The 138,807-nt window shown below is 46.2% G+C and overlaps 14 protein-coding genes and 1 long non-coding RNA gene across 18 annotated transcripts; 8 read left to right on the plus strand and 7 right to left on the minus strand.

Annotated features, from left to right (window-relative positions):
* Positions 1-16,315: 16,315 nt before the first annotated feature.
* LOC136942031 (collagen alpha-2(IV) chain-like) lies at positions 16,316-20,457 on the minus strand. Its single transcript, XM_067234807.1, has 4 exons — positions 20,428-20,457; positions 18,701-20,056; positions 18,065-18,259; positions 16,316-17,626 (listed from the first exon to the last, which is right to left on the minus strand). The coding sequence occupies exons 1-4, from the start codon at positions 20,455-20,457 to the stop codon at positions 16,316-16,318; spliced, it is 2,892 nt and encodes a 963-aa protein (XP_067090908.1).
* Positions 20,458-28,201: 7,744 nt separating this feature from the next.
* Positions 28,202-35,298, plus strand: LOC136941493 (transcriptional regulator QRICH1-like). Its single transcript, XM_067234000.1, has 12 exons — positions 28,202-28,356; positions 29,339-29,616; positions 29,809-29,868; positions 30,169-30,309; positions 30,446-31,528; positions 31,750-31,903; positions 32,199-32,353; positions 32,692-32,806; positions 33,084-33,192; positions 33,486-33,637; positions 34,678-34,768; positions 34,862-35,298. The coding sequence occupies exons 2-12, from the start codon at positions 29,368-29,370 to the stop codon at positions 35,043-35,045; spliced, it is 2,493 nt and encodes an 830-aa protein (XP_067090101.1). The 5' UTR covers positions 28,202-28,356; positions 29,339-29,367; the 3' UTR covers positions 35,046-35,298.
* Positions 35,299-35,968: 670 nt separating this feature from the next.
* LOC136941549 (pseudouridylate synthase RPUSD4, mitochondrial-like) lies at positions 35,969-38,920 on the minus strand. Its single transcript, XM_067234082.1, has 6 exons — positions 38,422-38,920; positions 38,114-38,318; positions 37,695-37,788; positions 37,240-37,390; positions 36,900-36,997; positions 35,969-36,507 (listed from the first exon to the last, which is right to left on the minus strand). Exons 1-6 carry the CDS (start codon positions 38,849-38,851, stop codon positions 36,295-36,297), a joined length of 1,191 nt encoding a protein of 396 aa, XP_067090183.1. The 5' UTR covers positions 38,852-38,920; the 3' UTR covers positions 35,969-36,294.
* Positions 38,921-38,962: 42 nt separating this feature from the next.
* Positions 38,963-42,127, plus strand: LOC136941590 (WD repeat-containing protein 82-like). Its single transcript, XM_067234130.1, has 9 exons — positions 38,963-39,384; positions 39,508-39,608; positions 39,762-39,828; positions 39,934-40,033; positions 40,115-40,231; positions 40,382-40,537; positions 40,729-40,798; positions 41,266-41,408; positions 41,765-42,127. Exons 1-9 carry the CDS (start codon positions 39,224-39,226, stop codon positions 41,792-41,794), a joined length of 945 nt encoding a protein of 314 aa, XP_067090231.1. The 5' UTR covers positions 38,963-39,223; the 3' UTR covers positions 41,795-42,127.
* A 1,169-nt stretch (positions 42,128-43,296) lies between these two features.
* Positions 43,297-48,171, plus strand: LOC136941556 (twinfilin-2-like). 2 transcript variants are annotated; one of them, XM_067234092.1, is made up of 11 exons: positions 43,422-43,447; positions 44,379-44,456; positions 44,532-44,710; positions 44,922-45,017; positions 45,173-45,277; positions 45,562-45,576; positions 45,694-45,735; positions 45,833-45,958; positions 46,073-46,223; positions 47,212-47,333; positions 47,778-48,171. In XM_067234092.1, the coding sequence occupies exons 1-11, from the start codon at positions 43,423-43,425 to the stop codon at positions 47,943-47,945; spliced, it is 1,107 nt and encodes a 368-aa protein (XP_067090193.1). In that variant the 5' UTR covers position 43,422; the 3' UTR covers positions 47,946-48,171. The 2 variants fall into 2 exon arrangements, with proteins under 2 accessions (XP_067090201.1, XP_067090193.1); XM_067234100.1 differs by lacking the exon at positions 45,562-45,576 and having other exon boundaries at positions 43,297-43,447.
* A 950-nt stretch (positions 48,172-49,121) lies between these two features.
* On the plus strand, positions 49,122-51,267 carry LOC136941601 (cytokine-inducible SH2-containing protein-like). Its single transcript, XM_067234141.1, has 3 exons — positions 49,122-49,550; positions 50,030-50,196; positions 50,430-51,267. The coding sequence occupies exons 1-3, from the start codon at positions 49,477-49,479 to the stop codon at positions 50,942-50,944; spliced, it is 756 nt and encodes a 251-aa protein (XP_067090242.1). The 5' UTR covers positions 49,122-49,476; the 3' UTR covers positions 50,945-51,267.
* A 1,116-nt stretch (positions 51,268-52,383) lies between these two features.
* Positions 52,384-54,995, plus strand: LOC136941623 (transforming protein RhoA-like). The gene is made up of 5 exons (XM_067234162.1): positions 52,384-52,523; positions 53,238-53,395; positions 53,519-53,639; positions 53,884-54,014; positions 54,330-54,995. Exons 2-5 carry the CDS (start codon positions 53,240-53,242, stop codon positions 54,501-54,503), a joined length of 582 nt encoding a protein of 193 aa, XP_067090263.1. The 5' UTR covers positions 52,384-52,523; positions 53,238-53,239; the 3' UTR covers positions 54,504-54,995.
* A 70-nt stretch (positions 54,996-55,065) lies between these two features.
* Positions 55,066-59,345, minus strand: LOC136941539 (transmembrane protein 43). The gene is made up of 12 exons (XM_067234069.1): positions 59,106-59,345; positions 58,578-58,724; positions 58,193-58,327; positions 57,934-58,028; positions 57,624-57,673; positions 57,315-57,384; positions 56,919-56,989; positions 56,654-56,781; positions 56,432-56,506; positions 56,181-56,282; positions 55,896-56,013; positions 55,066-55,617 (listed from the first exon to the last, which is right to left on the minus strand). Exons 1-12 carry the CDS (start codon positions 59,115-59,117, stop codon positions 55,415-55,417), a joined length of 1,206 nt encoding a protein of 401 aa, XP_067090170.1. The 5' UTR covers positions 59,118-59,345; the 3' UTR covers positions 55,066-55,414.
* Positions 59,346-66,994: 7,649 nt separating this feature from the next.
* On the plus strand, positions 66,995-75,600 carry LOC136941653 (uncharacterized). 2 transcript variants are annotated; one of them, XR_010876544.1, is made up of 2 exons: positions 66,995-67,281; positions 74,414-75,600. It is a non-coding gene; the product is annotated as an uncharacterized lncRNA (long non-coding RNA). The 2 variants fall into 2 exon arrangements; XR_010876545.1 differs by lacking the exon at positions 66,995-67,281 and adding an exon at positions 67,801-67,988.
* A 191-nt stretch (positions 75,601-75,791) lies between these two features.
* On the minus strand, positions 75,792-78,084 carry LOC136941570 (adenosine receptor A3-like). Its single transcript, XM_067234111.1, has 2 exons — positions 77,740-78,084; positions 75,792-76,672 (listed from the first exon to the last, which is right to left on the minus strand). The coding sequence occupies exons 1-2, from the start codon at positions 78,069-78,071 to the stop codon at positions 75,991-75,993; spliced, it is 1,014 nt and encodes a 337-aa protein (XP_067090212.1). The 5' UTR covers positions 78,072-78,084; the 3' UTR covers positions 75,792-75,990.
* Positions 78,085-84,311: 6,227 nt separating this feature from the next.
* LOC136941580 (adenosine receptor A1) lies at positions 84,312-87,231 on the plus strand. Its single transcript, XM_067234122.1, has 2 exons — positions 84,312-84,711; positions 86,062-87,231. Exons 1-2 carry the CDS (start codon positions 84,356-84,358, stop codon positions 86,696-86,698), a joined length of 993 nt encoding a protein of 330 aa, XP_067090223.1. The 5' UTR covers positions 84,312-84,355; the 3' UTR covers positions 86,699-87,231.
* A 2,844-nt stretch (positions 87,232-90,075) lies between these two features.
* Positions 90,076-91,951, plus strand: rplp2 (ribosomal protein, large P2). Its single transcript, XM_067234185.1, has 5 exons — positions 90,076-90,145; positions 90,798-90,921; positions 91,263-91,311; positions 91,461-91,553; positions 91,826-91,951. Exons 2-5 carry the CDS (start codon positions 90,799-90,801, stop codon positions 91,900-91,902), a joined length of 342 nt encoding a protein of 113 aa, XP_067090286.1. The 5' UTR covers positions 90,076-90,145; position 90,798; the 3' UTR covers positions 91,903-91,951.
* A 2,113-nt stretch (positions 91,952-94,064) lies between these two features.
* On the minus strand, positions 94,065-98,343 carry LOC136941525 (apoptosis facilitator Bcl-2-like protein 14). Of its 2 annotated transcripts, none has more exons than XM_067234057.1 (6): positions 98,111-98,343; positions 96,851-97,627; positions 96,532-96,636; positions 96,109-96,170; positions 95,488-95,748; positions 94,065-94,746 (listed from the first exon to the last, which is right to left on the minus strand). In XM_067234057.1, the coding sequence occupies exons 2-6, from the start codon at positions 97,617-97,619 to the stop codon at positions 94,708-94,710; spliced, it is 1,236 nt and encodes a 411-aa protein (XP_067090158.1). In that variant the 5' UTR covers positions 97,620-97,627; positions 98,111-98,343; the 3' UTR covers positions 94,065-94,707. The 2 variants fall into 2 exon arrangements, with proteins under 2 accessions (XP_067090158.1, XP_067090149.1); XM_067234048.1 differs by having other exon boundaries at positions 97,771-98,343.
* An 8,817-nt stretch (positions 98,344-107,160) lies between these two features.
* On the minus strand, positions 107,161-108,837 carry LOC136941501 (potassium voltage-gated channel subfamily A member 10). Its single transcript, XM_067234011.1, has one exon. The coding sequence runs from the start codon at positions 108,835-108,837 to the stop codon at positions 107,161-107,163; it is 1,677 nt and encodes a 558-aa protein (XP_067090112.1).
* A 17,452-nt stretch (positions 108,838-126,289) lies between these two features.
* Positions 126,290-127,765, minus strand: LOC136941515 (potassium voltage-gated channel subfamily A member 2). Its single transcript, XM_067234036.1, has one exon. It carries the CDS (start codon positions 127,763-127,765, stop codon positions 126,290-126,292), a length of 1,476 nt encoding a protein of 491 aa, XP_067090137.1.
* Between the last annotated feature and the right edge of the window lie 11,042 nt (positions 127,766-138,807).

Here is a 138,807-nt window from a genome sequence, read left to right on the forward strand (position 1 = left end):
CGATGGTTCGTTATGAACCTTTGGGTCATGTGACCCAAAGGCAGCACAAGGGTTAAGACGTTAAGAAAAAGCCCAAGGCGTGCTCAATCACCCAGGTCCAGAACTTCCTACCCACCAACATGTCATGTTAACCATCAAGAACCAGAGCAGACAGTACAAGTGGAAGCTACCTCAGGTTTCCTTCCCTCCAAGGGTGACCAGAGCCACTTATACCCAAAGCAGAAGAGCCAGGTTGGAGCATTTTATTGGCAAAGGGAGGTTGTAAAGAACATTAAATGTAGGGGTAACAAACATTTATTTCAATTGAAGGTGCTCTCATTTAACAAATCAACTAAAAGTTCAATGTCCATGTAAGACATTTGTGAACTGAATCCAAGTCATTTTCCAGTCAACATAGCATTGCATTCTTCCAAATAAATTCCAATAGAAACTCACGTAAAAAAGGATTCTTTATTACATTTCATTTCTCACTGAAAGAGTTGTGTTAAAAATTAAGTGATGCATTCTTATCAGGTTGAGGGCATTTGGCTATGAGTCTTGAGGAGGTGGAGTCGGGAGGGTCATGGTGGTGGATGTTGGAAACGTTCTGGGTACATGTGATAGTGAAGGAAAACCCTAGAAACCTGGAGTGAGGTGGTAGAGAATTGGAAGGGTCTGCAGTCATCTTGATTGGCATTTGGGGATCTGCTGGTGCAGCTGTTGTACTGGCAATTTCTGGGCATGGTCTGGGATAACCGGGGTATGGAGGGAACGAAGGCAGCTCTAGTGAGTCACGATCGCTAAGGTCTGCAGCACTGGGCATCAGTGGGTTCGTCACTTGTAGCAGTCGTTGGCAGCGGTCCAGGGAATCCGGGGTATGAAGGGAACCCAGCTGACTCTGGTTCAGTAGAGTCTGCAGTACTGGGCATCTGGGGATCAGCGGATTCATCACTTGTAGCAAGCATTGGCAATGGTCCAGGGAAGCCGGGGTATGAAGGGAACCCAGCTGACTCTGGTTCGGTAGAGTCTGCAGTACTGGGCATCTGGGGGTCAGTGGATTTATCACTTGTAGCAAGCATTGGCAACGGTCCAGGGAAGCCGGGGTATGAAGGGAACCCAGCTGACTCTGGTTCGGTAGAGTCTGCAGTACTGGGCATCTGGGGGTCAGTGGATTCATCACTCGTAGCAAGCATTGGCAACGGTCCAGGGAAGCCGGGGTATGAAGGGAACCCAGCTGACTCTGGTTCGGTAGAGTCTGCAGTACTGGGCATCTGGGGGTCAGTGGATTCATCACTCGTAGCAAGCATTGGCAACGGTCCAGGGAAGCCGGGGTATGAAGGGAACCCAGCTGACTCTGGTTCGGTAGAGTCTGCAGTACTGGGCATCTGGGGGTCAGTGGATTCATCACTTGTAGCAAGCATTGGCAACGGTCCAGGGAAGCCGGGGTATGAAGGGAACCCAGCTGACTCTGGTTCGGTAGAGTCTGCAGTACTGGGCATCTGGGGGTCAGTGGATTCATCACTTGTAGCAAGCATTGGCAACGGTCCAGGGAAGCCGGGGTATGAAGGGAACCCAGCTGACTCTGGTTCGGTAGAGTCTGCAGTACTGGGCATCTGGGGATCAGCGGATTCATCACTCGTAGCAAGCATTGGCAACGGTCCAGGGAAGCCGGGGTATGAAGGTAACCCAGCTGACTCTGGTTCGGTAGAGTCTGCAGTACTGGGCATCTGGGGGTCAGTGGATTCATCACTTGTAGCAAGCAATGGCAACGGTCCAGGGAATTCAGGGTATGAAGGGGACCCAGCTGACTCTGGTTCAGTAGGGTCTGCAGTACTGGGCATCTGGAGATCAGCGGATTCATCACTTGTAGCAAGCATTGGGAATGGTCCAGGGAAGCCGGGGTATGAAGGAAACCCAGCTGACTCTGGTTCGGTAGGGTCTGCAGTACTGGGCATCTGGGGGTCAGTGGATTCATCACTTGTAGCAAGCATTGGCAACGGTCCAGGGAAGCCGGGGTATGAAGGGAACCCAGCTGACTCTGGTTCGGTAGGGTCTGCAGTACTGGGCATCTGGGGATCAGCGGATTCATCACTTGTAGCAAGCATTGGCAACGGTCCAGGGAAGCCGGGGTATGAAGGGAACCCAGCTGACTCTGGTTCGGTAGAGTCTGCAGTACTGGGCATCTGGGGGTCAGTGGATTCATCACTGGTAGCAAGCATTGGCAACGGTCCAGGGAAGCCGGGGTATGAAGGGAACCCAGCTGACTCTGGTTCAGTAGGGTCTGCAGTACTGGGCATCTGGGGATCAGCGGATTCATCACTCGTAGCAAGCATTGGCAACGGTCCAGGGAATCCGGGGTATGAAGGTAACCCAGCTGACTCTGGTTCGGTAGAGTCTGCAGTACTGGGCGTCTGGGGGTCAGCAGATTCATCACTCGTAGCAAGCATTGGCAACGGTCCAGGGAAGCCGGGGTATGAAGGGAACCCAGCTGACTCTGGTTCGGTAGAGTCTGCAGTACTGGGCATCTGGGGGTCAGCGGATTCATCACTCGTAGCAAGCATTGGCAACGGTCCAGGGAATCCGGGGTATGAAGGGGACCCAGCTGACTCTGGTTCGGTAGAGTCTGCAGTACTGGGCATCTGGGGATCAGCGGATTCATCACTCGTAGCAAGCAATGGCAACGGTCCAGGGAATTCAGGGTATGAAGGGGACCCAGCTGACTCTGGTTCAGTAGGGTCTGCAGTACTGGGCATCTGGGCATCAGTGGATTCATCACTTGTCGCAAGCATTGGCCACGGTCCAGGGAATCCAGGGTATGAAGGGAACCCAGCTGACTCTGGTTCGGTAGGGTTTGCAGTACTGGGCATCTGGGGATCAGTGGATTCATCACTTGTAGCAAGCATTGGCAACGGTCCAGGGAAGCCGGGGTATGAAGGGAACCCAGCTGACTCTGGTTCGGTAGAGTCTGCAGTACTGGGCATCTGGGGATCAGCGGATTCATCACTTGTAGCAAGCATTGGCAACGGTCCAGGGAAGCCGGGGTATGAAGGGAACCCAGCTGACTCTGGTTCGGTAGAGTCTGCAGTACTGGGCATCTGGGGGTCAGTGGATTCATCACTCGTAGCAAGCATTGGCAACGGTCCAGGGAAGCCGGGGTATGAAGGGAACCCAGCTGACTCTGGTTCGGTAGGGTCTGCAGTACTGGGCATCTGGGGATCAGCGGATTCATCACTCGTAGCAAGCATTGGCAACGGTCCAGGGAATCCGGGGTATGAAGGTAACCCAGCTGACTCTGGTTCGGTAGAGTCTGCAGTACTGGGCATCTGGGGGTCAGTGGATTCATCACTGGTAGCAAGCATTGGCAACGGTCCAGGGAAGCCGGGGTATGAAGGGAACCCAGCTGACTCTGGTTCAGTAGGGTCTGCAGTACTGGGCATCTGGGGATCAGCGGATTCATCACTCGTAGCAAGCATTGGCAACGGTCCAGGGAATCCGGGGTATGAAGGTAACCCAGCTGACTCTGGTTCGGTAGAGTCTGCAGTACTGGGCGTCTGGGGGTCAGCAGATTCATCACTTGTAGCAAGCAATGGCAACGGTCCAGGGAATCCGGGGTATGAAGGGGACCCAGCTGACTCTGGTTCAGTAGGGTCTGCAGTACTGGGCATCTGGGCATCAGTGGATTCATCACTTGTAGCAAGCATTGGCCACGGTCCAGGGAATCCAGGGTATGAAGGGAACCCAGCTGACTCTGGTTCGGTAGGGTTTGCAGTACTGGGCATCTGGGGATCAGTGGATTCATCACTTGTAGCAAGCATTGGCAACGGTCCAGGGAAGCCGGGGTATGAAGGGAACCCAGCTGACTCTGTTTCAGTAGAGTCTGCAGTACTGGGCGTCTGGGGGTCAGCAGATTCATCACTTGTAGCAAGCAATGGCAACGGTCCAGGGAATCCGGGGTATGAAGGGGACCCAGCTGACTCTGGTTCGGTAGAGTCTGCAGTACTGGGCATCTGGGGATCAGCGGATTCATCACTCGTAGCAAGCAATGGCAACGGTCCAGGGAATTCAGGGTATGAAGGGGACCCAGCTGACTCTGGTTCAGTAGGGTCTGCAGTACTGGGCATCTGGGCATCAGTGGATTCATCACTTGTCGCAAGCATTGGCCACGGTCCAGGGAATCCAGGGTATGAAGGGAACCCAGCTGACTCTGGTTCGGTAGGGTTTGCAGTACTGGGCATCTGGGGATCAGTGGATTCATCACTTGTAGCAAGCATTGGCAACGGTCCAGGGAAGCCGGGGTATGAAGGGAACCCAGCTGACTCTGGTTCGGTAGAGTCTGCAGTACTGGGCATCTGGGGATCAGCGGATTCATCACTTGTAGCAAGCATTGGCAACGGTCCAGGGAAGCCGGGGTATGAAGGGAACCCAGCTGACTCTGGTTCGGTAGAGTCTGCAGTACTGGGCATCTGGGGGTCAGTGGATTCATCACTCGTAGCAAGCATTGGCAACGGTCCAGGGAAGCCGGGGTATGAAGGGAACCCAGCTGACTCTGGTTCGGTAGGGTCTGCAGTACTGGGCATCTGGGGATCAGCGGATTCATCACTCGTAGCAAGCATTGGCAACGGTCCAGGGAATCCGGGGTATGAAGGTAACCCAGCTGACTCTGGTTCGGTAGAGTCTGCAGTACTGGGCATCTGGGGGTCAGTGGATTCATCACTGGTAGCAAGCATTGGCAACGGTCCAGGGAAGCCGGGGTATGAAGGGAACCCAGCTGACTCTGGTTCAGTAGGGTCTGCAGTACTGGGCATCTGGGGATCAGCGGATTCATCACTCGTAGCAAGCATTGGCAACGGTCCAGGGAATCCGGGGTATGAAGGTAACCCAGCTGACTCTGGTTCGGTAGAGTCTGCAGTACTGGGTGTCTGGGGGTCAGCAGATTCATCACTTGTAGCAAGCAATGGCAACGGTCCAGGGAATCCGGGGTATGAAGGGGACCCAGCTGACTCTGGTTCAGTAGGGTCTGCAGTACTGGGCATCTGGGCATCAGTGGATTCATCACTTGTAGCAAGCATTGGCCACGGTCCAGGGAATCCAGGGTATGAAGGGAACCCAGCTGACTCTGGTTCGGTAGGGTTTGCAGTACTGGGCATCTGGGGATCAGTGGATTCATCACTTGTAGCAAGCATTGGCAACGGTCCAGGGAAGCCGGGGTATGAAGGGAACCCAGCTGACTCTGTTTCAGTAGAGTCTGCAGTACTGGGCGTCTGGGGGTCAGCAGATTCATCACTTGTAGCAAGCAATGGCAACGGTCCAGGGAATCCGGGGTATGAAGGGGACCCAGCTGACTCTGGTTCAGTAGGGTCTGCAGTACTGGGCGTCTGGGGGTCAGCAGATTCATCACTTGTAGCAAGCATTGGCAACGGTCCAGGGAACCCGGGGTATGAAGGGCAACCGGGGAATGGAGGCAGCTCTGCCAACTGAGAATCGGAAGATTCTGCAGAGGTTTGTGCAGACGTGGTCATTATCCACGGATACACAGGGGCCGTTTGCAGAGCGGTATTTGGAGCACACAAGCAGGATACAGCAAACTCTTGTCCATTCACCAGCAGGACAAGAATGTACTTATTATCCTATAAAGAAAAGCAAGAAAGCATTAGAGAAACCAAATATGCACATGAAAATAATCATGTGAGCAGAAGAGACTGTACCTCCTTCATGATGCAGGGTTCTTTGTATGGAGCACTGATCATCAATCCTCTAGAGTGCGATTGTGACACCACAGTAAATCCACAAAGTTCTCCGGTTGACAGCAGGGGCTCCCATAAGTCAAAGACTAAATAGTCGTTATAAACTACTCATTCACATACAGAATGTGAAATGTAGCAACACCACAATACTGGTTGTCAAACTAAACACCAATGTATTGTTTGACTCTAGATGGTCATGCTTGAACTCATGAGCCATGAAAATCAACCGCTTTAAATTTACCTTTCACTTTGAATGCCTCTGCTGCAATATTATCCATGTTTAACACCATCCCATTCATGTAGCAGGAGACAGAAGGGAGAGGAGGTGAAAGAGGACAAGACATTGTCATGGATTCCCCCCCCAGCTTTAGATGCAGTACATGATCCCCACCCTGTTGGAAGAGCATTTTGATTAACATTCAATGACTACATATAGAGGGGCTGTCTGAAAAGGTAGCCATCAGCCACATTATGAATTACCTGTTCAGTAACATGGCAGCCTTGGTATGGAGCTACAAAAAGCACCTCTCTGCGGGACTTTCTCACAGAGAATCCACACCGAGAAGGCATCCAAGTCAAGGGAATGAGAGACCCCTCACCTACAGAAAGCAGAACCTCAGATTAAACTACACAACTTCACTAGAAACCCACAGGATTGTGTCATTAAGCTCACCATTGTCAACCACAAAATGGGGAGTCTTTACGCCCCTCACCCGCAAGGTCATAGCATCATCTGTACACTGCACCAAAGGTCCCATGCGTTTGAGTTTGGCATTCATCAACAGGTGTCGAGCTAAAAATACATTTATATACAAAAGAAAAGGTAAACGTGAAAGCCGTATTCTGTCATTCATTAAAAAGGTAAATATTTTAGCGACTACTAAAACACGTTGGTAAAATTGAGGGAAATTGACTACTCACAATCCAATCTCGCCTTTTGGTTATACTCTATATCTGAATCAAAGGCAAGAGATCCGTTTCGAGTAATGACGCCAGCAGTGGCTACATACGCTTTTGCGTTACTCAGACCTCTTCTAAACGCGGCCCCGTATTCCCTGGGATAGATCTCTTCTTTTGTATGCCTATATGTGGTCGTATTAATCAAACTTCCAGATGAAACTACAAAATAATATGTCAAAGTTGCCAGGAACAAGGAGCACACTAAAGGATAATTCCAAGTCACCATGTTGAAATGTTTTTCAACACCAATACCACTCTATGACATTTACAAACGTTTTGCACAGCTTTAAACTGTTCGTTCCAATTACACGACCAATCCCATTTGAGGTAGGCCAGTAATAATGTAAACGCACCTGAAGTGCATTTCAATCACCGGTATGTGAATACGCTGCATTCGTTCTTCCAATTTCGCCGTGTTCATGTGCTTGTGTGTGAATGTCGAAATGTGTTGGCCTAAACATAATCGCTATAAACTTAGCCTGATGTGTTGGATTTGGTTGTTCATAGTGCTAAAAAGAACACATTAGGGCCAATGTTAAGAATCTTCTGGGCTATTTTCAGTTTTAAATTTGGGAAGAATTGTCAATTTTATTTGAATTGTACAATTTTATAAAAAATAGGCCTATTTGTTTTTAAGTTTAGGATTTTTAGTTTTACGGTTCAATAGTGAACTATACAAGTTTGTGGAATTTGTTATTAAAAATGTCTATGCACAGTGCCTGGGATTATTAATTAATACCCGTGATGCAGCTGGTGATTACAGTTCATCTCAGTGGATTTGGTATCTATATTTCTCAGATCACAATTGAAATTCTCTGTCATCTCTGAAGTACTTTTTCAACCTACAAATACATCTATTCTAGTCACTTATGCACGTCTTAAAATACATCTCCCATTATTTTAAACAAATTGCCAATGCTGTGGTACATTCATGCAAATTATTATGTAGCCTTCATTTGTCTGCCGTTTTCCTACATCACTTGTAAATAACGAAATAGAATTTCCCTCTTTTCCTTACTACGAACTCCGGTCCGTTAAGCACAGTACAATATATGTGTGTGTGTACATGTTTCATACATAACATTTTGTGTTCCTTAATAGTTTACTATACATTTTGCTGCATGTCTTTTTCACTCCCTTCACTTAACCCTTGTGTTATCTTCGGGTCATTCTGACCCATCAGTCATTGTGACGACCGTCGTAATGCGACAACTTTACCGCATTCAAAAACAAAGTGAAGCATTTTCTTTTAACCGTTGGGCTGTCTCAGACCCCCCACATTGCGAAGGTTAAAAGAAAATTATTAGTATTTGTTTTTCCATTGGGTAAACACAACGATAGTTTTAACCTTCGGGTCATGTGACCCGAAGGTTAAAACTATCAAATAAAGCATGAAAGATGCCCCAAAACACATTTTAAAATAAATCACCTGCCTTTGAGCTAAATCTCTGCCTGATCATGTCACTGAGTTCCAGACCAACTTCATTCTAATGGTCCAATATTGAAAGGAATAATGTGTTTGAACTCTTATACTAGATGAAGCACAGCCGTTAGAGCTGCCCTCGTTGGATTTGAGTGATGCTCCAAATAAAGGTAAAGTCTGCTAAATGACTAAATGTAAATGTAGGCTAGAAAATGCAGCGGTGCAAGTTGAAATCATAAACCTGAAGACAAGAAACATTATCAACTCCCTTTCAGGTTAGTATAGATCTACAGTGAGAGACTTAGTCTGCACCGACCATGTCACCATTTTCCTCCAATAAATGGAAATTCTGTTAATTGAAAGACTGAGGCTTCAATGCCTAACAAGTTAACTACTGTGCAAAGTACAACACTCAAATACAAGTACAAGGCTTTGAGACACCAAGGAGCTGCAGCAGACGTGGGCCCAAATCTCGTAGGGGCAGGTGTTGGGAACTGTCCAGGGAACCCTAGGAACTGGGGAAACCCGGGGTATAAAGGGATACCTGGGAACCTGTGGTATGAAGGGAGCATAGGCGACTTTGTATCGGTAAGGTCTGCATTAGTGGGGTTCTGTGGATCTGAAGGTGCAGCTCTTGTGGCGGTTGTTGGTAACGTCTGGGGTACCCAAGGTATTGAGGGAACCAGGGCTATGTTGGCAGCTCTGCCGAGTCAGGATCAGAAGGGTCTGCATCTGGGGATCAGCTCTCGTAGTGGCAGATGGAGGTGCCACCAGGGAGCCAGGGGACCCTGGAACCTGAGGATATGGAGGGGAGCCGGGGGACCCTGGAACCTGAGGGTGTGGAGGGGAGCCGGCGGACCCTGGAAGCTGGGGGTATGGAGGGGAGCCGGGGGACCCTGGAACCTGAGGGTATGGAGGGGAGCCGGGGGACCCTGGAAGCTGGGGGTATGGAGGGGAGCCTGGAAGTTGGGGGTAAGGAGGGGAGCCGGGGGACCCTGAGGGTATGGATGGGAGCCGGGGAACCCTGGACCCTGAGGGTATGGAGGGGATCCGGGGAACCCTGGAAGCTGGGGGTATGGAGGGGAGCCGGGGAACCCTGGAAGCTGGGGGAATGGAGGGGATCCGGGGAACCCTGGAAGCTGGGGGAATGGAGGGGATCCGGGGAACCCTGGAAGCTGGGGGTATGGAGGGGAGCCGGGGGACGCTGGAACCTGAGGGTATGAGGAGAGCCGGGGAACCCTGGAAGCTGGGGGTATGGAGGAGATCCGGGGAACCCAGGGTACAGCGGCAGCTCCACTGACTCAGAACCAAGAGGGTCTGCAGTAGTGGGTGCAGCCGTCTTGGTGATTGGCAGGTGCAGCTCTTGTGGGAGCCGGGGGACCCTGGAACCTGAGGGTGTGGAGGGGAGTCGGCGGACCCTGGAAGCTGGGGGTATGGAGGGGAGCCTGGAGGTTGGGGGTATGGAGGGGAGCCTGGAAGTTGGGGGTATGGAGGGGACCCAGGGTACCCTGGAAACTGGGGGTATGGAGGAGAGCCGGGGGACCCTGGAAACTGGGGGTATGGAGGGGAGCATGGAGGAGCAAGTGCAAACTACCTCAGGTTCTACCCTCTGTGTGACCAGAGCCACTTGAGCCCTAAGCAGCAGAGGCAGTTTGTGGAGCATTTTATTGGCAAAGGGAGGTTGTAAAGAGTACCAAATGTAGGTGCCAAACTGCTTATATTTACTTCAATTGAAGGTGCTCTCATTTAACAAATCAACTAAACGTTCAATGTCCATGTAAGACATTTGTGAACCAACTCTAATCCTTGCCAGTCAACGCAGCATTGCATTCTTAAATAAAATTCCAACAACTCAAGTAAAAAAAGGATTCTTTATTCAATTTCAGTCTCACTGAAAGACAGTCGGTTTAAGAAGAATTGAGTGATGCATTCTTGTCAGGTTGAGGGTATTTGGCTATGAGTCTTGAGGTGGAGGAGGGAGGGTACCCTTGCTGTGAGGACAAAATTCAGGGATCCTACTCTCGTGCTCAGGACTAGTGGTGGAAGCTTCTGGAGCCAGTGTAACATTTGACTGAGGGGAAGGATTGGTACATGATATCATACACTTACAGGATCGGCCATATGCTGACCTCACTGGCTATGGACTGCAGAGGTACCCAGGGGCTTCAGTGGAAATGGGCACACATCTCATAGTGGTAGATTTTGGGAACATGTAATGGTAAAGAAACCCAGGGAAATATGGGAACCCTAGAAACCTGGAGTGAGGTGGTAGAGGATTGGAAGGGTCTGCAGTCATCTTGATTGGCATTTGGGGATCTGCGGGTGCAGCTGTTATAGTGGCAATTTCTGGGCATGGTCTGGGATAACTGGGGTATGGAGGAAACGAAGGCAGCTCTAGTGAGTCACGATCGGTAGGGTCTGCAGTACTGGGCATCTGGGGATCAGCAGATTCACTTGTAGCAGTCGTTGGGAACAGTCCAGGGAACCCGGGGCATGAAGGGAACCCAGCTGACTCTGGATCGGTAGGGTCTGCAGCACTGGGCATCAGGGGATCAGCAGATTCACTTGTAGCAGTCGTTGGGAACAGTCCAGGGAACCCGGGGCATGAAGGGAACCCGGGAAACCCAGTTGACTCTGGATCGGTAGGGTCTGCAGTACTGGGCATCTGGGGATCAGCGGATTCACTTGTAGCAGTCGTTGTGAACAGTCCAGGGAACTCAGGGCATGAAGGGAACCCAGCTGACTCTGGATCGGTAGGGTCTGCAGCACTGGGCATCAGGGGATCAGCAGATTCACTTGTAGCAGTCGTTGGGAACAGTCCAGGGAACCCGGGGCATGAAGGGAACCCGGGAAACCCAGTTGACTCTGGATCGGTAGGGTCTGCAGTACTGGGCATCTGGGGATCAGCGGATTCACTTGTAGCAGTCGTTGTGAACAGTCCAGGGAACCCGGGGCATGAAGGGAACCCGGGAAACCCAGTTGACTCTGGATCGGTAGGGTCTGCAGTACTGGGCATCTGGGGATCAGCGGATTCACTTGTAGCAGTCGTTGTGAACAGTCCAGGGAACTCAGGGCATGAAGGGAACCCAGCTGACTCTGGATCGGTAGGGTCTGCAGCACTGGGCATCAGGGGATCAGCAGATTCACTTGTAGCAGTCGTTGGGAACAGTCCAGGGAACCCGGGGCATGAAGGGAACCCGGGAAACCCAGTTGACTCTGGATCGGTAGGGTCTGCAGTACTGGGCATCTGGGGATCAGCGGATTCACTTGTAGCAGTCGTTGTGAACAGTCCAGGGAACTCAGGGCATGAAGGGAACCCAGCTGACTCAGGATCGGTAGGGTCTGCAGCACTGGGCATCAGGGGATCAGCAGATTCACTTGTAGCAGTCGTTGTGAACAGTCCAGGGAACCCGGGGCATGAAGGGAACCCAGCTGACTCTGGATCGGTAGGGTCTGCAGCACTGGGCATCAGGGGATCAGCAGATTCACTTGTAGCAGTCGTTGGGAACAGTCCAGGGAACCCGGGGCATGAAGGGAACCCAGCTGACTCTGGATCGGTAGGGTCTGCAGCACTGGGCATCAGGAGATCAGCAGATTCACTTGTAGCAGTCGTTGTGAACAGTCCAGGGAACCCGGGGCATGAAGGGAACCCAGCTGACTCTGGATCGGTAGGGTCTGCAGCACTGGGCATCAGGAGATCAGCAGATTCACTTGTAGCAGTCGTTGTGAACAGTCCAGGGAACCCGGGGTATGAAGGGAACCCGGGGAACCCGGGGTATGAGGGGAACCCAGCTGACTCTGGATCGGTAGGGTCTGCAGCACTGGGCATCTGGGGATCAGCAGATTCACTTGTAGCAGTTGTTGGGAAAGGGCCAGGGAACCCGGGGTATGAAGGGAAACCGGGGAACGCGGGGTATGAAGGGAAACCGGGGAATGAAGGGAACCCAGCTGACTCTGGATCGGTAGGGTCTGCAGCACTGGGCATCTGGGGATCAGCAGATTCACTTGTAGCAGTTGTTGGGAAAGGGCCAGGGAACCCGGGGTATGAAGGGAAACCGGAGAACCCGGGATATGAAGGGAAACCGGAGAACCCGGGGTATGAAGGGAAACCGGAGAACCCGGGGTATGAAGGGAAACCGGAGAACCCGGGGTATGAAGGGAAACCGGAGAACCCGGGGTATGAAGGGAAACCGGAGAACCCGGGGTATGAAGGGAAACCGGAGAACCCGGGGTATGAAGGGAACCCAGCTGACTCTGGATCGGTAGGGTCTGCAGCACTGGGCACCTGGGGATCAGCAGATTCACTTGTAGCAGTTGTTGGGAAAGGGCCAGGGAACCCGGGGTATGAAGGGAAACCGGGGAACGCGGGGTATGAAGGGAAACCGGGGAACGAAGGGAACCCAGCTGACTCTGGATCGGTAGGGTCTGCAGCACTGGGCATCTGGGGATCAGCAGATTCACTTGTAGCAGTTGGGAAAGGGCCAGGGAACCCAGGGTATGAAGGGAAACCGGGGAACCCAGGGTATGAAGGGAAACCAGGGAACCCGGGATATGAAGGGAACCCAGCTGACTCTGGATCGGTAGGGCCTGCAGCACTGGGCATCTGGGGATCAGCAGATTCACTTGTAGCAGTTGGGAAAGGGCCAGGGAACCCAGGGTATGAAGGGAAAGCGGGGAACCCGGGGTATGAAGGGAACCCGGGGAACCCAGGGTACGGAGGCAGCTCTGCCAACTGGGAATCGGAAGAGTCTCTAGAGGTTTGTGCAGACGTTGTGGTCATTATCCATGGATACACAGGGACCGGTGTCAGAGCGGTATTTGGAGCGCACAGGCAGGATACTGCTAACTCTTCTGTATTCACCAGCAGGACAAGGATGTACTTATTATCCTATAAAGAAAAGCAAGAAACCATTAGAGAACCCAAATATGCACATGAAAATAATTATCATGTGAGCAGAAAAGACTACCTCCTTCATGATGCAGGGCTCTTTGTAAGGAGCACTGATCATCAATCCTCTAGAGTGCGATTGTGACACCACAGTAAATCCACAAAGTTCTCCGGATGACAGCAGGGGCTCCCATAAGTTAAAGACTAAATATAATTGTTGAAATTACTCGTTCACATACAAAATGGAAAATGTTCCAACACCACAATACTGGTTGTCAAACTAAACACCAATGTATTGTTTGACTTTAGATGGTCATGCTTGAATTTACCTCTCACTTCAAATGCCTCTGCTGCAATATTACCCATATTTAACACCATCCCATTCATGAAGCAGGAGACAGAAGGGGGGGGAGGTGCAAGAGGACAAGACATTGTCATGGATTCCCCCCACAGCTTTAGATGCAGTACATGATCCCCACCCTGTTGGAAGAGCATTTTGATTAACATTCAATGACTACATATAGAGGGGCTGTTTGACAAGGTAGCCATCAGCCACATTATGAATTACCTGTTCAGTAACATGGCAGCCTTGGTATGGAGCTACAAAAAGCACCTCTCTGCGTGACTTTCTCACAGAGAATCCACACCGAGAAGGCATCCGAGTCAAGGGAATGAGAGACCCCTCACCTACAGAAGGCAAAACCTCAGATTAAACTACACAACTTTACTAGAAATCCAGAGGATTGTGTCATTAAGCTCACCATTGTCAACCAGAAAATGGGGAGTCTTCACACCCTTCATTCGCAAGGTCATATCATCATCTGTACACTGCACCAAAGGTCCCATGCGTTTGAGTTTGGCATTCATCAACAGGTGCCGAGCTAAAAATACACATTTATATACAAAAGAAAAGGTAAACGTGAAAGCCGTATTCTGTCATTCATTAAAAAGGTAAATATTTTAGCGACTACTAAAACACGTTGGTAAAATTGAGGGAAATTGACTACTCACAATCCAATCTTGCCTTTTGGTTATACTCTATATCTGAATCAAAGGCAAGAGATCCGTTTCGAGTAATGACGCCAGCAGTGGCTACATACGCTTTTGCGTTACTCAGACCTCTTCTAAACGCGGCCCCGTATTCCCTCGGATCGATCTCTTCTTTTGTATGCCTAAATGTGGACGTATCTATCAAACTTCCAGATGAAACTGCAAACAAAAATGTCAACGTCGGCAGGAACAAGGAGCTCACTAAAGGAGAATTCCAAGGCAACATGTTGAAATGTCAACGCCAATACCACTCTGACATTTACAAACATTTTGCACAGCTTTAATCTGTTCGCTCCAATTATACGACCAATCCCATTTGAGGTAGGCCAGTAATAATGTAAACGCACCTGAAGTGCATTTGAATCACTGGTATGTGAATACGCTGCATTCGCGCTTCCAATTTCGCCTTGTTCATGTGTTTGTCGTGTGTGAATGTCGAAATGTGTTGGCCTAAAAATAATCGCTATTAATTTAGCCTGATGTGTTGGATTTGGTTGTTCATAGTGCTAAAAAGAACACATTAGGGCCAATATTAAGAATATTTTAGGTAATTTTATCGTTTGGGAAGAATTGACAATTTTATTAAAAATAGGCCTATTTGTTTTTAAGTTTAGGATTTTTTGTTTTACGGTTCAATAGTGAACTATACAAGTTCGTGGAATTTGTTATTAAAAATGGCTATGCACAGTGCCTGGGATGATAAAATTGATACACACATTTCTGGAATTATAGACTAGTGCAGTGCCCGTGATGCAGTTGGTGATTGAGATGTCAGTGAAACACCAGCAGTGCCCATGATGAAATTGGTGGTACACACACACACAGATTCATGGAATTATAGATAAGGCACAGTACCCACGATGTCGGTGACACACATTTCTGGACTCATCGATAGTACAATACCCGTGATGCAGCTGACGATTACAGTTCATCTCAGTGGCTTTGGTACATATATTTCTCAGATCACAATTGAAATTCTCTCATCTCTGAAGTACTTGTTCAACCTCCAAATACACCATCTATTCTAGTAACTTATGCATGTCATAAAACACATTTCTCATTATTTTAAACAAATTGCCAAGGCTGTGGTACATTCATTCAAATTATTATGTAGCCTTCATTCGCCTGCTGTTTTCTACATCACTTCTAAATAACGAAATAGAATATCCCTCTTTTCCTTACTACGAACTCCGGTGCGTTAAGCACAGTACAATATATGTGTGTGTGTGTACATGTTTCATACATAACATTTTGTGTTCCTGGATAGTTTACTATACATTTTGCTGCATGTCTTTTGCACTCCCTTAAAACTATCCAATGAAGCATGAAAGATGCCCCAAAACACATTTTAAAATAAATCACCTGCCTTTGAGCTCTTAATCTCTGCCTGATCGTGTCACGAGTTCCAGACCAACTTCATTCTAATGGTCCAATATTGAAGGGAATAATGTTTTTGAACTCTTATACTAGATGAAGCACAGCCATTAGAGCTGCCCTTGTTGGATTTGAGTGATGCGCCAAATCAACACTCAAATTCCTAGAAACTGTAAACTCCTTTTCTTAACCCTTGTGTTATCTTCGGGTCATTCTGACCCATCAGTCATTGTGACCCACCGTCGTATTGCGACAAATTTACCTCATACAAATACAAAGTGAAGCATTTTCTTTTAACTGTCGGGCTGTCTCAGACCCCCCACATTGGAATGGTTAAAATTATTTTTATTTGTTTTTGTATTGGGTAAAATACGATGGTCCGAAAGCAGCACGAGGGTTAACACAGTTTCTACAGTGTAAAGCCAAGTGTGTAGATTACCTTCTTGTAAGAGGGCATTTTACATCTGTATGCAATATCTCCAATTAATCTCACCCGCAAGAATTGGGCTAGAAAATTTCTATGCAGCTGTGCAAGTTAAAAATCAAACCTGAAGAGAAGGAACATTATCGACTTGCTTTCGGTGAGAGACTTGGTCTGCATCAACCATGTCACTATTTTCCTCCAATAAGGGCAAATTCTGTTCATTGAAAGACAGGCTTAAAGTCCTAACAAGTTAACTACTGTGCAAAGATCTGTCAAATAAGACAAGTTTTTAAACTGCATCTCCTGGTTCTTAAAAGCCAACACAGCTTTGCCTTCTTCCTCAAATGTTTCGGACAAATACAACACTCAAATACAAGTACAAGGGATTCTTTATTTAAATTTTAAAGTCTCAGTGAAGAAAAGGAGACAAGTGGGTTGAAAAAAAGAATCGTTAAGAAAGTTAGGGTATTTGGCTACGAGTCTTTAAGGGCAGGTGGAGGAGGGAGTGTACCCTTGCTGTGAGGACCAAACCCAGGGATCCTACTCTGGTCCTCAGGACTAGTAGTGGTGGAATACTTGGTGGTAGCCTCTGGAGCCTGTATAACATTGGACTGACGGGAAGGATCATCTTGGTACATGACATCATACATTTTAACCGGAGGGGCCACATGCTGACCCCACTTGCGCTTTGAAGGACTGTAGAGGGCTTTGAGACACCCAGGAGCTGCAGCAGACGTGGGCACAAATCTCATAGGAGCAGGTGTTGGGAATGGTCCAGGGAACCAGGGAAACCCGGGGTATGAAGGGAGCATAGGCGACTCTGGATAGGCAAGGTCTGCAGTAGTTGGGTTCTGTGGATCTGAAGGTGCAGCCCTTGTGGGGGTTGGGAACGGTCTGAGGTACCCAAGGTATGGAGGGAACCAGGGGTAAGGAGGCAGCACTGCCGAGTCAGGATCAGACAGGTCTGCATCAGCTCTCGTAGCGGCAGATGGAGGTGCCACAGAGGAGCCGGGGGACCCTGGAAACTGGGGGGAGCCGGGGAACCCAGGGTACAGAGGCAGCTCCACTGACTCAGAATTGAGAGGGTCTGCAGTAGTGGGTGCAGCAGTCTTGGTGGTTGGCATCTGGGGATTTACAGGTGCAGCTCTTGTAGTGGCAGATGGAGGGGACCCAGGGTACCCTGGAAGCTGGGGGTATGGAGGGGAGCCGGGGTATCCTGGAACCTGTGGGTATGGGGGGGAGCCGGGGTATCCTGGAAGCTGTGAGTATGACGAGTATGACGGGGAGCCGGGGTATCCTGGAAGCTGTGGGTATGACGGGTTGCCGGGAGACCCGGGGGATCCTGGAAGCTGTGGGTATGACGGGTTGCCGGGAGACCCGGGGGATCCTGGAAGCTGTGGGTATGACGGGTTGCCAGGAGACCCGGGGGATCCTGGAAGCTGTGGGTATGACGGGTTGCCGGGAGACCCGGGGGATCCTGGAAGCTGTGGGTATGACGGGTTGCCAGGAGACCCGGGGGATCCTGGAAGCTGTGGGTATGACGGGTTGCCGGGAGACCCTGGAACCTGAGGGTATGGAGGGGACCCTGGAACGGAGCCAGGGAACCCAGGGTGCAGAGGCAGCTCCACTGACTCAGAATCAAGAGGGTCTGTAGTAGTGGGTGCAGCAGTCTTGGTGGTTGGCATCTGGGGATTTACTGGTGCAGCTCCTGTAGTGGCAGATGGAGCGGACCCAGGGTACCCTGGAAACTGAGGGTATGGAGGGGAACCAGGGGACCCTGGAAGCTGAGGGTATGGAGGGGAACCAGGGGACCCTGGAAGCTGAGGGTATGGAGGGGAACCAGGGGACCCTGGAAGCTGAGGGTATGGAGGGGAACCAGGGGACCCTGGAACCTGAGGGTATGGAGGGGACCCTGGAACCTGAGGGTATGGAGGGGACCCTGGAACCTGAGGGTATGGAGGGGACCCTGGAACCTGAGGGTATGGAGGGGACCCTGGAACCTGAGGGTATGGAGGGGACCCTGGAACCTGAGGGTATGGAGGGGACCCTGGAACCTGAGGGTATGGAGGGGACCCTGGAACCTGAGGGTATAGAGGGGACCCTGGAACCTGAGGGTATAGAGGGGACCCTGGAAGGTGGGGGTATGGAGGGGAGCCTGGAAGGGAGCCAGGGAACACAGGGTGCAGAGGCAGCTCCACTGACTCAGAATCAAGAGGGTCTACAGTAGTGGGTGCAGCAGTCTTGGTGGTTGGCATCTGGGGATTTACTGGTGCAGCTCCTGTAGTGGCAGATGGAGCGGACCCAGGGTACCCTGGAAACTGGGGGTATGGAAGGGAGCCTGGAAGCTGGGGGTATGGAGGGGAGCCAGGGGACCCTGGAAGCTGGGGGTATGGAGGGGAGCCAGGGGACCCTGGAAGCTGGGGGTATGGAGGGGAGCCAGGGGACCCTGGAAGCTGGGGGTATGGAGGGGAGCCAGGGGACCCTGGAAGCTGAGGGTATGGAGGGGAGCCAGGGGACCCTGGAAGCTGAGGGTATGGAGGGGAACCAGGGGACCCTGGAACCTGAGGGTATGGAGGGGAACCAGGGGACCCTGGAACCTGAGGGTATGGAGGGGACCCTGGAACCTGAGGGTATGGAGGGGACCCTGGAACCTGAGGGTATGGAGGGGACCCTGGAACCTGAGGGTATGGAGGGGACCCTGGAACCTGAGGGTATGGAGGGGACCCTGGAACCTGAGGGTATGGAGGGGACCCTGGAACCTGAGGGTATGGAGGGGACCCTGGAACCTGAGGGTATGGAGGGGAACCAGGGGACCCTGGAACCTGAGGGTATGGAGGGGAACCAGGGGACCCTGGAACCTGAGGGTATGGAGGGGACCCTGGAACCTGAGGGTATAGAGGGGACCCTGGAAGGTGGGGGTATGGAGGGGAGCCTGGAAGGGAGCCTGGGAACCCAGGGTGCAGAGGCAGCTCCACTGACTCAGAATCAAGAGGGTCTACAGTAGTGGGTGCAGCAGTCTTGGTGGTTGGCATCTGGGGATTTACTGGTGCAGCTCCTGTAGTGGCAGATGGAGCGGACCCGGGGTACCCCGGAAGCTGGGGGTATGGAGGGGAGTCGGGGAACCCCGGAAGCTGGGGGTATGGAGGGGAGCCGGCGAACCCTGGAAGCTGGGGGTATGGAGGGGAGCCGGCGAACCCTGGAAGCTGGGGGTATGGAGGGGAGCCGGCGAACCCTGGAAGCTGGGGGTATGGAGGGGAGCCGGCGAACCCTGGAAGCTGGGGGTATGGAGGGGAGCCGGCGAACCCTGGAAGCTGGGGGTATGGAGGGGAGCCGGCGAACCCTGGAAGCTGGGGGTATGGAGGGGAGTCAGGGAACCCTGGAGCCTGGGGGTATGTAGGGGAGCCAGGGGACCCTGGAACCTGAGGGTATGTAGGGGAGCCGGGGGACCCTGGAAGCTGGGGGTATGGCGGGGAGTCAGGGAACCCTGGAGCCTGGGGGTATGTAGGGGAGCCAGGGGACCCTGGAACCTGAGGGTATGTAGGGGAGCCGGGGGACCCTGGAACCTGGGGGTATGTAGGGGAGCCGGGGGACCCTGGAACCTGGGGGTATGTAGGGGAGCCGGGGGACCCTGGAACCTGGGGGTATGGAGGGGAGTCAGGGAACCCTGGAGCCTGAGGGTATGGAGGGGAGTCGGGGAACCCTGGAACCTGAGGGTATGTAGGGGAGCCGGGGGACCCTGGAACCTGGGGGTATGTAGGGGAGCCGGGGGACCCTGGAACCTGGGGGTATGGAGGGGAGTCGAGGAACCCTGGAGCCTGAGGGTATGGAGGGGAGTCGGGGAACCCTGGAGCCTGAGGGTATGGAGGGGAGTCGGGGAACCCTGGAACCTGAGGGTACGTAGGGGAGCCGGGGGACCCTGGAACCTGGGGGTATGTAGGGGAGCCGGGGGACCCTGGAACCTGGGGGTATGGAGGGGAGTCAGGGAACCCTGGAGCCTGAGGGTATGGAGGGGAGCCGGGGGACCCTGGAACCTGGGGGTATGGAGGGGAGCCTGGAAACTGGGGGAACCTGATGCCTGCAGTGGTTGGTGCAGCAGTTGTGGTTGGTATCCAGAGATCCGCAGGTGCCGTTGGCAGAGCGGCAGTTTGAGCGGACGGGCAGGATACCGCAAATTCTTGTCCATTCACCAGCAGGACAAGGACGTACTCATCATCCTATAAAAATGTAAGACAACATTAGAGAAACCAAATATGCCATTTTGATTTGTGACCAAAAGCTGGAACTGTAGACCAAACCTTTCTCGTGATGCAGGGCTCTTTGTAAGGAGCACTGATCATCAATCCTCTAGAGTGCGATTGTGACACCACAGTAAATCCACAAAGTTCTCCGGATGACAGCAGGGGCTCCCATAAGTTAAAGACTAAATATAAATTGTAGACATTACTCGTTCACATACAAATGGAAAATGTTCCAACACCACAATACTGGTTGTCAAACTAAACACCAATGTATTGTTTGACTCTAGATGGTCATGCTTGAATTCTCATGAGCCATCAACATCAACTGCTTTAAATTTACCTCTCACTTCGAATGCCTCTGCTGCAATATTACCCATATTTAACACCATCCCATTCATGAAGCAGGAGACAGAAGGGGGGGGAGGTGCAAGAGGACAAGACATTGTCATGGATTCCCCCCACAGCTTTAGATGCAGTACATGATCCCCACCCTGTTGGAAGAGCATTTTGATTAACTTTCAATGACTACATATAGAGGGTCTGTCTGAAAAGGTAGCCATCAGCCACATTATGAATTACCTGTTCAGTAACATGGCAGCCTTGGTATGGAGCTACAAAAAGCACATCTCTGCGTGACCTTCTCACAGAGAATCCACACCGAGAAGGCATCCGAGTCAAGGGAATGAGAGACCCCTCACCTACAGAAAGCAGAACCTCAGATTAAACTACACAACTTCACTAGAAATCCAGAGGATTGTGTCATTAAGCTCACCATTGTCAACCAGAAAATGGGGAGTCTTTACGCCCTTCACCCGCAAGGTCATAGCATCATCTGTACACTGCACCAAAGGTCCCATGCGTTTGAGTTTGGCATTCATCAACAGGTGCCGAACTAAAATTATTACATACACATTTATATATTAGAGAAAAGGTCAACGTGAAGGTCGTATTCTGTCATTCATTAAAAAGGTAAATATTTTTGCGACTAATACACGTTGGTAAAATTTTGGGAAATTGACTACTCACAATTAAATCTCGCCGTTTGGTTATACTCTTTATAATCTGAATCAAAGGCAAGAGATCCGTTTCGAGCAATGACGCCAACAGTGGCTACATACTCTTTTGCGTCACTAAGACCTTCTCTTTTATACGTGGCCCCGTATTCCCTCGGATCGGTCTCTTCATTGTTTTGCTTAAATATATTGCCATTTCTTAAACTTCCAGATGTAAGCCTAACTGATAAAAAACATGTAAAAGTCGCCAGGAAAAAGGAGCACACTACAGGATCATTCGAAGGCACCATGTTGAAATGTGTTTCACTGCCAATTCCACTCTATGACATTCACAACACAGTACAACTACTGATTGTCCTGCTTTAAACTGCTCGCTCATATTACACGACCAATCCCATTCGATTTAGGCCAGTAGGCTAATAATGTAGCCTAAACGCACCTGAAGTGCATTAAAATCACCGGTATGTGAATACGCTGCATTAGTTCTCGTGAACTCTATATGTTTACGTTCGGTGGATTTGTTATTGTAAAAAATTATATAGGCTACCTCTTCAGTCAAAAACACAAGTAGAATTCAGAAATGTACAAATCCCAATCTGATTGGGACTCAATTGAAATGTTTGTTTCTGTACTTGTTGCTTGTAAAATATTTAGGCTGCCACTTTAGGATACAATCTTCAATTATAGCTCGGGAAATTGTAAAGATTGCTTTCAGGATATAAAAAGTTAAAAAATAAAATAAAATAACGAATGATTAAATAAATAAATAAATAGATTAAAAAATCGATTAGCACGTTACGATTCTATATCGTCCCCAAATTCGGGATAATCTTATGATCCGATTTTAAAAACATTCAGTGGGGTACTATATATGGAGAACGTATGTAATAATTTAACTCAGTTATACAGCATATTATACAGCTAATTAGCTGGCCTATCAAAGCAAAGTATTTGTACAGTATAGCCTATAGGTTCATGTTAGGGTTGTGCATTTTCCATAAACGATAGTTGAACACGTTAACAATCAATTATCGATTAATGATATGGCTCTCCAGTCTCAAGCATTCGCCATGAAACTCACGCTTTTCAGAAATGTCACACTCTGAGAAATAAGGGATACTTGTCCCGCTGTATAGGCTACAATTCATGGACGAGGCGCAGGCATAATGAGATGATGGTTGTCTTATACAGAATAAAAACCCAACCAGAAAACATCACCAACAGCCAAATGTTAGTCATTTAGTCATTTACAATGATAAATATAGCGTAATTACTGCAATTTCTAGACTAACAATGGAGACGGCAAACTTATCGGTTAATACAGTGACCGTAATAAAATTATTTCCCAGAATTAATCCATTAATGATAAATATCTAGCTAAATAGATACAAAACATGTTCCATACATCTTGTGTATTCCTTAATAGTTTGTTAGCTTGTAAATATTATCATGCATTAAAAGTAAACATCTGTTTAAAAAAGCTTACAAACCAAAGCAATTTCTCAGGTTTTTCTAATAGTTGACTACCATATGGATTCTAAAAGAACAAATGCATGACTTCATTCCACTGCAATCAATAATTGTAGTGGTGCTTTTCCTGGGTCAACTCTGGAGTCAAGCCATGACTGCTGACTGTGAAAAGAAATATGGCTTAAGCTTCCAGAGCTTAAAGGTCTGTGATGTCACTACACCAGTCATTCTCCTGAGAGACGGCCCAGACCCCGGACACGTTGGTCCTGGGTGGGTCCTCTCCCGGGGGCTCAAAGTCAGGGGAGGGTGATGCCTTCTGGTCCCCACCTGCACCCTCAGGAGGTTCTGCTGTCTCCTCACTAGCATTTAAATGCTCAGGAGTTGTCGTTTCAGAGGCAGTCTCTAGTTCCCACCTGTAACCCACATTTGCAGGAGTGGTAGGTGTGCTCACACTCCCACTGTCCCCCTCCATGTTATGAGTCCAAAGAGGCGGTGGAGGTGTGAAGGGACTGCCCACGCCCAGCAGCTGTCTGTGATGAAGAGCGCTGTCGATGCTGCGTCTGAGGTTGATGGGAGACAGAGGGCGCATGTCGAACTCTATGAGGGAGAGAATGCACTCACGGTCGCCCACTCTTTGCCACAGGAGGGCGGCCTGAGAGTTACAACTGGTGCTGGAGGCAGGGCCACTCTTGTGTTCGGGGGTCATGTCGCTCACACTGGTCGGTTGGTCATCACAGACGCGGCCCACAGCGACGTCTCCTCTTGATTGCTGATGCCCTGCCCAGTTGTTCGGCAGAAGATCCGCCAAGCTTTTCTCAGACTTCCTGAATGGCCCTGTTCGCAGGTCTTTTAACACAGTGTCAAAAAAGGATTCCCCCCTCGCACCATTCTGCCTTTCCTGTCTGAGGTCGCTCCTTGTCCTGGTCCTCCCTGGCCTCCAGAAGATCCAGGAACCCAGCGTTAGCAAAGAGAAGCTCCAGGCGAGCTCCAGCACCCGGGCCCAGAACTGTCCCAGCCACCACCCCCAGCCAAAGTGTCTCCAGTTCCCCAATAGTTCGTAGAGCCAGAGCAGGCTGTAGATGTGGAAGCCGCAGCACAGCAACCCTAGGAGGGCACACACAGCTGTGACCCGCCTGGCACTTTCCTCAATCCTTTGGGGAGGATCCCACTGAGGAATGGGGGACCTGACCAAGGAACGCAGATGAGAGAGGGACTGTGTGAGTATCCCCAGGCAGAAAGGCAGGCCCCAGCAGAGAGAGAGGCTCTGGAGCATCAGAGGGAGAACCGGAGCCAAACTCGAGGAGAGGAGATCCACCGACAGCAACAAAACGCAGTGCAACACAGCCAGACATCCGACATAACAAGGGTGCTGCAGTTTGAGGGGCAGCAAAATCAGTTTTCCCCCTCTGAGGGTGACCAGAGCCAGGGCTACCTGCGCCCAAAGCAGCAGAGTCAGGGGCAGGTTGTGGAGCGTTGTAAGAACAGGCCGAGGCAAGATCTGCCGTGTGCCATACGGGTCAACGAGAAGGTGCACAGCCTGCAGAACACTGGACAGAAGCAGAAAGCCGTTGACCAGACCCAGGGCACCACAGAGGGGGTGAAGCAGAGTGAATGCACCCATCATTCCTAAAAGTGCCCCACTAGCCAGTAGCAGGAATAGACCAGCAGATCCAAAGACATGGAGTTCCCAGGCAAAGGCCAGTGTGCGACTCAGGTCATCCCAGAGCAAGTTGGTGCCATTGGGGTTGGTGGAGACCACACATGGGCTCAGTCCCAGCACACAGGGGCGACTTGGTCTGGAGAGGCCTTGATGTGTCATCTGGCCAAATATACTGTAGTGGACCACAGACGTCTTGCCTAAGACAGTGACAGAAAGAGAAGAAGAGATGTAGCTATGAAAACTTCAACAATATGTTTAATATTTAAAAAATACACACCAAGTATGCATACCCTTTTTTGAGTCTTCTGACAGACTAGGGTGTGGTGACTTGTTGGTTTGTGTGTCAGGAATTGGCTTAGAATCGTTCTTCCCTGAAATAAATGGAAAGTGTGAATGAAATTGTAATTCTACACTACAATTGTAATGTAGAGAAACTGCAATGATGGTTTATGAGACCTTTTAGAACCCAGATCATAGAGTGATACAGCCATAAAGTACTGATTCCACTCACCTGTTACAAGCTCATCATTTACCAAAAGGGGTGGACTCTTTCCTAATAGGTCACCCACTGTTGTCTGAGAGTTTGGTGTCATTTCATTGTCTTGGACTGGGTGACTTTGCTTTGACTGGTCTGGTACACTGATGGTGAGTGTTGTGGTCAGAGAAACAACCTCTGTGACAACCACATTTTCATCCTCATTCTTTTCCAAGGTTTCATCAAAGAGGGCCTTGTATTGATCTGGTCCATGGTGCTCCTCTGAAAGCAAAGGCCTTAATGTTGATGTTGCAGCTGGGAGCCAGAAGCCAGTAGGGGCCACCCTCAAGATGTTTCCATACGAGCACTGCAGCAGAGTCAGCACCATGAAGAGAGGTGAGAACAACTCCATAACTCAGTGTTGTGTTTATTTACAGATCACATTTGAGACCTGCGGAAATTCACAAAAGGAAAAGGCCACAGTCAGGCATTAAAGAACAAGTAGGAAAAAAAAATATCAGAAAAGTTTATTTGTTGTTAAATTCATTAGACTTCCATGGTCGTGACTTCTTGACAGATCGTAAATATAGACATATATATAGACAGTAAAAAGACCACATTCAACTATTTTGAATGAAATCAACCTTTTGTATGTCCCTGTCTTATTCTACAGCAAATTCTGCATACATAAAAGGGTTCTCGGAGTAATTGAGAAGAGCAGCAGGCTGAGGATAAAGTAGCTTGTAAAGACAGGGGTTAAAGCGTGCCAGCATTCCAGATCATTAATCTGTAAATGTTTGTGTGTTTGTGTGTGGGAGTGTTTGTGTGTGTGTGTGTGTTTGTTTGTGTGGTTTATGCATGAGTGTTTCACACTTGGCCAACTAAACATATTGGCAGATTGCAGCTAAAACCGATCTCTGCGATTTGGAAGGTTGCCGTCTAGGTTACACAGGACATGTGGAGGTGGAGATGTCGAGCCCAGGTGCGGGCAACATTGGCCAGGTGTGACTGCTGACGACTAGTGCGAACACGTCTGTTGCATATGTATAAAATATAATCTACTCCATATGAAATTCTATCAGGCATTTATATGGCAATACAGCACACATACAAAGTATAGAAAATTGCCAATTTCAGATTCCAAACATTCTAATATGTATTTTCTTTTTTTTTCTAATAAATGTGATAAAATGACAAGAATGTAACAATCACAAATCAAAACTGGCTTTCAAATCCTTTGTCAGTACTCAATACTTGAAATGAAATAATTTTGCACCGTATGTTTCGAAAAAACATAGTCATAGCCCATATTCAAATTCCCTGACTTGCTCACTCACTCAAAACTAATTTATTTTCTCCTTATTTCATTTACCTTCCAGAAGTACACAAACCAAATGTACACCATTGAGAATCAAATTAAATACTATCAAGACCAACCTGTGAGCTCTTGATCGCTGCTTCTTGTTCAGTGGGAAATGAACTAACGTCCTCCTTCAAGTGGTCTTGTACTGAAGTGAATATCTTTATCTGTCATGTACTGTAGACATCGTGAGAGGCAGGTACTGTGCAGTAAAAGCTGCCCTTACTGGGTTTAATCGAGTCAAGACTTGAAGATTACGTCTAATCACTGCACCAGCTGCTTGCTTGGAGACCTCACCACTTATCGTCCTCAGTTGAAATGTGCCGTTTCTACTGTTCTATGAAACGTGTTTCTCACATATAATCTTTGGTCACCTTTGGGGTATATCAAATTGACTCTGTGACGATAAATGACCTTTTTGAAGTGATAGTAGTCACTTTATTTGTATTTCCTCTCTCCCCAGAACAGATGTGTCTAAGTAATCCCTTCATTCTAAGGATTAAACTAAGACCATTAGTGTCGCACAAAGTCAAGAACTAGCTCGAAGCGCACAAGGACAGAAGTAAACTTTTGATGCCAAGTCATGGTTTATTTATGCTAGGGCTTAGCTCAAAGATGACATTGATTTTAAGAGGGCAGATGTCACACAAAATAAGATGTTCCAAAAACACAAGAGGCTAACAAAATGTATGATAAAATATATCATTGTTTTTTTGTGGGAGTAAGATGTGATGAATTGTAAAATCTGAAAACATGGCAATCTGCATGTCTGACCAGGTGTGTGACTCTCTTTTCAGAATCAGAATTCGGTTTATTCGCCATGTATGTTATACAAACACAGAATGTACTGTGGCAGGGAGGTGCAAACACTAAACATCTGTTCTGTTCTGTTCTGTATCTCTGTGAAAAAAGGTTTTGGGTATCACATTGCTAGGTTTAAAAGGTGTTAAAGGATTCAAGTCAAAACCATATCCACTGGATCACAGAAAGGGTAAAATACACAGTGTGGGAATTAACTGTTTCCTGTCTGATATGAAGATGGGGTAATGTGTGCATGCAACACATCTCTTCAGGTCCACCTTAAGAGAGCGGAGAGGCAGCCTGTTGTGGCGAGAGTTGGGGGAGGCTCTCACTGGGTCATGCCTGGCTCTTTAAGGCAGACTGTGGCAGTTGGATTTTAGTTTTAAAGGCACACACACATTCAAATGGCTACTATTAAAGTCATATGGCTAGATGAAGTCTGAGGTGGTAAAACAATCAGGAGACAAAATACAGTGTAGAGTATAAAGTGGTTGCATCCTGCTGATTTTAAATCGTGTATCTCTTGTATATTGGAGGATGAGACAATGTTCTTAGTTTTGCATTGACAATGGAGATGATGTTGGCTGTAAGAAGATACATTATATGAATGATATGTCTGAACTCTTAACAATTTTAGAATAAAACAGTTGACATCTGTTGAAAACATCAAAAAATCAATTTAAATATTGCTTTAATTGTTTTTATTTCAATGCTGGAGGTAGGTACCGTGACCCACATTTATCTCTTCAATTATACACTTTAACAAAAAGACAGACACGTTATTAATATAATGTGCTTCGTGGCTTCTCCTTTGAGTCACCGTTACTGGAAAAAAACGGTGATAAAAAAAAGTGATAACAGGAGCAGGGCAAGCAGTGGATAGGAGGAAGATTTCACTCCTGCCTTTAACTAAGATTGACCAAAGTAGCGCCACTAAGTGGGCCACTATTTAATACTGAAAAACGTTACAGTGGGCTACATGTGTGTCCCTGAAGTTTTAACCAAAGCGGCAATAAATGAATAAATATTCACAATTCACATACAGTGAAAATATAGCTGTATATATAGGCTGTGAAAATGCACTGACATTTAATCTCGTGGTGGAATTATAAAACGTGATGCATCATTATTTAAAGTAGCATACAAACATCAGACAACTTTCTCTAAATGTAGTTTGTAATGAATATGAGATATGGTCCTCACCAATGACAGTACCTTCCCATTACAGGCCGTGCTCGTTCCCGCAAACATGAAAAGTGATTTGTCGTGTGTGCACGTCTGGATCTCAAACCATAGCTGAAAGAGCGTTTTCATCCGTTTGATGCGGCCGTGCCTTCGTAGAACAGTCCGTGGATTCACGTTCTTTCAGCAGGCCTACTTCCGTCATTTTGTCTAAATATTTGATCATGGTTAACATTATTTCCATGAACAGTTACAGAGCACATGATACAAATTGAACATTTTAAATATTCGAAATTGCACTGGAACGATCATATCGTGAGTGGGTTTTTGTATCTTTCTCGTCTAACAATGTTGTCGAAATAAGAACACGTCACGCGCTAGCCAGTTAGCTAGCCTTCTACGTTACTGCAGACAACATGTAATTGTTGTAATTAAATGCAACAGTGTGTACAGCTACACAAATGTAATTTATCTGGTAGCAATTGGCATGTGCATAGCAAATATGGGTTGGCGTTTATCGAGTTTTATTTTGAACGCCGTGCCTTGGCGGAATGAAGAGGTTTTGCTTTTTTTAAGGTAGCATGGCAAGATGTAGCTAGTTTGCTAGCCTTATCGCTAGTGGTACTTTGCTAGCAGCTAGCTAGTGCCGCTAGTAGTATGTGCTCAAACCCGATTGTAGTGCTGAGAGGCGATAGTTTATTTTTGTGAAGTGTGTGTGCACCCCTTCATAATGTGGTTTTAACAGGGGACATCATATTTGGTAGCTACTAGTTGGAGAATCAAGCGATTGCTTGTTAAATTGCTAATTGCCTTCTCGCTAAGCTAACTGATGACACAAGAAATATATTACTAGATAGCTAGTTAGCTATGTATATTTTTCTGGCTAATTCATGATGGTGCAAAGCAACCCAGATTTGAGCGATGTCCCCTCACAGTTGTCAATTTAACCTTAACCCAAGCAAAGTGGGTTCCTCATAAACCACCACGGACTATATCTGCTTAAAATACTACAAGTCTGGACAGTGTACACAGTACAAAGTTCTTGAGGAGAGGGAATTGTCTGCACTTTGTCCAAGCTTCACTTCTACCAGTAGAAAGACGAGGGCTACAGTACATCAATCATGCAACGCTTTGGCCATCTAGTGATGTATATTTTTAAACTGTAGGCCTATAAGTTCTCATTTCCCATTACAATATCACACAGATGTGGTCCATTTTGTTAAACAATGTTACATTGTTTTGTGTGACACCATTTGATTCTCTCCCTGCTTCCCAACTGTACTCATCCCACGCGCAGGCAAGGATAGCGTGTTGCCGTGACTTGTCATGAACGAGCCAGAGAGTGGAGTGGTCTCGTTCGACGAGTACGTCAGGCAGAAGGCCCGCAGTGTGCCCCAGCATCGGATGAAGGAGTTCTTGGAGTCTTTGGCCAATAAGGGCCCAGAGGTGCTGCAGGAGTTTAGCCAGCAGAGCAATGCAGCCACTACCACCACCATGGTGTACCAGCAAAGTGGCAACTGTGTCTACACCGACAGCACTGAGGTGGCTGGATCCCTCCTGGAGCTGGCATGTCCAGTAAGGGTCATTTTAAACAAACTGAAATGTTTCGACCTTTCTCGTTTTTGTTGTTGTTGTTGATCAGAGCTTACTTTGGCCTGTTTTCAGTCATTATTGGTCATATTCTAACAGGAACCTTTCCTCTAATGTCAGTACTATGAAATATATTTTTAACTTTTGTGTATGTTGGTCCTCTCTCTGTGTAAACAGGTTCAGGTGACCTCGGCTCAAATGTCACCACAGACATCTGAGCAGCAAATTCAAGTGCAAGTGAGTCCCTAAATATCTTTCTTAATCACTCTTTACATTTACATTTAGTCATTTAGCAGACGCTCTTATCCAGAGTGACTTACAGTAAGTACAGGGACATTCCCCCGAGGCAAGTAGGGTGAAGTGCCTTGCCCAAGGACACAGCGTCATTTGACACGGCCGGGAATCGAACTGGCAACCTTCAGATTACTAGCCCGACTCCCTCACCGCTCAGCCATCTGACTCCCTAGGAGAGACGGCTTGACGGTTTAAGAAACCTGCTTTGTGAATCGTATCCTGAACGGTCCTCCCCCTCCTCAGGTGCAGATACAGGGACAGCAGGGACAGGCAGTTGGTCAGCTGCTCCAGGTGGCTTCCCCTTCCCAGCAGGACATACAGGGCATCTCCACGGCCGCACAGCTCGTCCAGCAGGGAGAGCTAACTGAAGAACAGCACCAGCAGGTAGCTCAAATCATTTGCAAAGTGACACATAACCCTCTGAGCCTGTGTGTTTATAATTACGAAGTATCTCCACGTCCTTAATTGTTGAGTTTATCGACACCAAGTTGGACTAGGATCGTATTTTTGTCTGTTGCAGATTCAGGCTCAGTTGGTTGCTGCAGTAGGCCAGCAGATTCAACTTCAAGGAGGGCAACAGATTCAACAGATTCAGTTACAAGGAGGCCAACAGATTCATCTTCAAGGAGGCCAACAGATTCATCTTCAAGGAGGCCAACAGATTCAGCTTCAAGGAGGACAACAGATTCAGCTTCAAGGAGGGCAACAGATTCAGCAGATTCAATTACAAGGAGGCCAACAGATTCAGCTTCAAGGAGGCCAACAGATTCAGCTTCAAGGAGGCCAGCATATTCAGCTTCAAGGAGGCCAGCAGATTCAGCAGATCCAACTCCAAGGAGGCCAACAGATTCAGCTACAGAGCGGCCAACAGATTCAGTTACAAGGCCAACAGATTCAGCTTCAGGGTGGTCAGCAGATCCAACAGATCCAGCTTCCAGGTGGTCAGCAGATCCAGATCCAGACTGTGGAGGCCATGTCTCCATCCCAGCAGCAGGGCTCTCCCCGGGAGGCCGAGAGGAGGGCCGGCGCCTCCCCCACTGTCCTCCAGCCAGCCAAGAAGCGCAAGGTGGACGTCCCCATCGCGGTGTCGTACGCTCTGCCCCAAGGACAGCAGGTGGCAACCGTCCTGGCCATCCCTCAGGGTCAGCAGCAAAGCTATGTGTCACTCCGCCCTGACCTGTTGACTGTAGACAGCACACACCTGTACAGCACCACGGGCACCATCACAGGGCCCGCAGGGGAAACCTGGACGATCCCTGTGTACTCAACCCCCCAGCAGCAGGGCGTGGCCCACATTGCCATCCCGCAGGAGGCTTATAGCACCGTCCAAGTGGCGGCCAGCCACGACAAGGACAAGATGGCCGCCATCTCGTCGGCAGGGTCGGTGGCGGTGCATTCGGGCGCGGCGGTGACGGTGGCGTCGGGGACGCAGGAGGAGGTGGTCCAGACGCTGTTCCCGGCGCAGTTCATGAACGGGAACCTCCACATCCCTGTGGCGGTGCAGACAGTGGGCGGGGCCTACAACACCACCCAGTCGCTGCACATCTGGGACCCTCAGCAGCAGCACGGCCAGGGAGGAGAGGAGCAACAGCTACACCTGCAGGTCAGAACAGAGAACCGTCAAGCCGTCTCTCCTAGACCCCCTCTGTATGTCGCCTTGCTGAATCCTTGAGGTTACACATGGTTTGTTTAAGGAGGGGACGCTGGGTTGTGGGTGATGGCACGTGCTCCGACGAGCAGGGGGTTTGTCTGCGCAGGCCGTCAGGGTGCCGTTTTAAAGGCGTCGAGTTTGTTTTCATCAGCGTGTGTTTTTACGCCGTCCAGGCCGAGTCGGACGGACAGACGGAGGCCTCCACCGAGCTGCTGCTTCCTGTCTCGCTGAAGCCCGAGGAGGGCCTGGAGGTGTGGAGGCTCTGGGTCCAGCGCAAAAACGCTGAGTTGGAGAAAGAGGAGAAGCAGAAGCTAGCGCCCATTGGACGTGAGTCTTCACCTGGTCGGAAATTGAATTTCTACTCTTCATGGGATATTAGTTTCAAATGTGCCGTGTTCGTTTGTCCTCCTCTCTCTTTCTCTCTTTCTCTCTCTCTCTCTCTCTCTCTCTGTCCTTCCCACTCTATTTATTTATCTTTCCTCTTCTTTTTCTCTCTCTCTCCCTCCCCCTCTTTCTTTCTGTCTCCTTTTTTTCTTTCCCTCTCTCTCTCTCTCTCTCTCCCTCTCCCGCCTCAATCTAATTTCCCCTCTCTCCCTCTCCTCCCCCCTCTTTCTCTCTCTAGGTCGTCAGCCCATGCGTTTCCAGGAGGACCTGGTGTCGAGTGCAGTGGCTGAACTCAACGTGGGTCTGGCCCTGATGACCCAGGAGGCACGAGGGCTGGAGGGAGAGCAGTTTGAGCCGGATGCTCTCTACTACGTGTTCCTCTGTATACAGAAGGTGCCACAACCCTCCCTAACGTTCCCATTGCGACAGCAGGACATCCACATGTACACTCACACAGTACAGGGGCCTAGATTTCATAATACAGGGTTGGGACATGTCCTACCCACTTTTATAAAACTGTGAATCTGCCCCCCCCAAACACACACCTTTTCAGTAAGAACATTTTATTGAATGGCAGCATTCTCAGTTATGTGTAAAAAAAAACACACAACAACAACACGATCATCCTGAAATGCATAAAACATTTTAACAAAACACAAAAAAACTTAAATACTTTTTATTTATTTTTAATCTATAATTTGTGTGTTTTCTTTTTCTCCCAAAATTTGTAGTATCTCTTTGAAAATGGACGGGTCGACGACATTTTCTCCGATCAGTACTACACACGTTTCTCCCAGTGGTTACACAAAATCCTGGATGATTGGAGACCAGCTGTCCACCCGTTGGGTAAGTTAGGAAGGGTGGAGGGCTGGACGGAGGGCTGGACGGAGGGCTGGACGGAGGGCTGGACGGAGGGCTGGACGACGGGCTGGGCGGAGGGCTGGGCGGAGGGCTGGGCGGAGGGCTGGGCGGAGGGCTGGGCGGAGGGCTGGGCGGAGGGCTGGGGAAGCATTGCCCTCGTTGCTCCTACCACATGATTTTGCAGATCTAAAGCACTGTGGTCGGTTGGTTGTTGGCGAAGTGGTGTCTTTCCGGTGACGTTGTGTGATGTGGGTCCTCTCAGGCTACTTCATCCCCAGTCATGTGACCGAGGAGATGTTGTGGGAATGCAAACAGCTGGGGGCCCATTCACCAGCCACGCTGCTCACCACGCTCATGTACTTCAACACTAAGTAGGTCATTGCAGTCGTTTGTCTTGTAGCTTTTATTGTCCAACAAAATTGGTGATATGCATCCATATTTAAGAAGAAATTGCCTTTTTAGGCAGATAAGTGATCGGTTAATAAATAAAATTATAAATATAAGTTGGCCCAATGAAATGTGAATACATAAACATAAGCTCTTTTATTATCATAATAATTTGTACCAAAAACGCTGGTGGTCGTGTTTGTTTGCTGCCATGTTGACATGACGACACAGTGGGGACTCAAGATTCCGTGTTTGACGGCTCGTCTTTACGCCGCAGGTATTTCCACCTGACGACAGTGGAGCAGCACATGAAGGTGGCATTCTCCAAGGTCCTGAGGCACACCAAGAAGAACCCCTCCAACCCCAAGGACAAGAGCACCAGCATCCGCTTCCTGAAAGGAGTGGGGCCGCACCAGATCGGCCAGAAAGGTGATTCAGCTGCTCTCCTTAGCCCTGTTTTCAGGGTTCCCGCGGGGTCTTAAAAAGTCTAAAATTCAGAACTTTAAATTTAAGGCCTTAAACGTCTTAAAAACGGACAGATTTTCATCCGAGGTCTTAAATTTCATTTAGTCAGGTCTAAAAAAAGGTTTTACCCTCGTTCATTTCCAGAACCGCTGGCCGCAGAAAGTTATGACAAAGTAGCAAAAAGGTATTGAGTCGCAGACTACAAAGCGGAGCTCTACAAATGAAACCAGCAGAACGCTGCCCTCAGAACGTTGGTTCGGTGTTGTAGTTCTTTCTGGGGGATATTGGTGTTGGTATGTACATGGTGATAAAACTACAAATACTGTTATAAATGCAATACCTGCCCGCGAAATACGTCTACGCTTCCTCAGAGTTTGTTAAAGTTCGGCTACTTGTGGAAAATGGGAAAGTGTACTTTCAACGAGACATGGCTAGATCACAGCGATTTCCGCTGTTGGTTACAAGTGGTACCCAGCTCCAGGTACAAGGCTCGCTGCCAACTTTGCCCCAAAAATATTCAAAAATTACTAATGTGATTGTTTTATCTGTAAATGTAATTTATGCTTTTTCAATGACTGAATTCATTGAAATAAAATGTATTTTTCAGAATTTCTTTGATTTGAATATTTTTGGGGGTAATGTGTCGTGTAGGTCTTAAATTTCAATCTTTATGGTCTTAAAATGTCTTTAAAAGGTCTTAAATTTGACTTACTGAAACCTGCAAGAACCCTGTGTTTTGTACCACGCTCAACCAGCTTGTTCCGCTTTTGCAGCGGAAGGTAACGTTCAGCCTCCGCGTGAAATGTGTGGGGGCCCAGATGGCTGAGCGGTTAGGGAATCGGTCCATTAATCAGAAGGTTGCCAGTTCGATTCCCGGCCGTGCAAAAATGACGTGTCCTTGGGCAAGGCACTTCACCCTACTTGCCTCGGGGGGGGAATGTCCCTGTACTTACTGCAAGTTGCTCTGGATAAGAGCGTCTGCTAAATGACTAAATGTGTTGCAGTGACGGACGACATGTACGAAGAGCAGGGGGAGGATCCTGAGAACCCACTGCGGTGTCCCATAAAACTCTACGACTTCTACCTATTCAAGTGGTGAGTATCGTCCCCCCCCTGTCCAATCACAAGCTTTAAAACGATGCCTTCGCTCACGCGAAGAATCCTCAACTGACACCTCTCGTCCCTCAGTCCCCAGAGCGCGAAGGGGCGCAACGACGCCTACTACTTAACGCCGGAGCCTGTGGTGGCCCCAAACAGTCCTATATGGTACTCGACTCAGCCAATCACGAGCCAGCAAGTGGAGCAAATGCTCACACGCATCATCATGGTGCGGGAGATCCAGGAGGCCGTAGCACAGGGGAGCATTCACTGAGGAGGGGAGGGGCCGTAACCTTGACATTCCCCTGGACTCACCGGCCTTCCACTCTCGTCTCTCTCTTTCACACAGTCCTGGTTGTGGCTTCCCTTCTCGCTTCTGGAGCCTCAGCAACTCACAAGGAACTCTGAAGTGGTCTCTCGCTCTTTCCCCAAATGGTTTCATTTTACATCCACGGACGTGAGCGACACTGTTTACAAGAGTTGATTTCATGGCCTTTTTAAAGAAGGAAAAAGAAAAGAAAAAAGAACATATTCCTCAGTTTTGTTTATCTTAATCATGACCGTTAAAATGATTGTGACCCTCATGCCTGATGTGGACTGACTGATTAGTTTGTTCTGTTGGGTCATGCGTGTGAGGACACTCATCACCTAAGCTCTTTGCTTCACGCTGTTTTGAACGACAAAGAGCAAGAGAGGGTTGATCCATGCGGTCACTCACTCATAACTCAGAGATCATTATAAACTTTCTGCGTCACCTGACATTAGAGAGGTTTAAACGGCCCGACTAATTCAGTCTAATGTATAAATATTGTGTGAAAATATGGACATTTATCCTTTCTGCTTTTAGTACCCCCCCAACCTCCTCTCAAGTCCTGGACCCGTGACGGGTATTGGGCACCCCAGAGCAGGATGGATCATGCCTGAGCACAGGATCTTAACAGACAGGACCCCTCTGCTCAATATTTTGTTATTTTTTTTTATATTGCATTTACGATCTCCTGTATGTATTGATATTATAAGGCTGACGGAGGCTGGAGAGCCATTGTTTTCAAACATGTCTTTTGTACAGTGACTTTGTGCTTGATGATTATCAGGATGTTGTCAGGCATGAGAGGGTCTCTGAGTTCTGATGGCTACATGCAATCTGATCATCTCTTAATGTGCAACATCCAAGAACAAACACTATAATATAGACCATTGCCACACCATGCACTCTGTTTTATAAACAAATATAAGTTTACAGCACTGTCATCTGTAAGCTTAGACAGAGGACTTAAACATTGAAATTCCAGATTTTTTTTTTACAGTTACATCGACATGACTGCTATTTTTTAAGTAACAATGACTTAATATTTCACAACCAAAATCAATTACGAAGCTGCCGAAACTGTGTGTGTGTAACCTCTGCTGACATCTAATGGTTGATACAGTCCAACCATGACAACATCAGGATATACTACTTCCTGTATTATTCTGAAACTGGAATATTATGCTGGAAGCAACAGATCTGTCAGAGTCAAATGTCACAGGGTCTCATCAGTCCTGTAATCTGGGAGGGAGATCTGCAGTTTCCGCAGCGTGCTGACGAAGAACCTGGTCAGGGGGCAGGACACGGAGATGTCGTCCTGACCTCTGAACCCTGGCAGAGTCAGCTGGCGGGCGTGCAGGTGAAGAGGGAGATACCGCACCTTGCTCTGCTGAATCCCAAGCCTCTTTAACACAGCATCAGGTAATCTCTGCATACAAGACCACAGACAGGCACACTGTTCAATAATCTGGATCCAGCGTGTGCTTGGTTTGGGTGCACGTCCTAGGTTTCATGTCAGGTCACCAGATAATATTAAGCTGCAGATTAACTGAAGGTTGTGCGCTGCTGTTGTGCGTTTTAACACTACTGAGATAATACATTGTCATGTACATTATACATTGTCGACTTAGAGTAAGAAAAGGGACATTCTCCCCGAGGCAAGTAGGGTGAAGTGCCTTGCCCAAGGACACAACGTCATTTGTCACGGCCGGGAATCGAACCAACAACCTTCTGATTAATAGCCCAACTCCCTAACCACTCAGCTATCTGACCCCCAACAATACAATGTTGTGACATGATACAGTGGTGGAGCTGTGTTACCTGAGGTGCCAGTTTGTTCCAGTGGGCGTATTTGTGGTCCCCGATGATGGGGCATCCCAGAGCATAAGCCATGTGGACTCTCATCTGGTGTTTTACTCCTGCGAAACAAGAAACCAAGTTCATCTATTGTATTAGTTCAGCCTTTTATAAGACATTGTGTGGTGACTTCTTTCTTCAGTTTAGCTCAAGACGCTTTAATCTTATTATTTTTGAACCCACAACCTGTTAATTAGCAGTCAAAATCTCTACCACTGAGCTATACCCCTCCCCGGGGGGTCTGAGGTGTGACATGTGAGCACACCTTTCATGCCCCTAGAACACAGTCGAGAGCGCTTCTCACCAGTTATTGGTTGAAGCTCCACGAGGCTGCAGCCGTTGCTGCTCTCCAGCACGCGGTACTTGGTCACGGCTCCATGAGCCTGCCTGTGGGCCCGCACCCTGGTCACCCCCTCCCCGCTGTCACTCATCCGGTACACAGGACTCAGACCCATCTGTGAGAGAGAGAGACGACAGACTGAAGTTACACAGTAAATAATTTTTTTTAAATGGGGGGGGGGGGGGGTGTTTATGTAGGGCCCCTTTTAAGCTTTTTATTCATTCATTGATAGGACAGTCAGAGATGGGAAAGCAGGGAGAGAGAGGGGGGGAGGAAGACATGCAGGAAAATACCTCAGTCGAATCCAAACCTAGGATTTGAACCCAAAGTCCCTGGTGCAGGATCGCCCCCTAGTGCACTGTTTCTGTATCAGCTACTTGTCAACTGAGGAAAAGTTACATTTATGCACTTCAAGTTACCTTGAAGTGAGGTTGGGAGCCTGTGACTTCTCTCTCTATGACAGGGATGTCGATCACACCCTCAGACGGCACGGGCACGCCCACGGAGACGACCCTAGACGGACGGAGATTGAAGAACATCTAGAACCACGTCTCCCATCTCAGTGATGGTGCTGGTGGGCAAGGCCGGCCCAAGGCATAAGCGAACTAAGCGGCTGCTTAGGGCCCCTGTGGCTACCAGAGGGCCCCCAAGAGCACATGAAATTACAGTTTAATGTAATAAAAAAATATATACCTTTTTTTTTTTATCTGCGACGCCGAGGGGCCCCCAAATCAATTTTGCTTTAGGCCCCATAAAGGCTTGGGCCGGCCCTGCTGGTGGGCATCAGGAAAACGCCAAACAACTGATGTGTGAATGTGGCGGCTTCGCCATGACTTACAAATATTTTCTCTCCACCTGATGGTGTTTGTGGAGCTCCTGTATGTGGTTCGCCACCTCCTCGTTTCTGGCCAACAGTAGAGCGCCTGTGATCTCCTTGTCTAATCCTATACAGGTATGCAGCTGAGATCCACCTTTCATTCCGTCCATCATCTTGGCGAGGATTGGGAGAACGCTGTATATGCAGTTCTTGGCCGCTGAGCCCTCTAACCAGAAATGGAATGCACAAAGATTAGCCTACATTGTGTTTCGGTACATAGGTGTTAATTTCCGATTTAAATATATAAACTCAGTTTGTAACTACATTACCTTGTACAGGCACGCCATAAGGCTTATTGATGACAATCAGTTCCTGGTTTTGAAAGATGATACTTTTGTGGAGGTGCTTGGCCAGGACGTTGGGGTGAACATTTTGCAGCTGCTGGCTCAATTGTCTAAGTTCCAAAACGCTCTTTTCCAGCGGGGACACAGGGGACTTCGGGATACTGGTCTTTTCTGCTTGCGCTTTCTCCCGTCGGATTTTTTGTGCAAGGTCAATCGCCCTCAATGGAGGCTTGTTCTCGGGGTCGGGCCCCGACGGTTGTTTTTTCGGAGCAGTGACATGTGTCCGCGCGAGCATGGATGCTACTCCCGGCGATACACAACAGCGTATTCGTGTTTTGATTAAACAATTTAGCATTTTTGATAGGTGACTCAAGTCATGGTTGCAAGCAAAACTTACCGCGCTGTAGCTGTTCATAGCTACGCTCTACTACACGACATGTTATTCCCATTTGTGACTCGACTCACTGTGTAGCGCCATTGAAAGTCTGTGTAACCGGAACTGATGTATGTTTACATCCGATCTCCGAAAAGAATGTCTACGTTTTTGCAATCAATGGATTGCAAGTACCGTGTCCATTCAGTTCAGTCATAGTTACGAATTATTGAATGGATGTATTATACATGAAATAAGGCAAACGACCGTGCACGATGTGTAATTCTGCCATTAAATCCTGAACGGAAAAGGCAAATATATGACAAGAGACCGAAGGGCACACAGTCTACCGCAATGGGCAAATTGTTTTGAAAGATTAGGCCTATTTACATTTTAATTTTAGTGTAGGCAGAAATGAAGATTAACGACCGTGTGTTGCGAAGCTTTAGAGTTGCAAGGATATACCGGGAACATACAGAAAAAGTCAACTGTGTGGATTACAGCCCCAATGGCGAAAGTGCAGTATCCAGCAGTGATGATGATTCCATTGTGTTGTATGACTGTCGCGAGGGAAAGTAAGCTCCTATCATTTTCAACAATAACATTTGTTTTCTTGAGGAAATCGTTTCCTTTGTAGTTTGTTCCCTCGTGTCGCCTTTTAATTGAGATATTACAATGTATCTCCGGTTTCTCTTTAGACCTACTCGGACTCTTTACAGCAAGAAGTATGGAGTGGACCTCATTCGCTATACGAACAGGGATGCCGACACAGTCGTGTACAGCTCTAATAAACTCGACGGTGAGAACTCAGTCACAGGCAGGCTGCATGGTGTCCCACTTGTTGAACACAAATACATGTACTACATAATTACCCGTTTAACATGATGGTGTGTATCAATTGAAATAGTGTGTAGCATTTTAGACCATGTGTTCTTGATTGCGTGCCATGCAGATACCATCCGATACCTCTCCCTTACGGACAACAAGTACATCCGCTATTTCCCTGGGCACACTGCAAGGTGAGACGGTCTATAGGTGCTTACTTAGTAATGCAGGCCACACAGTCTCAACCCCTTAAACGTTTTTATTGACTACTAAATGTTTCTGTCCATGTACAATTGCAGGGTAGTTGCTCTCTCCGTATCACCAGTGGATGATAAATTCATCTCTGGGTCCTTGGATAACACCATCAGGCTCTGGGATCTGCGCTCTCCCAACTGTCAAGTAAGTGTGTGTCTCCGTGTCTGTCCAAAGAACAGCCCAGAATGTGTCCATGTGAATATTGTGTGTTTTTGTGTCCTTCAGGGCTTGACTAATCCTTTAGGGAAGCCTGTATGCTGCTTCGATCCAGAGGGGCTGATATTTGCTGCCGGGGTGAACTCAGAGATGATTAACTTGTATGACATTCGCTCTTTTGATAAGGTAAACTCCTGTTTAGGGATGTCATACAAGGCATATTGTGTCAAATAATTTTTCCTATTAATTATTTATTCAAAGTGATGCACTTCATTCTTTTATTCGTTCATGCGTCTGCTGTAAGTCCTGTTCTGTTGTGCTCTTGTATGTTTTTAGGGTCCCTTTTCTTCCTTTGAGACCCAGTTCAGTCGTGTTTGTGAGTGGACTGGGTTGAAGTTCAGTAAGGATGGTAAACAGATCCTTATATCCTCCAACGGGGGCGCCATCCGCGTCCTCGATGCCTTCGACGGCTCCGTGCTGCACACTTTCTCTGTGAGGAAACCACCAATAGGACACATTTCTATTTGTGTGTATACATGTATACATTTGTATGTTTTTGTGGATTCATAATTACAAATGGACTCAGTGTCCGTAAACATCTTTTGTGTGGAATGCTTTTTGTGTGGAATGCTTCATAAAAAGTAAAGTTGTTTTTGTCCCCCAATTTGTTTGTCTTCCTGTAGGGCTACAACAACACGAAGGGCATCTCTCTCGAGGCTTGTTTCACCCCAGACTCTAAGTTTGTTATGATTGGTGAGCACCGAACACTAACATGCACCTCTGCAACATAACATGCTCGTAAACATACTGTACCCATTACATTACATTTACATTTAGTCATTTAGCAGACGCTCTTATCCAGAGCGACTTACAGTAAGTACAGGGACATTCCCCCCGAAGCAAGTAGGGTGAAGTGCCTTGCCCAAGGACACAACGTCATTTGACACGGCCAGGAATCAAACTGGCAACCTTCAGATTACTAGTCCGATTTCCTAACCACTCAGCCAACTGACTCCCTATATGTACCCAGATCTTTACAGTCCACTTCTAAAACTTTGTTACTAGTTACTAAAACTAGTAACAACCCCATCTCTGACTACATGAATCAACACAATAGTACCAGTCTTTAGAGAAGTCATGCCGACCATTCATGTTTGCCTTCATAAATTGAAGATTTCCAAAGTCCAGATTATCTGACCAGTGTGCTTTTCCTGGCCCAGGTTCAGAAGACGGCAGGATCCACATGTGGAGCACAGAGAGTGGGATGAAGATAGCGGTCTTGGATGGGAAACACTCAGGGCCTATCAACACACTGCAGTTTAACCCAAAATACATGACCTTCGCAAGTGCCTGCACCAACATGGTAAGATGCCACCACTCTGCGTGGCCTTACGTGGTCATGTTCCAGAATGCAATTGTGTCGGGGAGTCAGATGGGTGAGTGGTTAGGGAGTCGGGCTATTAATCAGAAGGTTGTTGGTTTGCTTCCCGGCTGTGCCAAATGACGTTGTGTCCATGGGCAAGGCACTTCACCCTACTTGCCTCGGGGAGAATGTCCCTGTACTTACTGTAAGTCGCTCTGGATAAGAGCGTCTGCTAAATGACTAAATGTGTGGGTCACAATAACAACTGTCGTGTTCGTCAAACCCACTAAAGCAGTGAGCTGCTCAGATAAGCGCACTCTGGAAAATTGTAAATAACTGACACCATGTTTTCGCAGGCATTTTGGCTCCCATGTGTCAATGACTGATCAAGGCCACAGACAAACTTCTTTGAAGACCGATGCTGTCATTGTTGGCTGAGATGCCATGCTTGATGCTTGTTTGTACAAGTACGGGCAGTTCACTGTGGACACCAATGTCTGTAAGTTAAACCTCAAGAGTCATCTTTTAACTGAAGTGGTTTATATCACATTTTAACTTGTCAAGAGACTAAGGTAGCATAAACGAACAAACTTACAGTATATAAAAAGCTACAATTATTCGAATGCAACGCTGAAACATTATGTTAACCCTACAATTTTTTTACATTCAGAATTAAGTATAACAACTTTTTTTACATGAGTAAAATAAAATGATTTTAATTATCCAAATAATTGTATTGTTTTGATTGTAGTGTCTGGGTTAGTCTTTATGTTTGAAGTTTCTCAAGTTGTATTAGACTAAGGTACAGTCAGCTGTTTGCTTTCTCAAACACATACAGTGTGCCTACATGGTTGTGCTGAAAAGATGCAAAGGTCATTTTTGTTATCCGTGTTTGTGTTTGGGAAGAGGATAGGAAGAGAGATGCTTGTTAGATTGGTTTAACGTTAGCGGTTGTCAGTGGGTTCCTGTCTGTGTGCGATAGAGGGGGCCTATGTTGAATAATGTAAAGCACCTTGGGTTGTGTACTCACTGCTGGTTAAATAATGAATGAGCCCATCAGAGGTAACCTCACAGGTACACACTAATCTTTCTCTCACCCATCTCTCTTCAAGTGTGTGACCACAGGTGCGTGTGTGTGTGTGTGTGTGTGTGTGTATGAGGGAAAGAGTTAAGTAATTGTGTGTGTGGGTAACCTAACATCTATCACACTTATTTTTGCGTAACATATTTCATTCACACACACACAGATTGAATATGAATTAGGTATATTTCGCAGTTTCTGTGTAGTTGACATTATTGGTGGTAATGGGCATAAACCTCTTGACCCAGTGGGGTAAAATACTATTGGCCTTTTTTTTGATTACTTGGTTAAAAAGTTGTTTTTTGTTTGATCTTGAGCAGGAGTCAAGCTTTTCTCACTCACGATAAAATCACCTTTAAATGTTGTAGTTATTTTATCCTAAGTGCAGTTTTGAAACTTGGGGGTCAACTTCACGAGGGGTGTCGCATTTCTGTGACCGGCCTTTGTGGAATATGAGCTCGCGGCTTGGTCCGCCTGTTGAAATGATAGGGTTCGGAATGTGAGTAAGTGATCTGATGTCATCATAGAAGACACTTTATTATGGACCTACTATACACCATCAAAACACATCCTGAAAACTAGTGGCATGAAGTGTTTGTCAATTGGCCCGACCGCCGCACGCGAAGACTGTTCGGGCCACGAGTGGGTCCGACGTTGTGGTCACTGATACGCGAAGAATTTTAGATCAGTGGTTAAGGCGGCATATCCACTGACACGCGCGTTATTACTCATCAGCCACAGTTCCGCTGATCGAGTTTCAGACGTTAGGGATCTCCCTCCCCAGTCCACCTCACTGCGTTTATGTCACTGGCGCATGTGAGTTAGTCCAAGAAGAACGGTCAAGCTGACTGTGCAGGGCAACCGTCAGGCTACGTGACAGGATTCGAGAAAAACGCAGAGACGTAGCTGGAGAGATCTTTGGACTGCCAAAAGATGTCCCACCAGACGGGGATCAGTGGTAGGTGACTTGAGTGCACCCTCCCAGAACCTTTAATGATGCACCCTCACAAAACTTTCAATTACCCTACTGTTGTATTGACGTACTATGTGTCACAGCCTATTGTAAAGGTCAGTTTGGTACTCTTTGAAGACAAAGGCCTACGCCACACTGTCTCTGCATTACTTTTACCTCCGTTATTTCAGTAATATATACTTTGTATTTTTTCTTACAAATGCAACATTTCACCCAACGCCTTCTAATTCAGGCCGTTTACCTTCAAAGGGTTTTAGTCTAGGCCTTCAGATAATATTACAGTTTTGAATGGAGGTTGTCAGCGTTTTATTTGCTTGCTAAAGCGCTCTGGCAGGTAATACTGTGACATGGTCATCTTTTTGTTGTGATCATAATACGCCATTACCAACAATCCACATTAGCCAAAAGCCATCAGTTTGACCCAAAGTCGTTCAACCAAAAGTTTTATGTAACAGAAAAATATGAAGAAAGAAGGTACACTGTTTATGCATAGGTTTCAACGTGTGCGTAACTAGATAATACGGCGACCATACCTCTCTCACCTCTCACATGATCCTACATCATTTATGAGGTTGCTGTGTTTGGTAACTGAGAGGATTGTGGGTGAGGATGTATTGTGGTGCTGGACACTTCAAAATTAAACTATTTATATTTTGACAAACAACCACAAACGATAGTCTTCTGTTAGATAGAGAGAGAGAGATCTGTGGTCAATGCATTGAAATTAGAAACCCTTCAAAGTAGATGGACATATCTCTGAGGTTCCAGGCCCTTGTCTGTGTCACCAAATGCAATGCCTCAAGTACCTGGCAGTGGATCAAGTTTTGTAACAGCAAGTCTCAAGTTCTTTCTGACCCATCTCTATTTGTCTCTCTGTCTGTCTCTCCCCCCTCTGTTTTAAATCTGGTTACTATAGCAACATCTGAACTGCAGGAGTTCTTGGCCAGGGCAAGGGGAGGAACCATCCGAATAGTCAAGATTGTCATCAGAGATGGTAGGTGTCTGTGCGTGTGTGCAGTATGTATGTAGTCTCAGTTTATGATGTGAGTTATTTCCTGTCTCATCACAGAGGAGTTGGTGCTTGGCTCATACAGAGAGCCTGTACAGAGCTGGGACAAGGATTATGACCACTTCCTGCTTCCACTGCTGGTTGCCCAGGAGCCCTGTTACATCCTGTACCGCCTTGACTCCCAGAATGCACAGGGCTATGAGTGGATCTTCATTGCTTGGTCACCTGACCAATCACCAGTATGTTATACTTATCAATCACTTAATGGTATAAAATCTGTCAGATTGATAGTGCTTCACACTTACAGAACCATAATTGATCAGAAACAAATAGGCCTTGTAATTCCAAATTGCGATAGACCCCGTGAAAAGCATTCACCTTTCCAGTGTGTGAACCCAGTCACACCGGGACAACATGCACACGTTGATCATATCTTCGTTCCTTTGGCAGGTGAGACAGAAGATGGTGTACGCTGCCACCCGCGCCACGCTGAAGAAAGAGTTCGGCGGAGGCCACATCAAAGACGAGATGTTCGGCACCAGCGAGGTTGATTGAACCTCATGGCTCTTGAGATGAAGTTTTTTTTTTTTTATATGGTGCCGTAACCACAAGCACATGCGCAAAGCGTTGCAGCAGGTGACTCGTGGCCTTTCACGCTCTTTCGTAATCCTTCCCGCTGTGCGTCTATCTCCCTGTTCCAGGATGACCTGTGTTTCCAGGGTTACCTCCGCCACATGTCCTCCTGCTCCTCCCCGGCTCCCCTCACAGCGGCTGAACAGGAGTTGCAGCAGATTAGGGTCACAGAGGTAGGCTCAACGGGCTCGGCTCCAGAACCAATTGGATGGGCGGGCAATTGGTTTCCACAAGAGGGCATTTGAACATAGCTCTCTTATAGAAAGTATTATAACAAAAATAATGGGGTGGGGTTGGGGGGGCAGAATTCCATAGCGGGGGAAGGAGGGGAGGAGGGGGGGAGTTGCGAGTCAAAGGGCTCTGTGTGCTAAGATCATGTGTTATAGCTGTGCAAATGTAGATGTACTCCATGATTTTTCCTTTTCCTTTCATTCTCTTTTCACGATGTGCCATCCAGGACAAAGTTGTGTGGGTAGGTGATCGTCTATTCATTATTTAGAAGTGGAGAACGGGTGAGAGCGAGCGAGCGGGAAAACGAGACAGAGAATGTGACAGACGGACAGATGAACACATTTGTTTTCATTCACAGGATGAACGTAGGCGACAAAGTACACCTACGGCGAGAGCGAAGGTTGGTGTCCCTCGGGTGTGCTGTGATTTGAACAGGACGAAGGATTGAGTTCCATCCTTTTATCCTTGTGGTATGTTGTGTTTGTCTCCCTCTGCAGGTGACCATGGAGTTTGGCTTAGATAAAAGGCAACACAACATGCAAGGCTTGGTGTTCCCTCTTCAAGAAGACGCAAACATTGCTCTGGAGCAACTTCAACAAAGAAGAATTAACTACATCCAGCTGGTACGAGGAAAACAAATACTGAAATTCAAAACAAGAAAATAGACACAGCCTGCTCAGTGTCATGAATGTTTGTGTGTTTGTGTGTGTGTGTGTGTGTGTGTGTGTGTGTCACAGCGGTTGGACATACAGAAGGAGACCATCGAGCTAGTCCACACCAAGCCCACAGAGATACACGACCTTCCACTCAGGATCCCCAACGACACGCCCAGATACCATTTTTTCATCTTCAGACACTCCCACCAAGGCCAGCAGCAGGAGGCGTTGGGTCAGTAAACATGAAAACTAAACGTAAACACAAACAAACTGGTCCTTGTACAGAATGGAATGTCAGCCAATGATCTGGGATAGAAGTGTTTGTAAAGCCATGTAAAAGTGATCACAACCTCTCAAAACCCTTTTCAACCGTGAAGCTCGCCAGCATTCAACTATTACACTACTGCCTCTGAACTTTGGGATGGGTATAGGCCACTATAGAAACTGGTTCTCATAGATGATTCTTCTTCAGAATTCAATAGGAATATGTAATACAAAAATTATTTAATAAAAAAAAATTAAACATATTTATGGCCCTTTTCGGCTTTACTGGACAGAGATAGAGAATAGACAGACATTTTTGTGAAGAGAAAGACATGCAGTAATGACCCAAGGCGGAATCGAACCCGGGCTGATGCGTTAAGGCCTCAGCCCATCTGGTCCACGCTGGACCCAGTGAGCCACATTCCAATAGGAATATCTGTCAGTCACTGAAGTGATCCATAACTAAAGCGAACATCAGTATAAGGAGTGCGATAAGACCCTTGATTTACATTTACATTTGGACCAGGATTGAGAACCACTGATTTAGCAGACGTTCTTATCCAGAGCGACTTACAGTAAGTACAGGGACATTTCCCCGAGTCAAGTTGGGTGAAGTGCCTTGCCCAAGGACACAACGTCATTTTGCACATTTGCACTCAGCCACCTGACACCTGATTTAGATCATTAAGTATCCCATACTGTTCCACTACAGAGTGTGGTCCCCAGCTGAATCCTCAGAGACACATTCAAATACAGAGTGTTTGTAGAATCAGCACGGAGGAAGGACAGCTGTTAAGATATCAAGAGTTGGGTGATAAAGTTAAGCTTTGAGGTTGAAAATGTGAATTGTGAATGATTTTATACTGTATAAGACAAAGACTCATTATCTTAAGTATAAGGCTGTTATATATTATACATATATTATATAAGACTGACACTTACAATTCCTCTTTTAGTCTTCATTTACTCCATGCCAGGATACAGCTGTAGCATCAAAGAGAGGATGCTGTACTCCAGCTGTAAGAACCGACTACTGTTTGAGGTGGAGAGAGACTACCAGCTAGAGATCGCCAAAAAGGTACATCGTTATCACATACAGTACCTCATTAATGTGGCTAGTTGCAACCAGGAGAGTGATTGTTAATGTCCAGTGCATATGGAAGGCAGCCAGACTGACCCAGTATTTGTATGTTTTATTCTACTGAGACATAGCAATTCATTCACGTCCCCTGTAGCAGACAAAGGTTTTGGGCTAGTAACTTTGCAACTCTCAAAATGCTCTTTGTATTGATTTATTTATTTTGTCTGATATAATGTTACAAATATGAACGACCTAGAAATAGCAAAAAAAATATGACTATAAATATTTATAAAATTAATTTGTGACATACATTTTCTTCCAAATATGTTTATCAGGCAAAGACTTACGATGTTTACGTAAAGTGTAAACATCGTAAAAGCTTTTTAACTGCGGTCTCAGGAAAATATGTTTGTGTGTGCGTGCGTGCGCATCTGCCTGCAGATGGAGATCGACAGCGGGGAAGGCTTGACCGAGGACTTCCTGTACGAGGAGGTCCACCCCATGGAACACACTCTGAAGCAGGCCTTCGCCAAGCCACGCGGCCCTGGAGGGAAGAGAGGCAACAAACGCCTCATCAAAGGCACTGGAGAGAATGGAGAGGAGAGCTAGATACCCCACAGGATGCTGCTGATGCACACCCTGGCCCTCCCTGCTGTATTTCTACTCTGTTTTCTTCCTTTACTTGAAACTAAAAGCCCTTGAGATACTATTATTGCCTCGTATCCCCTCCCTAAAAGGCCTTGTGATAATCAGCTAATGTCCATTGTTTTACATTACCTATTATCATGTATTGTCACATATTATTTTAACTTAAAATAAAATATTTTTTTTCTGTATTTTTATATTTGTTAATTACGTTTGGAATTAACATAAAACTGGCGGACAACTGAAATAGATGATTATTGATGACTAAATAGATGACGAAAACTTCATTGAACCCAGAGGGTAAAATTGTACCAGTAGGCCTACAGAAACTGGACAACAAGGGGCATTTATCAATAACTAAAAGCAAGAACAAAATCAAGTATGGACCCAAACTAAGTATGTATGAATAATACATACTTTTATATTCTAAATAACTCAAGAAATACAAAAACCTAAAGGAAATAGTTATAAGATGATGCACACAGGTTGTGCTCACACTGTGCACTATAGCAGATAGGCTAATATTAATGTTTAAGGCACCCAAAGATTTCCAGGAGGCCATTGGTAAAGTGTCAAGAAGATTGGAAAAGGTCATTTTGTTGTAGTCATGGTGTTCAGCAGATCAGACGATTCATTAAAAATCGTTGGCTCTTGTTTGTGGCCTTGATGTTCCTAGTCAATTCAGCCTGTTGTTTAGGTGCACTCCCACGTATTTGTATGACTGGAGTTAATCAACATAATCTCCCTAGCACATAGGAGTCAGCGAAGCCTTGTTCCTCCTGAAATCAATCACCATCTTCCTGGTCCCGTTAAACTGCATGTGATTCGGTAGACCAGATCCATGTACACCTCCTGTCCCCGTACAGGAGGAGGAACATACAAAAACACATTCCATATGTACATGTGTTAGTGACAGAAGGGATGGGGCCAGAGAGAGGAGAGGTTAGTAGGGAGGCTTGACAATGGAAGCCAATTTCACTCAGCCGAGTTTTCCGGGAGGCGTCCTACTTGGAAGTCATCAGCTGGGAATTAATTGTGTCGACGCTTACTGACTGATCCGCCCTGGTCGCGCAGCCGTGAAGCAGAAAGAGCACGCGCTATAGTCAATCGAAACATTGCGCAGCTCAGCAACGCAGTTCCGCGTAAACTGTTGGGCAATGTGCAGGAACCCCGCTGCCGCGAGCGTTGAAATACAAAGCTATTCTTAGAAACTGATTCCTAGAACTTCCCTCGGTTTGCAAATCTGGATTTACAAATTGAAGCGTTTTCTCGCCTCTTTATTATTCTACAGAAGGCATTCAAGGATAGAAGGTCTCTGTGGCAGATATCATATTTTGAGTGTTTTTGTTGAGGCAATGTTGTCTCAGTTGCTATTGTTGCAATGAGAACCTTTTTTTTCCAAAAAGAAAGAAAACTTCTCGGTGTACATTTCAACGTGTAGGACTATATGTCGACTTTGCTGACATGACGTAAATTGGTGACTATTTCAAGTTAGATGCCCGACTTTTTGGATTCAAATTTGATTACACTAAATGGGATTCTATTCGTTATGATTGTGTGTGTTCAAAGGTGAGTTGATTCTTCATTTCTTATTCAGAAGATTCATAGCTTTGTTGGCTATCGATTGCCAGATTGCATTTCATCGAATTGTATTAATTATTCCAATTGTAGGTTGTAGGCATTATATATTTTTTTTTGGAAAAGCATAGTTTTGTTGAAGTAGCCATCGTATATTACAGGGACCGTAATAGCTTCACTGTTTATTTGATCTGTTAACACTGGTTATCGTTAAATTTTATAATACTTGTACTAAGTTGTTAATTAGACTAGTCTATAAATACATATTGATGATATTATAATACCTCAGCACCGAGGGAGGTACAAAGAATGTTATGCATGGGGGTCAACTGGTAAGTGATATGTTATCAGAAGTGAAAAGACCAAGACCGTTGTAGCTTCCATGATACTAAGCTGAGCAACAGGCTGTGACATTTGTAGTTTGTTGGACTGCCACATTTAAGGCCAATTCTTATCTCTTCTCATCTCAGGGCTATCTTCCCAGTGGCACCCAAAAAGATGGTTGCTAGGGGGATGACCATGCAGGACAACGGAGAGCAAAGGGAATCATGTTACCACCACCCAATCTCCACACTTTGGGACCCCGCAGAAGACTTGCGTTGCATAACCTCCACCTTCCAGTACCTTCATACTTCAGGTACAGACTGTTCTCTGTACAAAGCCACATCCTTCAGTATGTGCAGCTCAGCCTACATGTTTATTTGTGCATGTAAAATACTTGTAAAATAGCGTCCTCTGCCATACTGAATTCTCAATGGACCTATTTAGTAAAAATAAATTAAAAAAAGCTTAAAAAACAAAACAAGTACAGACTCCCAGAGACTAGTTTGGATATAAATAAGTAACCTCTACATGTGTTTTGGCCTCCAGGTTGGTACTGGGGCTCCATGTCTGTCAGCGAGGCTCGGGATGCTCTCCAGAAGGTGTCCGTGGGGACCTTCCTGGTGCGTGACAGCAGCCACCCTCTCTACATGCTCACCCTGTCAGTCAAGACGGACTGCGGCCCCACCAACGTGCGAGTCGAGTACAGCTGCGGCCGCTTCAGACTGGACTCCAGTTCCCCGGGAATACCTCACCTGAAGTCTTTCCCAGACATCCTGAGCCTGATACAACACTACGTGGGCTCCTGTCAGAAAGAGACAGGCCAGAAAGCTGAACCCAAGGAGAACTCTCTACCCAAAGCCAAACTACCGCCACCCCAGCCCACAACTATGGACAGCCCAGTGTTACTAATGCTGAAAAAACCCCTGCACAGGACCCAGGCATTCCCTTCCTTGCAGCACCTCACACGCCTGGCTATCAACCGGACCACAGACTGCCCTGCTCAGCTTCCTCTTCCATGCCCACTGGTTTGTTATCTACAGGAATACCCATTCAGGTTATGAAGACCAGTGTATGAAGGCCAGTGTAAGACTGAGCCATTTCTAAAGGGCTGGGCCATAATCAGCCGAGAAGTTCTCACTAGATGGGAGCATAGGTTGTCGTCTGATGGAAACGACCTCTGAATCACTACAAAATGTTCACAATTGTCGCATTTGCTGGTTAGCCAGTGGTGCTCACGATGAGTTGAGATTCCTTTTTTCTCACATACCCATGAACTTTAACTTAAATAATAACACTTTTTATAACCATTTGTACTGTTCTGAAAAACATGTATCATACACATGTAGTCTGTTGTTATGAATAAATGTCTTGTAAACAATTACAATGTCTGTTCTTCAATGTGCTGATTTGTTTTATTTTGTTAGCCTGATATCTAAACTACTACTGATTGCAGGAGGATATAGCAAATAGCAGATAATGTCTGTGTGTATCTGTTTGTCAAGGAGAGAGATGTTTAACCCATTTTCATAAAAACACATGAACCTGCTGAACTGCTTTGTCAATATTTGACTCATATTCAACATTCCCGGCAGAGCACGCATCTGGGTCAGACGTGCAAACCTTAAATCAGTGTGGGATAGCATTAGTCTTCTTTACCAATTATGCTCTGGTTATTCACTTCATATGACCTATATAATTCCACATTTTAAATCCCACTCGCATTCAAATGCATGTGTTCTGCAACAACGAGAGCAGGGGAAATACATGTTTTCATTGTGACTGTTGAATGGAACAATTCAGTTACATAATCTCGAAAACCTTAAACTAAAAGTGTGATGCTGATGTTTATTTGTTGACAAAGCCGATTTTTCTTCTTCTCTGAATTTCTACAATTACGTTAAGAATGAAACATTGCTTATCGCATTTCCATGAAAACTTTCTGCTTGAGTTTGTTTCCATGAAGTGGATTTAAGCAGTGCTGAGAAAGCTTCTTATCAAGATTAGAGCCGGAGCCCTGGTTATTAATACCTTAACCCTTGTGTTGTCTTAACATTCTGTATACTCCCCTTGTCCTAAGGGTAAAAAATGACCCACCTTTGGAAAAATATATTTAAAAAAAGAAGCTTAATGGAATTTTAAACCCCTAATCTATTTTGGATGAAGAAACAACGTGTTGTTTGGAGATATGTGTCTGTAACAAGTACAACATAGGAATTGATTCCCCGCAAAATCAAACTGGGTTACTGTGTACTGTCTCTCAATAATCAAATAATCACCGGCAGCACAAATTAATTAATGCTATGTTGAGTCTACGTGGCGAGATTATTTTGTATTTAGTCTATATGCTACATTTCACTACAATTACAATGTATCCATAAAGAATATTTGCATTTGCATGCATTTAGTTAAACTGTTATACTTTTTAAGAGTGTAGCTATAACTCATTTAGCTACCTCTGTTCCAGCTTCATCGAGTCATCCACCACCAGCCGCCTGTCTGCCTGACTGACTGAGAGCGCCTACAACCTAAACAAGCCAGTAAGCTAGTCCTAGTTCACCAGCCAGCTTACTGTACTGGCAGAGCTGTTGTGTTTAGAAAACATATTGTTAGTAACAGCCAGCTAAACTATCCATTGCCCGGGTAAGAAAAACCTCCGTAATATACTTAATAGCTATTTAGACATTTGCTTTGACACAAAGTACTTGCTAGTCGTTCTGATAACGTATCTGGTAGTTACTGTAGCTTCTTGCTAAGCAATTCTTTGCTAGCAGTAGCCTGCTCTCAAAACGCTGCATATCTAGCTAGCTAGTTAGCCTCGTCTTTACTTCCGCCTAGTGTATGAGATGTTTGTTGGTTAATAAACAGCTAGCTGCGGCTGTTATTGTTTGCCTCAATCTTTGAACTTGTTATAATTAACTCCAGATAGTTGTAGACAAAAAGAACACTAGTAAAATAGACATAGCGTAGACATAAGAAACAACATAACTTTTTAGTAGCTAATGTGCTAGCTCGTTAGACGAACTTTTTGTTGCCAGCTAGCGAGCAATGCAGCTAGCTCAGTAGCTTCCAAGTTAGCAACGTACAGTACCGGCTTAGCTAGGTATCTTGCTGTCTCACTGCTGGTAAATTAGCTAGCTATTGCTAGTTTGCTACATAACTAAGTGTAGCACTAACGTACATGACCATCTATTTAAAACTGGTTTCAACTAGAATTTTATTGGCATACGAATAATGATTGTTTGTTTTTAGACTGGAAAAGACCATTGGATGATCATGTAAACAGAGATCAGACACAGGCACAACTCTGATGGTAGCTGTCATGCCCAGTAATTACCATTTCTCCCTCTCTTTTAGCAATGGCTGCAATTCGAAAAAAGCTGGTCATAGTAGGAGATGGAGCGTGTGGAAAGACGTGTCTTCTCATTGTGTTCAGTAAAGACCAGTTCCCAGAGGTCTATGTGCCCACCGTCTTTGAGAACTACGTTGCTGACATAGAAGTTGATAGCAAACAGGTAGGAAAACACCCTTTCCATTTTTTTTATTCAACCATAATTGAGCAGTTTAACATGTTGAATTTTTCAGACGGTGCATCTCTGATCCTGCTCATGGCTGTTCTGCGTGATGTCTTTTGACAGGTTGAGTTGGCACTGTGGGATACAGCAGGTCAGGAGGACTATGATAGGCTGCGACCACTTTCTTACCCCGACACTGATGTCATCCTCATGTGCTTCTCCGTCGACAGCCCTGACAGTTTGGGTGAGTGTATACACATGCCACCAATTTTTTTTAAAGTAAAGCAAAAATGCTTTTCTAAAAGACTAAACCAAAATGTTCTCAACACTGCACTTTCATACTGACGCACATATACAGAAGAAAAATCTTGGGCGCCAATGACTTATACACAGCACCGTTCATAGGTTCCACCCTAAACCCTCGATCTGCTTACCGATTGGCCTGCTTCATCTACTGACCAATGATACTTGATCTCTTCTCTCTTCAGAGAACATCCCAGAGAAATGGACTCCAGAGGTCAAACACTTCTGCCCCAATGTTCCTATAATCCTAGTTGGGAACAAGAAGGATCTACGAAACGACGATCACACCCGTCGGGAGCTGGCCAAGATGAAGCAGGCAAGTTTGAGTGAAACCACTTGAATCGAGTCAAATCAGCCCTCCTATAAAATACATGCCAGCCACACTATCGAATTGCTAAACTTTCTGTGGAGTAGCTGAGTAATCCAGTGTTTCAAGGTAGGGGATCACATGTGTTTGTAAATTGAAGCACCCCCGAGATATGACCCTCCTGGATAGGTCTAGTAAAGGTGAAAGCATCGCAACACAGTGACACCTAGAATATTCGCAACTCTTACTCACATGTCTAACAGACCTCAGCTAAATGTAGTTCAGCATGTGGCTCCGCTGACTGACCGACGTGTTGCTCTACAGGAGCCAGTGAAGCCGGAGGAGGGTCGCGACATGGCAAACAGAATCAGTGCCTTTGGATACATGGAGTGCTCTGCAAAAACAAAGGATGGTGTGAGGGAGGTGTTTGAAATGGCCACCAGGGCCGCACTGCAGGCACGGCGGGGCAAGAGGAACAGTAAATGTCTTTTACTGTAAAAAAAAAAAAAACGGAAATGCGAGAACCGCTTCGCCGCAGGGGGATTGACAGGAGACTGAGGCTGAGTGTACTCCTCACATCAAGACTGTGCTTAACACCAGTTTTTTGCTAAAGGTGTAATGCTTTTTAATTTCTGTCTTAAACAAGGTAGTCAGTTTTGTCAGTATTCAATTATAAAGGTTATGAATTTTTTTTTTATGTACTTTTAACATGAGTAAATTTGCCATATCAACTCCTCCCAAGTTGTAACATAAGTGATCAGCCAAGACCCATATGTCATACCTGCCAATTACATGAGCCCATACACTGTGACCTATAGTTAGTTTAATTAAATGGTGGAGCAAATGAAGTCACAATGAATGCGCTTGAGGCAAAACACCATGTACTCCCATGCAGACAGACTGGAAACTCAATTTGTTAAACCACAAAAGGAAACTTGGTATCTTTGTGAAATAAATAACTTTGTAAGAACGTGGAGGTGGTTGAAGTTACTAAGAGTTGGCCTGGTTACGTTTCGTGTGCGATGATACTTCTCAACAAAAGTCTACCATTCTGTGGAGACCACCAGTACAAAAATGTATTTTATTTATGGATGTCATATACATTCAAGTGATAATATACACATGACGACATCGCCAAACAAACCAAGGTACAATGGACAGGGCATAAAAATCATTAAGTGTATCAATTATGTCTTTGGTATCCAATTAGGTTGCCCTTGGCAATACTGTTAACATCCCTAACGTCCTTTCATAGCGAATATTTTATATCAAGTACTGTTTAAAAAGTCTTATTGTGTCTTATAGTGCTAGCTAAAGTCGAGGTGAAAAGGTCATGTACTGTGTATCGTAGGAATCTCTTAGCAACAGGGAGCCAACAGATGAAATCCGAAGGTTTTTGAGGTCTGCTGTCATTGGTGCTTCTTCGCCGGGACTCGGGAGCGGGCCATGAAGATCGGGACCAGAGCCGCCGCTGCCAAAGCCACAGCCACCAGGGGGCGGTAGAACAGCCACCCGGCGGCGATAGTGAGGAGGGAGAAGGAACAAGAGACGCACAGCGCGAAGAGCTTCAACCCCAGGGACACCAGCTCTCGAAGGACAGGCACCCAGTCCACTGCGGGGGAAACATCAACAGATTTATAGAGACAGATGCTGGTCGACAGGTTGAGGGTGTGCATGAAATGCCCCCCCCAGGCATTTCATGCACACCCTCAACAGAAGGCAGAAGTGCGTTACCCAGCGTGTGTTTGTTTATGAGAGGCAGAAGTGCGTTACCCAGCGTGTGTTTGTTTATAAGAGGCAGAAGTGCGTTACCCAGCGTGTGTTTGTTTATGAGAGGCAGAGTTGCGTTACCCAGCGTGTGTTTGTTTATGAGAGGCAGAGTTGCGTTACCCAGCGTGTGGACGATGCGGACAGTCAGACTGACTCCAAGGAACATGAGAGCCCAGCCTGCGGCTCTGAGGCCCCAGGTCACCATGCTGTTGTGCTGGTGCTGCTTCTCAAACACCTCCTGCACACCAAACAGTAACAAGAATCCACAAAATAGATCAGTGGTTCTCAACCCTGGTCCTTAAGGACCCCCCTGCCCTGCATGTTTTAGATGTTTCCCTGAGAACCAGGGTTGAAGACCACCGAACTAGATCAAACCACACCGCACACAGTACCAAACACACCAACCTGAGCAGACAGTTCCTGCAGGTAGAGGATCTCCAGAGTGTCTCCTGCCTGGGTCTTAAAAGGCATCAGATTCACACCTTTCTGCATGCCCACCACACTGACCTGCAAGACAATCACAGGGTTCCCGCTAAATTGTTTTCGGCCTATAACAATAGACAGCTATTGCTAGTGGTCTAGTCACTGTTACCACAATAGACCACTGTAAACTACCAGCCAGCGGCATTAATACATATGAACCACTAAGCACTCACGGTTTGGGCTGGCCCAGGGTACGATCCCTCCCCACTGAGTCCTGCGTAGGAGAAGCTCACACGCACATCACCCACCTGTTTACAGAGCACAGCGTGAAGGTGGTTAAGGACCTTAGACTGTGACTAGCTGCCTGAAGATGTTCTGCACAGCTACGTGTGGGTGTCATTGTTTAGGTCATTCAATTGTGAATTGGAGTGAATTTTGTGCAGGTGGAAGCTCACTTCGGGTTGGCGAGGGTTTTGGGTGTGGTAGAAGTAGTCTTCGTCAATGGTGAGGAAGTTGTCTGTGTCCGAGTGAGGGAGCCCCTTAAGACTCAACGTTTGGAAGTTCTCAATCTGATCCACAAATCCTGTTGGATGATTCAAACATCGTACAAACCCGTTCAGGAATCTGAACCAGCCAATATACATGCTGCAGCCTGTCAGTGATTTAATACTGTAACAGTGGTAGACAGTATCTGTCATGCGTTCTGTGATCGTGAAGTACCTTTAGACAGAGAAAGCGGCCCAACCAACACATTTGGAGCCACCACTGTCACACTTTCCACTGCCATGGCACTGAAACAACAGAAACTCCATGTTACATTTACATTTAGTCATTTAGCAGACGCTCTTATCCAGAGCGACTTACAGTAAGTACAGGGACATTCCCCCCGAGGCAAGTAGGGTGAAGTGCCTTGCCCAAGGACACAATGTCAGTTGGCATGACCGGGAATCGAACTGGCAACCTTCGGATTACTAGCCCGCTTCCCTCACCGCTCAGCCACCTGACTCCCGTTAGATGTTCATTTTACATACACATTCACCCTTAATCACAGGATGATACTGTATATGTGACAAGATATGGGAGGAAGGATTCCTGGCATAAAAACGATTTTGGTACCTTGGATTGATATGGCCAATCTCCTTATCAAAATTCCTGCTGTTGATAAGATCAGATTTCCATTCTGTATCTGTAGATGGGGATGAAATGTGTGAATGACAACTTGCTGTCCAAAAAGTTGAATTTGATTATTACATACAGTGTACCTTACACATGACCTCATTGGACAAAATATAATTTTAAGTGGTTATGATTGGACACCAGTTTGTTCACATGATCTTATCATGATAGTCAAACCTAACCCCACCAGATTTCCTGTGAAACATATTTAAGGGTGTGTTAGGTTGATCGCTGCATCTGAATACTCACTGTATGTGTACGTAGTCTCTGATTTGGTCTCTCCATCCTCTACAATGTCTCTACAAGGAGAGATTAGCAAACAAAACACAAACACACTTAGCCATTGAAACGCAAACCGGCCTAGCAAGTTCTAGACCTTACACATGAAGTTAGTCAGGCTATGGAAGAAGTTTGCTGTGGCAGTTGTGCCAAACATAGGTGTGGGCACAACTCTAACCACCAAAGAGACAAGTCTACAATATTAGCATTGTTTTCATCTTCATCACTTACAACAGAGTGCTGCCCCGCCCTAACCTGTGAGCCTGGAGTTCTGACTCACTTGCTTTCCTGATATTCCACCCACTGATACATCTCCACCTGTCTCTTCAGCTTCACAGCCTGGACCGCTACCCTGTAGTTTGGGTCATGCAGAGGCTGCAGGTGAGAAAGTAGCAGGGTGGAACTAGTTAGTGATGAAGGATGTGTGTTAGAGGTTAGGTTAGAGGTGTAGGACACTTGTCGGAGTGTGGATGGAAGGGAGGAGGCTGTTGAGCGATGAGATTAGTGAAGTGGTTTTGATGGGAGTGGTTGTTCTGTACCTGGGAAGTGCGTAGAGGTGCAGACAGATGGACCAGGTGGTTGTTGTTGTGGTCGGCTGGGCTGGAGAAAGGATTCAGGGAAACTACCAGGGAGAGACCCTCTTCCAGAGACTTGGCTGTTTGTAATGCCCTTCCCTTAAATTAATATATTTTGAGTTTGACATAACTGACACTCGGGAAAAGCAGACCACACTGGTATGTGCTAACTCAGTCACAATCACAATACATGTTGGTATAGGTGCAATCTTATGAGCATATGTGAAGCCCTTTGTGACATAAAAAAGGGCTATACAAATAAAATTCCGTTTGACTACGGTCACATGTCTGTAAACATACCACCTGAAATCCGTATGCAATTATCCACCTTAATCAACTATTTCCTCACCTCATTTGTGAAGAGGACATAAAATGAAAGGAAGAAAACAATGACACCAACAACCATTCCACCAGCAGTGTCGCTCAACCGCTCCAGAAACCCAGGCTGGGAGCGGCTGGATATGCGAGTGTGCTGGTCATGTTCCGCACCGGAGAACTAGGGAATACAAGGCGGTTGGGAACATTCAAGTTTAAAGTTGTCACAAAAACAACACAGAGGTAGGCTAGTCATGTTCAAATTGCAGAACAGTGTTAAGTCATCTGGAAAATACACTGAACAACACCATAGCCTACACACATTATAAAACTGCACTCAGGCAATGTTATTTACTCTAATCTGTTTAGAAAAAGAGGATCAAATGGACTTCATATGGAATATTATTTCTACAGTGGGCATCGAGCAAAAAATGAACGACTGCACCAGAAGCTGGTAAATGTGCTAGCCTAGCTTAGCCTACTCGCAAACACAACAATTACAAAACAAGAAACCTTGATTCAAAGTCAAACTTGAGTGCGTTAAGATAATAAAATAACCTACTGAAGCCGACATGGTCTCTTCCTAACTGAAGAATGTATACGCCCAAAACGTAGTCGTAGTGTTATCTGCAACCAATTGATTCTGTTGACCGAAGAAGTTTGTGTCGCTACCCGGCATTCACTGTAATTGAAACTAACGTGTCAGTTTAACTCTGGGAAACTCAAAAGTTTTATTGACACTTAAAATGTAAAGACCTGCATGACAAATCGCATTCTTTTTATTTTTACTGACTTTAACTTGGGGAAAACATGCTTTACGTCTTCCTGTGACGTGTTTCGTTCAGGACGCTGTAACCATAGATATATATAAACACTAGATTTCTTACGGCGGAGTCTGGAAAGTCCGCACATGGCGGCCATCTTGCTACAGTCAACAAGACCCAACGTCAGAGATGTCGGTATGCAGTGGCATACCGACATCTCTGACGTTGATAACAAACCAAACCGTTTCAAAATCGGTTGAAAATTGAGCAAGTTATGGTCATTTAAAAAGTACATGTAGCATCAACACAATGTTATGGGTGAGCGAGTTGACTGTAGCAAGATGGCCGCCATGTGCGGACTTTCTAGACTCCGCCGTAAGACATCTAGTGTTTATATATATCTATGGCTGTAACGACAACGGCAAAGCCAAAGAGGAAGCAAATCTATTTATTTATTTATTGCAAAAATGTTAACAAATACAATGACAGTTTAATCAATTCAGCAATGAACATTAGATGAGAAACATCTTCAAGATCAATTTAAATAATATACAACAATAAAGAAAATGACCAAAAAATATCTTATATAAATGCACAAAGAAATTTGTCAGCATAAAAATAAATAAAATAGGCACAGGTAACGCTATAATTAACACAAATATTTATATAATTCAACCAGTTTGACACTATTTTCATTATGCATAGCTTTTAGTGTTTTAATGAGGTAATTGACGTCATTTCGAAAATGAGGAAAATTTACATTTATGTAAAAGAATTTAGCTAATAAAATAAAAACATTCCTTATGTATTCAAAGAGGAAGCATATCATACAATTCTTGCCCTTTCCCATGATGTCAACGAATCATAATTGAACTGAACTCTCCCTTATATGTTATACAATTTTCACTTTTGGATTTGTAATCCATCATTATTCCTGTATTATAAAATGTGTATTTTTGATACAATGCTATTATGCCATTTGGCAAATGTTCTGTACCTTTCATGTAAAGAGTATCAATGTTGCAATGTATGGTTTGTACATTTTCAATAAAAAAATATACACACAAAAAAATAAGCCAAAGACTAAGTTGGTATTACAGAGGGCTGACCAGCAGTCTACAGTGTCTGCTTTCCATGAAAGCGACTCATGCAGATATAGCCAGAGTATTTTATTCAGCATCCAGTCAGGGTCTGTATTTTACAATGTAGACAAAAGTATAGATAGAAGAAGGGTAGGTAGGTAGACGGATATAGAGAAAGTAAATATAGAAGAAGGGTAGATATAGGAATTCTAAAGAAGAACCCAGGGTGTTTAGGTGTGAGAGGGGCTGCTGAATTAGAGGTTTTGATAACTGTAGTTCTCTTGGTCAACCGCAAGGTTGTGCTGTTTCTCCACATACTAGAGCCAGTCTGGTGAATAGTTCACGCAGCAGAGGGCATACCTTCCGGATGTTATCAAACTGATCATTTTTGTGATAAACACGTTCATTGTTATTGTATCATCCCATGAGTTCTCTCATAGGATTATATATTTGTGTGTTTTTAACCCTTGTGCTGCCTTCGGGTCACATGACCCAAAGGTTCATAACGAACCACCGTTGTGTTTACCCAATTTTACCCAATACAAAAACAAATAAAAATAATTTTATTTTAACCATTGCAATGTGGGGGGTCTGAAACAGCCCGACAGTTAAAAGAAAATGCTTCACTTTGTTTTTGTAGGAGGTAAATTTGTCGCAATACGACGGTGGGTCACAATGACTGATGGGTCAGAATGACCCGAAGATAACACAAGGGTTAAATAAGGAGGAGAGGGGAGAGGAGAACAGAGAATACTAAAACAGAGTAGAGTAAAGCAGAGCAGAGTACAGTAGAGTGTAGTAGAGTCCTCATCCAGTAGCCTATTTATCAATGATTCATAAAAGTTTTGAAAGGTTGAAAAAATATTTTCCAAAACCTTTTTTCCAAAACCTTTTTTCCAAAACCTTTTTTCCAAAATATTCTTTCAACCTTGCCAAACTTTTTTTCAAAAGGTTTTTCAAAAATATTCTTTCAACTTTTTGAAACTTTTCTTTCACACACACAGTGAAAGGAGAACAGAGAAACCTAAAACAGAGTAGTTTAAAGCAGAGCAGAGTACAACAAAGTACATTAGAGTATCGTATCCTCATGAAGTACTCATCAATGATGCAAAACTATTTTGTGAAACTTTTTTTCGAAAATATCTTTCTTGCTGCCTTCTGCTTGCTCCATGGTAGCTTCATAGACTATCTTACGTTTGTTGTGCGTGATAGCCAGGAAATGAAAAACAACCAAATACAGATTAAAACCAAAGTAACAAGCCTGTCTTGAAAATGTAAGAAGTAGAAACTACAGATATTTGTAAATATCGATAAGTAAAAAGTTGTCAGAAAAATAAATAGTGAAGTACTGATACTAGAAAAATCTAAGTGCAGTAACAAAGTATTTGTACTTAGTTACTTCCCATCTTACAATTGATAGCAAAAGTTTAAATAAATGCATTACTGATTCCGTATGTTGTGAGAGGAGAGTTTTCTGTCCTTTTGAACTGTTTAGGACAATAAACCCATATATCCTCTCCCCTCCCCCTTTCCCCTCACCCAACCAGCCTGTTGACTGTAAAAAGGAGTCCATGCTAGCATTTCTGTAAACGCTTGACAGTAACATGTCACTTGGCAGATGGCCGAGAGAAGGCTAGCGACCGGAGGGAAATTGCGTCACCATCTTAAAGAGACAGAGACCTTTTAAGGTAAGAGTCTGTCTGTGCATGTGTGTGAGCATGTGTGTGTGGATGTCTGTGTGTGTGTTTGCTGGTGGTCGTATTAGTTTAATTGCAGGATGGTGGTAGATTTTGCTACAGAAAGGACGTAACAGGGAGCAGGTCTCGGAAAACACACCATCCACTGTAACAAAACAACAGGATGACATGAAAAGATGCAGAAGCACACCCTTCCAGTTTCTCTCAATCCCTTTGGCTCATTTTTAAAAACAGTATTAGTATTATCTAAACTGTTTTATGGGATATCCCAACTCTATTGACATTCTATATGAGAATGTTATTTTTGTCAAACTGAATGTTTTTGCTATCACACTGAGGTTTTTAAGATGCCCATTTCAACAGTAGGTAAAAGTTTACCGGGGAAAGTTACAGTAACACTGTACAATACTGTAGTCCATGGAAAAAGAACATACATTTAGCAACTATTTACACGTAAACGTTTGTTAACATGTCGACAGAAAATGCACATGTACATTTTTACATGTTTCTTACATGTGAAGTGATTTACAGTGAACAGAAAATTTGTGGGAGGAGGATGGGGCAGGGGGAGGGAGGACTGAGGGAGGAGAGGAGGGCTGAAAGGAGAGGAATGAGGGCATGTCAGAGTGGGACTCCGGAGCTGCAGCTCCACGTTTCTGAGGACGTGAACCCGGTGAATCATCCGCGGGGAGGGCCGTAGCACAGGAAAGCCAAACAATGGAGAAGAAACAGGAAAGTCTGGGTTGAATGAGTCCAGCTCTCAGGAGAGAGGCAGGGAGGAAGACTGAGGTATTGAGAAAAATACAGTCAGAGAGAGAGAGAGAGAGAGAGAGAGAGAGAGAGAGAGAGAGAGAGAACATGAGAAAGCAAAATAGGTAAAGGAGAAAGAGAGACATACTGGAAAGGGAGAGAGGGCAAGAGAGAGATTGAGAGAGGGAGAGAGAGCGAGAGGGAGAGAGGGAAAGGGAGGGAGAGAGACAATGACACGATCCACTAAATATGGATCATGATATGTTGGACCCTAACCCGGGGGACCGAGGTGGAGTGGAGCAGTTCATGTTTCCCTGCATGCACATGGCCATGTAGTGAGGCTGACCTGGATCACCCTCAAGACAGTTTCCTGGAACGAGCATAACCCTTTCTTCTTCACAGAAGTCTTCGGTTAGACAACGTCTAAAATGTCAAATCAGCTCAAAAGCAAAAAAAAAAAACCTTCTCTTGGGCCCCGCCAGCATCTCCGTCCTCACGCACATTGACGCTTCAACAGTGAAACAGGATTGAAGGAAACATGGGGGATGATTTGCTCTGTCTGAGGCATCTGGGTTGTAGGAAGAGGAGTGAAAATGAGCATATTTACCTTGCGGGAAATCTTTTGTGGGGCCCCACAACTTGATATTTGTAGGGCGTTTTAGGGAGGTTAGGGTTAGAAGTACTGTTTGAAGTACATTAACGGTTAAGGTTAGGGGTTAGGGATGACTTGATATTGAATCGGATTGAATGGTCAGTTCTCACTAGGTTTGTAAAACAAACGTATATGCGTGTGTGTGTGTGTGTGTGTACATATGTGTGGGTGTGTAAGCATGGGTGTATGCGTGCGTGTGCGTGTGTGTGTGTGTGTGTGGGTGTGTGCGTGTGTGTGGGTGTGTGTGTGTGCGTGTGTGTGTGTGGGTGTGAGTGAGAAAGGGCAGTCCGTTGTTGTTAAGTTCCCAGTGGAGAGAATGATTCCTGGCGCCACAGAGAGCATTAGGCTCATAGATTCCCCATCACACAGACACACACACACCCACACACACGCACAAATACACACACAAATGCACAAACGCACACACGCACACACAGAAACACACATGCACTACACACCCATAGGCTACAGTCATTAAACATCATTACAGCACAGAGACCATTTGTGTTAGCAAAACAGAATGGTTTGTAAGGCACATTATCTGACAATCAGGCCCAGCATAATGTATGGCTCTGTTTACAGCTTTGACAGCAGGGAATGTGAGGTCACTGCTCACTAAAATAGATGTTATTAAATCACATGGAGCTGACGAATAGTATATCCACAGTATATCTATGTGTCTATAGTATCTCTCTCTCTCTCTCTCTCTCTCTCTCTCTCTCTCTCTCTCTCTCTCTCTCTCTCTCTTTTTAGGATAAGATGGAGAACAAGTAGTCCCCCTTTTTTTAATTCAATGTATGTTTGTGTAACAGGTGTTAACTCATTGTTCGTCGCAATCTCCTCCTCCCTCACTTGCCCATTCCGGGGCTTGTGTGTCTGTACCGTGAGGGAGAGAGACAGGGGAGAGAGACAGGGGTGACAGCAGTGTGTCTGTACCGTGAGGGAGAGAGACAGGGGTGAGAGCAGTGGCGATTTTAGACCCTTTTTAGGGGTGCTGAGATGAAATTTAGGGGTGAGCCCTAAATTTCATCTCAGCACCCCTAAAAATAATAATAATAAAAAAAATGTTTAAAAATAATATTATTGTTTATTATCATTTGATGCTGGTAGTTCATGAAGGGACATCCTTAGTTTTTTCATTCATTCAATATATTGCATAATAATAAATAAATGTATAAATTGTTATCCAGTGAAATTAGGGATTTATTAGCAAGGGGGTTTAACACTTTTGCAAGGCACTGTATTCATGTCACATTCTCATTGGGGGCTGAGCACCCCTAAAGGTCTGATCCTAGAATCGCCCCTGGGTGAAAGAGAAGAGGGGAGAGAGAGGGAGGGAGGGAGGAGAGAAAGAGGGGACAGAGAGGGGTGAGAGAGAAACGAGTGAAAGATCAAATAAAGACACAGAGAGAAACAGAAAGATGCAGAGAACGAGAGGCACACTCATGCAGTCTGATGATGTCCTATTGTTCTGTCGTCTGCAGCTTGTGGAACTGAAAAAAACGTTATTTGGGGGAGAGAAAAATGCCCCAACATGACCTCTGGTCAGTGGGATAGCTGTAGCTGCCCGACCCTGATGAGACCCTGGCATGACCTCTTCCTCTTCAGCTGTTAATCCATGTGCCACGTGTGTGAGAGAGAGAGAGTGTTAGAGAGACAGAGTTAGAGAGAGTTAAAGAGAGTTAGAGAGAGAGAGAAAGTTAGAGAGAGTTAGAAAGTTAGAGAGAGTTATAGAGTTAGAGAGAGAGAGTTAAGAGAGAGAGTTAGAGAGAGAGAGTTAGAGAGAGAGAGTTAGAGAGAGAGTGAGAGTTACGAGAGAGTTAGAGAAAGAGAGAGAGAGATGGTGTTTCCCTGTCCCTCCACAGTCTCCTGTGGTTGGCACAGCCTTGAGAGAGGGCACTGCCCAGAGCCTGCCAGAGAGAGCAGAGTAGAGTCGACCAGAGCAGAACAGAGCAGAGTAGAGTAGTCAAACAGAGCAGAGCTGAGTAGTCGAACAGAGCAGAGTAGTCGAACAGAGCAGAGCTGAGTAGTCGAACAGAGCAGAGTAGTCGAACAGAGCAGAGTAGTCGAGCAGAGCAGAGTAGAGTTATTGTAGGAGTAGAGCAGTGCAGAGCACTAAAGTAGAACAGAGTAGAGAAGTAGGGTAGAGAGGAGCACAATAGAATAGAACAGACTATAGTACAGCAGAGCAGAGTAGAGCAGATTATAGTACAGCAGAGTAAAGGAGAGCAGATTAGATTATAGTACAGCAGAGTAGAACAGAGTAGAGCATGCAGTACTGCTTCGTAGAGAAATCCCCTCTGCACGTTAGAAAGGAACTGCACTCTTTTGAACCACTGCCAACGGAGGCTGGCCCAAACCGCGCAGCTGAAACTTTTACAAGCTCACTGCTCACGAGCAGGAAGAGAGAGACACAGAGAGAGATCTGTAGCAAGAGTTCTGGCGCTCCTCTCTCCTGCAGTCTTTGACCCGCTCAAAATATCCGCCGGGAACGGACCTCTGTCGTCATTTGACTTGTCCAAGAACGACAACAACACTACCAGCAAACACAAAGTTCGCCTTTTTTTTTCTTTCAATAAGGCTAATGTACATTGAGGAGAAAGGAATGCTCTAGAAGGAAATACATGTTTTTTTGTGTGTTTAAAAAAAAGAAGAAGCTAAATAACAAAAGAAACGATGACGTCATGGCAGGGGCTGCCCTGGATAATGCCTGACGAGATGCGAGGGGAGAGAAGAACACCAGCCGACCCAGAGAGGGGGGGGAGCGAGAGGGAGGGAGGAAGAGAGAGGGAAGGAGAAAGAGAGGGAGAAAGAGAGAGATGCAGAGAGAGGGAGGACGAGGGAGGGAGTACAGTATAACCCTCGTGGCACTCTGACAGTGGATTATTTTGGTGACTAACGTTTCTTGGCTCCCCGTGCAGAACCATGACTGTGGGATTGTTTTTTTGCTGTGTGCCGTTTCTCTCCCCAGACGTTGGCCCTCCGCCTCACCCTGGACTCCCTCCGCCTCACCCTGGACTCCCTCTGCCTCACCCTGGACTCCCTCTGCCTCACCCTGGACTCCCTCTGCCTCACTCCCTCTGCCTCACCCTGGACTCCCTCTGCCTCACTCCCTCTGCCTCACCCTGGACTCCCTTTGCCTCACTCCCTCTGCCTCACCCTGGACTCCCTCTGCCTCACTCCCTCTGCCTCACCCTGGACTCCCTCTGCCTCACCCTGGACTCCCTCTGCCTCACTCCCTCTGCCTCACCCTGGACTCCCTCTGCCTCACTCCCTCTGCCTCACCCTGGACTCCCTCTGCCTCACTCCCTCTGCCTCACCCTGGACTCCCTCTGCCTCACCACAGCTCGGGGCAAACGTGAGACACTCAAGACCTCCACAACAGTTGTACGAAACAATAGTTTCAATTTTTTTATTTCTCCCACACCCACCCCTTATTCATTACAATCTCATCTCAATAATTCAGCAGGGTTTATTCAAAAGGTTTTTGAAACTTTTTTATTTTCCGGGGGGTGGGGGGGTCAAGTAAGCACAAACAAATGGGACCAGAAAGACAGGCAGGTGCAGAACAGCTAAGACGTTGGTGGATTGAAGCAACACAGGCAGCCGTGAGGCATGGACTACCTGGGACTCCCGCCAAGTGCTGACAAAAGGCTTCGCAACACCATCACGGATCAGAGTCTTTAACACACACGCACGCACACACACACTTTCTCTCCAAAACGCCTACGAAATATCTGGCAGGAAGATGATTTGCTGTGATACGGCTTTCTGTCTGCGTGAAAGAAATCGTGTAAGTACTAAATTCAACTGTGATCTTTTTCTCAGCTTTAAAAAATATATATTGTTTACCTTATTCGTCGAAGAGAGATGTGTTTTTACAACAAACTTCTCGCATGCTCTATGTGTGCTCTGTCTATCTGTGCTCTTTCTGTGTCGCTGTGTGTTAAAGCAAGATGTCCTCAGACAGCCAACATCTGGTTTCAAAGGCCTCGTGTGGAGACGTTTGCTGGCTTCCTCACTCACAACCTTCCTCTTCAGAAGACCACACTTGACGATATCTAGGGCATGCTTTTGCAATCAGAGACGTTAGCATTTTTCAAAAAACGATCTACTCAAGTTAGCTGCTGTGACCTCACGCTCTCTTTCTTTCTCTCCCTCACTTTTCTCCTTCTTTTCTCTCTCTCTCTCCGTCTCTTTCTCTCTCTCTCTCCGTCTCTTTCTCTCTGTCTCTCTCTCTCTGTCTCTTTCTCTCTGTCTCTCTCTCTCTCTTGGCAGCTAGGCCAAAGTGGGCAGGGAAGTGGAGGGGAGGGAGGAGGGCATGGCTGTTCCAGTGGGGTTGCTTGCTCGTCCACCGCTCTGCCTTTCCCTCGGCACGCAGGCGAAAGAGAGGGATGTGGGAAGGCGTTTGTAGTCTCTGCTCTCACCCGCTCTTTCTCCTCCACCGCCTCGGCCTGCTTCCTGGGGTGAAGCCTGCACTGTCCTGCTCCAGACCTCCAGGTATTTCTTTTCTCCATCCTGCATCTCCGTCGGGGCCTATTCGGCCATTCCTCCTCTGGACCCGAACCTCAGTTTCTCTTCTGTAAATCGTGTCTCTGTGTTTCTTTCTATTGTCACCTTCTCCGAGAGGACACTTCTGCACGCTTTCCTACGTCGCACGGCCGATACAGTCCGACATTTCGGTCGAACAAAAAATAAATATATCCAAAAGGTTTTCTCTGGAACACTTGCGAAGGATTTTATTCGTTGGTGTCTGATTTCTAATCGACAGGGTAAAAGGCGTGTAAACCGGATTGGAGATGCGAATAATATATTTTTTTGGTAAGAAAGAATGTAATTGGTGCGTTTATGAACAGTGCAATACTTCATTTTAGACATCAAAGACAGATTAATGTAGCAAGAGAGGATCTCTGAGGTCTTGTGGCTGCCTCTAGAATCTACCTCGGGTGAAAGTGACCAGCAGCCTTTAGTATGCGGTACACACATGTAGCTGCCCTACACACATGCAATACACAGTTCGGATTGTCTAGATTTTCTAACAAGAGATTCTACCAGACTAAATATTAGTTTTTGCTGCAGGTTAAAACAAACAAAAAGTATAGCTGAGAGGAACTCATCAACCATTCGTTCAGGAGTTGTTTGAAACTCTAAATGTCCACACTTACTAGGTACAGCGCAAGAATCAGACCACAGAGAAAAACAACCATATCATGAACTTTGGAAAAGTCTGTAATTCTTTACGAGTTCAAAGTACGCTAGCAATGAGTGATACACGCAGTATCAGTTTCTATCTGGCTGGTGTAAATAGCTATGGGATGCTAGACGTTTCCTGAAGTGATTAATGCTGAGAGAAGCTAACAGTTTAACTGCTGTTGTTCAGTTGCAGGCCCGACCTGTGAAGAAACCAGTATGAACCAGATCATATCGATGCGAGCATTGTTCAGAGCATGAAGAGGCTTGCATTGTACAACTGCAAGGTCTCCATTTCAGCCGCCAGATTGCGCTTCTCAAACTACCCAGTCCTTGGGATTCTTATTTGCTCGTTTGTCAAATTAGGCTGTCATCCTTTGGTGGACTCGAGCCAGAAAGGAAGAAGGGATGATGTAAAACGTGTGTTAGTGCCACAGTTACACAGTATACCTTTTGTAAAAGCACTGTTCTGTTTTATCTCAGTCATAACAATGAGGATTTAACAACTTTGCAATACACTTTCCTATAGGATACTGTTTGTCATTAATTGTGCATGTACGTGAGTGAGTGTGTGTGTGTGTATGTGTGTGTATTTGTGCCTGTGTGCATGTGTTTGCCGTGTTAGCAAAAGTGTGTGTGCAAAGAAACGAGGACGAACTGCTTGGTAGAGGCTGAGAGACAGACCAGGGGAGCTGGTTAGCTGGGGGGGAGGGGGAGGGGAGGTGAGGAGGGTGGGGCAAGGGAGGGGCCTGGGGGAGGGGTAGGCAGGGTTGCTAGGGCAGGGTTTAAGTCATGGAAAACAAGCCCCTCCCCCTCTGTCCTCAGACGAACTAGCTGTGTTGCGTGACGATATCGTTTTTGGAAAGCTGGTCATATCCTCGGCTATTTGAACGCCCCCCTCCCCTCCTGGTAACACTGATGCTGAGATTACTAGGAGCAAAGTCTCTGTCTTTATCAGGTCTTGTCCGCATACACAAACAGTCCTGATTCATAGCACTCGAAGGCCACTTCAACAAGAAATAGCATTGGTCTGTGGTTCATTTTGTATCAGTTGCTATTTTCTGGCCAGGGTTTCTGCCTAAAGGCTTTTAACAGTGACTGACTGTAGTCTTGTGGACAAACTTAATATGACTTGGACGTCCCCTACGGTACAGAGACATATAAAAGTGTGCCATGTAGAACTGTTTGTCGTCCCTCTAGGGAACCCTCTACTTAAAGGATTCACTACGAATGGGGCCACATGAGTGGGGTATTTTTTTTGTTGGTGTTTGGAGTTGGTGTGTGACATGATCGTGACAGTAGGAAGTGCTTCGGATTGTAATAGCACGTGTGATAGCCCCTGTTCTATCACCTGTGTCACATTAGCTGTGATTCCCTCTGAAGTATAACGTCTCTCTCTCTGCCGTATCACACAAAGGGCCTTGGCTTCTGCTTTCACCGTTGCCCCGGGAGACCAGGATGAAGTCAAACAAGGTCAAAGCTCGACTGACTTCCTGTTTGGAGACGGCTATTTTTGAAACAAGGGCGTTCTCCTCCGGAGAAGCAACTTTGCACACGCTGTCCCCTGGACGATCCTCTCGGTCAAAAATCATACGGAGATGGGGAACTGCAAAGTTCTGGATGATTTTTGTCAAACTTGAGTAAAGGGATAGGAGAACGCAGGGAACCAACCAGTAGAGAGAGGATCCGAGGAATCTCTTTTGAAGTTTGGCCGAAGGTCGGTACCATGGCCACACGCCAAACTTTGGACAAGAAGATTTTTGACGACACACAACACAACGTCTGTTTCACACAACCCTGGATAAATCACCGGTAGAGGCATCTCCCGTGAGTACTTCCTGCACTTCCCAGGAATTTCTTGCTTGAGGGGGGAAGTAAACGATCAGTGTACATTCTGTCCACTGTTAGTCAGGAGTGCATCAGCTGTACTAGAGATGAGACACAACGAGCCCAGATCAACATTCCCACCATCAATCTGGAAACAAAACACCTCGTCACCACAGCAGAACAAGGCAGAGGTGAATCCCTCTCTCCCCCCCCTGTCTCCCCCCTGTCTCCCCCTTCTCTCCCCCCTGTCTCCCCCCTCTCTCTCCCTTCTCTCCCCATTCTCTCCCCCCTCTCTCTCCCTTCTCTCCCCATTCTCTCCCCCCTGTCTCCCCCTTCTCTCCCCCTTCTCTCCCCCCTGTCTCCCCCCTCTCTCCCTTCTCTCCCCCTTCTCTCCCCCCTGTCTCCCCCCTCTCTCTCCCTTCTCTCCCCCTGTCTCCCCCTCTCTCTTCCCCCGGTCTCCCCCCTCTCTCCCCCTTATCTCCCCTCTCTCTCCCCCCTCTCTCCCCCTTCTCTCCCCCTTCTCTCCCCCCTGTCTCCCCCCTGTCTCCCCCTCTCTCCCCCTTCTCTCCCCCCTCTCTCTCCCTTCTCTCCCCCTCTCTCCCCCTTCTCTCCCCCCTCTCTCCCCCTTCTCTCCCCCTCTCTCCCCCCTGTCTCCTCCCTCTCTCTCCCCTCCGGCCCCCACTGTTCTACTGCCACGCCAGCACCAACCATGGTGTGCATCCCATAATAATCTTTGCCACAGTTGCTACGGTATTGTCTGGTGGTCACATGCACTGCTTTTTGACATGGCAGCCTCTCATTGCTTGGCAGCCAGTCTCCCCTCCCCCTCCCCACTGTGGGTGCTGCCAGTCTCCTCTCCACAACATCCCAGCCACCCCTGTTTGGGCTTCATTCAGATTCCGCTTGGCACGCAGACAATGCCCAATTTCTTGGCACCAAATAGTGAGGAGACGGAACAGACGAGATTCTACCACCGTGCCGCCCCCCCGGCTCTCCGCGCCGGTGTCCCATGTTACGACGACCGTCCGTCCGTCCGTGGACCGACGCCAAAACACGATAGGTATTTTTTTCGCTTCAAAATAGCGGTCGCCAGTATTTACCTGGCGATAGCAGTAGAAGTGCATGGTCATGCTTTGCAACTTTCATGGTTTTACTCTACTTGATAATAGATAGAAAGAAGAAGGGATTTTAAAATGGTGATCTTGTTGGCTTCCCTCTGTGTCTGTGAGGGTAGTGGCACACAGACAGATGTTCTGATGATGCTGTGTTGTGGGGAAGGAGGCAGACGATGGCTAGGAGAACACAGGGCACTCCTTCGCAACAGGGCGGCCATTTTCTTTTGTTTAATACAATCAATAGTAACAACCTGGGAATTGTGGACTTGAAAATGGGCTCCAGCTGTTTAGACCAACTGGAAAGATTGCACTTCAGCATCGCTTTGTTGCTTTTTTGTCTCGCATACTACTGTGTTTGTCTGTTTGATTATTTTGTCTCAAAACATTCTTTGATGTGAAACCTTTCTTAGATCACCCATACATTTGCACTGTAGCACACATATTTGTAGTTGAAGTTCGCAACCAAGCCACAACTTTCACCAGGGTTTCTCAGAAGAAAAGCAAATGTCCATTCCTTTTCTGCTGGTCTTGTCTGTACACTCTGTCCAGTCAGAGGGCTTTGATTCCATTTGCAGTCGTACTAATTCAACATCTCAATTAGGGCCCCAAGACCTGTGGCCCCGCCCCTCCCTCTGCCCCAGTGAGCACGCCCTGGAACTCCCACAGCCTCCTCGCCTGTCTGCCAAAACATTTCAATCACTGTCTGCCTTAATTAGGCCAAAGAGGAATTCAGCATGTTAATGAACGGCCCTGCTGCCTTTCAGCGCCTGTGGTTCACATTCTAATTTATGCAAAGCGTCTGGGTCTTTTCTTGGTCTGTCCAGCGTCTACCACAACAGTGGGTGCTGAGACACGAGGGCCCAGCCCAAGCAGGGTCTGGTGGGGGTGCTGACACACGAGGGCCCAGCCCAAGCAGGGTCTGGTGGGGGAGCTGAGACACGAGGGCCCAGCCCAAGCAGGGTCTCGTGGGGGGGCCAACAGCTTGGCCCAGCTGTCCTCTCACTCCCTGGATGGTAGGAAACTGTGCTCTTTTGAAAAAAGAACTCGAAGGAGTCGTTTTCTCACTGAGATTTTTATTTTATTTTAAGTGAGGAATATATTTTTATAGACAGGGCAGATTTAAGATATTTTTTTATGTTTGGAAAAATATTGGCAGGTGTAACTGAAATTCCTTCCTTTCGAAAAATTGCTGACTCGTCTGTCTCACAAGGTGTTTTTTTGTGAGGGGTGGTGGGGGCAGTGTGTTACGAAGTGCCTTTTTCGAGGGATTCGAGGCACCTGCGCATCCAACAAGCTTTCCCTACCTTTGAGTTGAAGATAAACATGTAACTGTGATGAGACAGACGCTGATCGACGAGGAGCAGGGAGAGACTCCCAGGTCTTTCGCCCCACAGATGTAGTCCCTCACGGCTGCCAAGCAACTCCCTAAAATGGCCGAAAGCGCTGCCATTTTATTTTCATCATCCGTCCAGTCCTGTGCTTGCCGTCTGTACAGGACGCCACCCTCAGAGCTCAGTAGCTGGAGATGGCTGGGGGAAGCCATGTTTGAATTTGCCTATTTTATGCCCGTTAAACAGCAAGCTTCTGTGGGTTTGGGTCGAGACAAACCTGGCCAAGTTTCGGAAGAAAATGGGCACTAGTTCTCGGCGCGGGTTTCCTTCATGACATGCCAACCTCTTTAGATGCCAGTGAGTTACGCTTCGAGCTCGTACAAATTAGCTCACTTTCCATGGTAGCTACACGAGGATCAGTCTTCCCCTCTCTGGTCTTCAGAGGGATACCTTTCAAGATCCTCGTGATACAGACTCACCTCTCACTGGAGGGCTGTCTAGACGTGGGTCCGATCACAGTCGGAGTTCGCTGGTTCCTACAGATCTGCTTTTGTCTTGGTAGTTATGTTGTACGCCTGTGTTGTGGCAGTGGATGCGTGAGCTGCTGGTTGCGTGATAGTTGTTGTGTGGTGTTAACCATATAGTTGTATGTTTTCTGGTAGATATTGTGTGGTACTTATTACAGAGTTGCATGTGTTCTGGTAGTTGGTGTGTTTGCCACAGAGCAGCATCTGTCTGGGTAGTTGGTGTGTAGTGTCCTGGTAGTTGTGTAGTGTTTACAGCAGAGCTGAAACCGGAGAGGAAATTGCTCCTTGGAGGTAATTCCAAATAAAACTGTTACCAGACTACCTCGATGGAGGGGCAGTGTCATTTAAGTTCTGTTAGGGACTGTGTGTATCCATGTGTGTGTATGTGCATGTGTGTCTGTACAATACTGTGTGTGTGTGTGTACAGGATGTGTTTGTTGGTGTATTTGTGCAAGTATGTTTATGTGTGTATGTTTGTTTGTGTGTGTGCATGTGTACAGTGTGTGTGTGCGTGTATGTATGGGAGTTGTTTTTGTGTGTGTACAGTTTGCGTGTGTTTTTGTGTGTGTGTGTTGGCATGCTTGTGTGTGTGTGTGCGTGTTTGTCAGTGTGTCAGTCAGTAGCTGGGGTTCTCATGCTCCTGGCCCAACATGTACCATTCGACCAAGATGACACCTCTGGGATCCCAGCATGACATGCAAGTTCTGGAATTCCCAGGCAGGGATTCTTCAAGATTCTGATTCCAAACGACCTCCTTCGCACTTCCTGGTCTCACTTCCAACGGGAACACACTTGGCCTTCGGAACCACACAGCACAGGACTTAACCATGGAGAGGCGCTTGACCAAAAACTGTCAACATCTCTGTTCCAATGCACCCGTGTTTCCATTTGCAAATGGCGGATGAACTAAAACTTGTATTATTATTTCCTTACAGAGACGTGCTGGCCCCTCCCCTCCATGTCAACTCCACAGCCCTGCTTCTGTCCTTGAGGCTGAGGTAGTAGATTGAATAGTTGTGGGGTGTTTGTTCTCCCTTTGAGATAACTATACAATCTACTGTCTTTCCTAAGGAGACAGACTGATCATCTCTCAGGCCTGCCCGGGTCTCCTCTTCGGCTGTTCCCTCCATGAGCAGTGCTTCCACATCCACATCCTGTCCACGTGGACGTGGGTCCACTTCCTGTTTGGAGAATGTGAGAGCAGCACAGCGTGCTAGTCGTCCGAATGTGGACGTAGGCGCTAGGATACGTCAAGGAGCACGTTAAGTGTTGTCTCTGTTGTACAGTACAGGACTGAAGAGCGTGTGGTTTACATTTACATTTAGTCATTTAGCAGATGCTCTTATTCAGAGCGACTTACAGTAAGTACATTACATTCCCCCGAGGCAAGTAGGGTGAAGTGCCTTGCCCAAGGACACAACATAATTTTCACGGCCAGAAATTGAACCGGCAACCTTCTGATTACTAGCCCGATTCCCCAACCGCTCAGCCACCTGACACCCATATACATCAGGAGCACGTTAAGTGTTGTCTCTGTTGTACAGTACAGGACTGAAGAGCATGCGGTTTGGAGTGAATGTACCGTTTGAGTGCGTTATTGCGTTATTGTCTTGTTGGTTTTGTTGTCCGTGTGTGTGCGTATGCGTGTGTAAGCGAGTGTGTGTTACGTGCTGAGACTCTGGTTCCTCTGTCTGGCCTGACGAGGTGAGGTAGTAGGTTGTATAGTTTGTGGGAGGAATCGAATCCTATTCAGGTGATAACTATACAACCTATCACCTTCCTTGAGGGGCACAGCGATCGTTTGGAGCCAGAAACCCTGTCTTGTTGCTGCTTCTTTGGACTTAACCACAGAAGAAGAGGATGGAGTGTTTATACAGCGCCTCCCTGCCACCTAGTGGGGCAAATGGGAACTACAACATCCTGATGAAATCAAATACAATTTTAGAGTGATTTTTACAAGCAATCTCACTAAATCACCCTCTGTACTGCAGATGGAATGGTTTGACATGTGGTTGGTAGTTGTTCGAGAGTACTGTGTACTTGTTTGACATCACAACCGTAGAAATATTGTATATCCTGAAAATAGTGACATTCAATGAAATAAATACATGTTTGGATTCTATATGCCATTTTGTGTTTCCTGTATGGTAGGGAATATTTTTCATATTATGCTAGTTACAGACTTAATAAAGTCAACTAAGTCAACTATTCAGAAATGAAAGTGAAATACAAGTCTGAACTCTCTTGATATATTGAAGATTAGAAAGGGATTTTGTTATAAAAAATTGTAAAAGCGTTTTATTTTTTCTTTCTTTCACAAAGCAGTCATAACAATTTTATACTGTATTCCATGACATAGCAAGGGTCTTTCCTCCCTCGAGGGACACCATTTTCAAGACTTTGCACTAATTTGCATTCATTCAAAAGTGAAACTGAAGTTGACAATAAGGAAATAAGCTACCCATCATACGATAAGATACCCTGTAATATCTAGCTGCACAATCTGACCACATCATTTGGCTCCACTGTTGGAATTGCTGCTGGTCTTGTTCTCTGATTGGCTCGTTTGGCTTGCCTCCTCCACGCATGCCAGGCAGCTCCTGCAGAGTTGCCGGTAGGCCAGCCTGATCTTGGGGATCTTCAGAGCGTACACCACGGGGTTCATGGAAGAGTTGGCGTGGGACAGCACGATGCCCACGTAGAAGGCCTCAACGGGCACCTCTGAGCCCCAGTAGGAGACACAGTTCATGATGTGCAGAGGGAGCCAGCTGACCGCGAAGAGAGCCAGAACCAGAGCCAAGGAGCCTGCCAGCTTCCTCTCCTTCTGGAAGTAAGACTGGGGCTGAGGCTGGGGCTGGGGCTGATGCTGGGGCCGGGGCTGGAGGGGGATCTGGGTACTCCCTCCCACCTTCTCCCTCAAGATATGTGCGATGGTACAGAATATATAACAGTACAGGCCAGCCATGATCAGCAGAGGGATGAGGGTACACAACAGGAAGCCAAAGTACACGAGGTAGGACGCGGGGATCACAGCCACGAACGTGCAGCAGATGCTGGAGGAGTTGACAGACGTGTGGTTGACAGTCTTGTGGTTGTGCCAGCCAAACATGGGTGGGAAGCTTAGAACAATGGCAACGCACCAACACGCTCCCACCACCAGCCATGATCGCCTCTCCGTCACTATCCTCTTGTACCTGTTGAACCATTACATTTACATTTAGTCATTTAGCAGATGCTCTTATCCAGAGCGACTTACAGTAAGTACAGGGACATTCCCCCCGAGGCAAGTAGGGTGAAGTTTACTTTTTCAGATTACTAGCCCGACTCCCTAACCGCTCAGCCACCTGACTCCCACCTGAACTAAGTCAAATGTCGTCCGTAACATCTGCATATTCATCGACTGTATGAATGCAGTATGTCATGTTTGTTTCTTCACGATACGATGTAACTACAGATAAAGATAGGACACCCAGGTCAGTTAATGATTGCGAATGTTGCAAATACTTGCATGGGCTTGATTTATATTATGCCGTGCCAGAAAATAATCGTAAAGTCCAGCTGGGAGACAAATCTGTCTGTGGTATGTGGTATCTGTCATTTGTCTTCCACACCCCTGCAGGTTTTATAGGAAGATATAAAAATGGCGAGAGTCAAAGAGAGTGTGGTTTGCAGCTGCTGTGTTTCCTGAAAGACGCATAGAAAGAAACAGGAAAGAAGAACAAAGAGTGGAGAGGGGGGCAGTGCAGAGGTTGAGCAAATTACCACAGATCATTGTGGTACAGGTTACAGTTACAGGTTTGAACTTCTCCCTGTCCTGTGCATAGCTTTGTATAAAATCATCCTCCCAACCACCAACTATAAGAAGACATCAAACCACATCTTGATTCTCAACCATGATGCTGTCATGATTGCTTATTACTTAACATGATGCATGGTGGAGGTTACGCCTCGAGATGTAAGAACCATGATCAAATCCACAGGTACACTCTTGCACTTTTGAGGTTCTTGCTGTTTAATTGTAACTTATACTATACTTATACTGTTTAACTACATGCTCTTATTGTTCTTCCCTTCGGGACTTATTTGGTTTTCACAATGTATGCTTCATGTTTGGCTACCGGCAATGTTTGGGGCTATCTCGTTGTTATGATCAGTGATCTATGCACTTTTGTAAAACTCTCTCTTGGAAGTCGCTTTGGATAAAAGCGTCTGCTAAATGCATAAATGTAAACGTAAAAGCGTTTGCTGGATGAACACAGACCTGAGGGGGATGACCACACGCAGGAAACGGTCCACGGCGATGGCCATCAGCGACAGGGTGGAGGCCTGGGTCAACAGGAGGACCACACAGCTGATGAGGAGGCAGCCCTGGAAGGAGGTCCAAACGTGGCCGTCCACCATCACTGCCAGAGGGATCGCCACAACGCCGACCAGGAGGTCCGCCGCCGCCAGAGACACCAAGAAGCAGAAGGTGGGTTGGCGGAGAGTCCTACTCGAACACACCACGAAGATCACCATCAAGTTGCCCAAGCAACAGGTGACGGCGATGAGCACCTCGAGAACCGTGTAGATGATCACACCTGCACCAGTCATGGCTACTCTGGCGGGGGAAGTTTAGCCCTGGCTGTGAGTCTGCCACCCGTCCACCCGTGGTTCTAAAGTTGTGGCTGGTAAGAGGAAGTCTTGTGGGTTTCTGAGAGGATGTTGTTATTTTCGGTCTGCACGGCAGGCTCTGAGCTAGATGTTTTAAATAAATATGAACCCTACTCATATGCAAACGAGGATGATCACATCTACCCTACTAAGGTACAATGGTGCTGAGTGGGAGGGAGAATATTTATACATTATACTGTACAATATACTGTCATATATAAAGATATCCTTTTACTGCAGACCAATATGAAGATGAAAATTATGATTAAAAAAATAACTATCAACGGAAGCTAATCAAATGTACTTCGGAAAACGTGTTTTCTGCAACTTGACAGAACCAAGCACACAGGACACACTTAGATCTGACTGTAGACATAATTTTCTGCTTTATGAACAAACATAAACTAAAGATTTAACCAAAGATTTTTATAGACAAATGGCACCCTGAAGCTCAAAAAACATTGATTTTGATGACTAAATGTCTTGTTCTGCGTTGCTTTTCTTACAGGTATGGTTCAGTGGTCGAGGGTTTTGTCTACAGATCCAGAGGTTGCAGGTTTGAATCCCACATGTGCGTCACCTTTGATCAAAGCTTCTGCTAAGTGAATACATGATATCACAGGTAAATAGAAAGACATCAGGACTCCAAATGACAGACTTCTTCAGACTTCTTCAGACTTGACAGGCAACCAACATGATCCAGTTTTCTTTGTTTTGTTTTTGATAAAGGTTACAGTTTTTGTTGATTGCCTTGGTACCATAATCGCAAAAATGTGATAACAATGTACTTTGTAACTCCAAACTCAGCCAGTATTTCATTCAAAACATTCCATTGTGCATTCATTTGGATTGTAAATATCTCTCGCCACACAATCATTGATTCAAAATGTGTTTCTCGTGAAATGCCATGAGAACATACATATGGTTTAATCAACAAAACACAACATTCATTATTGTAAATTTTCAGTTTAGTGGTTTTACACCAGTGATCCAATAAAAAACTAGCCTATGCAAGAGACATGTTTCAAGTTGCCCTTCGATGTTCTGAAAGTAATGTGCTACAGTACTATAAAAGACAGAAGACTTTTCATATCAGGCATTACATTTACATTACCCAACTTTTACAGAATCTACAATTACGTACATATCTATCCTATATGTAATCAAGTTGTGATCCATGAAGACATATTCTACAACCTTTAAGGGAACTTTGTTTTCTAAATTGTGGTTGCTGCAGTGTGAAATCAGTTAGCAACTAGAGAGGGTACAACTTCCGCAAGGCACTAAAACCACTGAAGCTAGGACAGTTTAATTATTTCACCTCCAAATCTAGTTTAAATTTATACCGAACATCCACAACAATAGTATGTCACATATATTGTTTATTGAAAGCATATCAAAAGTCTTATGAGCATCGGATTGTGAAAGATAATGAAGTCGATTGAATTAGTCGGTTGAACAAAACCGACTTTTTGATAATCTGCTGTGAGTTTTGTACTAAGTCATGAGGTTTTACCACATACTTGTGATAATAGTACCAAAGAAATCAATATAAACTGTAAATAATAATAATAAAAACAGTATCACATTGGTGTTTCTGACCAGTGGACCTTGTGTAAATCATCTGGTTTCAGCTAGTTTGTGGTGGAGCTGAGGGACTATGGATGGTTAGTTACAATTGTGCTGCAGTGTGTACGACTCAGGGTTCAGAAGGTTAGCCAATTACCCGTAATTCCCTGAGGGTCTTAAGTGGTAGATCATCAGTTTCTCTTCCTGTGTTGGGCTCATTGCTGAGTGTTCTGCTGCAGACTCACTGAGGAGGAAGAAGTGAAACAGAAACCTGGCTGTCACAAACAGTCCTAAAAACTGGAAACTGATGATTTGGGACAACAACAAAAAATCCATTCTCCTGCCTGCCTTGTCATCTTCCTCCACAAACATCACATCCTTACCGTGGTTTTCATACCCTACAGTACATTGTTCTGGATTTAAAGTCTGATTCCCTTTTGGAACAGATGAGAACTCTCAACAAAGTCCATACAAAACTCTGTGCCACATGTAAACACAAAAACAAAGTTTTTTTATGATTTATATAATCTATAAAAGCCCAAAAGTAAATTCACATGACCACCACAACCCTAACTCTACCCTGTGCATACTGTTCCACCACCCACCTCAGTTAGATCCTCTTCCCTCATAGCTATTCAGGCCCGTCCCCCATAACCACAACATATGAGGACTCATTATCTTTTACGATCTCTATTTGCACATCCGTCACGGTTATGGACCTGTTCTCAGCTTGGAGGTGTGCTGGCCAGGCAGAAATAATCCTCTCCCAGCTCCCTTAAGCAGGGGATGCCTAGGAGAGAGTACTACTGCGTAGGTTCCATTATACATCGGTGGGACATGTACCACCCACTTTCTGAAAACAGCAAATCTGTCTCCCCTACTTTTTATTAAGAAAATAATATTTAATGCCCGCATCCTGTCCCATCCACATTTGAAAACAATGCCCCCCCCATAAAAATGTTCATAAAGGTGGATGGGGGGTGGCTATGGGGCACAGAACATCTTGGAGTGGCACACCAAAATCACAGAAACTGGATTTCAGGAATTCTAATATCTGTCAGTGAGAGGGCTAGTGAGGGCCCCCTTAGCGGCACCAGGGTAAACAAGCCCCCGCTCCCGGGTAGTACCGAGGCTTCTGACGAGGCAGGCATTTCTGCGGCACGAAAGGAAGTTCTCTAGTTTGGGGAGGATGCCTGGATGGGTCTGCCGTTAACTGGAAACAGCTTTGGTACTCGCATTTTCCTGGTGGCTCCCAGGCTAGCGGATCTCTGCACAGACGTAATCTAATTCATTAGTTCTATTTGTGACGGTGTTAGTCCCTGGGGGTGCCTTCAAACCTCTGGAGGTTTCTGCACATTTAACAGATTTTGACAGCACTCAAAAAAAAAACGATATTTTTATGAATCCATAGTGTTTTGTTACATACTCAGGCTACAAGTCTAGAATGGCCTACTCGCCGATTTATCGTTGACCAGGTTATCACTCAACGTTTAAAACCGATCAGCGAAATGTCACTGACAGATTCAAGAGACACATTTACATTACATTTAGCAAACGCTCTTATCCAGAGCGACTTACAGTAAGTACAGGGACATTCCCCCGTGGCAAGTAGGGTGAAATGCCTTGCCCAAGGACACAACGTCATTTGGCAGAGCCGAGGATCGAACCAGCAACCTTCTGATTTTACCTTCTGACCTTACTAGCCCGATTCCCTAACCGCTCAGCCACCTGACTCCCCACAGCATCACGACCCACATATTTCCAGGGACTTAACGTTGTAAAGCTTAATTTATACTTAGGTCGCCGACACTTTTGAAATGGTCGCAGACGAAAAAAAAAAGTGTCGCTCAGGCTGCTGCATTTATACTTCGGCAAACAGTCGCCTGTGCTCAAGGTTCGCGTGACGTAAACAGAATCATTTTACCGTTGCATTCATAGCTATGGTTACATTGTTAACGCTTTGTAGCCTAGGTGATCAATCAGAGAAACTGACAATTTTAATTTTTCACTATGTGACGACATCAGCGCCAGTAGAAATTTCTCCTGGTAGGCGACACTTCCAAGCGACGGTTAAAAGTGTCGACCGTGACGTCATTTCTGTCGGTGACCTTTTCAAAAGTGTCTGCGACCTAAGTATAAGTTGGGCTTTACGGTCACTGCTCCCAGAGGCCTGCCGTAGCCAGCTGAAGTGCTGGTCCAGTGCTGGGTGACATCAGGAACCATCTGTGATGGGCCGGTAGCAGCGAGGGCTGAGGAAGGAGGATACGGATCATAAACAAGAGTTACTGTCTGTGTTCACTGACACACGCTAACGAGCAGAGTACACTCTGGAACTGCAGGCAATGTCCCAAAACTGATATCCTGAGTCATCGCTTTTACCTCAGAGAGAGAGAGAGAGTAAGAGAGAGAGAGGGGTGGGGGGGGGAGGAGAGAGAGACAGAGGGAGAGACAGAGGGAGAGAGAGAGAGTGAATAAAGTGACTGCGTTTACGGGCAGGCGGGTCAGCTTGTTCTCCCCTTAATGGATTGAGGTCCATCGCATGGATTGATTCATTATGCATCTGTTATAGAGCCAGCCAGGCAAGTCTGGATCCTCAAATGGATATTGTCTTATTAAATACAGAGTTCTTAGAGTAATTAAAAGTTTTGGGCATCCTACCAGGTTTTTGCAATGTTCTCTTAGGCTTTGCATCTCTGCACACTAGAAAATCTAATAAATAAAAATTAAAAAATTATCTGAAACTGATGCCGTTATACTAAATGGGTGGAGGTGATTCTAGTGAAAGAGAACTAGACCATCTCTTTCATTAGAACTTTTAAGATCAGAAGAGGCCAAACAGGTCTTCTTGGTTTGATAGTAGAATTGATCAGTGGAAGAATCCTGAGTTTGAAACTCAGTTTTCAAGGCTAGGTTCTGTAACATCAGCATTTCTTTATTGAAGATTTTGTCAGAAAAGGTAATGTGTATTTTTTAATTAAAAAAAATTCAAACCATGTTAGAGTGATGACTTGGGTTCAAAACCTTATTCGGCACAGTCCTAATTCTCTCACAAGTTAATGACATAATCATGGTGAATTGAAACATTAACTAATGTAGCTTGTAGCTTGTTGCTAATCTCAAATGACACCTGAATGATAATTCACATAGGGCTTAACTGCAATTACTCCCACGCCCCTTAGGTACTGATGCATTGTGACAAAGGAGAAATCTATATTTGCAGTGAAAGCTTGCCCAGAGATTTTTTTTTTGCCCGGAGATTAAGAACACCTTCAGTCACGCTTATGATGAAATATATAAGCCTTTTCATTATTCACCTTTACGAGCAAGGCTACAGGTAGGATAGCCTATGGTTAATCGAATGCCCACTTGTACATCTAATGGCGTCACTAGGAAAATTTTCCATTAATTTTCTATTTTCAAATGCTCCTCCCGAAGACATAGTTCATTCACCGTCCAAATATAGATTGATCCACGCTATAGGAACCATTTCATTGGTTCTCCTACGTTATTGGATTTATATTTTTGGTTGGTATGTCCTTTAGGTTGTAATTCTTTATATGGATAATAAGGATTTTTGGCTATTGGGAGCATGTCGAACGTTTTTGTAGACCGGGATTTACACTTTTTGAACCAAGCTTTGTAATATCTGGATGTTGCAGCAAAGTGTGTATAGGGGATAAGAGGGATGGGTGTGTGTGTGTGTGTGTGTGGGGAGGGAGTCACAGAGAAATAAAAACAGCTTGTCTCCCACTTCCAGTTGATGTCCTTTTAGCTTGAGTGCTATTGTCGAGATTTTGCCAAAACATCCAAATTGCAGATTTTTTATAAGCGTGCAGCCTGACAGACCTCATGTACACTCTTTTTCTATTTCTCTCTCTCTCTCTCTCTCTCTCTCTCTCTCTCTCTCTCTCTCTCTCTCTCTCTCTCTCTCTCTCTCTCTCTCTCTCTCTCTCTCTCTCTCTCTCTCTCTCTCTCTCTCTCTCTCTCTCTCTCTCACTGACGTAAACACACACACCTTAACTGTGAGGCACTTGCTTATGTACTGTGGGGGTAACAACAATGTCCCTCCTTCTAGATTTATGATTTTTGTCTCCAAATCGACAGCGAGTGTGAGAGAGAAAGAGAGGGAGGTAGAGAGAGAAGGTGCCAGAGAGATAGAGAGATGGTAAGGGAGAGACAGACAGCGTGATGGAGGAGGGAGAAATGGACAGAGGGAGAGTAGAGCAGCAGAATGCAGTCAGTGTGGACTGGAGCTCATGGATATGCAGGAGGCTCATCTCTCCAGATCTCTCCAGCGATAAGGGAGTCATTCAGTGCTTCAGCGCGAGGAGAACGGGACATTTTAATGACTTGGAAACTCGCTGAGCTAACTGGACAAGGACACCATGCTGCACTCATAGCACAAACTCCTGCTAACGAAGGAGCTGGTCAGACGTTCAGGAAGCACGAGTCTGTGGGGGCAAAAGGAAGGGAGATTTTAGAAGAGATTGTAAACCATTTTAAGGAAGACATTGAGGAAGATTTCAAACCTGTTTAATAACTTTTAAATACACAAAAGGAAGATTTCAAAGACAGTAAAGGAAGAAAGTAAAGATATTTAACAGATTTTGAAGACGTTTTTGAGAGATTTTACAATACAGGGTGGTTTACTCAAAATGTCATCCTCTCCTGGAATTGAGCTTCGTGAGCATGTGGACCTGATGTACATCTCCATGGAGACGGCCATCGCCCTGGCTTCGGTTGTTGGGAACGTCCTGGTGGTCCTGGTGGTGTGTGTGAACCGGGCCCTGCGTGACACCACCTTCTGCTTCATCGTGTCTTTGGCTGTGGCTGACATCGCCGTGGGAGCCCTGGTCATCCCGCTGGCCGTGGTGGTCAGCCTGGGGCTCAGGACCCAGTTCTACACCTGCCTCTTCCTCTCTTGCCTCATCCTCATCATCACACAGAGCTCCATCCTGTCCCTGCTGGCCATCGCCATCGACCGCTTCCTCAGGGTCAAGATTCCCACCAGGTGAGACGTCATAACTTGGCCTCTGGCCTCCAACACATCAAAATTGTATCGGCAACATTTCCGTCCACTTTAAAGAGGACTCTCCCAAACAGAGCGTGATTGAATTAGAAATCAGGCAAACTGATTTGATAGAATGATTAGTTTGTTTTCCAGGGCTGTACTCTTGCCACAATCAATTACAATTCCAGTGAGATGTAGATTGATGTTATTCCAAATTAATCCACACGCTAAGGACCTTTTCCACTTCAGTTGAACCAAATTAAAACTTTTTGTAATCGGAAACAGTTAGTGTTAAAGTGATTCCAAGGCAGTCAGTGTATCTTTGTTGAATTTCTCGAAGTCTGACTGCGAGCTGTAGTCTATATCTCTGCCCAGCTAGATGCAAATCAATGTCCTGGACATCGAAGGCTTTTAAGTGAATTAAAATGTTCCTGTCAGCCCAATTGACTGAATTTTAAGGCCAGTTTGTGAGGCGTTGTTGGCTGTCGTCCAGGGTTGCGTTCTGTAGTGACCAAGTCAGCAGACAGCAGCTCCAGATCAGGAACACCAAGACAGCAGGGGAAGACCGTTTTCTGCTGTTTAAGAAAGATTTCTATCATCTCTGTTACAAAATGAGAGTCAGGTGGCTGAGCGGTGAGGGAGTCGGGCTAGTAATTTTAAGGTTGCCAGTTCGATTTCCAGCCGTGCCAAATGACGTTGTGTCCTTGGGCAAGGCACTTCACCCTACTTGCTTCAGGGGGAATGTCCCTGTACTTACTGTAAGTCACTCTGGATAAGAGCGTCTGCTAAATGACTAAATGTAAATGTAAAATGAAAGCTTACCTCCGAAACCAACTCTCCTTCTATAGACACAACTAAATTGTGGGACGGCAGTCAAAAAAGGTGTTTTCATATTATATCTTGATTTAAGGTCCCCTTTATAGCTATGCACTGTACATTATGCAACCCTAACCTTATAAAGGAAAGCTTCACTACAGCCTCAGTCTAATTCTGTGCTTCTCCAAATTTCAGTCAGGACCCCCCTTGAAACGAAAATAGGGCTCACCCTCTGATTATGATTTGATCTTTCTATAACATAAGATCTACTGTTTCTTTTGACCTCATCTGCCACACCTGTCCCCTCCCTGAAGGTCTAGCTCTCCAGCTCGAAAGAAAAGTCTAACCTTTAACCTTTGACCTGAGATATGTACCACAGTATACATGATGTATCCCAGGTATACATAACTCAGAGGTAGAACATCTGACTGCAAATCACTGGTTAGCAGTTTCAAATCCCTTTCTCTGCTCCTTGCTTTGGATAAAAACGTCTGCCAAATGAACAATTCCTAACCTTTACAACCTGTCGCCCAGGTACAGCATCATCGTGACACAGACGAGGGCCTGGGTGGCGGTGTGTCTGTGCTGGTTGCTCTCTGCCCTCACCGGCCTGGTGCCCATGCTGGGCTGGCACAACCAGGAGCCCCTGGGTAACCTTAGCGCCAGCGGCCACATCGTCTGCCAGTTCACCAACGTCATGCGCATGGACTACATGGTGTATTTCAACTTCTTCGGCTGGGTGGTGGTTCCGCTGAGTGTAATGATCGGCCTCTACGCCGAGATCTTCAGGGCCATCCGTCGCCAGCTAAACCTTCGAGCCGAAGCCACCTGCGACACCAGCAAGTACTACCGCAAGGAGCTGAAACTGGCCAAGTCCCTGGCGCTGGTGGTCGCTCTTTTTGCCGTCTGCTGGCTCCCGCTGCACGTCATGAACTGCGTCACGTTCTTCTGCCCCGAGTGCAACATGCCCAAGATGGCCGTGTACGTTGGGATCTTCATGTCGCACGTCAACTCCGCCCTCAACCCGCTGGTCTACGCTTTCAGGATCCAACGGTTCCGAGCCACGCTGATCCAGATTGCGCGCCGCTGCATGCTGTGCAAGACCGCCGAGGCCACGCCCTGCCCGACCAATCCGCCGGCACTCATGGAGAAATCAGCCGCCAACTTATAGGGAAGACTTCCGTAGCTCGGTGGTTAGAGCATTTGACTGCAGGTCAAGAAGTTGCAGGTTCAAATTCCCCCCCTGTACGTCGCTTTGGATAAAAGTGTCTGCTAAACGAATACATAATTTTTTATCTCCGTGTGCCCCTTCCCAGTGAGCTGATTCATCGCTCCCCAGAGGAATGATGGGACTCTGGGGATTGTGTGGCGTTCTTGCACATCAATATTCTGACACACGGGACATCGTGACCAGTATATTAAGATCTGACGTTTCATCTGTGAACGACAATGGACTGCTCTGACTTTATTTAATGAGTTCATCTGCGTCTCATTCAGACATTCGACCGGGCTGGGAAGCAGCCCATCTGTAGCTCGTACAAATATACCACAACAGAGCCAACACATGTGGACAAACGTTCATATTTATTGTGCTCAGTACTAATTCACATTGAATCATGCTATTTCCCTTCCGATGGCAGACTTCATTACACCCAAACACGCAAGCAATTATACATCAGTCAAACATGAATGCCTTCTTCAAGTGGGATGTGTTTGGGAAAAAAAATCAATTCAGTTCAATTGTTCCTTAGATTATTGTGCTTGAACATCCATTTGAAACATGTTGGCTGCGATGTACAAAGGAAAATATACTTGTTCCTCTTTATACAGCTGCTGTGGTTTATATTTTTGAAAAGGTGATGGTTTAGGATAAATAAAAAAAAAGGATTGGCTCTGGATCGACATTGATGCAGTAAAATTAGGCTATATTACCTCAGAGGCATACTAGGTTACATATAGACAACCGTAAAGGCATAATAGTTAATATTTCTTTTCAGGGTTTTCCCCAGTATAAAAAGAAAAATGTTGTCCTCTATAAACATATAGTGTTAGCTAATGAAGCCCAGTAAGAGATGTTTAGCAACACAGACAGCTTACTGCTAGAGGAGTAAATCTCACATTTTTCCAGCCAATTATGTTCCAGCAATCCTGTTCCAGCCAATCGCCTTGGGCAAGGCAAGCTTTTCTCCTTGCCTTATTTTGTGCAATGGCTGTCCATCAAACTGTAGCCTACTATTTTTCAACAGTAGGCCTACCTAGTGCAGCTTTAAGACGCTAGTCGGTTCAAGACCATATAAATACCTAAACAAAACCATCTTTAGCTTGTTTTTGGAGACGTCGTTTTTAAGTGTGACAGGATTGTAAAAGGGCTTCCAGGCATGGGTGAGACAAAATATTTTTTGCTGTTAAAGGCTGTGCTGTCTGGTTAAAGGCCGTGCTGAATGCCATGGTGATGAATAGAGGTTTTTCAAGGCTTTTGTCAGTTGTGCTTAATCATCAATACGACTTCCCTGCGGCTAGTTTCTGTTAACTGATCTAAGATGCTAGTTGATATTCATAGAGTGAACACGAAGAAAAACCTAAACGATTCCAGCCTAATCATCTTTGAAAATACAGAAAAACAGAAAAATATTATGAAAACCATGCACACAGCATAGTGGAAAACACATTTACTACACATTTAGTAATTGAATAACACAGCAAAATGTAAATCAGATGTAGGCTAGTGGATTTTTGGCGAGGCTCGTGAGACTATAAAAGTTAAAGTGACCCACTGACATACTGTGGTGTTGATCCTATTGACCCAAAACGGCTCTCTTGTAAGCTACACTTGTAATCTCTCCTCTCTCTCCATCTCTCTTTGTCTATATCCCTCCATCTGTATCTCTCCTCCACTGTCTTATATTGAGGCAATCACATACTTCATCTCCTCCCATCTGTTACACTGAGCCTCAGAATGGCTTTCTGTCTAACTTCACAGAGGGATTCCAAAGTGCTGAGCGTGTGTGATAGTCCCTTTCATCGGCTTAGCAAGGTGTACTAATCAGCAGGCCACTTAATGCCCTACCTTTGTCTACCTCCTTCTCGTCCACGCTGCCCTCGGGCTACCACTGGGCCAACGCTCCTGTTCAACACAGGACACACCGACACCTGGACAGGCTGATAATTCACGTTTTTGTTTTACAAAAAAATAACTTTGCAGAGGACTTTTGCTTCACAACATTGAATTGAAATTGATAGCCTATTTTAGCCAGTAACCAGAGGCATTAATCTGCTAGGGAGCTTATAGGGTGCAGGAGTCCCATAGTGTAGGCTACTGCACCATCTGCCTGGAAGGGATTCACTAACCGGTAAGATTTATCATCCTATTTATCATAAAAGCCCACCAAACATTTCACTTTGATTGAGTTGCTAACGACGACGTTTTCCTTTTTTCCAATCCTCCGTCGGTACCGACAATTCAAGGCACCAAGATTTGTCAATCAGCTGTCAGAAGAAGTCTGGGAGAGATGGTGGAGGGGGATGGAGCGGAGGAGAGGGAGGAGGAGGTGGAGGCTCCGCCGGAGGAGGTCGACACTCAGGAGGCGGCCTTGTATTACTTTGGGCGATACAGTGAGATGAGACGAGCCCTTCCCTGGGAGCAGAGGAGCACCTCCGAGAAAGTAAGCTACTTCCTGGACCGAGGTTTCCTCGCCTTTGTCGTCCTGTTCCTCCTGGTGCTGCTAGCGGAGTGTGTGTACAAGTTTTGGTACGTGACAGACGTGGGTAAGATCGTGGAGTTTGTGTTCGATATTGTGTCCTGGCTACTTACCCAGGAGAAGGATGAGGAAATGGATGAACTGTAGGCCTTTCGGAAGCTGGAACGATTACAGAGACGCAATGCACACCACCACCATCACCAGTTAAGCAGTTATTTGGTCAGTGTTTGGTACTTTGCAATGTATTGTTTATATTGACTTTTTTTCCCCCTCAGTATTGTTGAAAAATAATTATAATAATAATAATAAACTTGATTGTAACCAAATATATGTGAACCTAATTTATTAACCTTCGACTTTTATGGAATTATTCTAATAAACCAGACTGAGGCACAATTCATGGCATCTGTGGTATGTGTGTGATCTGGATTCTTGACAGCATTTAGGCTCATGGCTTGTTTTCAACTAGTCTTTCCTTCATAAAGGTATATTGGGTTGTTATTTGTTTTTTGTTTTTCAATCATCATTGTGACTAGTTGAATAACCAGAGATAAATTATATGAACAGGGTCTCATAAATTAGTAGCTTCTTGCCTTCAAAATAACTGTGGCAATATGAAATAAAAAACACATTTGCTCCAAATCTTCTTTAAAAAACATATGGATATGCTTTGAAAATAATGTTGCCCATAGAGATGTTTAGCAATAACTCGGTAGATATTAATATGTGTTTCATTTTGTCATGGCAAAATAAAAACGTTTATTAAAAGTAATTTGAGAAAGAGAAACAATGACGACGCTAAATACGGACCAATAATGTGACCGCATGAAGAGAGGTTCTTTTAACTTCCGGGTCACATCATTCTCTCTTCTTCTGGACATTTCAGCGTGACCGACGTTTCGTGTCTCTTTAGACTTAAAGTGAGTATTTTAAATAATTAACGTTTGCTTTAGCTGGCACTAAGTGATTACACATGTTCTAATAATTCGGATTTCGGTGATTATTGTAGTAAATCTGAAAATTGATGAAGGTTAAGAAGAAAGATCGTTAAAGCACAGAGCTGCGTAGGCGGGAGACGCCTTTCTTGGATGAATGTACTACTAGTAGGCCTCAGTTAGGATTATCTAGCGAGGCTTCTTACATTAGTCTCTTCATTTTTGTATTCGTAAGCAAATAACGAGAGAGACGCCAGTTTTCGCCAGCTAGGTTACGTATAAGAGCTGGCTATCTCTAAGCATTTCGTATGCGTACCCACACAATAAAAATGTTTTTCCTATTCCATGACTGCCTTTTAGTGCTGTGGTCGCAATAAATAATCTATAATTTTTTTTAAAAACTAAACTAGAGGCGTCAAAAGCTACAAAGTGGTTTCTCTCCCTCCCCTCCCTCCCTCCTCCCCCCCTCCCTCCTCCCCCCCTCCCTCCTCCCCTCCTCCCCCCCTCCCTCCCTCCTTGTAAGTCGTTGCTGTCAGTATGGTAACTTTATTACCCTCAAAACTTCCGTGTGTTGTACACCTGTCACTGGATTAACAAATCACATTGTACCCCTCCCCCCAATATCTCCTTCTCCCAGAATGCGTTACGTGGCCGCTTACCTCCTGGCAGTGCTTGGTGGCAACACCAGCCCGTCATCCAAGGACATCAAGACCATCCTGGGGAGCGTGGGCATCGAGGCTGAGGATGTGCGCCTGGATAAGGTAACTCCACCATAATATAATATAAGACCTTATTTATATAGCACATTTCATACAAGAATTGCAGCTCAAGGTGCTTTACATAGAATCAATAAAAACAATAATACAAGTGATAAATGTAATAATTAAAATAGCAAACAATAATATAACTAATAAGTGGTAAAACCCTTCTGAGATAAAATCAGTTAAATGCTTTGGTAAAAAGGTAAGTTTTGAGCTGTCTTTTAAAAATGTCTAGCATGTAGGAATGTTTGTTGAGTTAAGTTGTGTGGGGATGTGTGTGTGTGTATAGCCAGCCCAGGTTTATTGGATGTGTTAAAGTGGATGTTGATTTGTCTCATCAGGTCATCACTGAATTGAACGGGAAAGACATCAATGAAGTTATGAATTCTGGTAAAGGTTTTATACAAATAATTTAGACCAACTTTATGGCGGTGAATTAATCATTGATTAGGTGCTTTTTATAACCACACTACTGTGACATATTTATTTACTTTAGCCTCATTGCTGCCCAATACATTTTAATTATTCTCCTTCCACAGGTCTCTCTAAGTTGGCCTCCGTGCCAGCAGGTGGCGCTGTTGCAGCACCTGCTGCTGCTAGTGGAGGGGCTGCCGTGGCAACGCCTGCTGCTGGTAAACACCTCCCCCCCTTCATACATAGTCAGCTTGGCTTATAGTGTACTTCACATGATTCACTGCAAGGCTTTTAGTTCATGAGTCTTTGGTTTTTGAGAGTATTCTGAAAAAACAAGTGGTAGAAAATTGTTTGAAATTACGTTGATAACTTTCTTAACCTTGTGCGACTGTGTACACTGCATCAACCAGCAAGGGGTGGTTTATATTCGAAAGCACGTGTGTTCTAGGTGAGTATGTTGCACTGATGAGATTTATTTCCTTCTCTTCAGCGGAAGAGAAAAAGGAGGAGAAGAAGGAGGAATCTGAAGAATCTGATGAAGATATGGGCTTTGGACTCTTTGATTAATTTTTCATCCACTAAGAAAGCAATAAAAATGGAAAAGGTTTACACACAACCCTTGTTTTGAATCATTTCAGTTGAAATCTAAATGTTTTGCAAGGTGAGCAGGAGAACAGCCTAACTTCCCCAAGGTTTCTGTTTATTTTACCAGCTGTCAAGACAGTAATACTGCTGATAATGCTTTTATTAATCTATTTAATTCACTGTTTTTATCCAATGGTATGTATGGGGGGGATTTAGATATGGAACCTCTTGCTCTTCAGTCAAACTAAGCTTTGCCCATGAATCATCTTTTTATCAATCAAGTCCTAAAAGGCACTGTTTAGTCATGGACACTTAAAGTCACATTTTGCTGCTTGTTGTGGCAATATGGCATACATTTCTTCAATTTGGCTGACCAGTAATGGTTGGCTTTGTAGAACAAATCATGTATATCTATACAAACACTAACAATTTCCCCCTCTTCACAATTCCTTCCAATTTAGACACATGGTTGTCGATTGTCATTTAGCAGACGCTCTTAATCAGAGCGACTTACAGTAAGTACAGGGACATTCCAAGTAGGGGGAAGTGCCTTGCCCAAGAACACATTTTGCACGGCCGGGAATCGAACCAGCGACCTTCTGATTACTAGCCCGATGCTCTAACCACTCAGCCACCTGACTCCCAAGGATTGTATATGTTGATAATATTTTCAGCATCCCTCTTGCTCATTGATCTGCCCCATCCTACAAACAACCTTCCATTATCGTCATCTGGATTGACTGCTGCTGCTGAGATTTCATCTGATTTAACAGGGTCGAGTAGTTCAACTTCCTCAGTAAAGATGCTACCTGTGCCATCGAAGGTTAACTTTTCTGTGGTGTGGCAGACTAAAGCAGTGTTTGTGAAGTGGTTGTCAAAGGACAAGGTAAACACTGGAGGGAAGGGAGGGAGGTGATACCGCCGACCAACGAATGCTACCTGACGTAACATGCAATTACTAGTGGCACTAAAGTCTATGTGGTTATGACTGGCATATTTCTACGCAACCGAGTTTGGTAATTGTTCACAGTTCTCATTTTCTTGTGAAGGAAGGTTGATTAGTCTTACAGCAAAGGCCAAATAGAGAGTCAGGTGGCTGAGCGGTGAGGGATTCGGGCTAGTAATCTGAAGGTTGCCTGTTCGATTCCCAGCTGTGCCAAATGATGTTGTGTCCTTGGGCAAGGCACTTCACCCTACTTGCTTCGGGGTGAATGTCCCTGTACTTACTGTAAGTCGCTCTGGATAAGAGCGTCTACTAAATGTAAATAGCCTATACACGCGAGAGGCGAAAAACATTTTTAAAATCCCTGTTGTGTTAGACTTCACATGCAAGTCATGTTGTTTTCAAAATGACTTCATTGGCTAGGTTCCAACTGAGTTTCAATGGAATATGAAGAACAGGTTCTAGGTCGGGTTTCTACACTGAATAACAATATACAACAACATATTTGCCAAAAGCCATAGATTTTGGCCTCATCAATTTCAGTTCACCGATTTTTTTAATGAGCTGTTAACAAAATCTTACATGTTGACTTATATTTTTGTTCAGAGTGTATTAAACACTTCACTCTCCAAACGGATAAGTCTTCTCCTTGTCGAGGCTTGTCTGTTTCTGAGATTTCTAGAGGCATGTTCCTCCCACACTCCCCACCTCCTCATCCCTCCATCCTCATCGGCATCTGCAGACTGAGCTGAGAGACTACTCTTCTGTCCAGTGTCTCAGCCCCCACCCCCAGCCTCTTTACAGCCCCCCCAGATAAAGGCCAGCCTCTCACCCCTGGGGCCTCGTCTCTGACCCTAGCCTGGGGTTGGACTTCCAGCCTAGAAGCCCTGCCCCCTTCTCTCTCTCTCTCTCTCTTTCTCGCTCTCTCTCTCTCTCTCTCTCTCTCTCTTTCTCTCTCGCTCTCTCTCTCTCTTCTCGCTCTCTGTAGCTCCACTCTGAGAGACCTGGATACAGGAGGTAGTGATCCATCAAGAAGCACCTCTGACATTCATGAGTATTGAGGAAGAGGAGGATAAGAGCCTGTCAGAGGAAGGTGTACAGGCAGGGGTACAGGTAGAGGAAGGGGTACAGGCAGAGGTAGAGGAAGGGGTACAGGCAGAGGTAGAGGCAGATGTACAAATGAGGGTGTAGAGAGACCAAATAAATTAAACTAATTTAATAAAAGTAACAAAAATAGAAACCATACATTTTTACAAACAATATGTGAATGCCTGCATGCACATCTTGTTTTACTACATATACTATTTATATTTATTTTACATTTTTATCCAGTTTTATGTCAAAGGGTGACTGGATTGAGTTGAATTCAACAACATTAAGTACATTTTAAGTACTTTTTAAATACTATATATTAAAAAGGCTACACATACATATTTTTAGCTTTTTCTTTACTGGATTATGTGGAGTTAGTGTACTGATAAGTGCTGTCAAATGCATTCACTGTAAACCCATCCAGTCCATGCATAGGTGGATACATATAGGTCCTCTGACATGGTTCGCTGATTGAGGTTGTCCGTAAAGTCAATATTGAGCCGTCTTAGATGGGTCATTATTTACAGTCCATTATTTACAGGGGGATTACAGATGAATAAACAGCAGTCTCTCTACTTTAAATGAAGTAGACCTGTGACTTCATAACAGGGGATTTTCTGTTGATTGACAGATGCTTTATATCTCTGTTTAGGTTCAAAGGTCGTCGTCATGGTTCGTGTTTTCCAAGTCCACACATAGTTCCATTATCACGGGTCTAGAGACCCGAGGCATTATCACGGGTTTATACGTCCTCACTCACAATCGCTTGTCACCGCATGATCTGGGACAGCCTGCAAAAAGTAGAATAAGCCTGTTTAATGAACAATTAATAATTTCAATGAACTTTTTCATGCAACAAGATATTTTTCTGTTTTGTGTCTACGTGTTGCTGTACGATGTGCCTTGCTTAAAGGAAAAACTGGATTGGCTGAAAATTATGTACGGTATGTGAAGTTCTATAGCAGAGGGGGACTCTAACCTTCTCTGTAACTGAAGCCAGTCTATTTTAGGAACCTGATGTTCCGTTTCATTTAACAGTTGACAAGCACAGAGGAATTCAACATAACAGCTGTAGACAGGATTTCTTGTCAAGCTATCCTGGCTGCACAAAAACAATAAAGCTCTTCGCTCACTTATTAAAGAAACTCCTAATCTGACAAGATGGGTCCACACAGCTGGGGCAGGGAGCTGACAACCCTTTCAACCATCCAGTCATGTTAAGATCAGAGATTACTTACAGCAGGAACACGTACAGGCTGGCAGTTAACAGAAGGACTACAGACACAGACCTTCCTTCCTTCCTTCCCTCCCTCCCTCCCTCCCTCCCTCCCTCCCTCCCTCCCTCCCTCCCTCCCTCCCTCCCTCCCTCCCTCCCTCCCTCCCTCCCTCCCTCCCTCCCTCCCTCCCTCCCTCCCTCCCTCCCTCCCTCCCTCCCTCCCTCCCTCCCCTCCCCTCCCCTCCCCTCCCCTCCCTCCCTCCCTCAGTTTGTTCCTCCCTCCTTCCCTCCCTCTCTCCGGTGTTTTGACACCCACCTGCGTGGTGTAGGAGAAACGTTCATCTAGGTAGCGGCTGCCCAGGCCCATGATGTGGTTGGAGTGTCTGGAGAGGCTGGCCACCCGGGCAGTGAAGTCCAGAGTGAAGGCCAGCTTGACCAGCTCCGGGGCTGTGTTGGGAACAGGGTGGTGGCCAGGCATGCTGGGGCTCTCTGTGTCTACGTAGCTGTCAGCCAGGAGCTGGAAGGAGCTGTACGTCATGGTCTTGAAGAAAGGGCTGATGCTGGAGTTTTCCTTCAGCTGCAGGAAGAAAAGGTTCGCATTTTTCAAGTTCCCTCACAAGTTCAGGTTTCAAGTACAGGTAGGTTGGAATTCTTGTTTCTTCTCTCATCTGTTTCCTAGCATTTTTTTTTTTTAAACCTATATCCTCCCTGGTTCTAAATCTGAATTTCTACTAAAGTAAGTCAGAAGGCAAATAGCAACCTTACTGTATTACAGATAACTAAAGATGATTGGAATCAGAACTCAAGCCGTGATCGACATGGCTGTCTAAGTTTGGAAGATGTGTTCATCATGGATTAATACCAGGCAATGTCCAGTATCAGTATAAACTGTTTTCCTTAATTATGTGTTTTGTGGTACATGCAGGAGAGCACTGACCTTGTTGTCTATGGCATCCCCTTCGTGCTTCATCAGAGCAATGATTCTGTCAATAACATCCTCTGAAAACAGAAAACAAGACTGGTAATCAGCAGCCAATCATGAGCCAGCTGTTTGTCTCATTATGTTAAGGTTTTTTGTTTTGTTCGTGTCTATCGTGTCAATTAAATGTGTAACGTCAACGGGTTGACTTATCAGGTTGGGTTAGTGTGTTCTTGTTTTTTGTATTTTGGCAGATTTAGTTTTCACATTTCAGTCAAGTTGACACAACACTACCACCACAACTTCCGAGGTGCAAATTCTCACATTCATTGTGAGAATTCTCACTAATTCTCACAACCATGACTAACTGGACCAACATTTTTTATTATGAAAAACAAAAACCTTATAAATAAGCTAAAGAAGTTGTTTTGTTTTGTTCACCATTTGTAAGCTTCTCGTCTGTGTCTTGGACTTCTTGTACAATCCTCTCCAGTTCGTCTGTCACTTTCTCATAGTAGGAATCAGGAGGTACCAAACTGGCAACATCTGCATACAAGAAGATAGAAATTAATCAGTTGATTGACTGATCAACACTTGATCAATACTCAATTGAGAATTTTAACAGGAAGTAGTGACAGTTTGATTATGCAAACGTCTTAATGGGTTGTTGTTAGTACAGTAATACAGTATATGCAATAACAAGTAAATACACGGTTGTTTCAGAAGGATAACTTTCGATATCACTTGGTCTCCAACTTACATTCAATGTTGGTGATGCCATCTTTCCGAAATGATCTTCCAAACGAGAGCCTTTTCTTGGAAGACCGTTTTTTTGATTTTTTTCTTCTGATGGATGTGGAGGTACCGGGCTGGGGCAGCGGCAGGCATAATCCACCTGTGGGCGTAGGCATCTCCGGAAACGGTGTCGGATTAGCTAGGGCGTCGGGGCTGGGCGCCGAGTCCTCTTTTTGCTGGGGATCCTTTCCTGTGAAGAAACCCACAAAACTTTTCCATAACGAGTGCTTCTTCTTGCTCTTCTTGGCCGCTTTCCGTGGCTTCTCCGTGTCCAACGACTTGTTAGTCTGCGCAAAGGGAACTTCGTCGACGGCCTCCGGTTTGAAAACTGCGTTGTCGTGTGTGCTGAACTGTGTGGAGATTTCACTGGGTTGTCTGCTACTCCTTTTGTCTGTAAAAGACATCAGTTTCTTCAGCGTGTCCTTTTTGCGCATCTTGCGTGGCTTCTCCTTCTTCTGGTCCACTGACTGGTTGGAGAGGGTGACGGGGGCTTCAACCGAGACCATCGGTTCATCATGCAAGCTCAAAATGACGGAGGAGTCACTGGAATGTCGGCGGACTTTTCTGTTTCTGATCGACGTCCAGTTATTTAGCTTGTCTCCCTGTCTAGGTGCTGTGCCATCATTCAGGCTGATGCTACGCTTCACGTACACCTCCAGAAGCCGGGTAGTGTCCTTCCGGCTAACGTAAATCAGCTGACTGTCATGCAGCCTGTCCTGGTTTGTTTGCTCCATGATAGAAACTGTAGATTAAAACAAGAACATCACAGATTACATTTAAATTGACATAGGCCTACCTACACTACTAGTATGAATGACGTTCAGTGACGTGCGCGTAAGCATTTAGGCTTCATGTGTCATGTTGCATCTTTTGCGATGCACTCACCTGTGCTGTGGGCTATGCCTGAATATCTCGAAGCTACTTATACCGGTCCTACACTATGCAGCCTGTCCACAAGTTTTATGATTTACCTGCTACAATATCTCGGTGAGTTTGAATCTCATTGAGTACCTTGTAAAGTTAGGCTTACTAATGCAAAACTTGGAAAACATTTACGACTTGTCTGAACAAGGAAATGCGATATTGTAAGTTTATTGCCCATTTTACATTTCCGAGAAATAGACGCGAGTAGTCTTACACTAGTGTAAATTGGGCTACAACATCTGTTTCAAAATTATAGCCTACGTGGTAATATAATGACTGTTACCGAATAAACTGAACCCACCTTAAATCTCGTGCTTTTCGACGACCGTTGGAGTGGAGCTCTACGCTATAATTTATGACTGAAAACTTAGCTCATTCTTCGTCCATGTAGGGACATGTCTCCAATCTCCACCTACTTTTTCACCTTAAACCTATCACCTGTGTTTGCGAATAGCGGGGGTGGCAGTCGGGAAGGTAACCAACAACACCTAACGCTACGTGCGTCTGCTAAATCCCCGACAGACCGACGTTACACTTAGGGGAATTTCGTCTTCCGTGTTCGCTTGTTTATGGTTTCGCTCAGGCGATCAGTGACATGTTCATCGATTTACAACTCGTTTCTCTGTGCTCTCACGACCAATAGGAAGTACTTTGGTCGTATGGCCTGGCCTCCTACCAGGTGGTTTCAGAGAAAGACATCCACCTGAATTGACCTTTTACCGATAACAGTATTGCAGCATGCAGGCTACATTGCAATACAGACAGCTTATCTTTGGCCTGCTATCTCCAACTTCAGTAGGCCTAACTCTTTATCGGTGGGTTTCAATAGTGAGGGCATAAAACGTAATTCGTTTTTCCATGAGGCCTATATACAACACTGTAATGAAACTGACATGTTTAGTTCAATACGACAGTGGATGGGAAATTATGAATTAAATGTGTGTGTGTTGGCGAGGGGGGTGAGGGTGTTATGGGTGAGAAAAATGACAATTATCATGGGATTCGCCATAGTAAATCTTTTGATTAACATTTGAAAATAGTACATTCTGCTGATATGACATGTTGTTAAATCGGTATAGGCGGTATGACCTCACAGTGAGTTACAGTCCCAGCTGAAACACAGACCGAACACAGATCAGGTTTTGCACTCCTAATGGCATTCCTGGCCCATCATTACAGATTATACAGGTCTTATCTCACTCATAAACTGCTTTTACAGCCGACCTGTTATGTCCATGTGACTGGGTCTCAATAAGTATTACATAATTCGGCAACACTTTAAAACAAAGGTTGCCTAAACTTCAATGCTACAACTGGATATAGCAATACTCTTCAATATGCATGCCTAGTTTTAACCTCCTTTACTTTTCCTTAACCAGCACTGACAGCAAGACCAAAGAGTGGAATGTTTCTGCCAGTTCAAGTCAGGGTTTGCCAACAAGGGTGCGGTAGTCTGGCGTTGATAGTTTTTAAATCATTCATTAAACATCCCTATTGCGCAACCCCTTCAAAACTACCTGCCAACTAAAAAAACAACTAACAGATTGTTGTGTTTCCTGCTCCTGCATGAGCAAGCTTACTGTTGTAATACAGGTGAGAGTGAGACACATGCTTCCAGGGAACTAACTTGGGTTGATTATCCTAATATGTAATCGTCTGTTTTAGCAGTTGTTGCCGCTTGAGTTTTTCATGTTTAGCCTAGGTATGCTCAGAAATGTACAACGAGGCACTTTGAGGAACAAGCTGCAGTAGCACATCAGGGGCCACATGGTGTCACAGTATCCTCGTGCAAAGAACAATAACTGCTCTTTGTCAAAGTATTAAGGCTGAGAGAATAAATAAACTCACACTGTCTTTGATAAAGCCCCAAAGTGTGACAAACCTTGATTTTGGCATGGTTTATCAAAAGTATACTGTTTGTTTTGTATAGTAAAAAAAAGACAAAAGACAGGTGGAGTCCACAGCCTTGATTTGAACTGCACCGACCAACAACTACATCAAAACAAATGCTTTGCTATAACACAGTCTTTCTAGTTGACTGGTTGACCAACAGTAAGATGGGACCTTGAGAAGCCCAGCCTTATGTTGATATACACACCAACCAAACCTGATGAGGCCCAGTGTGAAGATCACTCTCTGGAGAAACATGGAGAGGTTGACTGGATGTGTGTGTGTGGGATTATGCGTGTGTGTGGAGGATGTGTGCACACAACTGACCAGCCCCTCAGAGTCCACCAGGCTTATCACTCATCAATCTTTATCTCCACGAGTCGTTATCTGCTCCCATCTCTCTCTCTCTCTCTCTCTCTCTCTCTCTCTCTCTCTCTCTCTCTCTCTCTCTCACTCCTTCACTCACTCTTTCTTTTCCTCTCTCTATTATTCTCTCTCTCTCTCCGCCTCCCTATCTCACATCATGTCACCTCTCATTCTTTCTCTTTCCCTGGGAGCGGGTCCTAGTACAGATCACCTCAGAGAGCTGAGATGGAATGGAAACAGTTTTTCCATGTAAGAAAACAATCTGTCAAGACCCGAGGTGACAAACTATTTTAAATGTATCTAGAACTAAATACACGATCTCAGCAGATGCACAGTTGTAATACTATATCTTAATGTATTATTTATTGTGTGTCCAGGGTGAAAATCTAATCAAGGAAGCTAATATTTGTCACGGTTAGAGGACCAGTCATCAACCAAGCCCTCTTAAAGCACTCTGAATTATTAAAGAAGACCAAAATGTCATTTGAATAATGTAGTAGCTAGCAGTAACTCAGCCTGACAGTGGAGGATTCTGGGTCAGGACCAGGGGAGTCCCATTGTTACGTCACAGATGTACAGTAGAGTCTCCATCTCCCTTCCATTGTTACGTCACAGATGTACAGTAGAGTCTCCATCTCCCTTCCATTGTTACGTCACAGATGTACAGTAGAGTCTCCATCTCCCTTCCATTGTTACGTCACGGATATACAGTAGAGTCTCCATCTCCCTTCCATTGTTACGTCACAGATGTACAGTAGAGTCTCCATCTCCCTTCCATGCAAGGCCTTATGGTGCATCATAAAGGACAACTTTTTACTAAAACATTAAAACAAGTAGTAGTAATAACTACTAGTAACTAGTATATGTCAGATGACATACTTCTTTACTTGAACTTGAGTAAAAAGTGTAGTCAGTACTTTAAGTCTTTTTAAACATGACTATCTGTACTTCTACTTCAGTGAATGATATGTGTACCTTTTCCATCTGTATTCAGTACATGTGACAAATATAGCCCTCAGACTTTGACTTCAGTAGGCTTTTTCATTGAGACATGTAAATATGTTCACCTTGATATGCTGACTGGTAGCTCTCTACCTACCCTAATGGTTGATATACCCTAATGATAAATACATATTTGTTTTTTATGCTTTTATGATTTAGATAAGGGAGGGACTTTTTCCATTTTTATTTTTAGTTTCTAGGGATACCATGCAAAAAAGAGAAGAACCCTGAGATATGTCATCAATACTGATTCACTGGAAGCTAAGGTGCAGCTAAATATGATTTACCGTCAGTGCAAGCCAGGTGTGTGGAGAACCAGCCACGCCTTCCATCTGACATATCATACGCACAGAAAGGAAGCACCTATGAAAGCACAGGAAAGAGAGGGGGGAAAATATGCTGTGTGTGTGTGTCATTGACAGCAGATCAGTAAACACACAGAATATAACCTGGGGTGTATCTTCAAGCAGGGTGTGTGTGTTAGTGTGTGTGTTAGTGTGTATACGTTTGTGTGTTAGTGTGTGCGTGTTTCCCACAGTGTTCCTGTACTGTGTTTACGCCCACTCCTACGGTCCCCTAGAATGTGTCCACCTGTCCTTCACACAGTCTGACACTGAGGGAACAGATGGACACGCACACTCACACATACGCACACACACGAACACACTCACACATACGCACACACACACACACACTCCCGCACACGCACACACACACACACGCACACACACGCACACACACGCACACACACACACACGCACACACACACACACACAGTAAACAAACCCACACAGGCAGGTAAAATCCCCCTGAGCACTGCTGTTGGCCCTCTGCTGTTGTTGATTTGTTATAGTAAACCTTTCTACAAAGTCACGGCCTGTAATTCCATCATATTAAACTGGTGGTCAATAGAGCAGCTGTGACAGTAATGCAAACCCCTCAGAGAAAGATAACGGTCAGCAGGACCAGGACCATCGATCCATACCCAGGTAATACCGGAGGGCCGAATGTGCCGCCCGAATTTTAATCTAAAATCGAACCCGTGCAGATTGCTCCGTTGTCCAGGTGGGGGGGTAAGGGGGGTGGGGGGGGGATCAGCAGCGTAGCGTCAGAGTCTGGGCAGGGAGGTGTCAGATCCAGGGCAGGGAGGGGTCAGATCCAAGGCCGACGCTTGTGTTTCTCGTCCTCAAGTGTTTCTTACACTCAGGGGCCGAGGCAGGGAGAAAGGAGAGACTGTGTCAGGTCCAGAGCAGACATACGGAGCCTCTATCCTGAACTCCAGAGCCCCTGCCCTCCAAGAGGCACTTGGCCGGGGCGCTGGCCGGCCGGCTCTGTGTCTCTGGCTGCTACCATGTCTGCTGACGAAACAGTAACCCCATCCTCCGATGTGAGATGCATCGTCTGGGCCTCTGGGCATCGTCTCCTTTCTCTCCACTCTGAAAGTCCGTTTGTCACTCAGGTTGGGCCGGAAGGATCTCTGAGTAGGTGGTATTCGGGAAGCACATCAAATGTGGTATTTCTTAAAGTCGTTAGAACTGCCTTAGGAGGTGCTTTCTGGCAGGGAAGGCTGTTTTCTGGGGTTTGAATGGATTTCTGTTTGCGTCAAGGCAGGATAGATCTGATATCTTCACCGAAGAGCACATGAATAATGAATGCTCCACTCACTTTGTGTTTGACCTTGTGTGAGCCGCCTGTCTCTTTAATGGCAAAATACCAGCCAGGGTGTGTTGGGGGATATCACTACACTATCAGTGATCACTGATCAGTCCTGGGGCCTCTCAGATAGGAGTTAACTAGTGACAGGATGCACAGATAAAGAAACACACTGACCAGTAAATACAAAATTCCGGTGAATGGAACTTGTTTGTAAAAAAATTAAACAGGAAAAACCTGAATCTCACATACGCAAGCTGAGTCATAACTCTTTGTCTGACACACAGCACGAGGTGCTACATGAAGTAAGGGAGTCAGGTGGCTGAGCGGTTAGAGAATCAGGGTGAATGTCCCTGTACTTACTGTAAGTTGCTCTGGATAAGAGAATCTGCTAAATGAATAAATGTAAGTATGATCATGTGACATACATATTTCACGATTTCATCCAAAGCAAAGTACATAGGGTAAGATTCCTCCCTGCAATCTCTTGATCTGCTGTTAAACACTCTAACCACTAAGCTTTACCTCACAACTACTGTTATTGGACAATCTCCTCTCGTATTCGGGTCATCGTCAGTCAGTGTCCCAACTCCAAGATCCTGGCCTTGGGTGCCAAGACAGATTACATGATAAATTGTTAATCAGTTTTGAATATTTAATTCAATTATTATGCTTTTGAAGCTATCTCAGTCAAAGGCATTGTCAAGCACACAGCATGATACCACAGATCACACACCACTGTTAGGGTGCAGAAAACAGTGCTGTGTGACGCTCTACATATATGACCTTTCGGTTCTGTATCACCCTGTACAGCACAGTCACTAAGCACTCCTTTACTTAACATCTCAGGAGAACGTAAAGATTTTATCCTGCCACCAGGTTACTCACAAAAGCAGCATTATATATGTATGTCACCTCATTCCATCTCATAACCTCACGCCTGCAACCTTAGATAGTTCTTATTTGCATAGTTAGGGAAGGTAATATGACCTAATGGAAAGATAAAGGTTGCATACAGCAGACTGAGGCTAGCTGGTTTTCTGTTCTCTCACATCCGTTCTTTTCACTGGTTGTTTCAGGACACAGCTGTTTTGTGACCCAGTGTGACCCCTGGTGTACGTATCAGATTTATAAAAAGAATCTGTCTTTCCTCCTCTGTGACATCAGGCAGACACCAGCTAAAAATGTGTGCTGAAAATGTGGCTTAGAGCGAGAGAGGAGGAAAGGAAGGGAGGGAGGGAGGGAGGTAGAGAAAAAGGGAGGAGAGAGTTAGAGAAGTGGTGCTGGGAGGAGAGAGAGAGGGCGAGTTGGGAGGAGAGAGAGAGAGGGCGAGTTGGGAGGAGAGAGAGAGAGGGCGAGTTGGGAGGAGAGAGAGAGGGCGAGTTGGGAGGAGAGAGAGAGAGGGCGAGTTGGGAGGAGAGAGAGAGAAGGCGAGTTGGGAGGAGAGAGAGAGGGCGAGTTGGGAGGAGAGAGAGAGAGAGAGGGCGAGTTGGGAGGAGAGAGAGAGGGCGAGTTGGGAGGAGAGAGAGAGGGCATCTTGGGAGGAGAGAGAGAGAGGGCGAGTTGGGAGTAGAGAGAGAGAGAGAGGGCGAGTTGGGAGGAGAGCGAGAGGGTGTGTTGAGAAAACAGAGAGAGATTTCCCCATCACACTGGATGTGTGACCAGTCTGCAGTGAGAATATGCTAACACCTTGAGCAGGGTGCTAACAGGAGACAGACCACACGTCCCCTTCACACTGGTTTTCTGGTGATGTACTGCACACACAGGGACACATACGGACACACAGAGACACAAAGGGACACAAAGGGACACACAGGGACACAGGGACACAGGGACACAAAGAGACACAAATGGAGACACAGAGACACACAGGGATACAGGGACACACAGGGACACAAAGAGACACACAGGGACATACAGGGACACACAGAGACACACAGGTACACACAGGGACACAAAGAGACACACAGGGAAACACAGGGACATACAGGGAAACACAGGGACACACATAGACACAGGGACATACAGGGAAACACAGGGACACACATAGACACAGGGACATACAGGGAAACACAGGGACACACATAGACACAGGGACATACAGGGACACACAGAGACATACCGGGACATAGAAAGGCACACCAGGATAAGAATTGTTCACACATTGATTTTCATGTTGGAGACAGAATTCTACACAAAAATATACACTAACCACACACCAAAACACCAACCAATTACGACACCAACCAATATGTGACGTGACTTACTGTAAGAGTACATGTTTAATTGAAGGCACTCATAATACTGTATAATGAATAAAACAGAAAGTTATTATTCTGCTGCTGTGTCCTACGATGTCCAAACATTTACATTTCTTTAATAACTGGTAGATTATCTATTCCAGTAAAGTGCTGAATACCCAGTAATTCTCTGACAACACAGTCAGGCTTATTGCTTACTTACTCACGATATGATTGCAGGTATGGCTTGTTCTTTCATCTTTTGGTAGTATTGTGGTTTTGTATGGATTGTATTGTTTTATTGTGTTCTATTTACCTATGTCCAGCCATGCACTGTCATTGCACATAATACATTCATTTTGAATAGAATAAATACTAAAGTTACACGATACCCTGTATTGCTTAAATTAAGTATTCAGCCGACAACACATACAATATGTTTTCCACAAGGGGTTCCATATCTCCTAAAACATCCTCAGTTTCATTCTTCGTTTCTTTTCCCCCCCCAGACGTAATATGTAACATGTGCACCAATCAGGTGCCTGGTTTGGCACCGCATCGAAACATGATTCAACTCACTCCGTGCCCGACGCTAAAGTCACATCTCATATCTGTTCAGAGCATTCACTGCAATTAATATAAGATGCATAACTACAGCATGTGAATTTTACATGATCAACACACATATAGATTCTTGAAGCCGTGCTTTCGGCACGCTCACTAATCCATGCAACACAGCCGACAACCACATGTTAACGAGATAAAGCGTCACAGTTTTGAGGGCAGAGATGTGCAAAGATCTGTTGGTTTAAAGCCATACTTCACTGCTCAGACAGCATTGAGTACTTACATACTTATGGTTAACCCAACACCCACCCCTGACTGTGTGCATAGAAGTGATGGAGTGTACAGTGATGGTATGGATAGTGATGCATGTGATAAATAGTGATGGGACATCTAGTGATGAATAGTGATGGGATGTCTAGTGATAAATAGTGATGGGATGTCTAGTGATAAATAGTGATGGGACGTCTAGTGATAAATAGTGATGGGATGTCTAGTGATAAATAGTGATGGGATGTTTAGTGATGTATAGTGATACTTGTGATAAATAGTTTTGATATGTCTAGTGATGGATACTAATGGTTTAGTTATGGATAGTGATAGTACATTTAGTGATGACTGTGAAGATTTGTGACAGCATTTATAGTTATGGTATGTATAGTGATGGATAGTGATTGTCTGTATTGTGATGGTAATGGGTAGGGATGTCAGTGTAGTGATGGATAGGGATGGTGATTGTATGTATTCTGTTTTCCTTGACTGACCAGATAACCCTAACCCTAACCCTTGACCGACCAGATAATATTGTATTCATAGTAATTGTATTGTATTCTAAAAGGAACATCCAGCATCAAGTATCTTAGGAGTGCAAACATTGTAAAAAAAAAAGTATAGTAAAGTCATTGTGAATTATTATTAAATAATGTTACTTTGTGCCTCTTAAAAGTGTTTTTTTTAACTACTTGGTGATGATTCTATCAGATGCAGAGTGCCATGTAGGAATGTGTGTTGTGCAGTGGAGTCGTACAAGCACCATACAGAGTTTACTGATATATATTTAGCAGTATCTTCCTCACCTCCCTCCCTCCCACAGTGTCCTGTACACGGGCACATGATGCCACCGTCTCTCCCTTTGTCCGGAGTACGGTGAAAGTGCAGACTAAGGTGAAAATGTAGCATGTGTATGATGTTAACTTTTTAGTTGTATCTACATATGTGACTTGTGGCTGCATAGTCAATGGGAATATATTTAGCATAAAGAACAGAACTAAATAACTTTGCTACATTACACTGGTTATACTGAGAAAATAAATTCATTTTTTTCTGCTGGTTACAGCTCTGCTAGGAACAGCCCACTCAGCCCTCCTGTTTAAGTTAACATAAAATGGAATTATAGTCACTATGTTGTCTTAATTGCACTTTGACACGTCCACATGCATATCAGTTGGGCAGACGACCACCAATTGCTGCTTTAAGGTTAAGTTTGAAATGCAATTATTATAACACTGTTTTTACACGTACGAATGTTGCTGCGTATAAAATCATACCAATTAACATCGATGTGACTGACAGATATGTTCGGAGGTTTGACGGAGGCGGTCCTATCCCGCCCCTGGCTGTCCTGATGCCTGGAGGATCAGTTCACAACGCTCTTCTCGTTCTGCCAGGTCCCGTTGCTCTTGTTGAGAGACGGGGTGCTGCCATACTTGTTGGCCGAGTCGACCGACTTCTGCGCGTCTTCAGTGGCGATATCCATCACCTGCTTCTCCTCCTGCTCTGTCTCCCGGTGGTAGAAGTAGTTAAAGTTGGAGACGATGACGGGAACAGGCAGGGCGATGGTCAGGACCCCGGCGATGGCGCACAGGGTGCCCACCATCTTGCCCCCCATGGTGATGGGGCACATGTCGCCGTAGCCGACTGTCGTCATGGTCACCACGGCCCACCAGAATCCGTCGGGGATGCTGACGAACTGGGTCTGTGGTTCGTCGACCTCGGCGAAGTAGATGGCACTGGAGAACAGGATCACCCCTATGAAGAGGAAGAAGATGAGCAGGCCCAGCTCTCTCATGCTGGCTTTCAGGGTCTGACCCAGAATCTGAAGCCCCTTGGAGTGGCGGGAGAGTTTGAAGATACGGAAGACTCTCACCAGACGGATGATCCGCAGGATGGCCAGCGACATGTTCTGGCCGGAGTTGATGTCGTCATCCGGAGTGGTCGCCAGCTCCGTCACCAGGGTTACGAAGTAAGGAAAAATGGAGACGATGTCGATGATGTTCATGATGTTGTTGAAGAAATCCCTCTTGCTGGGGCAGACCACGAAGCGAACCCCCAGCTCGAAGCAGAACCAGATGATGCAGATGGTCTCCACGATGAAGAAGGGGTCGGTGATGTAGGCCAGCACGCTTTTCTGGACGGCGCTGGGAGGCAGCAGGGACATGTTGGAGCCCTGGGCCGGGATCGGGAAGTAGTCCGGCTCGTCGCGGAACTCTGGCAGAGTCTCCAGGCAGAAGATGAAGATGGAGATGACGATGACGAACACGGACACCAAGGCCACGGTGCGGGCAGCGCTGGAGCTCTCGGGGTACTCAAACAGGAGCCAGAACTGACGATGAAGCTCGTTGGTGGGCAAAGGCACCTCGGGCTCTTTGACGAAACCCTCGTCCTCGCGGAACTGCTCCATGGCTTCGTGTCCCAACTCGTAGAAAACAATCTCGTTTACGAAAACATCCAAGGGGACGTTGGCCGGTCGTCTGAGTTTACCCCCAGACTGGTAGAAGTAGAGGATTCCGTCGAAGCTGGGCCGGTTCCGGTCGAAGAAATACTCGTTCCTCATCGGGTCAAAGTACCGCATCCGTTTCATCGGATCTCCAAGCAAAGTGTCTGGAAATTGAGTCAGGGTGCTCATCTGTGTCTCATACTTCATCCCAGACACGTTGATGAGAACCTTGTGGTTGGGAGGGTTTACCACTCGCTGTTTCTCAAACAGGTCCTCGTTGTCGGCACATTCCTTCAGCCGGCTGAAGACACTGTCGGTGGGCGAAGTCTCACTGTTGATCAACAGCTTCAGGTTGGATATCAGACTGCCACAGCTGGAGTGGCCCTTGTTGCTGACCGTGGGCGGGGTCGAAGGCGAGGTCTCTGGGCCCCTGCGACCTCTGCTGGGGGACTGTTGGGGGGTCGCGAGGCGGTTGGTGGCCAGGTTCTGGTCCGGGGCCTCGGATGTGGGCGTGGTGGGGTAACCTGAGTCACTGGGGTCTCCCATGTGGATGCCAACGTCATCCATGTTCTCAAAGTTAACCAGCGGTACTTCCATCACCTCTTCTGGCAGCTGCAGTCAAGGTTCAGGTCCTGGTGCTTGTCTTGGCCCCAGTCCTGGTCCTGGTCCTGGTTCTGGATCCAGTCCTGGTCCTGGTCCTGGTCGTTAGGCCGGTGTGGAGAGAGGGAAAGGAGAAGTTGCCACAGCCAGCGTTGCTCTGGAGATCCCGTGAGGGCTTCTTCTGTGCTGGTGTGCATCCAGACCGGCGTGGATCCAACCAGGTATCCTGACTCAGTCCTTTCCTGGTAACCTGAAAATAGACAATGAATAGTTGTGTCAGATTACACTGAATTCTGCAGTCAGTGTCTCTCTGTCATTGAGGGCAGGCAGGCAAGATATTTGCTTAAGTTTCTGTTGAAATTAGCAGGTTGAGGTGATAAGTGATACAAAAACAAATCCTCACTAGAACAGAGTTATTCTAGGCTAGTTAGGCTTTGAATCTTTCCCCTCTTTCACACCACGCAGAACCTGTACAACCTTATTCTTTCTACTGCGGACGTCGACGGTACATTGACACTTCAGATCTGGACTGATCTCAGTGCTGGTAAAAATGTGGTTGTTAAGTGGTTGTTAATCTTTCCACTTGTCTGCTTTAGACAGGTAACTATATCCCGACAGGCGCCTCCTGCAAACTCTGTCTTTACTTGACACCAAGGGCCCAAGAAGCTCGGAGAGAGAATCTCTTGGACCCGTGTCAACTCACGTTGCAGTCTTTGGCAGGTAGCACACAGTTCCTCCATATTCAATTGATCTGAATGAAACGTGAGTTCATATTCATTCATCGTGTCCTGAGCCAAGGACATTGTGGGTAAAAATAGTGTGCGTTTAGGGGGCGGAGGGTACAATAATTTATAGAAAAATATGTGAAAATTAAGTGAGTATAAACAATAAGGTTCATCAATGTCTGATGGCCAGGCTTTAAAACAAACTTTCTCTATTCAGCATGCAGACATCAGATATTCTTATAACTATCAGAATCACTATCGGTTATGGTTCATGTTTCCTTACATCAAGGATTATTTCGGTTTACATAATGTTTTCAAGCTGTTCCTAAGACAAGCTACAATGCAAAATATGCACAAACAACAACATTATTGTTCCTTCAAGACAATCAAAACAATCCACATCACCCCAACACCGCCAATAGCAACAACAACATACAACACATCCTGAACACTCACCTGAGCACACACACACCAACACAGGCCAGACACAGAAACCAAGTCTGCTAAAATAGTTTTCAGGAGCCAGCTTTGTGGGCTGCAGATGTTGGAACTCACCGGAACCGTCCCAAGGTTACCAAGGTTACAGCGGGCTGAGAGGAGCCCAGGTGTTCAGCTGCAGTCTGCCCCTCGAGCGCCGTCTTCCTCTGTTCAGCCACGACACAACCTGGAGGTCTGCCTGACTCCAGCGCTATTAAAGATCCCACAGAGTCATCTTACACCCTATCCGAAAGCAGAGACGCCATCATGCACACACTCACGCACACACACACACACACACACACACACACACACACACACACACTCACACACTCACACACACTCTCTCCCTCCCTCTCTCTCACACTCACACTCTCTCCCTCCCTCCCTCTCTCTCTCTCTCTCTCTCTCTCTCTCTCTCTCTCTCTCTCTCACACACACACACACTCTCTCTCTCTCTCTCTCTCTCTCCCTCTCACATACACATGGCATAAAACAATACACACATACGTGTCCACATACACTGTGCGTCTTCCTCTGTGGTATACGTTGGGGTTCCCCCTCTCTGTGTGTCGCGGTCCTCCTGCCGGGCAGTGCTCTGCGGGCTGGTGGAGGAGAGGTGCTGACCGCCAGGATGCTCCAGGAGATCTCCCCCAGTCCTGGAGCCAGCAGCGGTTTGACGCGGCCGGGAGGAGAGGACAGTTGTCTCACCCTTGCGACTGCAGACTAAGCACACAGAGGATAACATCCAATCCACCTCACCTTGGGATGCCCCCCCCCCTCCCCCCTTCCCTCCCCCCTCCACTCCCCCTCCCCTCTTCCTAACTCGGCTCCACTCATTACACCTACACACACACACACCTACACATTCACACCCACCTACACATTCACACACCTACACACACACATCTACACACACACATCTACACACACCCGCCTACACACACACATTTACACACGCCCATACACACACACTCGGATGTCAGGCTGGTGTCTCAAATGCGATGCACGGCCCTGAAACCAGTCCTGGATTCCACAGTCCCAACACACACACACAGGCCTTCTGGGTGTGTGTGTGTGCCCTTTGACCTTGGAGTGTGACTGGGCGATTACGGATAGATTCAGCCATGCAGGTGAATGTAAGTCAGAGTGTGTTGAAATTTCAATTTTAACAAACAAAGCAATAGGTCAGATATCTATTCATGAAAGCTGAAATCTCTGTCTCTCCGAGGTGACAGGGTGAAACTAGATGTTCTGTCCGAAGGTGCTGAGAATGGATTTCCTGTAGATCTTCTTCTCCCAGATTGCTGGCCCATATTTCAGTCCTCCTGGTGTTTCTGCCAGCTGCCAACCCGCGCCAACTAGAAACGCTTTTGTCAAATTAACAACATGGCCGCTTGTCACGAAGCACAGCAGTGCTGACAGGATTTCTCATCTATTCCATGGGTGATCCATCCATCCATGCATCCATCCATCTTTCTTTCTATTCATCTATGCGTCCATCCATTTCTCAGTCTTTTGCTGATTTCTTTGAAAGAATAAAATTCCTAATTTAAATACACACAGTATATAGAGATTACTAATCCCCCTGGTGCCCCTGAGAAGGACAGCCTAGTTGGCATGGCTGGAGGACTCACATTACACAACAGAGAGAGAGACACTCTTCTGCAGTCAGAAGAAAATCCTCTCATCTATTTTCTCCTCCCCCTTTCTCCCTTCCTTCTCTGCCACAGTTCGGAGTCACAGTCCTCTGGTGACACTCTGCTGTGCTGTGCTGTACCGTAGTGCATTGTGCTATTCTTCTGTGTTGTGCTGTGCTGTGTTGAGGTGTGGTGTGCAGGGTAAGCATGAACAGAACTACTGCAGGTGTCTGGAGTTCATAACATCAAGGTCAACCCCCCCCCCCTCGGCACACACACACATACACACTCATCCACCCGAACACACTCATCCACATGAACACACATGAACACACAACAACACACACATGAACACACAACAACACACACATGAACACACAACAATACACACATGAATACAAACACACACACCCAGCCCACCTACTTCCCCACAGGGAGCTGATGTTGCATGGGCCTGCAGTGTCCTTAGCATGTCATTACTGAGAGAAACTGCAGCACTGCCTGTCACTTTAACACCGCAGACATGAATACAGAGAGAGAAGGGGGGAGAGAGGGGGGGAGGAGAGAGAGAGGGAGGGGGAAAGAGAGAGAGAGACAAAAAAGACAGAAAAATAGTAAAAAGGTAGGGAGGGAAAGAAAGTGTCCGAGAGACAAAAAGAAAAAGAGAGAGAGAATCAGGCGTCTAATCAATCCATCCGCTGCACTTGTGATGGAGGAGCGTGAAGGAAAGAGTGAAGGACAGAAGGAGGGAGGGTGGGAGGGTGGGAGGGAGGGAGGGAGGGAGGCGCTGTGCGGTAAACTTCTGCTGCAGTGCCACTCTCTCCCAAGTCTCTCATGACAATATCACAACGTGTTAGGGTGTGTGTGTATCTGTGTGTAGGTGCGTGTGTTAGGGTGTGTTTAGGTGTAGGTTTGTGTGTCTGTACAGACAGATACATGATCCACATGCCTACGTGCTGCATGCCTCACCTGAGGCGAACCTCAAGAAGCAGCAATATCAAGTTAGGTAACAACAAACAGTTTATTTTCCAGTTGTATTATAGCGCAACACTGTAATTCCAAAGAATAAATTGCACATGAAGCCACACAAAACATGTACGTGCCACAGAACAAGATTACCAACGGCAAATTCGCCCATCTACAAAACGATATGTCCATCTTTTCAGTACAGTCTGCGTCGTCATTCCAAACAATTCTAGAATGTGCACATCTATGGCCTCGTCCTTTTATGCAGCCAGCCTCAAAAGAGATTATGTTTCTATCTCTGTATGGGTGTTGAACAAACCTATATACACAACACACAGATCAAAAAGCAGGATGGGAAATGAGTTGTAATTGAAGCAGAAGTATCATATGGCCCCACATTAACTAGAAACCCTATCTAAACAGACCATCATATACATTAACTAGAAACCCTATCTAAACAGCCCATCATAGATTTAACCACTAAGGCTAACAGGTTTTCAGAGGGTCATGTCTGGCTGCTTGCCCTAGTTATTCCATACAGGTAATCCTATAGTTTAGCCTTGGTAGAATCCCCAGCAGCATCTCAGTCTAGTAATTCTATATCTGGAGTTCCCTTCTATTCCCCTCGGAAACAGAATAGATGAGGGTTTAGAGGTCAGGGGGTCAGGGTCAGAGGACCGGGGGGACCAGAGGGCTGAAGGAGAGGTCAACTCCTAAGTCAAGGAGCACACTACTGTGGGCCAACGTAGTCATCACTTAAAGTATCAGAGAGGAGAGGGGAGGGGAGGGGAGGAGAGGACAGGAGAGGACAGGAGAGGACAGGAAATAAGAGGAGAGGGGAGGGGAGGGGAGGGGAGGGGAGGGGAGGGGAGGGGAGGGGAGGGGAGGGGAGGGGAGGAGGACATGGAAGGGATGAGCTGTATCCTTAGAAAAAGATCTGCTAACTAATAAGCACACTTTACTGTGTGTGTAAATATTATACTTTATGAAAACAGAAGGGATAGTGCGACTTGTAGTCCGAACTGGATTGTTTTCAGGCGTCATATGACATATAGAAGCAGCAATCCTCCAGTCAAGGTCACACTTCTATCAATGATTAAACACAAGACAGGGAGGCAGACAGGTAGACAGACAGACAAGACTAAACTAGACAAGACAGACTGACTGATTGACAGATTGACAGATTGACAGATCGACAGACAACACAAACACCCTCCCTCCCCTCCAGCCGTACAGGCACTAGTGTCTGCCCTGATGACTGTACACCATTAAGAAGATTAGGTGATTGAGGAGGTCAGTGATGTAAGCTCTGTGAGCCAGGCTGTGAGAACAGGACTGGAGGATCTCACACTAAGATGGTCTTCTGGACGCCCTCCAGATCTCTCGTCAGGAGGGTGAGGGATAGAGATGGTGGAGAGCAAGTTAGAGCACGGCTCCTCCAAAACACATGTCAACAACCCTCCTCCCCCTCCTTCCTCCCCCACTTCATCCCCTCCCCCTCCTTCCCCCCTGTTCTGGGTGGTGCATGTCTCATGGATGCATGTCAAGTGGAGTTAGGGTTGTGGTGGTCATTTGAGCTGCCTTAAAAAAAAAAATTGCTTTTCACAAACCATAACTCATCCACCATAACGGTGTCACCACGTAAAGAGTCGTTTTTTGTGTTTAATCTATCTGTGGTCATGGAGCATGTTTTTTCCCTGCTGTTGCATCCTAATCAGTTACCAGCAGGTGGGCGTAGAAACACAATCCAAGAACACAGGTTGTAAAATATAGCTCATATACACATAAAGAAACAGGTAGAAACAGGAAGAGGACTACAGGTGTGTAGAAACAGGAAGAGGACTACAGGTGTGTAGAAACAGGAAGAGGACTACAGGTGTGTGGAAACAGGAAGAGGACTACAGGTGTGTAGAAACAGGAAGAGGACTACAGGTGTGTGGAAACAGGAAGAAGTTGACAGGTGGGCAGAAGCAGGATTGTGACCACACGAAGTCAGGGTTGTGACCACAGGAAGTCAGGGTTGTGACCACAGGAAGTCAGGGTTGCTCCAGGACCTCCTGGAGGGCTCCATCTGCCCCACGCAACACGAGCACGGACCAAAGACACACACACACTAACACACAAGCACACACTAACACGCAAGCACACACACACTAACACGCAAGCACACACAATCCACATTCCATTTCTTTGTGGGTTTTTGTGTTTCGTCTGAAATGTCTTAAATGTTCAAAGCTGCTGGACCTTAACTCAGGGTCACAATCTAATCACTGAGCTAAACCCATCTTAACCCTAAACATACAATAACAAGCTACTGCATTGTAGCCGACAACCTGCTGTACTTCAAACACCATGTACTCACCACTGGGCTGAAGTCAAGATGGTGAATACAGGCCGCTCCTCAACTCTAGGGAGTCAGGTGGCTGAGCGGTTATGGAATCCGGCTAGTAATCAGAAGGTTGCCGTTTCGATTCCTGGCTGTGCCAGATGACGTTGTGTCCTTGGGCAAGGCATTTCACCCTACCTGCCTGCCTGCTGGACGAGTCAAACCTCGTGTCACTGCTCTGGGACGGAGCAGTGTGCGAGCCGTCAGAAGCGTCTGTGCGAGCCGTCAGAAGCGTGCGTCTCTTGGTCACGGTGCGCTCGGGCCGTCAGGAAACACGACAGATGTTTAGTGTGATGCAACAACAACAACAAGACGATTGTAATTAATTTGGCCAATTTCCCTGAAAGAGTAGGCTGAGTCTTCCAGCTGAGGATGTTGTTGCTCGCAGAGCGGGCGATTCACGAAACGTCGACAAAGTGCAGACGGAGGACGGTTTTGCTATCATGATAATACCAAAGGTAATTACATTTACATTTTACCTTTAGTCATTTAGCAGACGCTCTTATCCAGAGCGACTTACAGTAAGTACAGGGACATTCCCCCCGAGGCAAGTATGGTAAGGTTCCTTGCACAAGGACACAACGTAATTTTGCACGGCCAAGAATTGAACCGGCAACCTTCTGATTAATAGCCCGATTCACTAACCGCTCACCCATCTGTCCCCCCTGGTATTACTTAGGAGATATTACCACGTAACACACATGATTATTTTAGACATTTTATTCACTTAGAAGATGCTGTTATCCAAAGCAGCGTTGATGGGTCGTATCTATTACTTCTGTATGTTCTTCAGATTTTTCGTTGGTCTCGCTCTCTCTGTCAACTGCCTTTCTGTCTGTCTGTCATCTTGCCCGTCTGTCTATTGACCTGTCTGTCTGTCTATTGACCTGTCTGTCTGTTTATTGGAGATTAGCCGTGTGTGTGTCTATGCGTAAGTGTGTGAGTATTAGTGTGTGTGTGTGCTTATGTGTGCATATGTATGAGTGTGTAGGTGTGTATTTGTGTTTGAGGGGCTCATTTTCCCCTCGGCTGGTTTTCCTCAGGGTGACCTCCCTGTGTGTGTGAGGCCAGGTGTGTGTGTGTGTGTGAGGCGGCCAGGTGTGTGTGTGTGTGAGTGAGGCGGCCAGGTGTGTGTGTGTGTGTGTGTGTGTGTGTGAGGCGGCCAGGTGTGTGTGTGTGCGTGAGTGAGGCGGCCAGGTGTGTGTGTGTTCAGTCTATCATATTTCGCCGTCACACTGAAGATTCTCTGGGTGGGAGCCATCTCTCCTACCCTTCACTCTCTCTCTCAGGGCAGAGGAGCAAGGGAGCACAGCCATAGCAGTTTACTGGAGGAACTCCAGATTCTCGGAAAACAATCTCAAGTATAGTTGAGGGTATAGACATCACACACATGGACACACACACACACAGTAGGATCACACACACACTGTCATCAATAAAGGAGAGGGAGAGAGAAAAGGACAGGCAGAAAGAGAGGGAGGGAGATAAGGAGAGAGTGAGAGACAGAGAGAGGGAGAGAGATGGAGAGAGAGAGAGAATCGTCCACTTCAAGAAAGAGTCCTGCATCCATAATGAATGTGATCATGAGCAAAGATAGATTCACTCACCATGAGAGGGACAAATTCACCTGCACATACATTCCCCTACCTACACACCCACACTCTCTCCACACACACACACTCCCCACCAATGCCGCTGCTAGCCATTTTGGTGCCCTAAGCATAATTCCTTTATGATTCCCCCCCCCCTAAAAAAACCTGATTGTTTTTGTCAGTTTAACTTTTTATTACCAAACATATAACTCAATACCAATAGTCTAACACAACAGCAGCATCACAATGTAACACCTATTCAGAGGTGGTGGTTCTCTGCTGTGTATCTGTCCCTAAACAGCTGGTTGAGGGTGGTTGATCAGGGCTTGGCAGGGACGGACTGGGAGTAAAAATAGGCCCTGGACTTTGATCCAGACCGGCCCACCAGAACCGGCCCCGGTATACGCCACCACAGCTGCCCTGCCAATGCATCCACATTCTGTGTTTGATGTGATGCTAGTTACGGAGTTCCAAACGTAATGCGAGCGCACAACACGCGCGAGCGAAAAATGTTGGCCTTTATTTGAGCGCAAAATAGTTTTTGAGCTTCATGTAAAATAAACAGCCGTTTTTCAATTGGTAAAACCTTGTCTAGTGAAGGTGTTGTATTTTTGTCTCTTAATGCTTCAGCCCCACCCTTACGTTTGTTAGCCTGGTTTTCCAAATTATAAACATTTAAAACTGAAAGCATGCAGCCAAGAAGCTCTCCACCTTTATTACTCATTTAAAAACTATTTGATAAATCGAATATAAAAGTATCATAGAATGTAAAGTAAAGTAACAGCTAGCTAGCTGGCGTCAGTTACTTGTAAAATGCATAGATAATGTTTAACAGTAAAATCTCAATTTAGCTTGCACCTAACATATTTGAGTGTGCTAACATTAGCAATAACGTCAGCTAGTTCGAGGTGTATGGAGGGTGGGGTGGTGGAGAGAAGAGAGAGCTGGAGGTTGTGGTCAGAAGCTTAGGGACCTAGATGGAGATGAAATATTAACTCACACAGAAGGTTGTGAGTCTCTGTCAGTCGTGCTCTGGGTTGGCATGTAGGACACAGTTCAACATCAGCATCTAAGGAGGTGTGCATGGAGTGAAACCTGCATCCAAGATGGGCCCAGATTGGCCCGGATCAGAATCAGAATCAGGACCAGGACCAGGACCAGGACCAGGACCAGGATCAGAATCAGGACCAGGATCATTAATGCTCAGTCACCCCCATTTACACCGAGTTCTCCCAGTCACCCTCTGTGTCGTAGATCCAGCAGGAAACAGCTGTCTGCATGGACGTGTCACTTCCCAGGTTACACCTCCAGGGGGCACTCACGCTATCGTCAACAGGGAACAGGCAAGCATCCTGGACTGCTAAAAGGAGCCGCATTCAGATCGCTTTCTCTGTGGCCAATCGTGAAGCCCTCATAGCACTGCTGGGTCAGGAGGAGTGAGCAGGGCTGTGTGTGTGTCTGTGTGAGCAGTGTGTGTGTGTCTGTCTGTGTGAGCAGTGTGTGTGTCTGTCTGTGTGAGCAGTGTGTGTGAGCAGTGTGTGTGAGCAGTGTGTGTGTGTCTGTCTGTGTGAGCAGTGTGTGTGTGTCTGTCTGTGTGAGCAGTGTGTGTGTCTGTGTGAGCAGTGTGTGTGTGTCTGTCTGTGTGAGCAGTGTGTGTGTCTGTGTGAGCAGTGTGTGTGTGTCTGTGGCAGGTGATGAGGGTTGTGTTTGTCAGAGGCAGTACAGAACTCTGGAGAATAAGGCTCAACAATCACACACACACACCAACTCTGGAGAATAGGGCTCAACAATCACACACACACCAGCTCACACATACACACACACCAGCTCATAATCACACACAAACAGCTCACACACACACCAGTTCTTAATTAGCACGCAGCCACAGTGGGACCTATCACTCCCTATCAACCAGGCTGGTCCAACATACACACATCCCTGCTCACCTCTCCTCACCTGCACACACACACACCTGCACACACACTTGCTCACACACACACACCTATAAATCCCTGCTCACCCATCCCCATCTGGCAAACACACACACACACACACTTCTGCTCACCTGTAACACAAACACACTCACACATTAGTAACTCAAGACTCAAGCACACACCAACCTCCCTAACTCAGTCACAAACATGCTTTCCTGACACAGAGACAACAACAGTGTGTTCCTGTCCCCGAGGCGGTGGCACCACCTCTCTCTCATCCTCCCTCCACGCTTCCCAGCATGCTCTCTGCCTGAGGGAAGGTGAATCCTTAAGGAACCTCCATGCTGGAAAGACTGAACATCACTTCTACTCACAGTGTGCATTGCTCTCTACCTGAATCGTGATGCATCCATCCATCCATCATCTTCCTCTTATCTGGGGGTCGGGTCGCGGGGGCAGCAACCTAAGCAGGGAGGCCCAGACTTCCCTCTCCCCGGCCACTTCCACCAGCTCTTCCTGGTCTTCCGAGGTGTTCCCAGGCCAGCCGAGAGACATAGTCCCTCCAGCGTGTCCTGGGTCTTCCCCGGGGCCTCTTCCCAGTGGGACGTGCCCAGAACACCTCACCAGGGAGGCGTCCAGGAGGCATCCTTATCAGATGCCCGAGCCACCTCAACTGGCCCCTCTCGACGCGGAGGAGTCGCGATGCCCCTCACACACATCTTCACACCCCTCACCCACACACACCACCATACACACCCCTCTCTCTCTCACACACACACACACACACACACAAACACACACCCTACACACACCACCACCACCACCATACAGAGTGGAATTCAAGTAGGGCACCAACCCAGATGTATAGAAGTGATTAATCACTTTCCCGCTTCCAGCAAAGCTCAGAGTCACTTGCCCTGCGCTGAGACGATTTACGAGCCTGAAAAACACCCCTTCAGCCCTCCTCCCGTCCCTCCCACTAACCCTCGGCCTCCCATCTGGAGGCTGGGCAGCAGACTCTCTCCAGCCCCCAGCTCCAGCCCCCAGCTCCAGCCCCCAGCTCCAGCCCCCAGCTCCAGTCCCCAGCTCCAGCCCCCAGCTCCAGCCCCCAGCTCCAGCCCCCAGCTCCAGCCCCCAGCTCCAGTCCCCAGCTCCAGCCCCCAGCTCCAGCCCCCAGCTCCAGCCCCCAGCTCCAGCCCCATCCATCAGGCAGCACAATCAAGGAGCTGTGTCTGGAGATAGAGGGCCGGAGAAATTCTACTGTGAAGGATTCCTGCCAAAATTGAGCCCTTCTCCTGCCCCAGTCCCCCTCCCCTCTCTCCCCCTCCCCTGTCTAACTCTCTCTCCCGTCTCTCTCTCCCTCCCTCCCCTCTCTCTCCCTCCCCTCTCTCCCCCTCACCTCTATTGCTCTCTCTCCCCCTCCCCTTTCTCTCTCTCCCTCCTTCACTCACGCTCCTGGTCTTATTGCTCTCTCCAACAAAATGTCTATTAATAGCACAACCCCCCCTTCACTCCTCTCTTTCTCCCTCCCTCCCTCCCTCTCTCCCTCTCTCTCTCTCCCTCTCTCCCTCCCTCCCTCCCTCCCTCCCTCCCTCCCTCCCTCCCTCCCTCCCTCCCTCCCTCCCTCCCTCCCTCCCTCCCTCCCTCCCCTCAACTGCAGAAAGCATGAACAGTGCCGTGCACTTAAACAGCAGAATAAGGCTAGCATGCCAGAAGGCACTGAAGGCTCCTCTAAAGAGCCCTGGGCTCCAGAGACTCAGAGGAGCTGGATGCAGCATCCAGAATAGCAACAAAGAGCTCTCTGATCGATTCACAGCTCTTTGTATCAGCAGAGACACGTTGACACTGCTGCTGCTATAAATATGCTGAGAATCGTTGAGCAAACGTGATGTTTTACAAGCAACAAAGACAAGCCAGACAGCAGGAGTGATAAAGACAGCACATCCAGTCTCATGGTACATCTGGCCTTTTACCGTTGGCACGACAACAAAGAAAGACTGATAGAGCGCCTTGGGGCGGGTGTAGCTCAGTGGTAGAAATGTTTATCTGCAGATCAAGAGGTTGCAGGTTCAAACTCCCCCCCCCCCCCCCCATAAATTGATTTGGATCAAAGTGTCAGCAAAATTTACACGTTAGTAACATGATTTATCTTTGGATGCACTTTTAGAGTGAGTGTGGATGGTGGTACTAAAGGTGATAAGAAAGAGAGTGCATTGATCATGGTCATGTCTGACTCATGAGAAAGTGCCCCTTTCACAAAGTAAAAAAAAACACACACAACATTTTGGCTGAATAATTATTGTCTTCATTATTGGTATAATTTTTGTCATGGTTATGAGCATTTGGAAGGGTTATATGCATTTTAATTAGATGTTCGATTTTTTTTTCTACCCGTCCACAGATTGTCTTTTTGTTCTTGTAAAGTGCAGAGTTCCCACTGATTCACGTTCTTACAGCAGTCTTGTACTTTGTTGTTGTTGTTTGTTGATGTTGTTGTTGTTTGTTGTTTCGTAATCCCGGTAGTGTGTACTGTACATAATTTTTCCTCACATATCTTTTCATAGAAAAAATATTGTCCATTAGTACCAAAGTCGATAGAAGTTGACCGTCCGGTCGGGATGGCGATGGGGAAGGGAGGGGGGGGAAGGGGGGGGGGGGGTTTAGAGAGAGAAGGGGGGGGGTTGAGAGAGGTTGAGGGGTGGGGGGGTGAGGGATTGACTGTACAGAGAAGTGAAAGTCACTGTGTCGTATTCACCTTCAGGCCAGTAGAAGAACTATGAACACATTATCTGTCTCAGATATACACACACACACATGCATATACACGCAACAGATTGCATATTATATTCGTATGTGTTCTTACAACAAGTCTCTCCAGTGACCGCACTCTTTCAGCAGCTGGGTCCCAGAATTCAGTCGATTCTAAACCTAAACCCTGAAAGAAACTTAGTTTCTACACACCGTTCCGTGTCACTGAGTGCAAAGGTCAAAAGATCATGACATGAATACACACATAAAACCAACAGCATTCACACTGGAGAAAAATAAACGATAATAAAATTAAAAAACAAAACCCCCAACCACACATTTCCTGATGTTAGGTTGGTTTGAAACTCTCCAAATGACGTCCGTGTGCCAGATCAAACACTTTAAACATAATGACTCAAATCAGGACTTTCTGTAGGGTCCAGCAGTATCTCTCTGCATAGTCTTCTCAGTGCATTAATAGTTGGGCATCCCTTTAACTAACTAAACATCACACAGATTAGGCTCTCCTTTCCTTCATGTAACACGGCGGGCAAAATTGCACCCCCTCGCTGGCGTATTGCAGCTGCAGCAGCAGTTTTTAGCTGAAAGAACAAGAAACTTGATCGGGTCGTTCTTTGCTGATGTGTCACACCCTGTTGCCAGAAATATCACATTGCCGGTAAGCGATACCGGCATTATTGCCCAAACAACAGCCTGTTGTGTCGTGACATTAGCTGTGTTTTTGCTGGTAGAGCCCCCATAGATTAGAGGGGATTCATGGATTACTGGTGCTTTCTTATGAACACGAGACACAGACTCAGACACAAGACCCTTCCAAGACATAGATGTGCATGGATATAGAAATGTCTGAATTTACATAGTAAATCAACAAGCACAGGCTGGTTAAACTCTTATTGTGCTTGTGCTTGTAGAGTTCGGACATCCGATAGTCTATCAACTACAGTACAGTGCTTGAATTCCAAATAGGAGTCTCTACGATAAAATGGACTCTACAGAGTCTCTGTGCATTTAATTCTAACAGGTCTATCATGCTATCTCTTTAAGTGTCTTGGGAATAACCGTCCGTAGAAAAAGAAAGATCAAATAAATGGTAACAGCTTATAGATGCAAACTCATACATGCATAGACAATTGTTTTTGGTCGTTCTGTAAGCAGGTCTCCCTCTATCAGTCATGCATGGCTGGTCACACGGTTCATCAGAAATAAATCTGTACATCCAGACATTAAGACTCGGACATTCTCAGGTGGGCTCACACGCACTCTCGCACGCAAACACATGCACACACATGCGCGTGCATACACACACATACTAGCCTTCACAAACATACACACACACACACTCACAGCAAGATGTAAACACCACAACTGTGCAATTACAAAGCCCCATCAGATCTGTAGCATCTCTATATTAGACAATAAGATGGTCAACAAGTCAACGTAACGTCACCCATACACTCACCATCCCTCCGCCCACATGACTTCTCTCTGCCCTCCAGGGGCTCCTCCACCCACACCCTGGGCACTCTGGAGGGAAGTGGACAGCTGAGTGGTTAGATCCACTTGATCCACAAGGTACATGCCTGACAGAAGCACACACTGCCTTAGCACGCTGGTGCTGTAAGACACAGGAGATAGAACATGCTCCACTGAGAGGGCTAGCAGCTTAGAACCGCTTATAACAGCTTAGAACCGCTCCTCTAGACAATCTGACTGGACATCCTGAGAAACAACTGAGGCAGGCGTTGAGACGCAGCTAAACCTCGTCTCTATCTGGAGACATGCCAAACTGGAACTGGGCCGCAGCCAAGCGGAAAAAGAGTATACTTCAATCTGAAATTGTACTAAATGAGAGGTTAATAATTTAGTATTTTTCGACACAATAGGACGTCTACTTTTTTGGATTTTCACATTCAATTTGTAAGTATGTTTGTACTTAAGTTTACTACAAGTATAATATTTTTTCGCTTGGGTCTTGTTTTGGACTTGGCTAGCCTCGGCCAACTACCTGGGCTTGTCTAACCCGATGACTCAACTGACAGACAAATCTAAATGGATCCTGGCAGTCCAGCATCTACCTATCTACACCCAGGGGTTAGTGATCCTATCAACCTTATAAGATGCTGCTGCTTTCTACAGGCCCTTCAGATGGAGAAGGGATATGTGTCAGGTGCATGTCACAGACCATGCACAGCTGCTACATTACAGAGGTGTTAAAATGGCAGCCATTTTCCTTAAAAATGCTAGCTGAGCTAACGCTATCTATGCTAACACTAACCATGCTAACGATAACTACGCTAACGATAACTACGCTAATGCCAGGATTGCTGAGAGAATGGTCAAAAGGAGACAGATACAGAGAGATAACACCATCGATCTGATGGTCAGTGTTTTGGATGTGATAACCGGTATTTTATTTGTGATGGCTACTGTTTTAAACGTGAAGGCTGGAGTGTTTTTTATAGGCTAGTGTTTGTATTACTATAAGATGGCTATGTCTTTGGCACTCTGTCCCACCAATCATACCTGGATGTGACCACACTACCAACACAATGGCCGTTTTTCGTTTCACAATCAAACACCGCAATGGTCTGCGTACCATCTCAAGACTTCCTCTTTCTTTTTCACACTTCAAAGATTGCTTTTTGTCACAGATTAAAAGTATTATGTATAGTTGTATATATTTGAGATAAATATACATCTTATAGGCTAATTATCAATGGAACGTTTACTTTTTTTTCAGAGGCTTCTTTGAACTTAAATGCATGCTTTTAGAAACGCAGGGAGGTCATGCAGCGCCAAGAAAGATCGGCCTTATCCTTCTCCTCAGGGTCCACCGATGGTTCAAAAGATTTACCATTTGTCTACATCAATCACAATCAGTGCCACAAGTCGTACTTTATCAGAATGCTATATCATATGATTCATTGTCTTTTAGCTAGTATTGTGCTGGGTATTTTGATCAATTAATTCACTAGGATTACATACAAAAATAGTGTCTTAGTCATGGGGGGGTTGCGCAGTTACCTCCCTGAAATGAGTTTCTGCAGGTTGGGATGACTGCCAAGCACATGATGACCCGACCTCCACCACGGTCCATGATCAAAGTGAACGAATACAGAGAAACACAGAAAACAATACTGGGAAAACAACAACTAATTAAAACTCTGTATCCTCATAAAGTAAGACTTGTTCTACTGAGATTGGTGCAGACAAGAGGCAAATCCTTGGATTGATCTCACACCGTATAAACATCCCTCACATCACACCAATGCGTAGTCTTGAGGGCACTTTGAGTCCGACTAACAAGGACGGCCTGGTAGTGCTACACCATCAGAGAGCGAGATTGATGCTTCAACCCCTTTCAACAGTGTCAGTCTGTAATCCACTAATGCACTGGTCTAAAAGCACAGCTCAGCTACCGAGCTACATGAACACAAGCTGCTCGACGCGTACATCGTCCGGCGTACCAATAAACAAGCTTTGAACCCCAGTCTGTTTCTACCGCTAGGCCAAACGGACTGGAACTCAGTCTGAGGATGATGTTTCGGGTCTGAAAACACAACCGTATTCTAAGGTGAGGTTCCGAGACACTTAAGCTACACTGCTAACCAGGACAATGACGACGGTGACATCAACCGCTATTGGGAATGCTACGTTTGAGTAGAATCAGTAAAGCCGAGGAGGACATATATTCCCGTATATTCCCGTCACAGAGGATTCGGGATGTTCATCTTTGCCAGTTATTCTGTCACTATGCCGGAGAACCTCGTTATAAACGAGGAATCCCTTCATGAGATGGAAAATTGCAACAAGGGCTATCATACAGACACATATAGAGTAGTGTGCTGAAGCAATTAAGAGTTGTGAGTGAAATTCTTATTCGGATAAGAGCTACATGCAAAGTTGCTACCTACGTACAGTAGGTAGTGCGTACCTATGTGACTACCATTGTGATGTCACAACTACCGAGGTCAGTCGAACCGCTAAGTGTAAATGAGTGAAAACAAACAGGAGAGAAAACATTCACTTTGTCCTGAAAGCTCTGCAGTAAAGTCGAGTGGGAGGCTTGCATCGCACATACAGTACATAAACAATGTGAGACTAAAAGCAGTGAAAAGTCAAGGCCACTCTCAGTCGTTCATCAGATACCGATGTCTACTGGAAAAAAAGGTGTCGAACCATGAGCTGGGAGCTGATGGATGTCATTCGTCCTTTAGACCACATGGGTTCGCTCTCACCCTCACACCCTCTCCAAGCCTCCCACAGAACAGAGAATGCTTGCTTGGTCCTCACACACGCTCTGTCATCTCCAGGTGACAGTTGGCGGCCACGAGAAACAGTTTGGTTTCCCTAGCTTCCAGAAGCAGCTTTTCACGGAGCGCACTCGCCAGACTCGTCTGAAGAGTGCGGAGGCACAGTGCGTCTTGCAGACAGGCATGTTGCCGGGGAGACGGAGCCAGAAGAAGCAGCAGCAGGGATGATGTTTACATTTGGAAGTTAAAGATGGCTGCCTTTTTTGAATATTTTTTTACTCTGTCACTCGTCTTTAATTTCTTTTTGTGTCCTTTTTTGTTAATTTTTTTAGCTTGACGTTTGGCTATTGTTTCGAGCAGGGTATTGATTTGAAACAGTCACAAAGATAAAGCCGGCTCCATGCAGATAATTGAAACATTTGGATTTGCAGTCTGTCTGACAGGATCAGGACAAGGTGCTAGGAGTTTGAGGGCAAGGTGTGGTAGATGATGAAGAGGGGAGGTGAGGGGCAGATGGTCTTTGTTTTAGATCGTCGCTTATATTGGCGTGTGCGTCCTTAATCTATTGCCTTGATATGCCAGCACATCTGAGAAGGCAGGCTGAACGCCTCCCCCCTATCCCATCTGATCTATCCACCCCACATCTCACCCTGAGGGGGGGGGGGGGGTGGGGGGGTGGGGGGGGGGGGTGGGGGGCAGACATGCCGCTACACGTCTGTGAGCATCTTAGTGATGTTGACGTAGTTTGTGTTGGCCAACGTGCAGTTGGCCGTTTTGAGGTTCTCCTCCTGCAAGTCTTCGTTGCTGTTGTTCACAGCTTCCTGGATCTCCATGTAGTCCGACTTGCTCATGGTCGAGCCGCTCTGGCTCTTCTTGAGCTCCTCGTTGGAGTCCTCTTTGGGGACGTTGACTTGCAGGTACTGGGCCTGCTCCTCTCCCTCCGTCTCACGGTGGTAGAAGTAGTTGAAGTTGGACACTATAACGGGCACGGGCAGGGCAATGGTCAGCACGCCCGCGATGGCGCAGAGCGAGCCGACGATCTTGCCGCCGATGGTGGTCGGAACCATGTCGCCGTAGCCCACTGTCGTCATGGACACCACGGCCCACCAGAAGGCGTCCGGGATGCTTTCAAACTGGGACTCTGGTTCGTCGGCCTCCGCGAAGTAAACCGCACTTGAGAACAGGATCACCCCTATGAAGAGGAAGAAGATGAGCAGGCCCAGCTCTCTCATGCTGGCTTTCAGGGTCTGACCCAGAATCTGAAGCCCCTTGGAGTGGCGGGAGAGTTTGAAGATACGGAAGACTCTCACCAGACGGATGACTCGGAGGATGGCCAGTGACATGGCCTGCTGGCCCGCTGGGCCATCTTCGGGCTTCTCCGCCAATTCAGTGCCCAGGGTGATGAAGTAAGGGATGATGGCCACAATGTCAATAATGTTCATGATATTCCCGAAAAAGCCTGCCTTGCTCGGGCAGGCAAAGAACCGCACCAGAAACTCAAAGGAGAACCAGATGATGCAGAGCGTCTCCAGGATGAAGAACGGGTCGGTGAAGTAGGTGGAGGTGTAGATCATGGTGTAGTTGCCGTCGGGCATCAAGACCCTTTGCACTTCGTCCTCATCGTTGCGGAAGATGGGCAGGGTCTCCAGGCAGAAGCTGACGATGGATATGAGGATAACCATGACGGAGATGATAGCTATTATCCTGGCCGGACCGGAGCTCTCCGGGTATTCAAACAGAAGCCACACCTGTCTCTGGAACTCGTTATCTGGCAGTGGGCGTTCCTCTTCCTTGACAAATCCCTCATCCTCCCTGAACAGTTCGATCGCCTCATCCCCGAGCTCGTAGAAGCGGATTTCTTCGGAGAAGATGTCGAGCGTGACGTTGACGGGCCGTCGTAACCTGCCGCCCGACTGGTAGTAGTAGAGTATCGCGTCAAAGCTGGGCCGGTTCCTGTCGAAGAAGTATTCGTTTCTCAGTGGGTCGAAGTATCTCATCCTCTTCTTGGGGTCCCCCAGGAGGGTCTCTGGGAACTGGGAGAGGGTTTTGAGCTGCGTTTCGAAGCGAAGGCCGGAGATGTTGATGACCACCCTCTCGCAGCACTCATGGTCGGCCGCAGGGTCGTAGTCCTGGCCAGGGCGCGCAGCGGCCTCGTCAGAGGGGTCGCCGGCGGCAACAGTCATTCTGGAGAGGGAGGAGGGGGAGGCCTGCACCTCTCAGTGGGGCTGGATGTAGGGGGCCAGAGAGGGAAGGGGGCAGGAGAGGAGAGAGGGCAGTAGAGGGGGGCAGGAGAGTATATGGGGGAGGAAAGGGAGGCAGGAGAGGATTTGGGGGAGGAGAGAGGGGCAGGAGAGGATGTGGGGGAGGAGAGGGGGGCAGGAGAGGATGTGGGGGAGGAGAGGGGGGCAGGAGAGGATGTGGGGCAGGAGAGGGGGGCAGGAGAGGATATGGGGCAGGAGAGGGAGGGGGCTCTACGCCGTAGAGGCCTGAGGGCCACAGGATGTCACCTAGGATCTGTCCTGCAGCAGAAGGAGAGGAGGGGAGAGAAATGAGAGAGGAGAGGAAGGGAGAGAAGAAGAGGAGAGTGTTGAGGAGAAAAGAGGAGAAGAGGGGAGAGACATGAGAGAGAGGAAAGACAGGAGAGACAGTAGAGAGCAGAGATCAACGTGTCAGGTAAGGTTTCAACGTACCATTTTGTAATAATCGATATGGTTTGGTATAACCTTAGACATACTATATCTAGGGATTTAGCAGGAGAGGAGGCTAAGTGGGTGTGAAGGTCTAATGTGAAATGATGTCCAGATCTGAGGGAAAACTCAAATGAAACAACTATCAACCAAACACAATGTTGCTGTACAATCTGCTAAAGTATTTTAACACACCTGTGCTTAAATTCTGGCTTGGTCAAAACAGTACAAGTTTCCACCAACAGCTTGTGAATCAGTGCCTATACTTTAGGCCTCGCTACTGCAATGGGGGTGGCGGGGAGGGGAGGGATCCATCTGGGTGAAACTGAAGCTTCTGCAGTGAAATCATGCATGAACATAGGGATGCAGTGCACCCAAACCATAGATGAGTAGATTGTCACAAAGATCCCAGGAGACTGAAATAGACTGGTATGAATCTTCCTGGTCTGCAAAGTGGCAAAAAAAGCCTTTGTGACACTTATTCATAATAATTCACTTTAGAATAGTTTTGTTGGGACATTTCTGTCTCCACTCTCAAATGGTGCCTGTCTCTGAAATATTCAAAAACACCAATAAATTATTTAGTCGCAGAAGGAAATAGGTTTCAGGAGGAAAAAAACATCTCTTGCCTGCATCATCCTTTTCTAACAGATGAAACATTTGTACAAAACAGCCTATTTCTTGAGAAAAATCCGGATTTCCAGTTTTAACTTCTCTGCATAGACGTGATTAGCAAGCACACACCCTACGTCTTATAGCTGAATGTTATGAAAAGGTTATAGAAAAAGTGAGAAAATAGTATTTAATCCAAGACCAGTACATACCAACAGACACCTTTTTTAAAGCTCGTTTGCCGTTGCTGCTCCCATTACACCGGCTAGTTGATTCCAATGACGAACAGCTCGTAACAATAATAACCGCGATGTATTTGATCCAGCTGAAGAAAAATCTATTTCCAATTTGGGACACTTAATCAGATCCTCGTGTTGTCTGCAGCATCCTCCGCAACGCGCCGGCGTTGAGAGCGGGACCGTGTGTGCGGGTGTGTCCTCTCCTCCCCCTCCCAGTCTCCGTTCCTCGCGGCAGGTTGTCGTAGGATGGCGATAGACAAAAAGGCGGGGGGAGGTACCGAATCAAGAGTAGGTACTGCCGGTGCTTCCCTTAATATCCAAAGGTGCTAAGATCAGCAAAAGCATCCGCCTCCTGTGTGCTTAGACCCTATGACGTTGCCCGGCTACAACAGACAGCCGCAAAAGTAATTGCCTTTAAAGGTGTTAAGAGGCAACATCTGCAAAGAAGAGAAGAGAACTGGTCGAGAGGAGGATTTGTTCTATTGATGACAACATTACATGTCAACAACACAATAAATATAGGCTACTTTCATACTGGAGATTACAGTTAATCACAGCAGGGTGAGCTAGTACAGTCTTCATCTATTTTTTTGTTAGGTTGAATAATCAGAATGGCCTTAATTTTCTACCGGGTGGGTGAGTTGCACAACGATTAGACTATTGCCCATTTATCATAAGGAAAGCTTCAAAATGATACTGCGCTCATCTGAGTTATGACTCATCACTATTCCACTGAGCTCGAACGCAGGACACTATTAACTTTAATTCACTCGCTGACAACGTTTAAAAAGGAATCAAGCATAAACCCTGAACACCTTTCCTCTCATTCCACAGTATAGCCTAAGCGAGGGTGTCAAAAGAAAATAACGCCAATTAGAAACAAGCGCTAATAAAGGTGATTTGTACAGCCGTGCCCATGCGGTTGTTAGCCGAGGGAGAGACCCGCAGTCTCGTTAAGCTACACTCCTAAAAACAACAGCATCTCCAGACAATTATCTGAAATGACACGCATGAAAGAATCATCCTGAACAGTGATCCAGATTACACAATTCCTTTTTTTGAGAGCCTGTGGTTCCTCTGATCTCGTTCTCTCGTCTAACAGAGGACAAACCGAGACTTGATTTGGTCTCGGGCTCTCTAATCACTAGTTGCCATCCTACTGCAGGTGCACAAAGCGCGGTCCGAACTGCAGTCAAGCAGCGCCTTGCATAAAGAGTGAGGTTGTGCTGGTGACGGGGAGGGAGAGAGAGTTCTCCCCTTGGCGCACAGTGCTAGCTACGGCTTCGTCCACCTAATCTGCAGCGTGGGTTGTTTAAAGTGAACGTGTATTGAGCACTGAGCTAGGCTAATTGTTCTAATGATGTGAAACGTGGGCCTATTATAGCATGTAGTGTCTTTTTCCTGTGCATTGTGGGCGCAAACGTGACACAAGCAACTGCCGATGCAGCGGTAGGCTTTAAGGCAGCATCCTAAGATGAGCACTGATGTGAAATGTGATCTTTGTCATAATCTCAAGCTTTTTTAAAGGGTCTCGGATTTCTTTTTTTTATTATGACAGTCAATTATGTTAACTGAAGGACGTATTATGACTCATGGTTTGTATGATTTTTATTTGTTTAAATGAGCACTGTATTAAGTAAGGATGACACAGCAACTCCATTGAATACATGTAGGCCTAAATAAAGCAAAGTTCGTGGTGATGCTAGACGCAAAAAAAATTATAAATAAAATAGAAAGGTGTGTCTGTTTAATGTACACAAATCAAATGTTGTTTCTTAATCCGTTACACTATCGTTAATAGTCGTGTTATCACATTCAGTAATTTAGGCCTAACTTATAAAAGGGTTAGACCCTTTTGACCGCAGATCAAGGTCGCAGGTTCAAATACCTCTGTGCTGATCGTCGCATTGCATAAAACCGTCTGCTAAATGAAAACAAACTTCACAAGCACTCGTCCATTTAAAAAACGACATTAGCCTACGGCATTTTAGGAGGCAAATTATCTTAGTCCCCATCTGCAATGTAATGGTTGCATAGACCCCCGGTTTGTACAAAATTCATGAAGTTCATTGAATCTAGCCTCTGGTGGTTCAAGTCATCGTCATAGTATTTTGGCGATAAGTGTGGGAGGCAGAGCTTGCGTTTCTTGAGCGTTCACAGTCTCAAACAGTCGCCTGGGAGTCTTCCGAGCCTAAACCGCAGTTTGAACAGGCAGATAACAACCCCCTCCAGAAAACAATCCCCCCCCCCCCCCCCCCCCCCCACTACTCTCAAAGTCACAACGCGGAAAGGCTCACAAACCAAGTCACTGTGAAGGCTCAACCGAGACAGCTCCGCTCCTTCCGCTGGGGAATAGACATCCCGAACGTGGAAAGAGAGGAATACTACACACGTTTTAATTTTCTTAATAGTTGAAGCAATACGCCATCACTTCATTTTGTTAATTTACATAATTACATTTCAAAAAAAAAAAATGGCTGGGATTAATTTGACCCTCAAGGATAAAATATGCTGGTAAATTTGAAGACAACGCTAACCCCAAACCTGCAGGAGGAAACAGTGGAAGGAAGGATGGTGTGACCAGAAACAACCTCACCACAGGTTCAAAGGGCACGGGGAATCCCTCTGAGGAGAGGAGGAGTAAGGGATAGAGGGGGGGGGGGTGAAGGAATGGAGGAGATGATTTGTGAGACTTGGCATCGTAAAGGTTATTGTTAGCAGGTAGCGTTAAGCCTCCCCTCCCCATATCTCCTCCTCACTCCCCTCCCCATATCTCCTCCTCACTCCCCTCCCCATATCTCCTCCTCACTCCCCTCCCCATATCTCCTCCTCACTCCCCTCCCCATATCTCCTCCTCACTCCCCTCCCCATATCTCCTCCTCACTCCCCTCCCCATATTTCCTCCTCACTCCCCTCCCCATATCTCCTCCCCACTCCCCTCCCCATATCTCCTCCTCACTCCCCTCCCCATATCTCCTCCCCACTCCCCTCCCCATATCTCCTCCTCACTCCCTCCCCCATATCTCCTCCTCACTCCCCTCCCCATATCTCCTCCCCCACTCCCCTCCCCATATCTCCTCCTCACTCCCCTCCCCATATCTCCTCCTCACTCCCCTCCCCATATTCTCCTCCTCACTCCCCTCCCCATATCTCCTCCTCACTCTCCCCTCCCCATATCTCCTCCTCACTCCCCTCCCCATATCTCCTCCTCACTCCCCTCCCCATATCTCCTCCCCACTCCCCTCCCCAATATCTCCTCCCCACTCCCCTCCCCATATCTCCTCCTCACTCCCCTCCCCATATCTCCTCCTCACTCCCCTCCCCATATCTCCTCCACACTCCCCATCCCCATATCTCCCTCCTCACTCCCCTCCCCATATCTCCTCCTCACTCCCCTCCCCATATCTCCTCCTCACTCCCCTCCCCATATCTCGTCCTCACTCCCCTCCCATGATCTCATGTCCTCCTTCTTTTCTATCCTCTCTCCTCTCCTCTCCACTCCTCTCCACTCCTCGTCTCATCTCCTTCCTCTCTCCTGTCTACCACACCTGCACACCTATCCTAATGGCTTTCTGAGGTTTTCCCTGACAGCTGAGTCATTATTCATGAGAGAGGAGGCCGTTACGAAGCCTGCTAATGCAGCCTATAGGAGGCTTGGATCACGTTACATTAGTCTCTCTTTAATTACAGTAAACACTGACAGTAAAAGTGTAGGCTGCTGTTGGCATGTTACACTAATTGTGCGCGGTTGGTGGTCACTGAGGGGAGAGGGCAGCCTAGGAGGGAGCAACAATGAATCGAGTTCAAGCTGCATTGATTTGAGGTCACTGACCTGCCCCTTACAGTCTGCCAATATGGGAAGCTAAGAGAATGAACTTGATGTACCGCAGAACGAAAGAAAGGCGAGCTTCTATCTTTGACACCGGTGGTGGCCTCTGTCTCCTGTTATGTCTGACATTTCAACCTCTGCCACTGAGACTGTGCGTTAAAGCAGCTCATCTAATCTTACATGTTAATCTCACATTTCGCATGCGGAGGAAGAGGTGGTTCTGGCATTGGAGGAGGGCTCTCTGTGACGGTGTAGGCCGGGGAAGGAGAGAGGCTGGGGCGGCTGAAACAGTCCAGGACTGTTGACACTGCAATGCACCATCCACATGCACGCTTCACAGCCTCCTTTAAACTGGCAGAGTTATCAGGGTAACCACACACACACACACACGGAGACAAGCACAAATGCACACACACACACGCACGGAGACAAGCACAAATGCACACACACACACACACACACTTTGTTGTGAAGGTTTCCATTATCTACAATATCCTTGATACACAGCAATATCTATATAAAGATTTCTGCCCAGGATGCTGTACGTGATTTCATCCCCACAGTGCTTAGACACACCCAGATCTGTTCATATCATACACAACAGGAGTCAGGTGGCTGAGCGGTTAAGGAATCGGGCTAGTAATCAGAAGGTTGCTGGTTTGATCCCCGGCTCTGCCAAATGACGTTGTGTCCTTGGGCAAGACACTTCACCCTACTTGCCTCCGGGGAATGTCCCTGTACTTACTGTAAGTCACTCTGGATAAGAGCGTCTGCTAAATGACTAAATGTAAATGTAACTTACAAAAACATGTTGTTTGCCTGTGGATACAGTGATGCAGTTTCCTTCTGCCATCAGATAGTTATGACTAGGCAGACTAGGCAAGATATCAGAAGACTAGGCAAGATACCAGCAGACTAGGCAAGATACCAGCAGACTAGGCAAGATGAGGTTCATGTTGTCCTTCATTTGAGGACAGACACAAGCTTCGAAACCTCCTGCATCAGAACATTTCTTTCAGCACATTTCTTTAGTTCCATGAGGCTGCGATGTCCTGCTGGACAGAGGTCGTTTCAGCACCATTGTGCAGGAGGATGAAAGAGAGAGAGAGAGAGAGAGAGAGGGGGGGGGGGGGAGAGAGAGCGGGGATGAGGGGAGGGAGGGAGGGAGAGATAAGTGGGGTTGAGGGAGATGGAGAGGGGAGAGGGAGAGAGAGAGAGAGAGAGAGAGAGAGAGAGAGAGAGAAAGAGAGAGAGGGAGGGGGAGATAAGTGGGGTTGAGGGAGATGGAGAGAGAGAGAGAGAGAGAGAGAGAGAGAGAGAGAGAGAGAGAGAGAGAGAGAGAGAGAGAGAGAGAGAGAGAGAGAGAAAGAGAGAGGGAGGGAGACGTGGGGTTGAGGGAGAGGGGAGAGAGAGAGGCTATTACTGAGCTGCCTTTAAAGTTGAATTCCTACCGTAAGTGAAGAATAGGAAAAACTGAGACGTGAAAGGGACCACGGTGAGGTAATAGACTGTCCTTTCTTCTGGAGAGGACAGGAAAGGAGAAGCGCATGGGGCACAAGGTTATTGGTCCACTGCAGTATTCAGTGTGCAGCATGCATCCTGCTGTCCAGTCTATCTTAGTCCAGGGTAAGCTCTGAGATGATACCCGGAGAGTTTGGGGGGCGATTTCAAAGAGAATTGGCCTCACTTTCTGTCTCATAAAGTACAGATTGATATTTGTGTGGGCAGCATGGGATCATGTTTAGAGCCTCAAACTCTGCAGGACGTGCCTCACACACATATACACACACACGTACGCACGCACACACACGACTGTTACCTGAACTCAATGGGAGGCTGGGTGGCTGGGGGGCTGGGTGGCTGGGGGGCTGGAGGACTTGGAGATTAGGATGACTCACTCAGGATATTGGAGGGGATTCCTCCTCGAGTACATTGGAGCTGACATGACACTTTTATATGAAACGCCATACAGACATGGAGATTATGTCTAGTTAAATAGTATCATAGTTTCTCGCATTGAATTTACATATTTTGTCACATGTACGTAGATCCATGCAAAGCTTGTGATTTTGAATTGTCTGCCAGCAATGATTTTTGGCATTACTCTCTGCATTTCTGCACAGAGTGACGCCCTTGAAGTGTTCTGACAATACCTCTAGAGAGAGAGAGAGAGAAAATCTGAGAAATTGAGAAAGAGAGAGGGGGGATATAGATAGAAAGAAAGAGAAGAGGGGTATAGAGAAAGAAAGAAAGAGAGAAAGAGTACGAAGTTGATGGAGAGACACACACAGACAGGCTTGTTCTGTTGTCTAATGAATACAACGTCAGTTAGATTTGTTGCGTTGGATACGGTGGAATTTTGCTCAAGTAGTCTCCTTCCGTTGCCACGGAGACTGCCCCTAGCGACATTCCAGTGAGCTGGAGGTGGCCCCGTTTGATGACATCATTCCCTCAGAGCCACTCCCCCTCTGAAGATGTCAGGTATCATCGGAAGCTGCACGATGACCAAGCACTTTGCTTGTCCTTGTTCAACTCCCTCCTGCCTCTCTCTGCCTCGTTCGTCCTGTGTAATACGATGTCCGGTTATCTGGTTTCAGAGAGAATAAGACCATTGCATCCATACAATACCTTTATCCTTTGTTTGTCCTGAGGGGGTTTATTACACTATACTTTTAGCAGTTTATTCAGTTAGCAGATGCTTTTATCCAAAGCGACATTCAAATTGTGTAAGAATCAAGAAAGAACAGCAGAAAAATCAATGACTGGAAGTGCATAACTCAGAAGTGAGTTAAATCAACTTACAGTAAAGTGAGCAACATTGACTTATAAATTGCAAAGGAAGCCTAATGATTTTAGGACTCAGCTGGTATTTAGGTCAACTGTGGGGGGTAAAAGCACGTCTCTGGCAGGGTAATCTGGGCTTCCTTTAGACACACTGAAAGCCTTGAAATGTGTCTTTAACCAGAAGAGCGAACTTCATAAATGGGCCCCAGAAGACCTTTAGATAGACACCAGAGCAGACGGATGGTGTGGACAGAAACATAGAAGACAAATCCATCTGAAGTCTGCTTTCCAAGTCAGCGACAGCGTGGAGTCAATGTGGGGACAATAACATGACATGTATCACCGGTGAGATGCCGTGAATAATAGTGTGAGATGGTCTCATTCACGAATACTTCATCTTCAGGTCAGTTCGGGAGTCAGTTGGCTGAGCGGTGAGGGAGTCGGGCTAGTAATCCGAAGGTTGCCAGTTCGATTCCCGGTCATGCCAACTGACGTTGTGTTCTTGGGCAAGGCACTTCACCCTACTTGCCTCGGGGGAATGTCCCTGTACTTACTGTAAGTCGCTCTGGATAAGAGCTTCTGCTAAATGACTAAATGTAAGTTGTACTATGACGGGGCCCCTTCAAGGCTCTCTCCTCACTGATATTTTCCAATCTGTTGCTATTCTCGAGTGGCTAACTCAAAGACATTCTCATAGAGGAGGAGGGGATTGAAGAGGGGAGGGGAGAAGAGAGGAGAAGAGAGGAGAAGAGAGGAGAAGAGAGGAGAAGAGAGGAGAAGAGAGGAGAAGAGAGGAGAAGAGAGGAGAAGAGAGGAGAAGAGAGGAGAAGAGAGGAGAAGAGAGGAGGATGAGAGGACAGGGCCTTTCCTGAAATATATTGTGTTGTGCACAAGGTTACAGAATGCAGTCAAGCAGACCTGCAGCTGTATGACACATACAAACTACACGCAATCGCACTGCTTAAAACCCATCATTTTGTGTGAGTGCAGGTCAGTCCTGCCAATTGTTGATAGAAGTTTGCAGAGTTCTGGGTTTTCAACTGTTGAAAGGAGTTCCATTGATAGAACATCAGTTAATGGATTGCTCACATTATCTCTCAACCACAGAGAGAGTTGTCTTCCTCCAGCTTTAACATGTCCCATATTACCCATCTTTTTGAGCCGTGCCAGGAGTGATTTATGAGCTCAGGGAAACTCACGGACACGCTTTCCTTTGCCCCAAGATAAAAATACAGAGACAAGTCTATTTGTAGCGCCGGGGAAAACACAGGCAGTCAGCTGTTCTGGAGCAGCACCTGGGCTCACAGGAACTGTCGGACCGTCTCTCCAGCCAAGATTCTTAATTAACGGTTTCTCTCGATCCGACACAGCGTTGAAGAGAAAATCTGAAACGATTATATGACTTGAAACTTCAGTGAAGGTCGTTAGATTTGTGTGTTGAGTATAAGTGAAGGCCATATTTTGGTCAACCAAAAGCTACCTCATTATTTTATATTTATCTGAGTAATCCGTCTACGGGAGAATGGTAGATCAATGGAAATACAGATCCAATCTCACTGTTCTGTGAAAAGATTCTGCATATGGCCGTGACCGTCCCAGTTCTCAGTTCTGGATCCGAAGGTGTAGATACAAACGATTAATAACACGCTTGAGCATAATGTATTTAAATGTGTCCAATCATATAAAGTTGATTGTGTGTTGAACATTATTACAGTCCTTTGTGTTTAAAGCAATCTTTCAATGCTCAGATACTTCCACTAGAGGGCAGTACTGGGCTGTGTTTCCGCCATTCTCAGACCCGATCCATCCGGACAGACTAAAACAACAACAAACATGCCTAAAAACAGCATTTGTTTTAAGCTCTTATAAATAAATTTTATTTTAATAAAATTTTCTCCAAATGACAATAATAATAATAATAAATACAGGACTGACAATTATAGTAACAATAATAACACGTTTTGTGTTAGTAGGAACAAAAAAGGTAGTTAGGTTAGTCCATAATTATGTATTTAATTGTTAAAGACTTTCAAACGCATAAATACGTCAGCATGGATGTTTTTACAGAAAGCTTGTTTAGATTTTTTGGATATTTAATCTTTGATTTTTAGGTTGCTGAGTATTCGGAATAGGATTCATTTGTTATTTTCTCTGACAGAAACTCATTTTCGCTGCTCGTCATCTTAAGAGATATAATGTCTCAAAACTAAACTTTTTTTAAAATCAAGAAGTAGGGCCTAGGCCTACGGTATTCGTTTGTAGTTGTGTTTGACGTCAGTCTTAGTTGGCATGCCAACTCAGAGAGAGCGCAAGCAGGCTGCCAGTTCGGTTGATTGGAAACATGTTTTGAAGATAACCGACAGTGCGGAAGTAGCCTAGCTAGCCTATACCATTCTGTCCTCTAGGTGGAATATATAATATGACATATTCGACGTAGGCCAGTTGCTCAGCTGTGCCCATTCTCTGTATGAAATCCAGTCTAATCACCTGAACTAATGTTGGGGTATTATGTAGGCGAAGCCAAATGTAACTTGTAGCCTATTGATTTGTAAGTTGTTTGAATTAGGCTAAACTAGGGCGTTGGATAAATTATGCAAAGTTAGGTTGGTTTTACCAATCATAATAGAAACGTGAAAAGGTCAACAAAGGATCTTCTTTTTTGTTTTAAGACAGACGGATGAATCAAATTTGAAGGGTCTCCGTGGAATATCTAAGTGGTACCATGGCAACATTAATGGGGTTACCCAGGTAACTATCGTCGTCATGGAGACTGCATCACAAGGCGGGTTCAATAGCAACCAGGAGGCGGGACTTTGAGCGTGCATGCGCACATAATAATGTATTCAACACTGTTCACATTACGAAATGGACATTCTTTTAGGAGCGTGTTCAATACCCTAAGGATACCCTCATTTAAATCCATTGTTTTGTCCTGTAGAAACTGTGATCAATGAGACATGCCACATAGCATAGACCTACACAAAAATTTTAATCCGTTATATGCATCAAAAAAATAAACTTGTATAACCAAAGACCCTTTCCGATTCTCGGGTTTACATATTTTCCGTTTTATT

This window comes from Osmerus mordax, chromosome 1 (genome assembly GCF_038355195.1).
Source record: "Osmerus mordax isolate fOsmMor3 chromosome 1, fOsmMor3.pri, whole genome shotgun sequence".
NCBI classification, from domain to species: domain Eukaryota; kingdom Metazoa; phylum Chordata; class Actinopteri; order Osmeriformes; family Osmeridae; genus Osmerus; species Osmerus mordax.

Excerpts from the sequence above, each read along its gene's own strand:
- LOC136942031 (XM_067234807.1), bottom strand. The coding sequence starts at position 20,457 with ATGGGTAATATTGCAGCAGAGGCATTCGAA. Across the intron at positions 20,057-20,427 it reads TTGCAGCAGAGGCATTCGAA|GATGATGAGTACGTCCTTGT; the intron begins GTGAGAGGTAAA and ends ACATTTTTATAG. Across the intron at positions 18,260-18,700 it reads GGTCCCCTCCATACCCTCAG|CTTCCAGGGTCCCCTGGCTC; the intron begins GTTCCAGGGTCC and ends CCATACCCCCAG.
- LOC136941493 (XM_067234000.1), top strand. The coding sequence starts at position 29,368 with ATGAACGAGCCAGAGAGTGGAGTGGTCTCGTTCGACGAGTACGTCAGG. Across the intron at positions 31,904-32,198 it reads GAAGCTAGCGCCCATTGGAC|GTCGTCAGCCCATGCGTTTC; the intron begins GTGAGTCTTCAC and ends TTCTCTCTCTAG. Across the intron at positions 33,193-33,485 it reads CTCATGTACTTCAACACTAA|GTATTTCCACCTGACGACAG; the intron begins GTAGGTCATTGC and ends TTTACGCCGCAG.
- LOC136941549 (XM_067234082.1), bottom strand. The coding sequence starts at position 38,851 with ATGAACAGCTACAGCGCGGTAAGTTTTGCTTGCAACCATGACTTGAGT. Across the intron at positions 38,319-38,421 it reads TTATGGCGTGCCTGTACAAG|AGGGCTCAGCGGCCAAGAAC; the intron begins GTAATGTAGTTA and ends ATTTCTGGTTAG. Across the intron at positions 37,391-37,694 it reads GCTCCCAACCTCACTTCAAG|ATGGGTCTGAGTCCTGTGTA; the intron begins GTAACTTGAAGT and ends TCTCTCTCACAG.
- LOC136941590 (XM_067234130.1), top strand. The coding sequence starts at position 39,224 with ATGAAGATTAACGACCGTGTGTTGCGAAGCTTTAGAGTTGCAAGGATA. Across the intron at positions 39,385-39,507 it reads TATGACTGTCGCGAGGGAAA|ACCTACTCGGACTCTTTACA; the intron begins GTAAGCTCCTAT and ends GTTTCTCTTTAG. Across the intron at positions 40,232-40,381 it reads ACATTCGCTCTTTTGATAAG|GGTCCCTTTTCTTCCTTTGA; the intron begins GTAAACTCCTGT and ends GTATGTTTTTAG.
- LOC136941556 (XM_067234092.1), top strand. The coding sequence starts at position 43,423 with ATGTCCCACCAGACGGGGATCAGTG. Across the intron at positions 45,018-45,172 it reads AGATGTTCGGCACCAGCGAG|GATGACCTGTGTTTCCAGGG; the intron begins GTTGATTGAACC and ends TCCCTGTTCCAG. Across the intron at positions 45,736-45,832 it reads CACCTACGGCGAGAGCGAAG|GTGACCATGGAGTTTGGCTT; the intron begins GTTGGTGTCCCT and ends CTCCCTCTGCAG.
- LOC136941601 (XM_067234141.1), top strand. The coding sequence starts at position 49,477 with ATGCCCGACTTTTTGGATTCAAATTTGATTACACTAAATGGGATTCTA. Across the intron at positions 49,551-50,029 it reads ATGATTGTGTGTGTTCAAAG|GGCTATCTTCCCAGTGGCAC; the intron begins GTGAGTTGATTC and ends TTCTCATCTCAG. Across the intron at positions 50,197-50,429 it reads CCAGTACCTTCATACTTCAG|GTTGGTACTGGGGCTCCATG; the intron begins GTACAGACTGTT and ends TTTGGCCTCCAG.
- LOC136941623 (XM_067234162.1), top strand. The coding sequence starts at position 53,240 with ATGGCTGCAATTCGAAAAAAGCTGGTCATAGTAGGAGATGGAGCGTGT. Across the intron at positions 53,396-53,518 it reads TAGAAGTTGATAGCAAACAG|GTTGAGTTGGCACTGTGGGA; the intron begins GTAGGAAAACAC and ends GTCTTTTGACAG. Across the intron at positions 53,640-53,883 it reads CGACAGCCCTGACAGTTTGG|AGAACATCCCAGAGAAATGG; the intron begins GTGAGTGTATAC and ends TTCTCTCTTCAG.
- LOC136941539 (XM_067234069.1), bottom strand. Across the intron at positions 56,507-56,653 it reads AAAACCCTCGCCAACCCGAA|GTGGGTGATGTGCGTGTGAG; the intron begins GTGAGCTTCCAC and ends CTCTGTAAACAG. Across the intron at positions 55,618-55,895 it reads CCGCATCGTCCACACGCTGG|TGGACTGGGTGCCTGTCCTT; the intron begins GTAACGCAACTC and ends TTTCCCCCGCAG.
- LOC136941570 (XM_067234111.1), bottom strand. The coding sequence starts at position 78,071 with ATGACTGGTGCAGGTGTGATCATCTACACGGTTCTCGAGGTGCTCATC. Across the intron at positions 76,673-77,739 it reads CGTGTGGTCATCCCCCTCAG|GTACAAGAGGATAGTGACGG; the intron begins GTCTGTGTTCAT and ends ATGGTTCAACAG.
- LOC136941580 (XM_067234122.1), top strand. The coding sequence starts at position 84,356 with ATGTCATCCTCTCCTGGAATTGAGCTTCGTGAGCATGTGGACCTGATG. Across the intron at positions 84,712-86,061 it reads AGGGTCAAGATTCCCACCAG|GTACAGCATCATCGTGACAC; the intron begins GTGAGACGTCAT and ends CCTGTCGCCCAG.
- rplp2 (XM_067234185.1), top strand. The coding sequence starts at position 90,799 with ATGCGTTACGTGGCCGCTTACCTCCTGGCAGTGCTTGGTGGCAACACC. Across the intron at positions 91,312-91,460 it reads CAATGAAGTTATGAATTCTG|GTCTCTCTAAGTTGGCCTCC; the intron begins GTAAAGGTTTTA and ends CTCCTTCCACAG. Across the intron at positions 91,554-91,825 it reads CGTGGCAACGCCTGCTGCTG|CGGAAGAGAAAAAGGAGGAG; the intron begins GTAAACACCTCC and ends CCTTCTCTTCAG.
- LOC136941525 (XM_067234057.1), bottom strand. The coding sequence starts at position 97,619 with ATGGAGCAAACAAACCAGGACAGGCTGCATGACAGTCAGCTGATTTAC. Across the intron at positions 96,171-96,531 it reads AGACGAGAAGCTTACAAATG|AGGATGTTATTGACAGAATC; the intron begins GTGAACAAAACA and ends TTCTGTTTTCAG. Across the intron at positions 95,749-96,108 it reads GGGATGCCATAGACAACAAG|CTGAAGGAAAACTCCAGCAT; the intron begins GTCAGTGCTCTC and ends TTCTTCCTGCAG.
- LOC136941501 (XM_067234011.1), bottom strand. The coding sequence starts at position 108,837 with ATGGAAGTACCGCTGGTTAACTTTGAGAACATGGATGACGTTGGCATC.
- LOC136941515 (XM_067234036.1), bottom strand. The coding sequence starts at position 127,765 with ATGACTGTTGCCGCCGGCGACCCCTCTGACGAGGCCGCTGCGCGCCCT.